Raw genomic sequence first — 144,179 nt, 5'->3', positions numbered from 1 at the left:
TGACTTACATGTTGTCCTGAATGAACCTCTTGATCTTGGCATTAGTGAATTTGTCCTCACTGAACTTCACACTGCTCTCTTCAAATTTGTTATTGAGACGAGGTGGCCGGAACAGAACTACACCCCTGAAATGGATAAACATAAGGAAAAAACTAATTTATTAATAATAATAATAATAATAATAATAAGAAGAAGAATAAGAATAAGAAGAAGAAAACAAGAACAGAACAAGCTTTAGAAAGTATCCAATTTAGACATAGAAGTTACTGTATTCTTACGTAACATCAACCACTGGCCAAATGACATGTGAATAAAAGCAAAAGTGAAAGCAAACAGCGGCAAGGAAACAAAGCACTTACTCTCCGTCAATGTCGGATTTCTTCAGAAGGTCTTCCAGGTTAGTGTGAGCAAAGCGGTACGACTCTCTCAGGGCACTGGCTGATTTCAGGAACTCACTTTGGGCAGCACTTCCACCATCAGCAAAGAATCCTGAAAAAGTGTTGCAGTGCCGCTTAGTTTACAATGTGACTCACTTTTCTTTGTTTGGGCTGCAAACTACAACATGAAGTCAAAAGACTACCGGTAGTTTAACAAAAATTTTACAAGAGATCAACAAAAAGTAGTTTAAGTAATACACCAAAGTAATCATCTCTGAACATGCTCACCCACAACGCTGGCATCCCGGTCTCCAATGAATTTCTCAAAATCGGCTACAGTTTTGAGCTCCACAGATGCTGGACCTGCCTGCTTTTTAAGGTGGCTGACAATACCATCTAAGGAAGCAATGAGACAGCATGCATAAGCTCAACAACAAAAGCTAGATTCAAAACTCCTGGTTCATTTCTTAAGTTCACTGCTATTGGAAAACTGTTGTAGTTGAGTAATGTGGCACTTTTTTGGGGAATAAAAAAAAAGGCTAAATATTGTGCAAATTGGGAACGGACATACCTGCAGTCCTAGGACCATCATATGCACCAGACTCCTCGCCATCTCTGAAAATCTTCAGGGTTGGGTAGCCACTTACACCATACTTGCTGCACACATTGGAGTTGGCAGTGCAGTCCACCTAAAATCATACCAGAGACAACATTACCACACTGATTTGGTTCAGATCGGTCTGGCAACCTGAAGTCTGCCACATGACCTTATGTAAATGACAGTCCATTAAAGTAAGCTCACAAGTGGTGCTAATTTCATGGTCAGTCTTTATTCACACTGAAACTGAAAGGCTTTACCTTAGCAAGTGAGACGATACCCTTCAGGCGAGTGGCAGCTGCTTCATACTCTGGGGCAAGCCGTTTACAATGACCACACCTTAAAGTGGAAAGAGATCAAATATAATTTATTTGTAATAAAAATTTTAAACACTCATGGGGCACATTACCATTACAGATACTCAATTACTCTACAGCTAGTTAAGAGTCATACATATCCAATACAAGGCTATCACCACCTGTCTATGTATGACTTCACAACCATAAAAAAGTGCCTCAAGTTTAACTGATTGATAAGTCCTGTTGGGTTAAGGTGGCTCATCCTGCTGTGAAAACACGTACTGACACATATCGTCCAATCAGAGACGGACACCGAAACTTTACTGGCCAATCGCAACATTACAACAGGCGCAGGCCACGCCCCCAAACATCATTCTCCACTGAACGAAGGCGATTTGAAACTTTCAATAAGAGTTACCTGGTAAAGCTGTGCCATGCTACACTAATGCACAGATCTCCGAATTATGTACCTACTCTTTTCTAACTTTAGATTGTATTAAAATAAAGTATAGCAAAACCGGGTCACTTCACGTAATTAACTACGTTAGCTTATAACGATTGACAAATGTAGTTAAAGTTAATGTTTTTGAATCAAGCTGACAAAATCGAACAATTAGCTATAACTTATAGTTAACTAAATAGAAATGTAAACAGTTATTGCTACAGAAATTAACGATATTTGCCATTAAACCTGTTAGCTGAGAGATGAATCAGCTGGATATACAGATTACACTGGCAAAAACTAAACAATAAACATACGGTAATTGAGGTGTATATGCTTATATAAAGCAAAATAAAATACCAATGGGGAAAGCTAATTGTTTCTTATTAAGATTTCTTAAAATAAGCCATTGCAAAGTCTCAAAAATGAGTGAAGTAAGTTAAATATACAAAGTTTTTGGCTTGAATTTGAACACAAGAATCTGAATAAACTGAACAGTGACTTTTAGTGCTTATTTTTAGTTTAATTCACTTCACAATAAGGTGAAAATTCAAAGTAAAACAGATTACAGTTATTATTCCTAAAATGAGCAACATAATTTTACACATCATCAGTAAGACTCTAAGAAGTAAATTCTTATGAGAGAACAAATTAAGATTTATTGCCTTGAAATTAAATAATTTATCTTGCTGTATTTACGAGCAGGAAGTATAAAGCTAGATTAGCTTGCTAGTCGTATTACGCTACAGTTAGCCAACTAGCTAACCTAGCTTAGCTTTCTAACTAGCCAATGTTACTTTTAAATGGCTTTATTTAGTGAACAGAATTTAACTAACGCTGATAACTCGTGTTTGTATAAAACGATTCAGTAAGGAAATAGCTGAGCAGTTTTATTGCAGAAGTTCAGAAGGTGCTAGGTTAGGTTAGCTACCGTGCTAATGCTATCTCGGAACTAATGTTACTTATTATGAGACACGGCCGAGCCCATTCTCACACTAAAGCTATAGCAGTTTGTAAAACGGGACTGAAACCGAAACTAAGGTTAGTCTGCAGGTCTAGCGTTTATAAATATATATTTTTGGTCATTTGCTATTAGAAAAACACAGAAAACGATTCATTCTTGAGGTGCCATGACTGGCTATCGTTAGGTGGTGGGTGTTTACTGTGTTTTCTTCGTTAAAGTGTAACCTAGCTAGGTTAGTTAGCTGTAAGCGCTGCGCCACCGCATAAATCCACACAGGCCTCAAAAGTTCACAAGCATGAGAAGAACATTAGCTTACTCACCAGGGTGCAAAAAACTCAACCAGGATTAAATCATGGTCCCCGATTTTGTTCTCAAAATCATCATCCGTGAACTCGATCACATCACTAGCCCGCGCGGCTCCCGCGAGAAACGCCAGAAACAGTAACCTCAGCATTGTGGAGCACGCGAGTGTAGAAGTGTGCGTGCAGTCTGATCAGGTAGTTATTGCGGGTACAGTGTAATAGTTATTGCTGACAGGTATCCTGACGGGTTGAGTGTCGGGCCCGGTGTAACTGGCACCGCGCGCGCACAGGGGAAAGAAAGCGCAAGCGGCGCGGATGTCCGAACCCGGAGCTCTTCAAGGGAACCAAAGTGTGGCAGCAAACCATTGGACTTCCAGCAGCGTCGTAGAGCCCCGATCAGCCAATCAGAGCGCAGCACCTCCACACAACTCTCTCCAAGAGCTCTCCTCCCTCTGTCAATTATAAAGAAAGGGATCGATTGGAAAGCGGGTGAAATGCTTCTTATGAGCTGTTTTAAAAAAATCCAAAACCCCTGTTGGGAACATTGGCTTTATCCTGGAATTTTTTCCAGCTCATTGTAGAAAACCTTAAGATCATAACCTGATTTTTGCTTTCTAATTGTGATCGATTTAATGTTTGTCACTGAAGGCTACAACTTTCCTGTAATACAGCTCTGGAAAAATATTAACAGACTACTTCAATTTCTGAATCAGTTTCTCTTATTTTGCTATTTATAGCTATATGTTTGAGTGAAATGAGCATTGTTGTTTTATTCTACAAACTACAGACAACATTTCTCCCAATTTTCAAATAAAAATATTGTTATTTTGAGCATTTATTTGCAGAAAATGAGAAATGGCGTAAACAATAAAAAAAAATGCAGAGCTTTCAGAACTCAAATAATGCAAAGAAAACAAGTTTATATTCATATTCATATACTTTTGGATAACTTTATGCCACTCCTGGTGCAAAAAAATCAAACAGTTCAGCTTGGTTTGATGGCTTGTGATAATCTACCTTCCTCTTGATTATATTCCAGAGGTTTTCAATTTTGAAAAATCAAAGAAACTCATTTTTAAGTGGTCTCTTATTTTTTTCAAGAACTGTATACTCCTGTAATATATTCTAATTTCTATCCCATTACTACCAGTCACATCCCACCTATTATTGAACAACTTGAATTATTTCTTTACATTCTGATATGAACCCACCAGGAAAATACAAATATTCAGAAAATACAGACCATTAGTCACCATTTAAAACCCTTTAAATGTTGATTTTCAAAAGTTCTCCATCCTCTTTTAATATTACATAATGATCGACTGTGATGCTAGTGAAATGGTTATCTAATGTGCTTTAATGAACAAGCTGAAAGACATGTTATAGGAATGTTACCCTTATCCATTCCTAATTCAGAACCAATTTAATTATAAAGAAACCCATCATTAAACCATTTAATTCCTAATAGAAAACCTGTTAAACAACTTTAATCTTTTATACAGTATTTTGAAATCAGCTCTCCTAGAAAATTAGCAAGTAACATCCATTTCAAAACCATAAGAGATTTTTTTTCAGGAAAAGGGCTGTTCCCTCTGTCAATTATATAAAAAAAGCTATTTTGGTTATTTATTTAATATACATTTCCCCTAACTGTTCTACAACAAGCTCTACCAAGCCACTATCATGTTGGTGTTCTTCTTTTTTGAGAACTGGTCCACCACTTAAATTTAATCTTGTCAGCAGTCGTCCTAACAGTCATACTATTTCTAATAGGAGTGAGGTGAAGAGTGTCTGATATATTATGTAGCAATAGATGGACCCACTAAGTTATACCAACACAAAAACTGCTGTTGTGTGGGCACATTTAGTAAAATCTTACTAAATGTTTCAGCATTCTCACCAGTTGGTGAGGTTTAACATCTTTCTCCACAGGAACACTGCCACCGTGGACAACAGGACAACAATGTGTAAAGAACCACCCTCCACGCCTGTAAGATGTTTGCACAAAGGATCCTAGTGTCCTCTTACATCTGTGCCCATGTATAGAACCTGAGCAGCAGAACAAACATTTAAGTGATCTGCAGTAAATTCTTTGTAGCCATAAGCTACAAGCATTTGATTAATGTCAAGAATTGGATCATACTTCTGGTTCACCATTCTAAATTCTAAATAAAAAAGGTATTTAAGATTTCTCCTTACATTTAAAGAACCAGTCAGAACATCATATCATTATCCTTATGACTATTTTGAATATAGGCGTGCTTGGGGTCCAAGCAGGTGTAGTGAAGATTAATTATTCCTGCATAACCAAAATGTATTCAAATGACTCATGAGCTTGAAATATTGTCTTGCAAGGCTGACTTTATAATGCTGAGATAGAAGAGTCCTGCCTGCTGCATCATAAATACATCAGTAAGAGCTATAGCTTACAGGAAATCTGGTTCAAAGGTTTAAAATAATTTGTAGAGCTTTAATCATCTATTGATCATGAAGACTTTTTGTTTCACACATCCTAACCACATGCTTATATGCAAAACAACTACAATGGGCCTTTATTCAGAGGCAGCAATATGGATCTAAGATTGCAGATCGTCAAGCTAATATTAGATATGATTGACTTGCTGCCTGGTGGATAACAGTCATTGTGTTCCTGGAATTCATGCAGAAATGGGAGGACAGATTGATGCTGTTTTAAAAAGTGCGTGGGACATTGATTCTACTGTCATTGTCTTGGTTATTTTGTGTATAATCTTTCAGTATCTCTAAAAGGAGAGGCGCTTCGAAAGACATTAGTTTAAACACCAGTCTGCCTTGTCATGTAAACTGTCCATAGTTAATACTGGGTTTTGTTTATTTTGTTGTTTACGTAATCTTCCACAGTGTCTCGCTCATAAAAGCCATTAGTGATGTACAAACAACTGTTTCCGACTGTCCTCCATATCCTCCACTCCAGGTTATGACAGATTTAGGTTATTGTGCTGGGCAGCTCCAAAGCTTTTAAGATTTGGCACAACATTGCTTCATCTTTCTTCTGTTTTTATTTTATACCAAATTACACTCATTCTGTTGCATTTGTTACAAAGCATTTGTCTAAATGGAAGATTTGATTAGTTAATACTTGCTTAGTAATTTAATATTTGTTTGTTTACGAGGTTGCCTCACACAAACTTAGAGTTTATTTAGGATTTAGGGTTTAGATATCAGTATCAGTAAAATAAGTTTTTTTAACACACACATTTTTTTTTCTTTTTTTTCATTTTTGCATTTATATTTATGTGAAGGTAGGGGCAGCCAGCTGTGTTTTAAAGGTGGGAGACTAGGACTGGAAGTTTGCTTGTTTGACCCCTGGACTGGCAGAAGAGCAGCACCCCTTTCAACCTCAGTACTATTGAATTTGCAGATTTTTCTCTGGGTGCTAAGGTAGCTTCCCACTTTGAGTGTTTGTGTGTATGTTTATGGGTTAAATAAGGATGTTGAGTTTTGTTGTCTTTAAAAGCTTTGATTTATACAAACCAATCCATAGTGATAGAAAGTTATTTGCATACATTTGAATGTCTGATGTGTAAATGTCTGTTTGTCTGTGTTCCAGCTCCAGTTTTTGATGCTGGGCTTGGTACTAGAATAAGATGAACCTTCATATAGCAGAAGGGAGGGCAGATTTCAGCTTTAGTCCACTAGAATCTGGTCCTCGGTTTAGTTATTGCTGGTAGGTATGACAGATGGCCAATCAGTCAAACTAGGTTTAACATCACAGTTTGGTGATTTCCCTGTTTAAACACATCTGGTTCAACTCATTTATTCTGTGTGTTTAAACAGGGAAATCAGACCCATCAGGACTTGGAGTAATTAATAGTGATAATTCCTGAACTGCATCCTTAAAGTCAGAAGTTGAACCACATTATGTTACATGCCCTTTTTACATTTTGAACCTTGAATGTATCGTATTTCATGTAGTGATCACATTTTGTTAATATAGAATTACTGTGATTTTAGCTTTTTATTTTTGGTCTCCGTACACTAGACATATTAAATATAATATATTGACTAGTTTATAGTATTTAAACATAACTTATTAAAAATATTAGGCACAGATAAAACAACTGAGAAGTCTCAATTGAGAATGCTCTGTATTTGCTCTCTATTTGTTCACTAGATGGCGCAGTTACACAAAAAATGCTTCAGGTTCCTTTATTGCCTTTCCTCTTGTCCTTGTGTAACAATGTGATACAAAGTGAAGTAAAAGAAAAAAAGTACTCCAGTCCATTTTTGGATATGCATCAGGATTTGATATATATATATATATATATATATATATATATTTACAGCTCTGGAACAAAATAAGAGACCACCTAATAAGTATGAGTTCCTTTGATTTTACCAAATTGAAAAGCTCTGGAATATAATCAAGAGGAAGACGGATGATCACAAGCCAAACTGAAAACCAAGCTGCTTGAATTTTTGCACCAGGAGTGGCATAAAGTTATCCAAAAGCAGTGTGTAAGACTGGTGGAGGAGAACATGCCAAGACGCATGAAAACTGACTGTGACTAAAAAACAGGGTTATTTCACCAAATATTCATTTCTTAACTTTTAAAACTTTATAAATATGAACTTATTTTTCTTTGCATTTTTGGAAGTCTAAAACCTCTGCATCTTTTTTGTTATTTCAGCTATTTCTCATTTCCTGCAAATAAATGCTCTAAATTACCATATTTTGTATTTGGAATTTGGGAGAAATGTCCGTAGTTTATAGAATAAAACAACAATGTTCATTCTACCTAAATATATACCCATAAGTACCAAAATCAGAGAAACTGATTCAGAAGCTGAAGTGGTATCTTAATGTATTTAGAGAATTTGATCTATCTATCTATCTATCTATCTATCTATCTATCTATCTATCTATCTATCTATCTATCTATCTATCTATCTATCTATCTATCTATCTATATATATATATATATATATATATATATATATATATATATATATATATATACACATACACATCTATTATCCATTGTTTAGCTCCAAAAGCATTTACATGCTTATGAAAGCCAATCTACTTGTATAATTTGTATAATAAGTTTACCTGTTTAATTTCATACTCATTCTCCTTATCCAGTTGTTCTCCCTCTTGGCTATGACCCCACAGTTCCACCACAGAGTAGGTATTATTTAGGTGGTAGATCATTCTCAGCACTGCAGTGACACTGACATGATGGAGGTGAAGTGTTATTTTATTGTGTGTGTGCTGCCATGACTGGATCAGATGTAGCAGTGCTGCTGGAGATTTTGAATGCTCATGTAGATGTAAAGTCAGAGAGAAAAGCTTGTATGTTTAAGATCATCTGTCTACAGTTTGTGTTGGTTATCCTTTAGTCCTTCATCAGTGGTCAAAGGACACTGCCCACAATTTGCTGTTGGTGGACTATTTACATGTGAAAGACAGACATGTTGTATCATTTGTGGCCATTGGTTACTCACAATTCTCTGTGCATATATAATGCAAAGTACAAAAAAGAAAGATAGCAGCATAGAAATTGGGCAGAAATAGTAAAAACCCTTTGATGCAGAAAAGCTTTGATGCAGAATTCATTTAAAAATATTTTATAATTATAAGCTAGTTATTTATGTAAATACATGAAAAAGCCCATGGATTCCTCACCTCATTGTCATCACCCTTCTTCCATATGTGAGACTAACAGCGTAATGAGTCTTTATAGGACTGGCCTACAGGGTCCCTGGCCTAATTTAACATTACGATGAATCACCACAACCGAACTAAACAAAACCTATAACCTATAACTAATACACACATCCCCCAGCCCCCAAACAGATTATGTCGCCTTAATAACCCCAACAAAGAGAAAAGGGGCCACTACTGAGCATGCTTGGGGTTCCCAACCCCCTCAACACACACACACACGCACACACATAAATTAATTTACATATATGTATATATTTACATCCTGAGTGACCAACTGGCCCCTGAGTTTAACACCAACTGGCCCCATGTGATAAAGCAGCCAAAGGGTCTGCACCAGCATCTTTGCAGGCTGATCACTCATGGTGTTCCCTGACTATGGCCTCAATACTGCAGAAGCCATTACTGGCAGGGGTCCATTGAGCTCATTTCAGAAACTGGCAGACAATGCAGGCCCAGAAACTGGAAAAGGGGGGAACGTGGGATTGCCTATAGAATGGGCTGTGCATTGAGTTTCATTCAGGCAGACTACAGTTAGCTTACTGGTCTTTTTTTTGTGTTAGTCATGTTGGGGTTGGATTTTGCTGGTATTTGTATGATTTAATATATTCAAACTAAATATATGTAGATATATTTAAATATAAATACTTTTATAAAATAAAAGTATAAAATCTACACCATGTAAAATCTCTTTGTAGTTATTTAAAAATGAACCAAACTGAGACCTGAGAACACACTGAAATCACACCCTGTGGATTTGTGAGCCATGCCGCTGACACTACTAAGATTGCCATAAGACATTTCCATGGCAACAGACCTCAGTCTACTCTCAAGCTGAAAAGCGGATTTCATTTGTTCTCGCATGTTAATGAGCTATTATAAGAACATAAATATAATAGATAAAAAACATTTTCAGCTAAATTTAAAGAGGCAAAGAATACTGTCTAACACAGCACACATCACTGCACGAGGTCACCATAGTCTATTGTTCCACCGCAGAATAATCTCACTGTTTTGTGCCTTTGTTTTCAGACTATTATTACTATTACTCTCCTACTGAGATGCTACTTACTCTTTTTCACATAGTGTATCTGCATAGAACAAGCTGGAGATCCCACCCTACACCTGAATAGACCTTATGGCCTGCTCGCCCAGAGGCCTGACTCCATTAGTCTCTGTAAAACAGACGTAACTGAAACCCCTGCAAGTGACATACTTCCAAAAAAAGGAAAGTGAGTCTAAGAACAGGCATCTCCAATGTCACCTTGGCAATGAACAGAGAGAGAGAGAGTGTGTGTTAAGAAGAGAGTGTGTGTGTGTTAAGGAAAGAGCTCAGTGGAGCTCTAACACAATGGAGTCGGATAAATTCTGCCTTCAGTCACATGGCAGTGGCTTTTTGTGAGCTGATCTTTATCCTGGTGTAATGAGTGTACAGTAGCAACATTACACCCACAGATCAGTAGACTTTCTGCTGGTTTCCCAATTCCAGCCTCTCTACATGCTTTCCCAACATATTGTCTGCCACATGTGTGGCTGTTAGTGGGGAAAAAAAGTTTTTAAGTTTAATAGTGTTTGTTGAATGTTTAAAGGACTGTTTCACCAATAAATCTACTACAATATATCAACAGGCCAATATATTTGCTTTGAAGTTAATATAACAGCTACACAAGCTTTGTGAGCTCAAAACAAAACCTTATAAGCAATCATTGGACAACTGCCAGATTTACATTATATCAAATCATAAAAAATAACAAACATGATGATTCAAGGTTTTTGCATGACAATTATTAAAAGAAATATTGGTAAAACATGCCTTTAAAATCCTTCAACAGTATACATATTATTTGATGATTTTGTGATCCAGAGCAAACAATGCTGAGAAATAGTTATAATTCCTTTTATTGCAACACAATCAGTTTAAATGACAGTAGTGTGTGACTCAACATTAATGTCACATGAACGCATTCATGAAGTACAGTACATTCACCCCCGCTGTACAATAGGAATGGAGCTTAAAAGACACAACACACAAAACGCATGCTGAATGAGATGGAGTTTAGAGTATCATAATTTCAGTATGACGTTATGAGGGGGGATGGAGAAGGGATGAGGTTCATTTCAGTCTACTTAAACTGGCTGATTGGAGCAGGGATCTTGATGTCTTGGCCCTTCTCCAGCCTCTTCTCACACTCGATCAAGAAGTTCACTCCATCAATGAGCGTCTGAACCAGGTGGACCTGAACAGAGAAGCACACATTATGTTTACTTAGAAGTGGGCAATAGGGCTGCATAATATTTAAAAATTTGGCATTGTGCTGCATTGTGTTCTGCGATATATATTACGAGAAAAAAAACGATTTTTTTTTTAAATGATATAAATAAAGCTACCTATATTTCAAACATTTGAGTGGAATAAATAATATTAAGCCTATATGTCTTAAGAAATGGGAAAATGGGAATTTCGCTTTTGTATCAGGTACTAGTATTACACAAAATGAGTACACCTTTCACATTTTTGTAAATATTTTGTTATTCCTGTTGGGATAACACTAAAGATATGACACTTTGATACAATGTAAAGTAGTCAGTGTCAGGGCTTGTAGTTCACTAGAGCTTGCCACTGTAATTCTCCTCCCCTCCTCCATAATGACATCACAGTCCTGTTGGATATTACAGAGTTTGTGCTCCTCCACCTTCTGTTTGAGGATGCCCCACAGATGCTCAATAGGGTTTAAGGCTGGAGACATGCTTGGCCAGTCCATCACCTTTACATTTAGCTTCCTGTACAAGTCAGTTGTCTTCTTGAAAGTTTATTTAGGGTCCTTATTATGTTGGAAAACATAACTGCAAACAAACTGCTGTATGAAATTGGCCATCGTGCTGTATCTCAGTTTAGTTTTTATAGCCTTCTGCCAAAGCTCAGAGGGAGCAAAATTGGCCCTGCTCTCTCCGGGTGGGTAGATGGCGCTCTCTACCCACATCACTCCTAGGGTGATGTCCACAACACAGGGCGTCTGTGAGCTGATGTACCGGAACCGAGTCGCTGCGCTTTCCTCCAAGCAGGCTGGCTGCTCAGCAATACTGCATCAGCAGCAGCTCGAAAAGAAGCGGTGGCTGACTTCACATGTATCAGAGGAAGCATGTGTTAGTCTTCACCCTCCTGGTGTTGGGGCATTACTAGTGATAGGGGGAGTCCTAATGAGTGGGTTGGGTAATTGGCCGTGTAAATTGGGGAGAAAATGGGAACAATTAGAAATTAAATTATAAAAAAATATTTTTTAGCCTTGGCCATCTTTGTGAAGAGCGGCAATTCTGTTTCTCACATCCTCAGAGAGTTTTTTTGCCACGAAGTGCCACGTTGAATATTCAGTTTTCAGTTTTCACAGGCCTGCTCTCCATTCATGCGTGATACCTTGTAAGACTAACGAGTCATATGACACCAGGGAAGGAAAGTGGATATTTTGACACAATTTGGTCATTTTTACTTTTTCAGGGCTGTACTCACTTTAGTTGCAAGCAGTTTAGACATTAATGGCTGTGTTGAGTTATTTTGAGGGCACAGCAAATTTACACTGTCACACTGACCACATTTATTGCGTCAAATTGTAAAATCTTCAGTGTTGTCCTGTTTAAAGGTCTAATATAATATTTTCAAAGATGTAAGGAGTGTATTCGTGTTTCTGAGATACTGTGAGATATGGTCTAATTTTGCTTTACATAACATTGCAATGTGAATGTGGATGTACATATTGCTATAACAGATAAAATTATACAGTGTGCCGCTCTTATCAGCAATATGTTGTCGTTTTTGTGATAAATATGCTTTTATGAGAACATCATGGGTATGGCCAGTTGTCTGTTGGCAATACTTTTCTAAGTAGAAGAGGTGTCCACAAATATGTGGACATATAATGTCAATATATAAATACTGTATGTCTATTTGTTCCCCAGTACATTATAATACATTATAGATATGATTGTTTAATTTACCTCAGACTGGCCAAGCCTGTCCAGATTAGAGATGTCAAAGGTGCTCCCGACTGCTGCTGTATCCACTCCTCCAGTGCCTCTTTTCTGCAGCCGCAGGTTATCGAGGATCTTGGCGAAGCGAGCGTCCTGCAGCAGAGGGACACACATCACATACCAGTATTTCACAGGTGGCAGATACATTTTGTTGCACAAAAAACTACATACTTAATATAATGATTGTAAATATTTAATCTAGAAAAATTAAGACTATTTCTTTTGATCCATTCCACATTTTAAAGAGTTACTCAAATATTCTTTAAAAATACATTTGTAAGACAATACCTTGCTGAGGCGGGGCAGATTAATATGGACGCCAGCACGCAACCCTGTACCCAGGTTGGAAGGGCAGGTGAGGATGTAACCCAGATTCTCGTTCCACATGAACTCCCAGCCTTTCTCCTGAATCAGCCTTTCAACCTGAGCACAGCAGAGCAAACATTCAGCAACAGGCAGTTACTGAGAATGCTTTTAAGAAATCAACTGAAAATGCATGAGATAAGCAAAAGAAAATCTGCATAAATCAGGACTTCTACATAGACGTATACATATTTTCTTATAAAAAAGTTAAAAAAGATCATATGCACAACATGCACAAACACTATTTGCTTACTTAAGGCACATTAAGGCATATTAATGAGAAGACCAGCCACTGACGTTTAGAGATAACATACTGCTGGTTGTGCATCTAAGTCCTAGTGGGGAAGCCCCGCGTCGCTGTGGAGATCTGTGCAGGTGCAGTGGCCACAGCAAGCTGAAAAATCATGTTTTTTGTGTATAATGGAGCCAACAAACTGTTAATGAGGCTTATATCAGACTTGATCAGTAATTTAGTTGGATGTTTATCCAACTTTGTGTTTCCAGTATTTTGGTCTCTCTCTTTTCAAACAGATTGAAAGCTGGTCTTGTATGACTGGAAATAACTTCCCAGATACATGGCATAGATGGTCCTTGAGTCAACTGACTTGCCTATAAGGATGCACAGTGTAATTGTGCATCACCACTCCTGCATTAGCTAAACTGTCTAATAGCTCCTTTTACAGTTTATTTAATTGCCATTTATTAATGATCTTTGTGACAGGAAGTTAAAAATGAACTATTACATGGAAAGGCATTCTAAAAATGCTAAATAATTACTTCAGAGTCAGTCTTTGATCATTTTATAATGCAGCTTTTAAATGCGCCAATCTAACACTCAGCTCTAAAAAAACAACCTCTCATACTCATGCTCTCACACACACACACACACACACTAATACACCAGTACATTTTGCAGGACAGTATGTTTACAACTACTGTATGTCCACAAAAGGCCATTGCTCCAGGCTACATTAAACACAGCTGCAGTGGCCGTCCCAGACCTCTGTTTAATAAATAATAGAAGCTTGTGTTGCTTTAGAGCTGCCAGGGAGCCAGCAGGGAGACTGGTGAGCTCACCTCTTGGAGGCCCCTGCAGAAACGCTCAAAGACCCTCTTCATGTTGCCCCCCTTCTCCATGGAGATCACCCGAGTGTGGTCCTCCTCATTAATCCACACTAGGAACGTTTTCTCATTATTGTGCCTAGAGGTTTCAGAAGTGTTACACATAATTATACAGTGAACTGCGTGGTAGTGAAAGCCTATGGCTAAAAATAGCCACAAAGCTACTAAAGAAATACATGTTCAATGTCAAATGGATTGTAGCAACCAACCTACTCAGAATACTTGGAGTAATGGACCATAAATGCCACATGATTCCTTTCAGAGGATGATTCTTTAAAGAAGATTTTTGGAGGCAAAAACTGTAGCTTTTTATTTTTTGAAATATCTAGCAATTTTAATGGACATAGGGTTCAATGGTGTTTGGCTAAATAAGTGAAAAGACAGAAAAAACAAGTTATAGCAAACAATGGCTAATTTACTTTGCAGTCTTTTTGAAGTGCTTACTCTAACATTAGGATTTTTCTGACAGTGGTGTTAAGTTCACATTCCAGAATGGCACTGCTGAGGTAAAATTATTTACCTTAGCTGCTTTGTTGGTGTGTTTGCTGGGATGCTAAAAATATTCAGTGACCAACAATTATATATTTTTACACCATAGTCTTGTAGCTAATGACTTTTTTGTATTCACTATTTAAATTTGAGATGAAATTAATAAACACCTGTGAGAAAACACATTTCAGTAAATGATTGTCAAAATTTACATTTTGTTTGGTTTGGTTTCAGCCAAGAACTTACATTTTGGTGTAGTAATAGTCAATACATTATCCTAATTCTTTATTAAAAGTAGTGCAATGTGATTAAGTACATTGTGATGTGTTATGAAATAAATATTTCTATCACAATTTGTGTGTGATAAAAAAATAACCAGAAGGATGGCTGGAAGTTGTACAGTGTTTTGGAATACGGCTCATATATTGTATATGTAGAAAATAGTCAAGTACATTCAATGTATTATTATTTTTACTTTTTACTAGTCCATACATTATCTTAATAAGTATTGGCATATAATCAATATGTAAAATGTAATTAATAAAACAAAATATTCAAAGCAATGAACAGACTTACAGGCAAAACAGGTTTTGACAGGTTGTCAAAACAATTTCTATGCATTAATTCCATTACATTCTATTAGTTCTGTCTTGATTTCATATTTGTAATGCACTCTCACCTACAAAAGCTATTTGATATTTAATCAAGCTAATTTATGAGCAGAAGGCCAAGGGAGATGAAGAGAGGCTGCCCAGGCAAGCAGAAAGCCAAACAGAGAATCAGGATAAATAATGGAGGAGAGCTTGCTGTCCTGAGGACGTGACTGATCGATCTTGGAAGAGTGAACAGAGGAAGTGGCTGCAGCGTGAAAGCTATATCTGGGCCAGAAAGTCATATTGAGAGTGAGCAGCTTCAGCAGTTAAAGCATTCTTTTCCCCCCACTTTCAGGATCCTAGTCCTGCTGATCTGAAAGCCATACCAAGAATAGAGCACGTATAGAATATGGCGTGTAATATTTATAGGTCCACACTTACCAGATGCCTCGAGCATCGGGCCAATCCCGCGCCATTCCTGCGCACGTCAGAAGCGGTGAAACTGGCTTATCAAACAGGAAATGATCCTGTGGGACCAAACAGAGAGGTATGTCATGTCGCCATGGAAACAGGAGATACTTATATACTGTTGTTTAGAGGGCGGGTGTCTTTAAATGTATACAGAATATGTTAATTCCTATTTGACACAAATTAAATAATTAGCACTGGTAGTCATTAACATGTGAAAGCACCACTGTGGCACTGGGATTAAAGATGAATTTGCAGATACGCCATCTGTGCCCAGAGGTTGCAGAATGCTGATGCTTTCTGAGAGAGAGAGCGAGAGAAAGAGGAAGATGCCGGTGCACCACCCTCTTCATTGCTATGCAGCACATGAACCTGTGATATATCTACATTGCCTCCATAGGGGCCAAGCTTAATGTTCTCTTCTGAGCACATTGACACCTTTTATACTGCTACATTTTCTGTATTATTAAAAAAAATAATTATGTAGGTTGGGTGGCTTAGTGGATAAAGCCCAGGGCTATTGATAACAAAGTTGTGGGTTCGAGTCCCAGACTCAGACCCAGAGGTTGGCACTTTTGCCTTGAGAAACGTCCATAATTCTTACTGCCACCTGGGCCCTACAGTGATGGCTGCCCCCCGCTCTGGACACATGTGTTCACTGTCTTACTGAATGTATAAACATTGAGGGCTCCAGTTTAGTGATCTACAGGCAATTCTTTAACCGTGTGTCAAAAGCGTGTCAGTGTGTCTTTTATATCACGAGGACACAAAAAACACGCCTTGTGTGTTTTTTTTCTTAAATAATTGTCGCTTTGTATCATGTCACTTTGACAGATTGGTATTTTAACAGCGTATCACTTCTTCACAACTGGCCTGCACATTGGTCTGTGCACTGCCCCACACAGAGTGTAAGATAGCGCCCTGAGTGTGTGTGTGTTTGAATTCATTAGTGTGTATGTGTGTTCACTGCAAAGATGGATTAAAGAAGAAGGCTACGTTCCACCTGTGCTTCCAGCACAAGGTGTGGTTGTCTTGCCTTTTCTTACTAACACAAGATAATAAGAAGTTTTGATAGAGAACGTACAGTGTTTTGGAATAAGGCTCATATAATATGTATGTAGAAATTAGTCATGTACATTCAATGCATTATTTCTTTTATGTTTTTTGCAACAACTAAAACGATAAACCAGGGAACAGTGTTCAACACACAGTATATATGAAACATAAATAAAATGTTAATATATTTTAGATAACACTATTATATAATCATCCATGAATGTTGTAAAACTGCTGTTTGTAAGGTATAATGTATCAGTTACGCACATCAATGAGCTGCTGCTGATCCTTTTCGCTCATGTCTGTCAGGCTGTAGTATTTGCCGGAGAGGTCACCCTGCAGGCCGCCCAGAGCATTGACCACAACCCGCTCCACCTCTCTGCGCTCGGCTCGTGTGCAGGCAGGTGGAAGACTCAGGCCCCGGATACTCCGGCCTGTCCTCACACGTGATGATAGTACATACTTCTCATCAAACTGGCCTGAGCGAATCTGATGACAGACGCATTATATTATATATTTATATATATACTTAATTACTGAATTATTACTAAAAATAGAGTAAAATTATAACAGCAGTTTGCAGTTTTAGCTACCTTACTGGCATCGAGGTCAGTGGGATGTTTCATAGTGCGCGGGTCATAGCCATTGTGTCTCTCCACAATAACAGGGTCAAAAATATCAGCAAACACCTAGGAAAGAAGGAAATATAGTCAATTGTTACAACTGAGTTGTAATAAATTTTCACTTTAGATCTGTTTTCTTCAGTGTGAGTACCATGGCTAAGACTGGCCTCTTATCACTGCGATAAATGGTTCACAATGAAAGGACCAGTGGAACTGTATATATCTGCATATATATCTGATTCATTTACAAATATCCAAAAACTCTTGTGATGAAATTAATAGACCCATATTGATCTGCAAAATTACCACAACATGTGGCTATAATCATGCCTCATAGCCACCTCAGACACCATAGTTTAAAAGCACTTCTTTATGAGTGTTTAATAAAGAATGCACCAGTTCAAATCTTAGTGCTTTATTTTACTCCCATTTAAAATTAAGAGTTTTTTCTTTCTCTTGTGAAATCACTAATTAGGGGATGTAGAGTTTTATACACATATTTTCACTTTCTCAGCCTAACACCTAATGCCTAGTGGGCGGAATGACTTCTAACCTCATAGGATTCCTCATCTCCTGCCACCATCCCCACTGTCTTAATGAAGGGATGCCCTGGGTTGTCCACTCCAGTCTGAATGGCTTGATCCAGTGTGTATCCATTTGGAGTGGCTTTGTCACACAGCTTAGCATATACAGCAGGTGTCAGGTGACTGGCCATGCAGTTGTTGTGTTTTCGTAAATCTGGGTATTCCGCACTGTTGGGGAATAGAAGGTGCAGTTTTTAGAAAGAAGGCAAGTGCATAGGGGGGTTGATGAAAAGGAAGGGCGTGTATAGGCTGTCTATGAGTCATATGATGCCCATATGATGCATATGAGCCAGGTATAGACAGAGCCTATGGATAATGCCAGCAAAGACATTATTACCCAGCATAGTCACATATGGTTGTTGCTGGTAAAATGGATTGTGTGGTAAAATAGGTGATAAAATAAATCAAATGACGTGTCAGTGTAAAATGATTGCATGCAAAAATTGTGTTTTATGTTTATTTAATAATTGGATAGTTTGGTTGGAAGCTTTTAGTCGCATGGCTTATGGCATTCATTAATCACATCCTAGGGTGGTTTGAGACGTCGTGACAGCAGCGTGCTGCAGCATGGAGTCCTCGAGCTTTACAGAGGAATTTGCATCGGAGACATATGGCTGCCGTGAACGATCTGGATCGTTCCATATGAACCGGGGAGATCTCAAACCAATCGATCGCCTGCGGCTACATTTCCTTTACTGTTCTGTGCCCCGGATAATGGGTTTACAATTCCAAGTTCATTTAAAGCCCAGAGAGGAACGTGCATATTGCGCAGTAAGCACTAAAACAATATTGATAGACTTTAGAATCAGCCAAACACTTCAGTATGTTGTTTATTAAAGAAATTGTAACATTTTCTGAGATGAATTCTATGATGATCTGAGCCTTCTGGAAGCTGCAGACCACCAGCAGAGAAAGCCTATAAATATGCACTGGCTCAAGTTGCTCACCTGGCGGGATACACTCTCCGGACCGGCGCTCCTGCGCTGACATGCTGCTCTCTGTTCAGGAGGAGCCCCACAGTCAGAGATCCAGCGCCCACCAGAGACAGGATGCCCACATTCCTCTTAGAGGACAAAATTCTGGAGAAGCTGCTTGCCATATTATTTCCACAGTCCGACAGTGAACGCAGGCTGGAGAGGCTTCTTTGTGACCGGGGTCCGTCTGAAAGAATGGAAACGGTGAAAGGAGGGGGCAATGTTTCTTTTCCCACCTGTTTTCCGTCAAGTCCCGCCTTCTGCGCTTGGATTGGCTGCTGGAATTGACGGACTGACTGTAGGACTGTATACGGCCCATTGTAGTGAGTAGCCCTTTTAAAGTTAAGCGTTTCTATTATGTTACTGTAGTTCTTTGAGATAATTGTAACACAATACAATATAAAAACTTCACCTGATAGCAAATGACACTGAACAAACATTATATTTGGTTGCATTACATCTTTTAACATTGATGATTGAATAACTTCCTTTAAATAATTATTATTACTTAAATGTCCCTTTCTACACTACAGGAACTCAGTACAGGTTCTAAGAATATAATACAAACAAGACATATCTAATATAAGTAATGTTTAATAATCACAATACATATAAAACCATAACATTGAATTTATGTTAATCAATGTAAACTCGATGTGCACAAATAAAACAATTCAGACTTCAGTGATCAACATTGTTTCAATAGATTGGCGATGGAAAAATGTGGCGTTCTATCAATGTAGCAAAAGCCGTCTTCTCTCTTTTTTTTATTTCCCTTTAATTATTTAATTAATTTGTGATATATGTTTGCATATTATCCAATCATAGCCGAAGAGGGAAATGCTATCCAATCATAGAGCAAGAGAGAAATACTACTAACCAATCATAGTGCAAGAGTAAATACTACCAGCGAATCACGGCGCAGAAAACTGCACTTTCCACAGTACTTGAGGGGCTAGACATGCTGCCAATAAACAGGGTGATTTTCTGGGTTTAATAATATTTCTTCTGTGTTGATATCGGCTAATGTGTATTGTGTTTTTATTATATATAACAGGCGAATAGTGTAAATATTCCAAAATCAAAAATGAATTTTAATGACCATCCAGCCAATCGCCATGCAGGAGGCGGGGTTTGTCGCAATACAGGCAGGAAGCAAAATAACGTGAAGGCAGGCTGGAGGATGCGAATGTTTGCGGTGTGCTTGAAAACCGAGAGCAGCTTGGAGAGCCAATTCAGCGATTGTACGTGCAGCTTTGCACTCCTTACTCTTTATCCAGCAGTATACCCTCACATATGTGTCTACATCGAGAAGAAAGACGTGGCCGTCTTGGCTGAAATATCTTATTGTGATTTACACGTGGATATCACATAAGGGTTTCACGTGTTAATGGCAGGAGCAAGATAAGTGCCATTAGCTGGTTTATTTAGCTAATAATCTTACATTTTCTGTATGCAAGAAGCATGTTTGTCAGAGAAAATTAAACATGTTAACAGCAATGGAGATGACATTTGTTTCAAAGATACAGAGAAAATACAAGAGCAAGTAGGAGATTAAGAAAAGAGGTCAACTGTAATGGGGGAGCTCTTCTGGAAAATATGGATATACAGTATAGGCACGTGATCCCATTTCTGTACTGTGCATTTTTGATTGCCACTGATGCGTTCAATAACCTATATAGTTTTTTTTAATACAGTGATAATAGTTCAGGCTAATTTACTGTATTTACTTGTTAAAGGATGCGTCTCTAGCATGCACAGGTATTTGTGACCGGACGCACGAGCTTCACCTTGAATGCGATATATGCACGCCTTACTCGTGTACGCATGCGCAGAAAAGATGCAGGAAGCCTGACTTCTAAGTAGCGGATAGGTGGATAGGGTTATAACCAGCGATATAAAATAAGGAAGTATAAATACTTTACAAAAATGCTGTATCTGTATCTACTGGAGTAAACATGTTTTCTCCTAATTTCAGCCCTCGCTGCTCCAGTTCTGCCTTTCACTTTCAACTGCTTTCTGTAGTAACTACATAACACAGTACTGAACTTTTACTTTCATAGTACATTTAAGAATAAACTACTGTCAATACTTTAAAGTAGTTAAATACTTAACTTTTATTCCAGTCCCTTTTTCTGATATTACATTACATTAATAAGCAGTTACAACACATAAATAGGAAGGGCAACTGTGGTCTGCCGTGTTTCAAATAGTGATTCCACATTCGTTTATACTGTTAAACCTCAGATCTTACTAGACGCTGTCTTTTTCATTAGTCATCATTAACATTTCTTTAAATAACTTTTTTAAAATAATTTTAACTATAATGATATATTAAACAACTAAACTGACTTTCTATATAATTTGTTTCCCTTGCTTTCATTTCAGTTTTCCCCATTGCATTTCTTAATTTCTAACTGGGGGTTAAATGCTGAACTGTAATGATTTATTGTAGGTCATTTGAGTCACACTTCTTCAGTTTTGAAAATATAGAACAAAAGAGCAAAATAGACCAAAATCCAGATCCTTAGTTGAGAGATGCTGAATGTAGTACTTGATGAGCGATTACAGTCTTATGTATTTATAATATTTTGGGCCTACTACACTTCTGTGAGGACTTCTGTGCAGCTAAGGTCGGAGTAACATGCCACGGTGTCATTTTTACTTAACTTATGCAAACAATCTGATGTGCAGCTATACACACTGAACAGGCACAGGCTACACAGATCTGCATGAATTAAGCAACTTTTTTACGCAGCTATGATTAATATAAAGTATTGACAAACAAAAATCATCAGTAGTCAACAGAACAAAGTTCTTAAAACACAAAGTAGATTAACTAAATCTGTAAATTGCACTTCTCATTGAAAACTCTCTAAAATCAATGACCTTTATAGATTAATCTGAAGCAATCCTGTCTTAACTGCTATACATAAGCAAAACAGCAATCAGGCAATAAAATACAAGTCTTAGCAAAGACCACAGCTCACTGAAACCTGTACAATAAAGCTTTTGTGATGAATAGACTCAAGCAGGCTGTAATTCTATGCTTAATGAATGGAAGCAGGAAATACTGCTTGGTTGGCTGATCAAAGTTCATGTGTGCACAGTGCACTGAAAGCCTATGTTTGTGGAAAGCTACATCTGTGCTAAATTTAGATTAATATATTTTTAATTTTGCACATACTTTTCAATAGATTTATATAAGGTTAGTTAGGTGAATTGCACAAGTCCATGAAAAAAGCTCTACATTTGTATGAAAACCGCAATAAATATAGAACTTTTGGAATCAATACAGCTAAAGCATAGACAAAATGTAAGATTTAATAGAAATTACATCAACTTACTGTGTGATGAAGTGGGCCTTGTTTCCTGAAGCAGCTGCCAGGAACCAGTGAGCACCTGTGAATAGAGGGTGGGTGAAGGGTGTGACTTTACTTTATCATGACATTGGAAAGTTCAATAAAATATTAACCCTTCATATACCAACAGGCCATTTAGATCCCAGACAGGTAATTTGCTGGCATATTTTTTGCCATTGTGCTAATTGTTTCTGAATTTGTCACAAAAATTATAATTACGTTATGAGGAATATTTGTAAACCTTCCCTTTTTAAACTCTGAATCTACAGACAGTTACTGAAGGTTGAATAGTTAGATGTAGACTGCAAGGGTCAGAGGCAGTCAAAATAAAAATAATCAGAAGCTGCCCACAGTTGAAAATGCCATTCCCAAACAAACTATATGAAAATCCTCAGTCAGAAGGAATGACAGCTTTATTTAAAATGACAGTGGCCAAAGGAATCTCAGTGGCCAAAGATCACAGTATAAATCTCCGTCAGTCTCAAACAGTATAATAAGATATTCAGATCTGACATTTTGATTGAATGTATACATGTTGGGAACAACTGTTAGATCCCTGTGTAAAAAACACATGATCATTTCCTGTTGAACACAAACATAGGCTTTAGAGCAATGAAAGAAAGTCACAGAGATTAATGGATCATATTGTACTCTTCATCTGCAGAGGCTTTTCCTTGGAGAAGGACAAAGCAGGCCTTCAGCCCACCCTGTCTGTTCCACAGTTCCTAACCCACGCTGACTGATTTCCAAAAGATAGTATTTCTCTTTTCTTCACTTTCTTACTAGAATTGCTTGTTCAGAACTTGCTTAACTTAATTTTACAAAACAGCTTTGGGTCTTGATTTGTAAAACTAATGCTTTAGACTAGGATCTTAACAGCTAAGGTCGGAATGTTAAGGGTTAACATCCTGCAAGACAATATGTACAGCAGTCAGCATAGCCACTTCCACGTTGTAAAAGAAAACCTTATTGGTGAATACAGCTCTGACACTGTAATCACTTTACCGGAGGACTTAAGCTTCAAGAAACTTTAGATTTCTTATCTGTGCAGTGCAACATCAGATCTGCTATAAAACTAGGCCACTGTGCTGTACACACCCTCTCCTGTTCAAAGGTAAATAAGAGCACTGGTTACACTGCACGTACACTGCTGGGAAAATTAGCTTCTGATTTTGCAACATACAGTAGCAGTTAATAGTCAGCAAAATTATATGTCTGCTTTACTGAATGAATTCATTTAATTATCTTCTGTAAACAGTAATAAAGGGTTACTTTATATGTATGTAAATGGTCTAAGCAGATGTTTTTCTGGCTTATATAAATCCCAGCCCTTAATCTTTGTCAGCAGAATAAACACTCATTTGTACAGTGTCAAAGAACAGGATAGGAAGGATTTAATATGGATCTAACTAATGTTCTTAGATAGATACAACATATAACTTAGATCATATTACTATAATAGACAGTAGGGCAGTTCCTCTAAATCCTGGTTCTGGATTTACCCTGCCCTATTGTAACACACCCACTGCACCTCGGAAATGATTTAATGAATTAAGAGATTAGTTAAATCAGATGTGCATGGAGAAGAGGCCACGCATACTACTCCCTCTAAAGGACGACTTGAATGATACATTAGTAAATCTGAAATGCTGTACGTATACAGACAGCAGTTCCACCTTTACTCTGGTACTGACGTAACTGAAGCCAGAGCACACGCTAATCGGTAAAAAATTAATAAATAAAATAGTGCTCCATGACAGCATGCGTTCCACCCATAAATCTAGTCTAGTTCGTTCATGAGGAAGCCTGACAGTTTACTAAGTAGTTTATTCTAAAAGATGCTGGACTGCAAAGTCTTACAGTTTTTCTCAATTGGTTTGGCTCATTTCTTGAAACTGAGATGACATTCCTATAACTAAAAGGTAAATTGGCCAAACAGACTTACAGTTCTTCACAACACTTCAGATAACCAGCAAAATGTCATATGTCTCCCAAAACGTTCATTTTTGCTTCAAAATGAAGTCTTTCTCCCATATAAATAGTCAGTACCATAAAAATGGCATAGATCCTTCTCAATTGCTTTGGCACATTTTCATTAATTTTGTCCATCTGTCAAAATAAACTGGACGGTGCAGCAAAACTACATGGATCCTCATCACTGCTCATATCGCTCCAAAAACAGTTTACCCACGTGTCAAAACTGATTTCCTTTCTCACACAAATCATCAGTGCCCCCAAAATGCATTGTCCCTTTGGCATTGTGTAAGTACTGCAAGTCAAAATGCTTAGATGTTTTGTCTTTATGGCAGAGGTCTAGCTAAAGGAATACAATGTTCACACCACACACACTGCACTCTTTCTGCTGAGGAAATTGTAACTATTTTTATTTACAAGTACATTTTTACACATTACTGTAGGTAGAAAGAAAAGAAAATACTAAGGAAAATGTATCAAATATACTATGTATACAAATTACAAAAACCTGCAAAAACAAAACAAAATACATTACAGTAGGTAAAAAAAATAGTCAAGCATCACAAATACAAAACATTCTGACTACTCTGTGTCACTCCCCTCTCTCCATCACCTTCCTGGCCATCCATCCGCTGCAGTCTGTTTGGCCATAAATTCTCATCAACATTGCATCTGATATGTTCTTTAGCAATGCACTGTGGGAAGAATGCCTGAGCCATCCTCTACACTGATCGCCACAGGACTATATAATCATTATATCATCACAGGACTATATCATCGTTATATAATCACAGGACTAGCATCAAAGAACTAGCACCAGGCCAAGATGTATACAGTGGATAGAAAAAGTCTACACACCCCTGTTCAAATGGTAGGTTTTTGTGATGTAAAAAAAATTACAATAAGACAAATAATTTCTACCTATAATGTGACCTATAACCTGTACAATGCAATTGAAAAACAAACAGAAATCTTTCAGGGAGGTGAAGTAAAAATAAACAACTGAGATATTGAGGTTGCATAAGTGTGCACACCCTTTTATAACTAGGGGTGTTGCTGTGTTCAAATTTAACCAATAACCTTCAAACTCACTTTAAATTGGAGTCAGCACACACCTGTCAACGATTAAAGTGCCTCTGATCAACTCCAAATAAAGTTTAACTGTTCTAGTAGGCTTGTCCTGATATTTTTGTAGCCACATCTTTCAGCACAAGCCATGGTCCACAAAGAGATGCCAGAGCATCAGAGGTATCTCATTATTCATAGATATCAGTCAAGTGAAGGCTACAAAAGTCATTAAATACAGTTGTGGTCAAAAGTTTACATACACTTGTAAAAAAACATAATGTTATGGCTGTCTTGAGTTTTCAATAAGTTCTACAACTCTTATTTTTCTGTGATAGAGTGATCGGAACACATACATGTTTGTCACAAAAAACAGTCATAAAATTTGGTTCTTTCATAAATTTATTATGGGTCTGCTGAAAATGTCACCAAATCTGCTGGGTCAAAAATATACATACAGCAACAAAATTTGTCAATTTTGGTGATGTAGCGAGTTGTTTCATTCAAATTAGCTTCATGTCATGGCCTCTTCACTTCTTGTAAGTGATTCTGATTGACTACAGCTGTTGACTTCTCATGAGCCCATTTAAATAGGGCTCATTTGACCCAGTGATTAGACTCAGCTACAAAAGCTACAATGGGAAAGTCAAAGGAACTCAGTGTGGATCTGAAAAAGCGAATTATTGACTTGAACAAGTCAGGGAAGTCACTTGGAGCCATTTCAAAGCAGCTACAGGTCCCAAGAGCAACTGTGCAGACAATTATACGCAAGTATAAAGTGCATGGAACAGTTGTGTCACTGCCACGATCAGGAAGAAAACGCAAGCTATCACATGCTGCCGAGAGGAGATTGGTCAGGATGGTCAAGAGTCAACCAAGAATCACCAAGAAGCAGGTCTGCAAGGATTTGGAAGCTGATGGAACACAGGTGTCAGTCTCCACAGTCAAGCGTGTTTTACATCGCCATGGACTGAGAGGCTGCCGTGCAAGAAAGAAGCCCTTGCTCCAGAAAAGGCACCTTAAGACTCGGCTGAAGTTTGCTGCTGATCACATGGACAAAGATAAAACCTTCTGGAGGAAAGTTCTCTGGTCAGACGAAACAAAAATTGAGCTGTTTGGCCACAACACCCAGCAATATGTTTGGAGGAGAAAAGGTGAGGCCTTTAATCCCAGGAACACCATGCCTACTGTCAAGCATGGTGGTGGTAGTATTATGCTCTGGGGATGTTTTGCTGCCAGTGGAACTGGTTCTTTGCAGAAAGTAAATGGGATAATGAAGAAGGAGGATTACCTCCAAATTCTGCAGGAAAACCTAAAACCATCAGCCCGAAGGTTGGGTCTTGGGCGCAGTTGGGTGTTCCAACAAGACAATGACCCAAAACACACATCAAAAGTGGTAAAGGAATGGCTAAACCAGGCTAGAATTAAGGTTTTAGAATGGCCTTCCCAAAGTCCTGACTTAAACCCCATTGAGAACATGTGGACAGTGCTAAAGAAACGGGTTCATGCAAGAAAACCATCACATTTAGCTGAACTGCACCAATTCTGTCAAGAAGAGTGGTCAAACATTCGACCTGAAGCTTGCCAGGAGCTTGTGGATGGCTACCAAAAGCGCCTAGTTGCCGTGAAAATGGCCAAGGGACATGTAACCAAATACTAATGTTGCTGTATGTATATTTTTGACCCAGCAGATTTGGTGACATTTTCAGCAGACCCATAATAAATTTATGAAAGAACCAAATTTTATGACTGTTTTTTGTGACAAACATGTATGTGTTCCGATCACTCTATCACAGAAAAATAAGAGTTGTAGAACTTATTGAAAACTCAAGACAGCCATAACATTATGTTTTTTTACAAGTGTATGTAAACTTTTGACCACAACTGTATACCATGGAACACTTTGAAGACTGTCATCATCAAGTGGAGAAAACATGGCACAACAAGACATTACCAAGACATTTGACAAAAATTGATGATGACAAGAAGAAAATTGGTCAAGGAGGAGCAGCACTGAAGGAGCTGCAAGAATTTCTGGCAAGTACTGGCTGTGTAGAACATGTGACAACAATCTGCCGACTTCTTCATATGTCTGTGCAAACAAACATCCAGAAAACATCTAAGCTCTACTTAATTTTCCAAAAATTCATCTGATATCTACCAAACGCATGTGGGAAAATGTGTTATGGTTTAATGAAACCAAGGTTAAACGTTTTGGACATAATTCCAAAAGGTATATTAGGCGCAAAAGCAACACTGCTCGTCACCAAAAGAACAGCATACCTACAGTGAAGCATGGTGGTGGCAGCATCATACTTTGGGGCTGTTTTTCTTCAGCTGGAACTGGGGCTTTATTCAGGGTGGACGGAATTTTGAACAGTTCCAAATACCAGTCAGTATTGGCAAAAACCTTCGGCCTCTGGTAGAAAACTGAAGATGAAAAGGAACTTCATCTTTCAGCACAACAATGACACAAAGGACACATCTAAATCAACAAAAGAATGGCTTCAGCGGTATAAGATTAAGGCTTTGGAATGGCCCAGCCTGAATCCAGACCTGAATCCCATTGAACATCTGTGGGGTAATCTGAAGAGGGCTGGGCACAGGAGATGCCCTCACATTTTGTCAGATTTTGAGCAGTTATGCAAAGAAGAGTGGGCAAATTTTGCCACATCAAGATGTGTCACGCTGATAGGTTCTTACCCAAAAAGACTGAGTGCTGTAATAAATGCAAAAGATGTTGCAACAAAGTATTAGTTATATGTATTTAACCAGGTGATTTTAAGTTTTTTGTTTTATATTTTTTCGCTGTAAAGATTTATGTTTGTTTTTCAATTGCATTGTACAGGTTATAGGTCACATTAAATGTGAAAAAAGTTATGAAATTATTTGTCTTGCTTTAATTTTTTTACAACACAAAAACCTGGCATTTGAACAGGGGTGTGTAGACTTTTTATATCCACTGTATATAGAGCAATGCCAGCATTCAAAATAATAGACAACAAACTGATGGATTGGTCACCAGTAATGTGGGACACTCATTTTCGTCAAAACCTGCTTTCACCTGTTACCTACTCACCTGATTGTAATGAATTTATGAAATGTTCCAAAATATGTGTTCTGTATTGTATTACAATTTCTTAACTCATTTTGAGAATTGAGCAGACTATTCTGCAGATGATGACTTATATGATGAAATTGTGCTGACATGTTTTGAAGAGAACAACCATTACACTGAGAACTAACCAATTAAGATAGATCAACTAGATGCATTCTTTTGGAAAATGTACTAAATGTAGGATGATTGTGTTAAGTGTAGGCTACTTGTACAAAACCATTTGCAAAGATGTACTAAGTGCTTGAGACATGTACAAAGCATTTGAAATGTGATGAAAGCAATGAGAAATGCCATTCTGTTATGAGAAACTGCAAGTTAGTTTGGGAATTTGTCCATGTTATTTTGAGAATGTCATCTCAGTTTCAAGAAATGAGCCAAACCAATGGAGAAAAACTGTAAAGTGAGTTTGAAGGTTATTGGTTAAATTTGAACACAGCAACACCATAAAAGGGTGTGCACACTTATGCAACCTCAATATCTCAGTTGTTTATTTTTACTTCACCTCCCTGAAAGATTTCTGTTTGTTTTTCAATTGCATTGTACAGGTTATAGGTCACATTATAGGTAGAAATTATTTGTCTTATTGTAATTTTTTTTACATCACAAAAACCTACCATTTGAACAGGGGTGTGTAGACTTTTTCTATCCACTGTATACATCTTGGCCTGGTGCTAGTTCTTTGATGCTAGTCCTGTGATTATATAACAATGATATAGTCCTGTGATGATATAATGATTATATAGTCCTGTGGCGATCAGTGTAGAGGATGGCTCAGGCATTCTTCCCACAGTGCATTGCTAAAGAACATATCAGATGCAATGTTGATGAGAATTTATGGCCAAACAGACTGCAGCGGATGGATGGCCAGGAAGGTGATGGAGAGAGGGGAGTGACACAGAGTAGTCAGAATGTTACTGTATTGCATTTGTGATGCTTGACTATTTTTTTACCTACTGTAATGTATTTTGTTTTGTTTTTGCAGGTTTTTGTAATTTGTATACATAGTATATTTGATACATTTTCCTTAGTATTTTCTTTTCTTTCTACCTACAGTAATGTGTAAAAATGTACTTGTAAATAAAAATAGTTACAGTTTCCTCAGCAGAAAGAGTGCAGTGTGTGTGGTGTGAACATTGTATTCCTTTAGCTAGACCTCTGCCATAAAGACAAAACATCTAAGCATTTTGACTTGCAGTACTTACACAATGCCAAAGGGACAATGCATTTTGGGGGCACTGATGATTTGTGTGAGAAAGGAAATCAGTTTTGACACGTGGGTAAACTGTTTTTGGAGCGATATGAGCAGTGATGAGGATCCATGTAGTTTTGCTGCACCGTCCAGTTTATTTTGACAGATGGACAAAATTAATGAAAATGTGCCAAAGCAATTGAGAAGGATCTATGCCATTTTTATGGTACTGACTATTTATATGGGAGAAAGACTTCATTTTGAAGCAAGAATGAACGTTTTGGGAGACATATGACATTTTGCTGGTTATCTGAAGTGTTGTGAAGAACTGTAAGTCTGTTTGGCCAATTTACCTTTTAGTTATAGGAATGTCATCTCAGTTTCAAGTAATGAGCCAAACCAATTGAGAAAAACTGTAATAGACAACAAACTGATGGATTGGTCACCTGTAATGTGGGACACTCATATTCGTCAAAACCTGCTTTCACCTGTTACCTACTCACCTGATTGTAATGAATTTATGAAATGTTCCAAAATATGTGTTCTGTATTGTATTACAATTTCTTAATTCATTTTGAGAATTGAGCAGACTATTCTGCAGATGATGACTTATATGATGAAATTGTGCTGACATGTTTTGAAGAGAACAACCATTACACTGAGAACTAACCAATTAAGATAGATCAACAAGATGCATTCTTTTGGAAAATGTACTAAATGTAGGATTATTGTGTTAAGTGTAGGATACTTGTACATAACCATTTGCAAAGATGTACTAAGTGCTTGAGACACGTACAAAGCATTTGAAATGTGATGAAAGCAATGAGAAATGCCATTCTGTTATGAGAAACTGCAAGTTAGTTTGGGAATTTGTCCATGTTATTTTGAGAATGTCATCTCAGTTTCAAGAAATGAGCCAAACCAATGGAGAAAAACTGTAATACAGAACACAAGAAACATAAAGGAGCAGCGATATATTGGAAATAATGAGTGGTTTCTTTATCTATCTCCATTTATCATAAAATTCTGAAAAAAATGTAAAGAAACACACGCTTCACATAATGTAAAACAGTAAAAACAGCAAAACCGGGTGATTTCAAGGTTCTATTTAGTAAAAAACTATAAAACCTTTAGGTAAAAGAAAAGCAAGCCTTACGTGCTGCCCATATCGTCTAAATCATAGTTGAAACCCATCATCCATTACACTGTACAGCTCCATGTCCTGCCTCTAGAATATATAGATTTTTTTAGTTTTTGTTATTTTTCTGACAAAAAAGTTTTAAACAAATTATTTGAGACAAAACCCACATCTCCACCAGGCACCTTTAAAGGTCTTCTCTATTCATGTAGCTTAATGGTACCATCTAGCGGCCATGAAATACAACGACAACAGCAAACACCATTAGTCAAGTCGTTTTATTGTCAATACTGCATATGTACAGGACATACTGAGAATTGAAATTACGTTACTCTCCTTCCCAATTTTACAGCAGGTACAGATAATAGATATAATAAAATAAAGAATGGGAGACAATACAGCAGGGACACAAATAGACATACATGAGACAGAGACCAGGTGCAGTAGTGTAAGGGAAATATATATATATAAATATAAGTAAAAACACAACTCTTCTCACTCAAACCATTTTATTCAGTTTTTTTTTTCTTCTTCATTGTTCTGGGTTTTTTTACATTGTAAATTTAATAATGAAGACATTAAAGCTGTATAGAAACATGCTATGCTTTATACTTTAGATTATATATATATAGATAGATAGATAGATAGATAGATAGATAGATAGATAGATAGATAGATAGATAGATAGATAGATAGATAGATAGATAGATAGATTTTATTTACTCAATAAATCACAATATTTACAATGTACTTCACACACATGGATCTGTATATAAGAAAACTATATTTAAAAAATAATTTCACATATTTAATCTGTTTTGGTGCATGGTGACGCTCATGGAACAGCCAATCAGAGCGCGATGCGGGCACTGAATAAGCCAATAGCGTTACAGGATAGAGCACTTGCCCGGGCATGTTCTTCCATTACCTCTGTCTCACCGGGAACACGTGTCTGATCTGAGGGTGAGTTTTCGGCCCATTTTATGGGATTATTAGCTATAAATACCGCGACATGTAGTGTACAGGTGTGTGTGGTATTATTCTGGTAGGTAAGTGTTCATGTATCTGTAGATCTGTAGTTGTGTGTCTACTAATGAGCTCGTAGCTAACCTAGCTAGCTAGCTAGCTACATGAATGTGACTGTGCTAACAATAGTTTATCAGCTATTTCTGACTGTTTCCACGTGTTCATGTTGATCTTAACCAGTTAGCGCTATAACTTACTGGATCACCGTGGTTATCTGTTGTGTGACAGTTATCTAATGTAACTAATTACTCAGGGTTACATTTGCCACGTTGTTGTCCCGAATAAATAACTAACTAACGTTAGCTAGCTAGGTTAGCATGTCGTCTAAGTTCCTATAGCAGAACTTAAAACTGACAGCTTTAACTGTACAATGTTAAATGTATAATATTCTTTATTGCCAAATCCATCTATAATGTATTGTTGTTTTTTGTTTTTTCTTTCTTTTCTTTTTTACACAGATGTAGATTTGCATGTTGGGGAAATGTCTAACATAGACTCTGTGAGTAATGCTAGGGTTGCCCAAAGTACTTGGGGGCCTCTTAACGTCCAATCAACTCATCTTTGTGTCTGGATGAAACAGAGAAAAAACAAAATGGCAAAAGAAAACTCCAGGAAAAGAAAATCCAGTGAAAACTTTAAGGCACCCTGCACTGTTGTGAGCCCTTTTCCTTCTGACGCTTCTGACAGCAGGCATGGATATTCTTCAGACCTCCTTTCTATAGACCCCACACAACCTGTGAAGAACAAAAGGGCCAAACTAGGTCCACTCTCAGCTATAGGTAAAACTGCCTCTGTGCTTAGTGACAACTGGGATGTTGACAGTGGATTTTCCTCAGAGACCAGCCCTCCCACCAGTGGACGAAGCTCTCCATGTGTGGGAATTGACCCCTCCTTGCTGGTGGCTATGGACTGTGAAATGGTGGGCACAGGCCCAAAAGGACAGTGCAGTGAGTTAGCCCGCTGTAGTTTAATAAATTATTATGGGACTGTCATTTATGATAAGTATATCCTGCCTACACAACCAGTTACAGACTTCCGGACTCAGTGGAGTGGCATTAGGAGGGAGCACTTGAGGCATGCGCTGCCTTTTAAAGAAGCAAGGAAAGAGGTGAGATTTTGAATTGAGATAAATTTGGTCTTATTTTTGTGTAGTTCAGTAATGTTATGAGAAAACAAGTAGATCTACTGACATTGTAACACTTTTTTATGTTTCATTTGCAGTTACAATTTGTGCAAATATGTGTCTTACTGCTTCACTACATTGAAAAAAAGAACATTTATTTTTTTTCTTTTCCCCTCTTTCTCAGATTCTTCACATCCTTAAAGGGAAAGTAATAATCGGCCATGATCTGCACAATGACTTCAAAGTCCTGGACATCGGCGTCCCATATCACATGATTAGGGATACTTCTCGTATGCATCTACTACGCCAGCTCTATGGTGCTGTCCGAAAATGTGTCTCACTGAAGAAGCTGGCCAGTAAGCTTCTCAATAGGAGCATACAGGTATGTTTATTTAGTCAATAGGAGTGTAATGTCTGGAGGATCTGATTTGCGGTTCTTTTTAAACAGTGTGGCATTTTACATTTGATTTTTATTTATTTATTTTATTTATTATTTTTTTTTTCAGGTTGGCAGAGCTGGTCACTGCTCTGTTGAAGATGCTCTAGCTGCTCTAGACCTCTACAAATTGGTAGAAGATCAGTGGGAAAAGTCTCTTCAGCACCATAACCAGAACACTAATTCCAACCCAGAGCCTACCTCCTCCCTGGAGCACTACATGCAGGACCAATATTGGCCCCAGAGTATGATGGATTGTAATCAGTGAGAGTTTAACAGCTTGGCAGCTTTCTATGATGAGGTTTTCATTTTTGGAGAAACAGAAGTTATATTAAGTGGTATTTAAGTGACACCCAATGGGTCCAGAATATAACAGCAATGAAAATGCACATGTAGTAACTAAGAACATATAAAAATATTATTAAAGATAAATATATATTGTAAATATTTAATATTTTATAGCCCATGACAGATGCTGAACATTGCTTTAAATTCATAGTTCACACTTATTATCCAAACCTGTTTTGAAATTGTATTGTTAAAAACTAGTGTCCAAGACGAACATTTAATCATCATGTGGAACAGTGTGCTGTATATTTCAGTGCCTCAGACACATTCACTCTCAGTGAAAATACTAATTTTGCATTACACAGCTGTTAGCAGTTTGCTTTTAAGATCAATTTAAGGGAATATTATATACAGATATACAGGGATGGGTGATATGCCCCTAAAATATCACAATATTTCATGCTATTTTTGCGATAACGATACTCTAGGCGATATGACAAAACACTGAATAAAAAAAAAAAAATTCAAGAATCACTACTGCAACAAGATGAAAATGTAGTTTTATTATTGCATACAATATGATCTAGCCCACAGTAAATAATACTGGTCAGATATAATCTGTCTCTTGTAGATTTATAATGGGAAATGAGAACAGTGATTTTTTTTCTTTCGCTAAAAACAGCAAAAAAGTAGTACCCTGATATGCCACAATATTGTAGGGTGTAATATCGTTCACGATATTTAAAATGTTGCCAATATTATTGTATACAATATGATATAGCACGCCCCTAGATGACATTTTGGAATAATTATTATGTTTTCAATGACAGTTCATGCTTGTTAATGTTGGAAGATTTTAAATTATGCATACAAGTTTTATCACAATGTAATGCTTTAAATAATTAGTGTACTCCAAAACTGTAAATTGAATTTGTTAATGCATTTAAGTGGTTGATTTATAAAAAAAAAAAACACATAAAAATGCAATATTTACTAACTTGAATCAGAGTGCACAGGTTTAGCCAGATTCCCAGTCCTGGAATAAGCTGAAGCCTAGACTGGAAAAAAAAAATTCCCATTGTGATAAACCACTGGCACTAATTTGTCCAAGACTGGGATTTATTAATGTAAAAATGTCCCTGTGCGTACACTCTTTGTAACCTGGATCATGCTACCTCTTTCAGTGTAACTGGTGCTTCTCATGTTTCCTTTAGGTTTGTGTTCAGAGCACACTCAGTTACTGTACGTGTGGTATTCACGTCTCAGGGAGTGTTTGCCAGTGTTTGAATCTCTTTGTAAAGAGAGTCTAAGATGCTGCTGAGCAGAATTAGTACCTCCGTAACCATTTGAGTACTTGTTATATTTAATAATGTAATGTTGGTATGCACATTATTGTGTACTTGTGAACTGTACATGCCGGTTAACACTTGACGAAATAGGTTTCCAAGACTTGATCAACAAGCTACAATGTATCTGTATGGCCTTTTTGCCTAGTAACACTTATAGTTGTAAGTTGTTGTACTGTTACGGGAAGGCTGTGAACATGTATTTCATCATTTGTTATTTTTTTTGTACTTAAATAGTACAAAAATACACAAAATACACTTTTGTAAATTCCTGGTTTATAGAAGCATGACTTGTCTGCAACAGTAAGAACATTGGTGAATATAAAATGTTAAGTATTTATTGATTAAAGGTTGTGGAAGAGAAAGTTCATGGTTTGCCTTGTCTTTTTTTTTTACATACAACTGTATATTAATTATGATTGACATTTCCAATATGTAACCCCTGTGGATTTATATAATCTTAAGTAAAGTAAAGTAAAGTTGACAAAATAGTATTTTTTTTGTTGTCATAGTAGACAGACCACTTTTAGTTCTCCTAAAAAAACGCATTCATTAAAGGCATGGTTTTTTAGAAAAAAAAAACGTTTTCTGTAAATAAGCTGTTGTAGTGTAATGACCTTTTTTCATAACTTACAGAACCTTTATCTATGCTACAATCACTAGATCATTCAAAGGTTTATTAGCAAATACATTGGTTAGTTTTGGAACCGTGATAACAAAACTATTCAAATGTTTTAAAGGGGTTTAGCTAATTTGGTTCTTCTTCACAATTAATTATTTAATAAATATAGACCTTAGAATGTTTTTTTTTTTAATAAGGTCCTTTTATTTTGACACTATACACATGCATTTGTTTTGAATTTGATTTGATTCTTAAGAGAACCAAGTATGTTCTTTTCTAAGACCTAAAATGACCCTTTGTGGCATCTTTATTTATAGAATGTATAAGCATGAATAGGTCCTTGTAGCCTCCAGCTTTTAAGCCCATAAACCTGAACAATTGCCTCATGATGTCACCAGAGGCCACATAGTTTATGTAATCTGAAGTTTCAGTCTTCTGACTGAGGTTTTTAGTTTTGGGGGTGTTACAAACAATTACAAATAGGTTTAACATTCTAATTGTGTAGCCTTTCACCTCTGAAACACATGGGATGTTGGCACTGAGTCCTGGACTGGAGTGTTGAGTGACCCTTTTAGTAGCTTCAGAGTTTTAGAAGAACTAATGTGTATTTTAGACCTGTATACACACCTATCAGTCTCAACATTTTTTCCCCCTTTCTAATGTTGTGTATATCTCCTGTTGTGCTCCCAAAATCGACATATCGACACCATGGATGTCTTCTTAAGGTGTCCTATTATTTGAGATGGAATTGCTTAAAAGTCCAGTGACTGCATACAGGTGCTTCAGCTACATTTACAGTGAAGATGAGTTTTCTATTTGTATTTGTTAAGTGCCCTGTGTGGACTCACAACCAAGCGCTGGTGCTCTGAACCTTGTGTCCTGCACACACACAGAGCACAGAGGCCAGCATTGTCCTGCCAATCCCCCAGCCTCAGGCACACAGACCCACTGTTTGATAGGCTAAATCCTGATTTAGGCGATTACAGCCCTGTTCCTTGTTGCGTCAGAGAGAAACGTGCTATGGTGACGTGACAGAACTGAGCAAAAAAGCAGTGGAATGAGTCGTTTTGTATACTTTAAACTTTAAAGATCAACAATGTTTGTTTTTTAAGGAACATTTAAAACAATGCTGTTCAGCTTGAAATTAAGCTTCTTTATCCCATTATCATGATGATCTTGAGTGAATCTGCCAGATATTCAGTGGTGGTTCGATTGTTTGATTATTGACGATTACAAGGTTGTAGGTTTGATTTTTTTTGGCACCTTGAGCAAAGGCCCTTAACCCTCTCAGCTTTAGGGGCCAGAAGCCATGTGTAAATTTAAACCCGAGACACTTAATTGCTGAAATCGCTAAAGTATAATTAAAATACTATCAATAAAATTTACAAAAATAATAAGTATGACTTATTTACCAAGTAAGAAACTAATAAAGTGCTCATCTGAATGTTTATCTCCACCCAGACAGGGATTAGGCCTAACCAAAGACTACATTTCAGTGGTAAATCTCTTTAAAAAAGGCTGTGTATTCCAAGACTAAGCTTAACTCTGGAAAACTGCTATTTTATGAAACTCATGTGAAAAAATAGTCTAATGTGAAAGAAATTAGGGCATATGTGGTCCTAACCTCAAGAAATATATATATATTTTTCATTTTATTTTACAATCTACGTGGCAATATTTACTCTCTTAAAAATATATGTGCTACAGTGAAAGGGTTATAGCACTGCTCAAAGAACACAAAGAACATTACACATTTGCATAAAACAACACACTTCACTTTTCACTTTAATTTTGTGTATCCACTTTAACATCTACAAATTCCTGATCTTTCAAACTGCCCTTATATTAAGTAATGTAAATGATGACTACAGCATGTTGCTTAAAACTATTGGTCAATATTCTCGTTTTTCTTTCCTCCAATTATTTTGTACTGATTAACGTAAAATCTGCTCTGTGTAATCCTGTGTGACGGTGTTAATCCAGAGGGAGGGGAGCCACTACAAATGATTGAAGAGGGCAACTCCTCTCCCCACCACAGTTCTAGTGGCAGACCCTCTCAGCTGCACACCAGTGTGTCAGGTAAGTCTTGCTCAGATTTGGCCTGGGTTCTGTTTCTTGGGCCTTTTTTAATCCCTGTAGATTAGTATTTGTTTATAAAATATATTTTATTAGATTGTCTGGATTTTACTTCTGCCCTGAACTGGGATTCTAATGATTTTAACAAGAAACTAGATGCTTGGTGTTACTGAGGCGGGACTATTTGTTAATAGTGTGACAGGTATAGGGCCTAATTTCCCAAATGCATTATAGTGTTAAGGTAGATAAGCATCTTAACTGGTAGAAAGAGTGTTCAATGTGATGCTAACTCAACCATTTAGGAATGAATTCTGTGCTAAGTTGCCTTTGGGAATTCTGAAGTAAATTATTAGGACAAAGGCCCATATATTGCATTTTATATCATTGGAGTTGAGGGTGCTGGAACCACCAGGGTTTTAAACTGTATTTTTTTTTCTTTTTTTTTCTGACTGTGTTAAGAGTTATGAAAAGTGCTGAATGTCTTGACAAGTCATGTAGTTAACAGGATGAATAGCAGCATTCTTTAAGTGATTTCCTGAAGCTAAAGCAGTGTGTTATATAATCCTTCTGATTCCAGTTTTCCTCAAGACTGCACTGAACATCTGAAGCAATGGCTGTTGTAGTGAGTATATAAACCTCCATCAATTTCTTATTTGATTGTTTTAATTCATTTTACATTTCTGTTCCCAAATTATTTTGACTGTTTTTTTTTGCTATTCCCCATCCCAATGTAGAGATACTTATTTTAAATTACTACTAAATATGGCAAGAATGGTTTAACATTAGAAATTAGTTACATCTTCAATTCCAATAGAACAAATTCCACATTTCTCAAATCTCCACTCGTGGATTTCATAGCCAACAAAAATCCCTAAATCATAAAAGCTCTAAGAAAAGGGCTTGCTAGCAGTTGCTAGCATTAGCTGCTAATCTCTCATCTGACACAAAGGTTGTTTTCTATATTTTTTTCTTTTTTAACCAGGCTTTACTCATTCATGTGAAACAGATTAGCATTTCCTCACACTAGGCCCCATTGAATGGTCCTGCCTGAGGAGAGCTAAGAGTTCTGGATTAAAGTGTTTTTACACAGCTGATTCAGGGTCATTCTGATGCCACTGCTTTCTGTTCACAGAGTGGAACCTACCGTATGGTGTCAGAAGAGGAGCAGGCCCTCAGGGCCAAGCTGGAGCATCTCACAATCAAAGACCATGGGCCAGTGTTCGGACCCTCGCCCAAACTGCCTGACCACACCATACAGAAGGTGTGATCACAAACACATACATGATCATCACAGATGCATCTAAAAAATTAATATAATTAAAAAGTTACTTTATTTTAGTATTTCAGTTCAAAATCTAAAACTTATATATTAGATACATGTTTTACACACAGAGAGCATTTATTTCTTTTAATGTTGATGATTATGGCTTACAGCCAATGAAAACCCAAAAATCAGTGTCTCAGAAATATATTATGTAATATAATAAAAGACCAACTGTTAGGCAGAAGGAAGCATGACGTGCTGTAAAATCTCCTGGTAGATTCTGCGTAAACAATAATCACATAAAAAAATAAAATAAACACTTCAAAACAAATCACTCTGTGTGTTATAAAACTTTAAAATATGTGTTTTATATTTTGAACTAAATTACTAAATTTGAACTAAATTACTTAAATTATTTTTTAAGATGCACCTGTACAATTATTCACAGCTTTTAAACCAGTGGTGTAACCAACATCTTATTGTCTAATGAATTTGATCATATAATGTCTTATTATTATATCTCAAAACCTTAAGAGTAGACCTCTTAGTATAAAATAACATTATGTAGTACTAAACAAGGGTTATTTGACTCTTTGGCACCATTTCTGGTGCTATATAGAACATAGTTTATATTAGGAACCATTTACATGTGCTCTATCATTGGAAGAATCCTTCAACCAGTTCTTTGGGTGTCATGCTTCTCTGTAGAATCCCTTTCAGGCATATGCCACTGGTTTTAACCCATTATACAGATTACATGTTATTTTATAACAGGATCAAACATCCATAAAGAGACATTTTTCATTTTTGAATAAGAGCTTTTTTTCATCTTTGAATAGTAGTTGGGATTACTTCAAAACTCATACAAGACAAAAAACATTTTAACCATATTTGACTTATCACTGTAATACCTACTGGTATGTTCTGGTTATTGCAGGCTAAAGATGAGCTTAATGAGACAGAAGAGAAAAAGGTCTCAGCTGTAAAGGAACTGCGGAGTGTCATAAGTGAAAAGGCAGCCAGTGGAGATGAGCTAGCCAAAGCAGTGCAGAGCACTTTTGGCGAGAAACCTGACGATGTGCTCGTGAGGTTCATTCGGGCCAGAAAATATGAAGTAAACAGAGCCTTTGAACTCATGAAGGGTAAGTACATAATAGTTTTTCACACATAGTTATACATCACAAATGTTGATAACAACCACTGTGATATCATTTTCTATACTCACGTCTTTCTTATCTCATAATACAATATATATGATACAAATATACAATACTATATATATATATATATGTGCTACTGCTGAAACACAGAGCCAACAATCTAAAATATAAACATCGGAATACTTTATAACTAATGCATAATGGTAACATATATTAATTATGGAGCAAAACCATGCTATATCTACACGAAAAACAACAAAAATGACATAGAAATGTCCCTATCGCTTTAGGGTATGTGCGCTTCAGGCGAGATTACCCTGAGTTGTTTGAGAACCTGACTCCTGAGGCTGTGCGCAGCACTATTGAAGCTGGTTACCCAGGAATCCTCTCCAGCAGAGACAAATATGGCCGTGTGGTGCTGCTCTTCAACATTGAGAACTGGGACTATGAAGAGATTACCTTTGATGAGGTAGGAAATCTTTTAGATTTCATAAAGGTGTGATTTTAGATTTCTGGTCTACTTTGGAAGAGATTTTTTAAGATTTGCTTTAGAATTATTTCTTGCTAATGTACTTTGGTCATATCTTGAAGATCCTTAGGGCCTACTGTGTCATTCTGGAGAAGCTGCTGGAGAATGAGGAGACTCAGATCAATGGCTTTTGCATCATTGAGAACTTTAAGGGCTTCACTATGCAGCAGGCTTCTGGCATCAAGCCCACAGAGTTGAAGAAAATGGTGGACATGTTGCAGGTAATGTGTTGTATGATTCAGCTTGTTTTACTGCATTTTTCCCCCCTAGAGTTTAATTCATTTACCCAATTTAAGAACAGCTGTGTAATTGTCAACAATATGAAAATTTTATGATAAATAAACCAATAAAAGTGCTTTCAAATATTTAGAATATTAAAAGTTAAGTGATTCTTTTAAAAGATTTTGCTTTTCCTGTAAATTTACCATTTTGCAAATACTTTGGATTTTGCCTTTGAACCATCTGTGTAGTTAACACACGCAGTGATAAAGTGAGTATTGGTGGCATAATCGGATGTATTAACACCCTTTCATCATATTTTCTTACATTGGCTTTTTGCTATTACATCGCTTCGTGAATTTTAATGGGAAAGAGCAACAATCCAGCATTCCATAATACTAATTCTAAAAAATCCTCTACTGCACAGGACTCTTTCCCTGCTCGTTTCAAAGCAGTGCACTTCATTCACCAACCCTGGTACTTCACCACCACCTACAATGTGGTCAAGCCCCTGATGAAGAGCAAACTCCTGGAGAGGGTGAGTTCACACCACTTGTGGAGTTCCACTTGGGCTCCTCTCACCGCAGTGCTGCTTAGGGGGCAGCACTCCTGTTTGATCTTGCATTAATCAGAGCCTTTTCTGACTGAGCATTCTGTCTGTTTTTCACCGGGAATCTTGCTTTTTATGTGTTTGAAGGTGTTTGTCCACGGAGACGAGCTGGAGAGTTACTACAAAGAATTTGATCCTGAAATCCTGCCATCAGAATTCAATGGAAAAGGTTCCAAATATGATGGCAAGGCAGTATCAGCGAAACTTTTTGACTGAGAATTATTCTGAAATGTCTTTATGTAACACTATTCATTCATGTTGTGGCATATTTAAACACTGAAATGCGTTTGCGAATGTGTTTTTTTCTGAGTAGGGGAAAGCATTTATTGATCAGTCTGAACCTGTAAGGAGTAAAGCATTATTAAATCCTGAGAAAACTTGCCCAGTAAATGCATAACAACTATAAAAAATATATCACAAGTGAGATCTAGAATATAGTTATCATCTTATAAACATGTGGTTTACAGTGCTCCAGTGTTTACGGTAAATATGTTAAATTAAGAGCCATTTGTTCTCAGAGAACTCTTTACAATAGTGGGCCGTTTCCCAACCTAGTTGTGAACTATATTATTTATTAAGAAATCTTCATTCAAAATGGCGTTTAGTCCAAGACTTATTTCCTTTTTTGAGAAACTGACCCAAGAGGGTAAAGCATTTCTGTGAAGATTTGATTTGCTTCATTTACAAGAAAATGTGAGAGGAGGATCAGGATCAATGCCATAAAAAGTTACTGAAAACACTTTTGCCGAGCTAATGAGAGGGGGATTAATACTGTTCTAACTGATGTTTGGTTTTGGGCACAATGACCTTAGGGTTTATCGTCAGGCGCTCCAGAGACTCTCATTTTGTTGTCAGTGCTTTAGTATTTAGATTAGTAGAAACCTTTTGCCGATTCGTCATGAAACGGTTCTATACAGCACTGAAAAGAATCATTTTAATCAATACACTGACCCCTTGTCACTCTGCTCTATAGAACCATTGTTCCTTAGGGTATATATTCTAGCGATGTCACCCTTAAATAATGTGTACAGTAAAGTGAAAGAATAAAGATGTGTGCTTGTCTCAGACGTCTGTTTTCAGATGCCACAGTAAAAAAATAAACTGTTAATCTTTGGTCTTAATGCTTGTGAATCCTTTTTTCCTCAGTCCCAGTCAATGAGATTAAATATGAATGAGGTCAAGCATTATATGGCATGTTTTCATACCCATTAGTCTTATGACTAAAAGTAATCTGATAGCATAAAACACATTCACAGCATATTGGTGAAGTAACTGGCCTAAAGAGATAATGAGGATTAGAATATATTAGTCATACTAATTAAAAAAATAACCCCAAATCATTGCAAAAATAACTTTATTTTGCAGAAACACTGTATTTTACAACATTATCCCACGTTTGGTGTGCACTCATGGAACTATAGTGGGACATAATCCATCACTAGGCTGGATTTATGGAACAATAAGAGATTAACAGGTTAAACTCCAAACAGAAAAGCTGTTGTTATATTTAGACAAAGATTTGGAAGAGACTGGGCAACTCTGGTGACTAAATAATGAAAACTACTGTACTTTACAGTATTATGTCACACTGGTCAAATCCAATTCTTCTTACTAAGTGGACTATTTTGTAATGCCACATTGAAAAAAAATAAAGAAATCGAAAAGAAAAAAAAGAAACAGGTCTCACTGAGCTCACAGTTCAACACGTCATATCTAGGGCAGGGTGGTTAAGGCTGAATGATGTGTTGCACATTCTTTTTCTTAAAGATTCCTTTCTGGATTTATCCTCCACTGTAACTAATGAAGCAACATCAACACGAAGTTGACAGACATACAGACGCACAGCAGTATACTCACCAGTAATCAACATGAGACACAGAAAAAACGTCATTGCTTTACATACATGTACATACCATACACACCAAGATTTACCACTTAATATTAAACTGCTTGGCCAAAAATGATCTCGACATTTATTTAATTTTTTTGCACTTTTATATAATAGAAAATCATCTGATTTCACTAGCTGCCACCAGGGGGCGACACTGCAATACAGAGGAAAACTGAAATTTCTTGCTATGGAGTCATCCTGTACTATCATAATAAACAAAATCATACTAAACTAAATGAGATACAAGAAAAACTACTTTTCTCCAATCAAATAATTATAGTGTTCTGAAAAAGTGCTACCTCTCTGTGACATTAATCTCCCCATATTTCTGACAACTTCCCACAAAGATTCTTTTACAAAACATCTGTTCAAATGTTGGAACACATGCCTTTCATTTCTCAGTGTACATTTATAAAGAAAAAAATGAAACTGAGTCTTGTTCCAGCTCAATATGAATCCATATACCCTGTGTTATCACTTGTCACCCTGTAAATTGTATGTTGTATTGTGTGTGTGTGATAGTGGTGAATTCATTAGAGTTACTGTGCTAAAGCCAGCTGTGATCATAGAGATATGTGAATGTGCAAGACTGCAGTTCATCCAGAGGGTATACACTCGGTTAACGCATCACGCATTGGATGCTCTTGAGTTATTCGTTTGAGTAAACTGAGGCATATTGAAAAGTGCTACGCTTTGCCTTTGAGTTCTGTGCAGTCTGTTGCTTGGTGGCACTGTGGCTGTTGCTTCTGCCATTGGCAGATAGCATTAGAATAACTGACGATAACTTTATCCATCCATGTAAGAGGCTGAGGGAAGAGCACAGCACCTTCAAAAAAGCCCAGGTGCCCTCCATGCAGCGTCAGCACGAAGATCACGTTCTCTTTCTTTTCTGTGGAGAAGCAAAGAGGTTAAGGGTTAGCCTGCATATGTTGGGGATTCATCCAAAATGTTTTGCTACATTACTAATATATAGCAACATAATATATAATTATTGCCATATTTTTCACACTGTAAATCACATGTAAAATCCTTAAATCCTTATAATCTGGTGCACCTTATGAAGTGCAGCGTTATACAGTAGTTTCAGTTGAGAGGCTGGAGCTGTATTAGCATTAGGCGCTAACTGTGCTAAAGGCTACCTCTTTGTCGTTTGGAGGGGATGCTAAGCCCGGCTAGCCCTGCTCTTAATTGCATGACCAGGTGTCAGACACAAATCACATATATCACATATTTAAATCTCAGCTCTTTTTTAACCAGTGTTTCAGTAAGGAAATTTGACCCTTTTGGCTACCTTTCTCTTTCCGACACCTTAAACTCCAACATGTTTCCTGTCTTTCACCCTGGCGCCATACAGCGAGCGAGCCAAGAGTCCTATCACAGCTCTCTCATCAGTCAGCAACAAAACCTGGAGTCACATGAATGAAAGTGTTTGCACTAATATATTAAGGTTATGGTCTAGGAAAGCAGCTCTATGTCCCCAGTCAGAACAGGGATTGCCCTGTCTATCACTGCTGTCCTCGATATGGAAAGGAGGTTAGCAGAGGAGCGATGCCACCTGACGTGATTACAGGGCCATATGGAGGTCCTGCCAAACAGCGCGCTGAGAGCTGCACCATGACAGCTGGCCTCGAGCTGAAAAACACCAGCAATGAAGCTTCCTGTCATCCCTCACTACTGAGTCTACAACAGGCTGAGAAAGCAAACCGACCACAACCTTCAACCTAAAAAACATTAAATAATGGAGAACAAGTAGCAGGCAGTAATTCCAGTCACGCACTGGAACACTTAAGCTCACTAAAGTGATTACTGAAAATCTAATTTACACAATAAGTACTCAAGACGTTTGATGTCTGAAATGTAGTAATATAATTTTGTACCCTATTACAAAAATCTGTAGGCCAGAATGAATTCCAAGCTGGTCTAAGATTGTTCACAAACACCTAGTTAGGTTCTTTTAGACCAATTAACTAGTACAGCAGCCTCAGATAAACATCCCCAAAACTGCATCTTTACAAAAGAAGAAAAAAAACTTAAAAATCCTAATTTGACTTATTCAGTGTTAGTTTTTATTATAAAGTTATATATAAAGTTTTATTATAAAGTTTATATTGCAAATATTTAGGAGAATTTTCACTAGTTCATTAATCATGATTAACAAAAAAAATGTAAACGACATTTAAATGATGCAGTAAAATAAAAATTAATTGGACAGCTAATATAAGCTATTTTATTAATGATCATATACCTTTATGTTGCTAGTGTCCAGCATACCAGTGTAGTAAACAAACAGGGCCCAGTTGCACCAATTGTGCGTAAGTTCAAACATAGGCTAGTAGTAATGTAAGTGTTTACTAAATTCAGATTTACCATTAATCATTGGAGCTTCAAGTAGGATGAAAAAAAAAAACACTTTTACTGCTGGGTGTTTGGAGACATCTTGGTATCACAAGATATTGCAAACATACACAACATGTTGATTGCCCTGTGTGTAAAAGCGAACAACTGTTCACACGAGTTAGTTGTTATTAGGTAAGCCATGCCATACAAATGTGCGGTGCAACCAGATTTAGTAAATGGTTAGTTTGAAACCAACTAGTAGTAATTAAGGACAACTTAAGAAGGAACTATTTAAGATGCTTTTTGTTCATTTCTACCATTCATTTGACAGACATTAAAAACTACATAAGCACATCTAAGATTACTTAACATCTCTCCAGTTTTATTAAAGTGTGTAAAGATTTAGAAATACATATAACATAACAAGATAACAAGCTTCTTAACATCATTGAAAATTGTAGCTGTAGTGGACAAAATGCATTGCCTAATGTCCTAATGCAACATTCTGGGTAAGAGAACACTGTTTATGTGAGTTATCAGCTTTTCATGCTAAATTTAGCTATATGGGCACCAATCATATCAAAGAAGACTAGCAAGCTGTGCCAAAGAGTTACAGAACCTATATTAACACAAATTTCCCATTGCAATTCTTATTTCTTATTCCACATTTGATGCTTTTAGGTTAAAGAAAATATGAAAGTAATATTGCAGAATGTTCCTGTGCGACATGCAGCGTGGGGCTAATCTGTTTTTTTTTTGTACTGACTTATCAGCACTGACTGATAAGCTGAATCCATGAAGAAACCCAGAGCCGCTGCAGAGAGGGAAGCGAGTGCATTGCTCTGATAAATATTCACGCAGGGCCAAATGGATCACATGGCCCTGAAAAATTCAGTACCAGGGTCTTGAGAGCAGAGCTCAAGAAGCACTCAGAATCTGTCTAATGGAGCAAAGACATGGACTGCTACAGAGCTTTAGCGATGAGCTAACCTGCTGTGCATTAAGGCTATTAACTCTGACAACTTTGACTAAAATAAATATTCTGTTCTTTCAGGATTACTAATCCTCAATCTGGGAGAGAGGCTGTGTAAAAGCTTACCTAAACGCTTTGCAATAGCTTTATATGCAGCCTTCGAAACAAGAACACTGATTGCTTTCTAAATTCATGGGTTTAAAATAGCATTTTTCTTTGGCAGCTAAGATAAGAGATAAGATAAGAAATAAGATATCTGTCCATGGCACTAAATCACAGATACATCTACCTTGTGTCTACACTTACTGACCATTTCATTAGGCAAAATCATTAAACCATATACATTATTTAGGTAAGCAAATACCAACAGTGGCTCATCTGTCACATTTCACCCTCACCATCAATAGAAACAGACCATAGGTGCTAGAGGATGACAAACATACATCTGGATAAATGTTGATAAAGATGAGAGCATAGTGTACAAATATTGTAGCTGTTTTTTAGAACATGACCAGTATCTATGTAATATGTAATATGGTTGGTGCTTAGGTGTTATTTTTTATGTGGGATGATACGGCTAATCAGTGTATATCATCCCAGCAATGATCATTTGGAATAATCCTTTTTTATTGGTGGGCTGCACAGACTAAGCTTGTTTGCCAAACTTTGCAGCAACAGCTGTGCTACAGGCAATAACTGTCTGCATGTGTATCTACGCTCCTCATCAAAAAATAGTTGCATCCTGAAGAAAGTGTCAAAATGCAATGTTATTTGTTAGGAAGATTAAGATTACCCCACACTTCCCCCACATTTTCAATTGGTACCAGTTGTGTGGCAATGTGGTTGGCCATGACACAGCATCTGGGTCTTCAAGACAAACTCTGCAGCAGTATGTGGATGAGCATTGTCGTGTTGGAATTAGGGCTGTCCCTAACGATTATTTTTTAAACGATTATTCTAACGATTATTTTTTTCGATTAGTCGACTAATCTATTCATTGAGAAACATATTTAAATAATTATTTTACGTTTTAAAGCAAACGATAAATTACTATATTTATATATAATAACAACAACAACAACAACACAAGCCTACTAAACCAAACCCCACACTTATAATCACTTACATGTACAGCACGTTGTTTAGATCTATAACGCTAAAAATGGATAAGCTCCCATACACCACAACCGTGTGTTGCACTGTTTTCTGTGACCGCTAGATTTTGTGACCACTGGCAAGTAGTTCTCAGCAGACCGGTGCACTGGCCGATTCGAAACGTGTTCGTTTCTAATGTTTACCCCGACTGGCCAAAACGGTTCAGTTTAGGGCTGAGGGTAAGGTGTAGGTATAGAAAGCTTCCGTTTTGCCAATGAACGCTCATAACCGTGAGCACTGGTCACAAAATTCCGACGGTGACAGAAAACGGTGTGACACCGCAGCGCCGACGGCGCTAGCTAAAATAACTTAAGGCAGCTAGCTTAGCTAAACACCTGAACTTATGAATAATGCTACTGTTTCTGGAAACTGCGAAATGCCATGCACAAATATAAACCAAAAATGTATAATTTCTGCCTGTGGCAGGTTTAAAACCTTTGGTAGACAGCCTTAAGTCTTTTTAAGGACACCCGCGGAGACCCTGATGTAAACGGTAACTTACTGTGTGACCCTGTTGACATAGTGCTCCTGGATGTTTGCGCTTCAAGTGCTCCTTTTGCACGTATGGCAGAGGACCACATTGTTGCCCTTTTGCGTGAAATGCTCCCAAACTTTAGATGCCCGCTGGCGTTTTTTTGTAGCTGGAGATTGCTCTCCGGAGTCCAAGCTCTCTAGAGCTTAGATTCTCTGCCCGAACCCGACATGACCCGAGGCCCGCCCGTAAATCCGACCCGGGCTCCAGAAAATAGTCCGAGATGTAGGCGTCTGTTTTTTAATTATATTTTAATTTAAAAAAAAATAACGAAAACTGAAAGTGAAACTAAACTAATTTATTTATAAGCGCTGTTTTCACTACCGCAGTTCTACAGCGGGGGTGTTGTGCCGATTCTGTCCGCGAAGCGGGAGTCAGATTCAGCAGAGAGTCGGATTCGGCACAAACGCGGCGGCACCTCGCGGTCCGCGGTGTCAGTTGTAAGCGCTCGCGCTAGCCGCAAAATACGGCAGAAAACACTGAGGGAGCTGCAGAATTATGAATGGGACTAGAATATGAGCACGAGGAGATCAAAGAGAACCTTCACCTGTGAGTAGAACAAGCAAATCTCTCTCTCTCTCTCTCTCTCTCTCTCTCTCTCTCTCTCTCTCTCTCTCTCTCTCTCTCTCTCTCTCTCTCTCTCTCTCTCTCTCTCTCTCTCTCTCTCTCTCTCTCTCTCTCTCTCTCTCTCTCTCTCTCTCTCTCTCTCTCTCTCTCTCTCTCTCTCTCTCGCACACGTGAACTCCTCCGCGTTTGACTTGCAGAACTGTGTTTAGCTGTTCTTAAAAATCATTTTAATTAAATAATAGTTCTATGCTTCTATGTTACCGTGTTAATTAACATAATTCTGATCATATTTCGCTCATTAAAACAGCCCGAAAACAGCCAGTTGGAATTTTTGGGCCCGATCTAACCTCTAATGCTCTCCACAGGCGCCGCCATGTTTACGACGCGCCGACGCACGTTATGCAAATCGATGTATTTTTGTAATCGATGACGTCGATTATGTCGATGCGTCGCCCCAGCCCTAGTTGGAATAGCATTCTGGAGTGTGCATTCAGAAAACATGGGGCCACTAGTGGCATGACCTTACTAATAGAACACTGGGCTGCCAGTAGGCCTTTATAGAATACCAAAGGTAATCTGCCATTGTACGAAATTGCACCCACACCATGACACCAGGCCTTCTGAATGTGTGATGTGTGACAACAAAAAACAAACTGTTAATATAAACGCTGAATACAGTGCCTCCACAAACCTATTCAATGTCTGTCTCCACCAGAGAAAAGTAGCACTCATCACTGTCACTGAGAAACACTTGATAAAATACCTGCTAGTGCCCGAGGTATGGTCAGTAGAGAATCATGGACTAGAGGATCATCTGAAGAGTTCACCAGAAGTAGAGGGACCGTTACCTGACAGAGGACAAAGGACAAATAACATTACTATTACCTTCATCACCATTTTTTGCTGTAGGGCTGTAGTTCAACTAATACAATCACCTTTTAGTACAGTTTTAATCTTACTTACATTGTGAATATAATGTGCACAGCTTTCCTTTTCATAATATTCTTTTAAAGAATCATGACCATGAAACTTTCTGAGGAAAAACAGATGGACAGAGAGTTGCACACAGGATACATTCTGGGCCACTAATTGCTACTGAAGCTTTTAGCAGGTGTTTTACAAATGAACACTGAATGGATCATTTGCATTTTTCCAACAAATCATATCAGCAAACAGTTGTGCTGGTTTATGAAAGCTTTAGGAGTTCGGCCCGATACTGTAAATATTTTCCAGCGTACGCTTAACTACACACTGACAAACACACAATTATAAAACTTCACTTTTGACACAAAAGAACACAGAAAACACTGAAAATGTATTCACATTAACCAAGAGCTTTGATTACACAGACTAAGCAAATAATACCTCATAATGTTGTCGTCTATCTGCATTAGAGATGTGGCTGTGTACAGGCGACTTAGATCCATTATCTCCATTTTGGTGGAACGTGTGCCGAACAGGCTTCCTCTGTAATGAGAGCGCACTCACATTACCACACACACGTATTAATCACATGCATAATATTTAGTGTTCAGGGATATTCATGAAGCCATTAATCACACTGTCCTCAGTTATTAAAGTTTATTATTAGTGCTCACCTGTGGGACAAGATGATCTTTTTCATGTTGTCTGCCATGAGGAAGTTATAGAGTCTCCTGCATCTGTCCCACTGTAGAAATGTCTCTTGAGCTCTAAAATATAAAAACAACAAAAAGAACCAAAAGTTAACTTTTATTATCATGACTATTAATTGGTTAGTATCAATTACGAGTATAATATTTTCTTATGTATTTTATGTATTGATAAAAGTGGAGTGTGGGCCTACATACACGCGCTTACTGATTGAAGTAAACATGTCATGATAAAATATGCAAGGATAACCTCAATCATTTATGCAGACTTAAATACTAAACACTGATCTTAAATTTTCTTTAGTGAGGAGCTCATTACCATGAGCATATATTAGAATCTAATTCTTGTAATAATTAAATGTTGATTAAATTATAATACTCCCATTTGTCCTTTTTAAAAAGAGTTAACTGCACTATTATACTATTGTATTTTCATTTCACTAAAAATTTTAATATTTTTTTATTATCACAGTTATTTTTGTGACAATGTATCATCCAAACAAAAATAATTATTGAGACAGGCCTACATTTTAAGAGAAACCCCATCAAAACCACATTGAAGCACAATTTATCTTTATCTGTGTGGAATACACTCACCTCAAAGCGCTATAGCCCTGACAGACACTGACACAGCACAGGACCCGATCCTGATTAATCTGGTTCTCCCCCAGGAACTTGCACACAATGTTCCCACCAAGACTGAAGCCCACCACTATGAGCTGAGTCTGGGGGAATGCCCGTTTGATATAGCTCACCATGGCTGAAAACTCCCATGTACAGCCTGTAATACAGATCACAGCACAGAATATAAATCCTGAGTGATGACTGACAGCATTCAGTGATGAAACTAGGTGCTAATATTTCCTAATTTAGACTTTCGTCTAAAGCTAAAGCAGGTGCTAGACTGGTTACCAGAGTGTTACATCATAAGTAGCTTCCATCACTGAGCAAAAAAATTGGACAATGATACTGTTTATCACATTCTTTGCCAACCACTTAAAATCAACTTAACTCCAACATGATGAAATAGTTCTAAACTCTTGCCAAACATTTATGTCCCATTGGCAGGCATTACATTACACAAACACAGGTTTACCATAAGTGAACATCCTTGGGGAGGTCAGCTCGATGTTTGGAAGAGCCCCTAAGTGGTTGAGAACAGCGCATCGGTAGCCTTGCTTCTGGGAGTAACCCACGAAGGTGCGAATATAGTGCTTCTCACTGTGGTTACCGATCCCAGGACAGATCACCATTGTTATATCATCTGCAAACAGACACCACAAAGGTGGTTGGAGTTGTGTACTGCACTGCTTCACATTTTCCCCATGGGTTTCCCTCCCAGCACAACAGCCTACAGTCCTTGATGATTTAGCTTAGGTGTTTTGGGAGCTGATGTAGACCAAAAAATGTAACATCTGGAAGAATCTGAGGGCTGATTAATACTGAAGGCTTGGTGAAGATCTAAAATTTCACTGCATGTGAGAATGTAATTATGGCAAGTCAATTTCTCAATCTTAGAATAATATGACTTATTAGCTTCACACTAGGTTAGGACTTTATTCTAAGCTGTTATTAAATACTACATATTACAGTGCCATGAATTTCAATTGTAAAATGAGTTTTAAATGTATATTTTCACTAGGTTTTCTACAACTATTACAATGACAAGCAGAACATTTTATGAGTGACTGTTTTTCACTTTTAAACAACTAATACACTTACCACCACTTAGATGGTCACCAAGAGGCTCAAAAAGGTCAAACGTGGCTGTAGCTCCATCTTGCATGGGAAGATACATGCGCACGCCACATGGATGTGGAGAACTGACCCGGCCCATCTTTCCATACAGCGCAGTTTGAAAATGCCCACTTTTACCCCACAATAAGGGTGGAATGTACCTGCAAACACAAGTTATATAAGAGCATGCTGATGCAGGATGTATCAGGTTGCAGGTAACTGTAGCCGAGTGGTTAGAGGGCTCGGCTGAGTCGTCTGAAGATTAGGGGTTTGATTCCAGCTGATAGCATGTCCTTGATCTAACCGCTTAACCTTAAGTTGCTCTGGTTGCTTCAGCTGGCATGTGAAAGTCAGTTTGAAATGGGGTGCAAACATATGACATAATAGATAGAGATTAATTTGAACTATTAATCTCTATAATATATAATATATTTTAGTTGTTTATGATAATTTCTACAGCTTTTACAGTAAGGGTTTAGACTTACTCTTTGGACAGGATGGGGCATGACTTGATTAGGTAGCGATTGAGGGTGGTATCCTGACAGGTGATTTCAGGGGCAGCAGTGGGACTCTTAAGGTTAAGGCAGCGCACTATGATGTAAAGCACCGTGGCCACTGCAGCCAGCTTCATGCCATCAAACATGGCCGGCATGTCCGGGCTGATGGTCTGGGATTCTGGTTCCACATGGCCACTCATGGCAGACCTCAGGCTGCTAACCTGTAGAAATTATAACAACAATTTAGTTCAAATGAATTGCAAAAGGCCAGGTTTTGTAGATTAATGTTTTAGTAAACAAGAACATATACTTTAACATTTGGTTGGACTGCCTTTAGCTTTGATTACGACACACATTTGCTTCTCTAATGTCACAACTAATGCCCCCCCCCCAATATTTTGTACTGATGATGTGAGATTTGGATCACTGCACAAAGTCTTCTCCAGCACATCCCAAAGATTATCAATGGGGATCAGGTCTGGACTCTTCTGTGGCCAATCCATGTGTAAAAATTGTGCTCCCTGAAACCTGCACTGTTTCTGCACTGTCTGAGCCCCATGAACCCTGGCATTGTCATCCTGGAATATGCTCATGACATCACATCAGAAAAGAAAAAAATAATTGATGGTGACCTCATTCTTTGGCCACATAATGATGCTGAACCTAGACCTGACCAACTACAGCAACTGCAGGTTTAAGCAATGACCCCACAAGCTTGTACGATAGGTACTAGGCATGATGGGTGCTTGTGTACCCTGACGCTCTATCACTCTGGGACAGGGTAAATCAGACCACATGACCACCTCCAATGCTGAAGAGTCTGATGGTTACCCTCACTGATAAGTGATTTTCTGAAGGTAACACATCTGTTTAGTCCCAATCCCTTGGGTTCCCTATACATTGTGCATGTGGAAACACTCTTACTTTCACTATTAAACACATCCCTGAGTTTTATTGTTGTTTTTAAATTATTTAATTTTACAAAACACTTTCCAGAAATTTTTTTTCGACCACATTCCTTTCTCAAGATTGACGTTTTCCCCCACTTTGTAATAATGTGTTGGGACATTTCTTCTGCCAAATTTAAATGGTTTAAGCTGCAATATCCTTACATGTTTTCTTTGTTGATTTATGCATTCCAATAATTTGACCCTTCTAAAACAGATTAACATCTTTACTACAACCGCAGGATATGTTTCTTTCCACATAGTTATTAAAGAAATGAAAAGCTACTCACTGCATCAGTTACACACAAGTAGGCCTGTCACAATAAATATTTGTGTGTGGACAATGTATTGTCATAGAAATAATTGTGATGAATGATATTATTGTTTTTTTAAGACCATTTTGTGTCACTGATTTGATCTTTTAATAGCATAATAATACAATTAGTTTTAAAGAGTAATATTTTAAATTCTTAAGAATATTCAGACCTTCAAATTGTAATAAAACTTAAAAATAAATATCCTTTGCTGTTTTTAAAGTCAACATTTTGGGCAACTCTTAGTGAGTTCTTTTCTCACTAAGAAAAACATAATGAGACCAAATTACTTTGTATAAGTCTGTATATTTTACATATAAGTCTATTATGTAATTATTGTGACAGGCCTATACCTTATATAAACAAAATTAAATAAAACAAAACCAGTGTTTTATATTTTACCTACAGACTAATTTACATTTATGGGCCTTTCTCGATAAGTAAAATAATTGAGCTTATGCCAATATATTGTATGATACGTCGATAATGTAATTATTGTGACAGGCCTACACAACAAGCAGAAATGATCCAATAGGAGGCTCTTACCTGTTTGCTTAATTAAATCCAGCTGCTTAATTAAATCCAGTGCATATGGAGAAGTATGTATATTACATATAATAAACACACATATACACACACACACACTTAGTGATTCATGTATAAAATAGCCACAATGACCCAGATACTGATACAGTAATACTAATGCTAGAAGTCATATGCCCAGCTGACAGCACATCTGCACGTCAGCTCAGGTCGCTGAGCCATTTTCACTTCCAATGAAAATAACGTTACACTAACGTAAGATTAACGTAAAAACGGGTCATCTGTCTAAACTGGCCTGGTCAGTCTGAGTTACAGAGAAAAGCCTACAGTCACACGGCAGCAGCAGCAGCAGCACTGGGTGGTGGTGGGCTGCGCCACAAGATGTTGGATGCATGAAAGCGCTACGCACCGTTTAAACCGAACCGGAGCTCGAGCTGAAGAGGCGGAGGCGTCCTCAGAGTTCCGCTTATCACTCTGACCACAGGTCTCCTTAATCCTCAGTTCGGATAGAGATCAGCTTAACACAAACAGTATGCTATAGTAGCGTAGGAACGCATTCATACCCAGCAACTAGGTTTGGTAAGATGAAGGCAGCGTCATCCTCTGAATCCTATTGGCGAAATGTGTGTGACATCACTAAATGGGCGTGGTCTCCGCCATTGAGCTTTTCTCTTTAACACTAAACAGACACTGGTCACACTACAGAAACATTACTTATTATAATTTAGGAGACAGTTCATCTGTAAATGTATATACAGCTCTGGAAAAAGAGACCACCTCAGTTTCTTAATCAGTTTCTCAGATTTTGCTATTTATAGCTATATGTTTGAGTAAAATAAACATTAGTTGTTTTATTCTATGAACTACAGACACATTTCTCCCAAATTCCTAATTTGCAGAAAATTAGAAAATCAATATTTGGTGGAATAACCCTGGTTTTCAATCACAGTTTATATGCATCTTGGCATGTTCTGCTCCACCAGTCTTACACACTGCTTTTGGATAACTTTATGCCACTCCTGGTGCAAAGATTTAGCAGTTCAGCTTGGTTTGATGGCTTCATATTTTTAATTTAGTAAAATCAAAGAAACTCTTTAAAAAAACTTTTTTTTTTAAGTTTTTAAGTGGTCTCTTGGTTTATATATATATATATATATATATATATATATATATATATATATATATATATATATATATATATATATATATATATACTTAAGCATAAAAAATCCGTTTCAGTTATCATATAAATGTAATCAAAGCCAGTATGAGTAAACTGGAGTAAAACACTCATTGCAGTTTCTAAAATAAAGCTTTGTTTATTTTGTTTATTTTGTTTACCATAATCAATATTATGGTGTAGATTTAATATTAATATTAATCTTATTTATTTAATATTAAAATTAATTGTGTAGATTCACTTCTGTCTTTTGGTAGCAAAATAAATAGCTTAAATGTTGTGTAGACATCCCAAACTTTGGCTTTTTTCACCACTAAAATAAAACTGAAAAGAGGTTTTAAGAGTTTCCACAGCAAAACAATTTACAATTTTACATCAAACTGAATTATTTTATGACCAATAGGAAAAACAGCCTGTCTAGCTCAAGTTGGTCAAGCTGATTAATCTGGAAACCAAGCCAAAACCTGACCACCAGTATGACCAAGCATGAAAGCTGATCGAATAGCATGACTAATGTGGTTGGCCAGCATAACCAGAATGACCAAGCACGACCAAATCAAATGCATATTTTAACCACTTTGTCCTTCAAAGCAAATTCATTTAAAACCATCCAAAACCGGCTAACAGAGAAAAAAAGAAAAGTGTTCTTGGTAAACCAATTCCTGATGTTTAAAATAGCAAACCATAGAATTTAAGCGAGCTGAACGTTTATGTACTGTATAGCAACATAAACAAAAGTTAATATCTGTTGTGTGTATTAACAGATAACGAGCACACGGTGGCGACAAACAGCTGAAATGTCTCACCACCACTTAAACTGTTGTTTACAATTTTTCTTTACAGCTACAAGTGCTCCTGTCCGTGAGAGTGCTCAGAATGACACATAGGAGCATGGCTGTGGTCGTTAATTATAATGTATAATTCGTGTAAGCTTAAAACAGGTTTCAGCACACGAGGCTGAAGTTGGTTTGATATTCGCAGCTCCAGATTCGTTTGGCTCGATATTCGCAGCCTCGTATTCCCCGGCTGAAGTTGGTTTGATATTCGCAGCTGCCGCTTCACTGAACCACCGTGAACTAAAGGGAGCGTTCACAAACACCCGCTGTTTATATTAAACACCTCACAGATCAACACTGAAGGAGACAGAATGAAGAAAAGCAGTACATCTGTTTATTAACAATGTAAATATACAATATATTATTAAATATAATTTTGTATATTGTAAAATATTTATTTTAATTACTGAATTTATAATTATATATTACAATAAATAATTAAATATATATTTAATAAAATTATATTTTAAAAGCCATTGCGCTCAAATAATATGAGGCAGATGTTCAAGTGTGATTTTGAAGAACTTTTTCATGTTGGGCCAGACCAAATACACATGATCTGAAGAGTACTAGTCTTCTACTTTAAGAAAAACCTGGAATTAGCCTGGCCCGAGCTGATTTTATACTTTAAAATGAACTGGCAAACTTTGAAAGACTTTTTCATCTTGGGCCAGAACACATACACATCAGATGAAGAGAACTACTCTCCCACTTTGAGGAAAACCTGGAATTAGCCTGGCCCGAGCTGATTTTATACTTTAAAATGAACTGGCAACATAGCATACCAATTCATAATGCACAATTTTTTTATGTAAAGCTGATGTTCTAGTGTGATTTTGAAGGACTTTTTAATCTTGGGCCAGAACAAATACACATGATCTAAAGAGTACTAGTCTTCTACTTTAAGAAAAACCTGGAATTAGCCTGGCCCAAGCTGATTTTATACTTTAAAATGAACTGGCAACATAGCATACCAATCCATAATGCACAATTTTTTTTATGTAAAGCTGATGTTCTAGTGTGATTTTGAAGGACTTTTTCATCTTGGGCCAGACCAAATACACATGATCTGAAGAGTACTAGTCTTCTACTTTAAGAAAAACCTGGAATTAGCCTGGCCCAAGCTGATTTTATACTTTAAAATGAACTGGCAACATGGAATACCGATCCATAAAGCACAATTTTTTTTATGTAAAGCTGATGTTCCAGTGTGATTTTGAAGGACTTTGTAATCTTGGGCCAGACCAAATACACATGATCTGAAGAGTACTAGTCTTCTACTTTAAGAAAAACCTGGAATTAGCCTGGCCCAAGCTGATTTTATACTTTAAAATGAACTGGCAACATAGCATACCAATCCATAATGCACAATTTTTTTTTATGTAAAGCTGATGTTCTAGTGTGATTTTGAAGGACTTTTTCATCTTGGGCCAGACCAAATACACATGATCTGAAGAGTACTAGTCTTCTACTTTAAGGAAAGCCTGGAATTAGCCTGGCCCAAGCTGATTTTATACTTTAAAATGAACTGGCAACATGGCCTACCGATCCATAATGCACAAAGAAATTGAATATAAAGCTGATGTTCTAGTGTGATTTTGAAGGACTTTTTAATCTTGGGCCAGACCAAATACACATGATCTAAAGAGTACTAGTCTTCTACTTTAAGGAAAGCCTGGAATTAGCCTGGCCCAAGCTGATTTTATACTTTAAAATGAACTGGCAACATGGAATACCGATCCATAAAGCACAATTTTTTTTATGTAAAGCTGATGTTCCAGTGTGATTTTGAAGGACTTTGTAATCTTGGGCCAGACCAAATACACATGATCTGAAGAGTACTAGTCTTCTACTTTAAGGAAAACCTGGAATTAGCCTGGCCCGAGCTGATTTTATACTTTAAAATTAACTGGCAACATGGCATACCGATCCATAAGGCACAAAAAAGTTTAATTTAAAGCTGATGTTCTAGTGTGATTTTGAAGGACCTTTTAATCTTGGGCCAGAACAAATACACATGATCTGAAGAGAACTAGTCTTCTACTTTAAGAAAAACCTGGAATTAGCCTGGCCCGAGCTGATTTTATACTTTAAAATTAACTGGCAACATGGCATACCGATCCATAAGGCACAAAAAAGTTTAATTTAAAGCTGATGTTCTAGTGTGATTTTGAAGGACTTTTTAATCTTGGGCCAGAACAAATACACATGATCTAAAGAGAACTAGTCTTCTACTTTAAGGAAAACCTGGAATTAGCCTGGCCCAAGCTGATTTTATACTTTAAAATGAACTGGCAACATAGCATACCAATCCATAATGCACAATTTTTTTTATGTAAAGCTGATGTTCCAGTGTGATTTTGAAGGACTTTTTAATCTTGGGCCAGAACAAATACACATGATCTAAAGAGAACTAGTCTTCTACTTTAAGGAAAACCTGGAATTAGCCTGGCCCGAGCTGATTTTATACTTTAAAATTAACTGGCAACATGGCCTACCGATCCATAATGCACAAAAAATTGAATATAAAGCTGATGTTCTAGTGTGATTTTGAAGGACTTTTTAATCATGGGCCAGACCAAATACACATGATCTAAAGAGTACTAGTCTTCTACTTTAAGGAAAACCTGGAAATAGCCTGGCCCAAGCTGATTTTATATTTTAAAATGAACTGGCAACATGGAATACCGATCCATAATGCACAATTGTTTTTATGTAAAGCTGATGTTCTAGTGTGATTTTGAAGGACTTTTTAATCTTGGGCCAGAACAAATACACATGATCTGAAGAGAACTAGTCTTCTACTTTAAGAAAAACCTGGAATTAGCCTGGCCCGAGCTGATTTTATACTTTAAAATTAACTGGCAACATGGCATACCGATCCATAAGGCACAAAAAAGTTTAATTTAAAGCTGATGTTCTAGTGTGATTTTGAAGGACTTTTTAATCTTGGGCCAGACCAAATACACATGATCTAAAGAGTACTAGTCTTCTACTTTAAGGAAAGCCTGGAATTAGCCTGGCCCAAGCTGATTTTATACTTTAAAATGAACTGGCAACATGGAATACCGATCCATAAAGCACAATTTTTTTTATGTAAAGCTGATGTTCCAGTGTGATTTTGAAGGACTTTGTAATCTTGGGCCAGACCAAATACACATGATCTGAAGAGTACTAGTCTTCTACTTTAAGGAAAACCTGGAATTAGCCTGGCCCGAGCTGATTTTATACTTTAAAATTAACTGGCAACATGGCATACCGATCCATAAGGCACAAAAAAGTTTAATTTAAAGCTGATGTTCTAGTGTGATTTTGAAGGACCTTTTAATCTTGGGCCAGAACAAATACACATGATCTGAAGAGAACTAGTCTTCTACTTTAAGAAAAACCTGGAATTAGCCTGGCCCGAGCTGATTTTATACTTTAAAATTAACTGGCAACATGGCATACCGATCCATAAGGCACAAAAAAGTTTAATTTAAAGCTGATGTTCTAGTGTGATTTTGAAGGACTTTTTAATCTTGGGCCAGAACAAATACACATGATCTAAAGAGAACTAGTCTTCTACTTTAAGGAAAACCTGGAATTAGCCTGGCCCAAGCTGATTTTATACTTTAAAATGAACTGGCAACATAGCATACCAATCCATAATGCACAATTTTTTTTATGTAAAGCTGATGTTCCAGTGTGATTTTGAAGGACTTTTTAATCTTGGGCCAGAACAAATACACATGATCTAAAGAGAACTAGTCTTCTACTTTAAGGAAAACCTGGAATTAGCCTGGCCCGAGCTGATTTTATACTTTAAAATTAACTGGCAACATGGCCTACCGATCCATAATGCACAAAAAATTGAATATAAAGCTGATGTTCTAGTGTGATTTTGAAGGACTTTTTAATCATGGGCCAGACCAAATACACATGATCTAAAGAGTACTAGTCTTCTACTTTAAGGAAAACCTGGAAATAGCCTGGCCCAAGCTGATTTTATATTTTAAAATGAACTGGCAACATGGAATACCGATCCATAATGCACAATTGTTTTTATGTAAAGCTGATGTTCTAGTGTGATTTTGAAGGACTTTTTAATCTTGGGCCAGAACAAATACACATGATCTGAAGAGAACTAGTCTTCTACTTTAAGAAAAACCTGGAATTAGCCTGGCCCGAGCTGATTTTATACTTTAAAATTAACTGGCAACATGGCATACCGATCCATAAGGCACAAAAAAGTTTAATTTAAAGCTGATGTTCTAGTGTGATTTTGAAGGACTTTTTAATCTTGGGCCAGACCAAATACACATGATCTGAAGAGTACTAGTCTTCTACTTTAAGGAAAGCCTGGAATTAGCCTGGCCCAAGCTGATTTTGTACTTTAAAATGAACTGGCAACATGGCCTACCGATCCATAATGCACAAAAAAATTGAATATAAAGCTGATGTTCTAGTGTGATTTTGAAGGACTTTTTAATCTTGGGCCAGACCAAATACACATGATCTGAAGAGTACTAGTCTTCTTCTTTAAGGAAAACCTGGAATTAGCCTGGCCCGAGCTGATTTTATACTTTAAAATTAACTGGCAACATGGCCTACCGATCCATAATGCACAAAAAAATTTAATATAAAGCTGATGTTCTAGTGTGATTTTGAAGGACTTTTTAATCTTGGGCCAGACCAAATACACATGATCTAAAGAGTACTAGTCTTCTACTTTAAGGAAAACCTGGAAATAGCCTGGCCCGAGCTGATTTTATACTTTAAAATGAACTGGCAACATGGAATACCGATCCATAATGCACAATTGTATTTATGTAAAGCTGATGTTCTAGTGTGATTTTGAAGGACTTTTTAATCTTGGGCCAGACCAAATAGACATGATCTAAAGAGTACTAGTCTTCTACTTTAGGTAAAGCCTGGAATTAGCCTGGCCCAAGCTGATTTTATACTTTAAAATTAACTGGCAACATGGCATACCGATCCATAAGGCACAAAAAAGTTTAATTTAAAGCTGATGTTCTAGTGTGATTTTGAAGGACTTTTTAATTTTGGGCCAGACCAAATACACATGATCTGAAGAGTACCAGTCTTCTACTTTAAGAAAAACCTGGAATTAGCCTGGCCCACGCTGATTTTATACTTTAAAATGAACTGGCAACATGTAATAAGGATCCATAATGCACAAAGAAATTTAATATAAAGCTGATGTTCTAGTGTGATTTTGAAGGACTTTTTCATCTTGGGCCAGAACAAATACACATGATCTGAAGAGAACTAGTCTTCTACTTTAAGGAAAACCTGGAATTAGCCTGGCCCGAGCTGATTTTATACTTTAAAATGAACTGGCAACATAGCATACCAATCCATAATGCACATTTTTTTTTATGTAAAGCTGATGTTCTAGTGTGATTTTGAAGGACTTTTTAATCTTGGGCCAGACCAAATACACATGATCTGAAGAGTACTAGTCTTCTACTTTAAGGAAAACCTGGAATTAGCTTGGCCCGAGCTGATTTTATACTTTAAAATGAACTGGCAACATGGAATAACGATCCATAATGCACAAAGAAATTGAATATAAAGCTGATGTTCTAGTGTGATTTTGAAGGACTTTTTCATCTTGGGCCAGGCCAAATACACATGATCTGAAGAGTACTAGTCTTCTTCTTTAAGGAAAACCTGGAATTAGCCTGGCCCAAGCTGATTTTATACTTTAAAATGAACTGGCAACATGGAATACCGATCCATAAAGCACAATTTTTTATGTAAAGCTGATGTTCCAGTGTGATTTTTAAGGACTTTTTCATCTTGGGCCAGGCCAAATACACATGATCTGAAGAGTAGTAGTCTTCTACTTTAAGGAAAACCTGGAAATAGCCTGGCCCAAGCTGATTTTATACTTTAAAATGTATTGGCAACATGGTATAACAAGCCATTTTGCACAAAAAAGCCACTGTTCCAGTACAATTTTGAAGAATTTTTAAATCTTGGGCCAGAACAAATACACATGATCTGAAGAGAACTAGTCTTCTACTTTAAGGAAAACCTGGAATTAGCCTGGCCCGAGCTGATTTTATACTTTAAAATGAACTGGCAACATAGCATACCAATCCATAATGCACAATTTTTTTTATGTAAAGCTGATGTTCTAGTGTGATTTTGAAGGACTTTTTAATCTTGGGCCAGACCAAATACACATGATCTGAAGAGTACTAGTCTTCTACTTTAAGGAAAGCCTGGAATTAGCCTGACCCAAGCTGATTTTGTACTTTAAAATGAACTGGCAACATGGTATAACGAGCCATAATGCACAATTTTTTTATGTAAAGCTGATGTTCTAGTGTGATTTTGAAGGACTTTTTAATCTTGGGCCAGACCAAATACACATGATCTGAAGAGTACTAGTCTTCTACTTTAAGGAAAACCTGGAATTAACTTGGCCCGAGCTGATTTTATACTTTAAAATGAACTGGCAACATGGAATAACGATCCATAATGCACAAAGAAATTGAATATAAAGCTGATGTTCTAGTGTGATTTTGAAGGACTTTTTCATCTTGGGCCAGACCAAATACACATGATCTGAAGAGTACTAGTCTTCTACTTTAAGAAAAACCTGGAATTAGCCTGGCCCAAGCTGATTTTATACTTTAAAATGAACTGGCAACATGGAATAACGATCCATAATGCACAAAGAAATTGAATATAAAGCTGATGTTCTAGTGTGATTTTGAAGGACTTTTTCATCTTGGGCCAGACCAAATACACATGATCTGAAGAGTACTAGTCTTCTTCTTTAAGGAAAACCTGGAATTAGCCTGGCCCAAGCTGATTTTATACTTTAAAATTAACTGGCAACATGGTATAACAAGCCATTTTGCACAAAAAAGCCACTGTTCCAGTACAAGTTTGAAGAATTTTTTAATCTTGGGCCAGAACAAATACACATGATCTGAAGAGAACTAGTCTTCTACTTTAAGGAAAACCTGGAAGTAGCCTGGCCCGAGCTGATTTTATCCTTTAAAATGAATTGGCAACGTGACATGAAAGCCATTTTGCACAGAAATAATGAGTATAAAGCATTGATTTTGAGAATACCAGAACTCTTCATCTGATGTGTATTTGGTCTGAAAAAAAAAGTCCAAAATCATACTGGAATATCAGCTTTAAATAATATTTTTTTTGTGCTGCCATGTTGCCAATTAATTGTGCAGTCTAAAATCAGCTCTGGCCAGGCAAATCCCAAAATTTCCTTAAAGTAGAAGACTAGTACTCTTTAGATCATGTTTATTTGGTCTGGCCCAAGATGGAAAAAGTCCTTCAAAATCACACTGGAACATCAGCTTTACATAAAAAAAAATTGTGCATTATGGCTCGTTATACCATGTAGCCAGTTCATTTTAAAGTATAAAATCAGCTCGGGCCAGGCTAATTCCAGGTTTTCCTTAAAGTAGAAGACTAGTTCTCTTCAGATCATGTGTATTTGGTCTGGCCCAAGATGAAAAAGCCCTTCAAAATCACACTGGAACATCAGCTTTATATTCAATTTCTTTGTGCATGATGGATCGGTATTCCATGTTGCCAGTTCATTTTAAAGTATAAAATCAGCTCGGGCCAGGCTAATTCCAGGTTTTCCTTAAAGAAGAAGACTAGTACTCTTCAGATCATGTGTATTTGGTCTGGCCCAAGATTAAAAAGTCCTTCAAAATCACACTGGAACATCAGCTTTACATAAAAAAAAATTGTGCATTATGGATCGGTATGCTATGTTGCCAGTTAATTTTAAAGTATAAAATCAGCTCGGGCCAGGCTAATTCCAGGTTTTCCTTAAAGTAGAAGACTAGTTCTCTTCAGATCATGTGTATTTGTTCTGGCCCAAGATTAAAAAGTCCTTCAAAATCACACTAGAACATCAGCTTTAAATTAAACTTTTTTCTGCCTTATGGATCGGTATGCCATGTTGCCAGTTAATTTTAAAGTATAAAATCAGCTTGGGCCAGGCTATTTCCAGGCTGTCCCTAAAGTAGAAGACTAGTACTCTTTAGATCATGTGTATTTGGTCTGGCCCAATATGAAAAAGTCCTTCAAAATCACACTAGAACATCAGCTTTATATTCAATTTTTTGTGCATTATGGATCGGTAGGCCATGTTGCCAGTTCATTTTAAAGTATAAAATCAGCTCGGGCCAGGCTAATTCCAGGTTTTCCTTAAGGAAGAAGACTAGTACTCTTCAGATCATGTGTATTTGTTCTGGCCCAAGATGAAAAAGTCCTTCAAAATCACACTGGAACATCAGCTTTACATAAAGAAAAATTGTGCATTATGGATCGGTATTCCATATTGCCAGTTCATTTTAAAGTATAAAATCAGCTCGGGCCAGGCTATTTCCAGGTTTTCCTTAAAGTAGAAGACTAGTTCTCTTCAGATCATGTGTATTTGTTCTGGCCCAAGATTAAAAAGTCCTTCAAAATCACACTAGAACATCAGCTTTATATTCAATTACTTTGTGCATTATGGATCGTTATTACATGTTGCCAGTTCATTTTAAAATATAAAATCAGCTTGGGCCAGGCTAATTCCAGGTTTTACTTAAAGTAGAAGACTAGTACTCTTCAGATCATGTGTATTTGGTCTGGCCCAAGATTAAAAAGTCCTTCAAAATCACACTAGAACATCAGCTTTAAATTAAACTTTTTTGTGCCTTATGGATCGGCATGCCATGTTGCCAGTTAATTTTAAAGTATAAAATCAGCTCGGGCCAGGCTAATTCCAGGTTTTCCTTAAAGAAGAAGACTAGTACTCTTCAGATCATGTGTATTTGGTCTGGCCCAATATGAAAAAGTCCTTCAAAATCACACTGGAACATCAGCTTTACATAAAAAAAATTGTGCATTATGGATCGGTATGCTATGTTGCCAGTTAATTTTAAAGTATAAAATCAGCTCGGGCCAGGCTAATTCCAGGTTTTCCTTAAAGTAGAAGACTAGTTCTCTTCAGATCATGTGTATTTGTTCTGGCCCAAGATTAAAAAGTCCTTCAAAATCACACTAGAACATCAGCTTTAAATTAAACTTTTTTGTGCCTTATGGATCGGTATGCCATGTTGCCAGTTAATTTTAAAGTATAAAATCAGCTTGGGCCAGGCTATTTCCAGGCTTTCCCTAAAGTAGAAGACTAGTACTCTTTAGATCATGTGTATTTGGTCTGGCCCAATATGAAAAAGTCCTTCAAAATCACACTAGAACATCAGCTTTACATAAAAAAAATTGTGCTTTATGGATCGGTATTCCATGTTGCCAGTTCATTTTAAAGTATAAAATCAGCTTGGGCCATGCTAATTCCAGTTTTTTCTTAAAGTAGAAGACTAGTACTCTTCAGATCATGTGTATTTGGTCTGGCCCAAGATTAAAAAGTCCTTCAAAATCACACTAGAACATCAGCTTTACATAAAAAAATTGTGCTTTATGGATCGGTATTCCATGTTGCCAGTTCATTTTAAAGTATAAAATCAGCTTGGGCCAGGCTATTTCCAGCTTTTTCTTAAAGTAGAAGACTAGTACTCTTCAGATCATGTGTATTTGGTCTGGCCCAAGATGAAAAAGTCCTTCAAAATCACACTAGAACATCAGCTTTACATAAAAAAATTGTGCATTATGAATTGGTATGCTATGTTGCCAGTTCATTTTAAAGTATAAAATCAGCTCGGGCCAGGCTAATTCCAGGTTTTCCTCAAAGTGGGAGAGTAGTTATCTTCATCTGATGTGTATGTGTTCTGGCCCAAGATGAAAAAGTCTTTCAAAGTTTGCCAGTTCATTTTAAAGTATAAAATCAGCTCGGGCCAGGCTAATTCCAGGTTTTTCTTAAAGTAGAAGACTAGTACTCTTCAGATCATGTGTATTTGGTCTGGCCCAACATGAAAAAGTTCTTCAAAATCACACTTGAACATCTGCCTCATATTATTTGAGTGCAATGGCTTTTAAAATATAATTTTATTAAATATATATTTAATTATTTATTGTAATATATAATTATAAATTCAGTAATTAAAATAAATATTTTACAATATACAAAATCATATTTAATAATATATTGTATATTTACATTGTTAATAAACAGATGTACTGCTTTTCTTCATTCTATCTCCTTCAGTGTTGATCTGTGAGGTGTTTAATATAAACAGCGGGTGTTTGTGAACGCTCCCTTTAGTTCACGGTGGTTCAGTGAAGCGGCAGCTGCGAATATCAAACCAACTTCAGCCGGGGAATACGAGGCTGCGAATATCGAGCCAAACGAATCTGGAGCTGCGAATATCAAACCAACTTCAGCCTCGTTTTCAGCACACTTTCGGTGTACACACTCTTTCTCTCTCTCTCTCTCTCTCTCTCTCTCTCTCTCTCTCTCTCTCTCTCTCTCTCTCTCTCTCTCTCTCTCTCCTCCCCCCTCCCTTTCCCTCCCCTGATAAATTAAATTCACTGAAATCCTAAATGGCAGAAAACGGCGAGATCCAGGTCCAGGATTGCCAGCGAGCCAACATCCATTATGTTATTAGAGATTAGAGCCTTCGTTGGAGAAAAAAATCAGCCTCACTTCATATTCAATCAAATCACTTGGCTGAAATGTCTGAGGACTGGCATTTAGAGACCCGGCACTTATAGGCTCTCAGCCAGAAAGCCTGGAGAGACATTAATGAGGCATTTTTCATTTTGTTCCAAATGGAGTGTAGTGCAGCCATGCATGTACAATTGGCCTATCATTGTTTTAAAATGCTTTGGCTTTGAGAGCAGTTAGCTCGGTAGTATTTTTTTTCTTGTAGTCTTATTTATAGTGCAGCTGTTTAATTTCATACACACACACATAGGCACACACACAGCAGAGACGAATACACACAAGAAGGACTCACTTCCTTCACAATTAAGATCACTAGATGAACATTGTCTAAACAATTTACCAGACGCCCACGGTATGAATCAACATGCAACATTAAAGCCCACACTTTAAGATCTTTGCCCAGAACTCCTACAACCGTGACCTCAACTCAGCAAGCCCTCATTCTTTTTTTTAATACATTTGCATCAAAGTAGGTGAATAATTTCTTTCTGACCACAGTCACATCTACTCATGTACGCTGTGTCTTTTAACAAACTAAATATTACATAAAACAGCTAGAATATCGAAATAAAGAGAATATCGAAACAAATGTCTGTTTTTTTAGCCACACAATCCACATATTAAAATTTATTTAAGTAATTTGACTGCTTAAACACACACACAAATACACAATATGTGACTTTATTTGTTTAAGGAACCCACAAAACCCTGGGGGATTTCGAGAAGTGTCTGTGAATGTGAATGTACCACAGACTGCTCCTCTCTTAATCAGCTTGTTTTGTTTACTGTATCATGCCACTCTGCTGGCCGTGGGCAGCGGAGCAGCAGAGCAGTCCCCCTGTAACCCCTCCTATGTGGGCGTGGTCACGCTCAGAACTCGCCGTGCGATTGGACGAAAGCACAAACACACGTGCGATCGCAAATACCGCGGCCTTCCCCCCTCCGCGCTGTTTAATCTTGACCGTAGACTCCGCGGCATTCGGCTTCACCTCGACTCACAGAGAGAAACACGGCCACAAAGAGTTGGGAAGAGCTGCGAAGGAGCACCATGAAAACTTACACGGCCTCCTCACTTTCTTTTCCACTCCTGGGCGCCTGTTTTCTCCTGGTTTGGGTCTCTGCTGTGAGCGGTGAGTACAGTTATTTATCCTCCTCTCAGGCACTCAGTAGTAGCTGCTGTTTTGGTTACTGTGTCCAAGTAGAAACAGTAGTGGCACAAATCTCACTGTAAGCCTAAGCTAAGCACACAGAGCTGCAAAACAACGTTAACAGATTAGTTAACCTTGTTCTGATTTTAAAACCAGTGTGAAGTGATTAGCTGAAAGTCTGTCTGCTCAAATAAAACCGAAAAATATGTTTATAAATTCAGTGGTTCAGAAAATAAAAGAGTCAACAGTAAAAACACTAGGTTGTGCACAGGACTGAATGAGAAGACATATGGCTTTGTTTGTGTGTTTGTATATTGGGGTGCTGGTGAGTCTCTTACCCTGATTAACTGTAACTTGGAGGCAGTGAAAGACACTTTGTTTTGAGATGTTTTGGACACAGTATTTTGTCAGTGATTTCTGCCTTCTTTCCTAAAACATTTGATACTGTACTGTCATATGTAGGATTGTCACGATAACCATTTTTTTGATATATTGTCCCAGAAATAATTACAATTAATGATAATGTTGTCATTTTAAAAACATTTCAGGTCACTAATATAATAATGCATTATAATGCATTTAAATAAGTTATAACTATTAAAGAATTGTATTCATTAAATTTTGTTAACTATCTAATTCAAATATATAATAATTAAATACATTAAAGGTCACCTTCCGCGAAAATCCGATTTTTCTTGTTTTTTGTGGAATACAGTAGGTCTCTCCGAGTTGAATGTGTACACCTGCACATTAAACTGTTTTGCAGCCCCCATTGTCTGCAGGAGCTAAGCAAAGAAATCCCCCCTCCCCCCCCTCCGAAAAACGGGTGAATTTTGAATTATCTTTCTGCCTACGTAGGCAGAAACTCACAGACCAGCCCACCTTGGCTCGAGAAACTCCCAGAGGCGGAGCTGAAGCGACGCAACATCACCGCTCATCAGTTAGGAGGTGGGAGGCAGTGAGCGGCAGAGCGGTGGAGGGGCGTCGCAGTGCTCCTAGCCAATCAGAGGAGAGATATTTGCATGCTGTTTGCATGTATGAATATTCATGAGCAAAGCTGGAATCCGGTCATTTTGGACACACCCCTAAAACAGTCCATTAAAAAAGAGCTATACAGAGACACCTGAGCACTTTTTTTTTACAAAAACGGCTCACATGTCATTCATTCATACTAGAGACCACAACTAGACATTTTAAAATGAAAGAAAAAACGACGGAAGGTGACCTTTAAACATAAACAAAATGAAACCACTGTTTTTACTGTTTTAAAACATCATAGCTGCTCATGTTAACCCTTTATGGCATGGTGTTGCCCTCAGGCAACAAACCACCTTTTTTGGCGATTACACAATCCCTTTAATTTTTAATGATCTTTTTAAATTTAATGTCACAAGACAAGCCTACATTACATAAAATGAGGGGGAAGAATTTGGACATTCTCTTTGGGGGTAGAATAATCTTTTTTGCAACTAAAGCCACATGGGATGCAATGCTACTAATTAATAAGATGCATAAAATGTTTCAACATGTTTAAGTTTAAAGACATGCATGATAAAATAATAAAACATGTATATGTGCAACAATATGTAAAGAAATATATATGCTTTCAATGACTGATTTAAAGTGTTTTTCATTTGGTGCCTCAGGATTAAACAGTGCTTATTATTCAAATTAAATAAAATTCATACCACAGAAGGTTAATGGGAAGAATTGGCAATAATTATGTTAGCAAAAATGACTACGGTCTTATCCATATATTGTATGATGCGTCGATAATTATCGTATTCCTGTGTCTTCTAATTTTGTTCTATTCACAACCTGACCATTTGTTGTGAGGCATTTTTAACTGTTCTGTCTAAATAGATTTTTGTATACATTGTTTCTCCATCTGGGTTAAACCAGTTCTGGCCTTGAAAAAAGTGCTACATTCCACCTTCTCTTCCAGTAAGCTGCTTTCCTTCTCAGTCATGATGTACTTTATTGCTACATTTGATAGAAGGTGCTCTTATTCAGGAAAACTCTACTAATACACTAATCTTCTTCCAGTGACTGTGTTTGAATGTGTGTGCCCATATGTGTATATAAATGCTTCTGGCACATGGCTTTGTTGCTGTGTGGACGTCTGAGTGCTGAAGAGTCTTATGCCCTGCTTTCTTGTGACCTGGAGGCAAGGAGAGCCATCCTGATTGGGATGAAGTGGAGACTTAATTGTTTGTGTCAGTCCTTTTCTGCATTCTTTTATGGTCTGCCCTACTATCCTGGCAAAGTACAGAGAGTGCCCTGGTTTCTAGTTCTGCATTCTTTTTCTGGTGATTGATTGAGCATATTGTTTGAGAAACTGAGACATTTGCCTTTCATAACTGTTTGATTGCCCTCATTAAGCCTGGCTGCTAATTTTATTTATGTTAAACATCTTTTTGTTCATTTTAATTAGCCACTCCCATTGCTGTCTGCAAGAAAGGAATCTGCCTTTCTCATGGATGTGCCGTTGTGCCTGGGGCCGTGGCTTGGCTCCTGCCTGTAGGTGTGGCTCTGTGACTGAAACACTGAGTCACTTCTTGTACTTGTGGCCGCTAAAACTTTCAGTAGAACTAAGCAAAGTCCAGTTGCTTCCTGCCACTAATGATCAGTGCAGCAGGGCAGGCCTGCACTTACTGTGCCCTTCCGTTGCCACTGCCTGCGCACACTTGCTTTCTTCACAGATTTGGTGGTAACTTGAATTTGGCAAGTGCTGTTCCGTTAAAGCAGCACCCTGACCTCACTCTGATAAAGTATTTGTGATGTGGCTGTTGACCAAGTGAGCATATCTTGGATATGGATGGCTGTGGTGATGCCTACTTTTTTTTTTTTTATAGTTTGCCCTTGTACTGAGGGAAGTGCCACTTTCCAGCATACAAGGGCTGGTCACACTTGAAAAACACAGTGAGTGAAAATCTCTGCCTTTGTTGTGACCAAAAATGGTGAAAAGTTGTCCTCAGGTTAAATGTACGTCTTCCTCCAGTGCTGAAGTAACAAACACAGGCCTGTGTGCTAAAGCCAAGAGAGTGAACTCTAAATATAGCGACCATACGGCCTCTCGCGCCTCTCTTTTGTAACCATTCAGAAGCTGTCGCATGGCCTTTGCCATCTGGCAGGGGGTCTTTACCCTCAGGGGACGAGCTCATTTGTTCTGATGACTTTACTTGTAATGCCAAGCCCAATCATGTCTTCCTTCTCTCAGATTTATTTTCAATAGGCCTAATCAATGTTTAATTTTTAGCCTTTGCAACATGCCATTTCTCATTCGGGTCCCCTCTGTCTCTGTCTCTTGCCCCACTTTCCAATCTGCTGTGTTGAATTTTTAAAAACCATTATTCCCATGCACCCAACACTTTTCCGACTGTTGGTGACAGCTTTCTGTCTTTTGATCATTTACCAAGGTATGCATAATTTAGATTTAATATTTTGGGTTGAATTTTTAGTGTAAATGGGTCAGACCGCTGTGCACCGGTGTTGTGGTAGAGGTACGTTGGGTAGTGTTCACTCTGGTACACAAGTTGCCTGGAGAATAGTTGGTTTCTTTATACGTCAGAGTGTATTTTTAGTTGTTGTGGTTTATTTTTGAGAGCAGATGTTGTTCTGGAGAAGTGCCTGAAGATTACTGAAATCTCACCTGCAGATGTAGTTCTGTGAGCATTACCTCTTTATTTGCTTGTTTGTTTGTTTTTTGCTATTTTTTAGGTTTTTGTTTACTTTTTTGTGCTCACACACATGTTTCTCATGTAACTACTGGGTCACGGGTCATTAGTTTTAAGAAGGTGTGTGTGGACAGGCTGTGGGGCTGAATTAGCCAGCTGCTGCTGTTCGCTCCGGTACATTATGCTGCTCTGTGGGGATTCTGTAATGTCCGGCCTGCTGTTTTGGAACGTTAAACTCTGCAGGGCAGTGTGCCGGCCATGTCAGGATGTTAAGTGGTGTGTGAATGACTGTGCAGTTGCGCAAGTTCACTGTTTTGTCTGTGGGACATGTGTACATGCAAATACATACATAAACATAAACACACACACACACCTAAAAATGTGCAGCAAATAGTTATTTGAGTGATGCCATGAAAAAAAAAACTTTTTAATCTTTCAAATATACTTTTTAATACTACTGGTAGTTTGAAAGTACTTTACATTTACAGTATCATCAGCTTAGTTTGGCAGATGACTCTTCCTGTTTTTTGCCTTTAAGAATGCACACATCTTCACAGTTGATCCTGAACAGTTTGGTGAGCCGTCACATTCTCAGGCGGTGTTTGGGTGTTTTGTGCTCAGTAGTAGTTCTTGCTCTTTGCTGTTGTTGTTGTGGTGAGAATTGAAGCTGAGAGACTTGAAGTCTCTTGTGCGCTGATGACTCACTCTTGTAGGTAACAGAGTATCTTAACCAGAAATTCCTGCATGAGTAACAGTGGGCAGGGACAATGATATCAGATTCTTCTGGAGATAATTGCTTTAAAAACAATAAAGACACATTTTTTAGAATGTGCTTTTGCTGCACTGGAAAGAAATGATAATTCTAGCTTCTGTTTTAGATTTCAATTTTGACTCTGGATTTCCATATCCCATATCCTTCCCTGGCTATCAAGGAGTAAAAGCTATAACCACCAATAAGCATTATTCTGTTTACATAATGCTAATTATTGGCTATTCACTTTCAATATTCTTTACAATATTAGCATATCTAACTACAGTATTCCTTTTTAAAACCTTGCGGACATCTTCTACTGCTGTTTGAATGCAGATTGTGTCTATTGATTGAAGCAAAGCGGTAGTGGGGTCATGAAATGTGTAAAGTTAGTCTGCCAAAGAGCAGAGGTTTTCACAGCTACCTGCTTTCATTGTATTGTGTTTATCATTTGCTGAGCAACAGCATTTAGTAGCATTAAGCCTTAAGTGTATTTGTGACAGGATTGTTTGCTTTAAATTGTTTGGATCTGTGTGTTTTCTGGGGCCTGTCCACCAGGAGTAGTGATGTATGAGTCACATGGCATGATAGGGCTTGGTTGGTACCATAATTGGGTACAATGAGAACATATTACTCATCATCCACGCTGGCTAAAAAAACAGCTTTGTGCTATTTGAGGGGGCATACTTATGTCACTGAATGCCACTATATACCCTTTTTGTCCTTAAATTCCAACTCTATAAAAGGGGAAATGGAACGCACTGATATGATTAATCTAAAACCGCATGTCTTTACCTGCTTTCTATAGTGAAAGCCTGTGTGAAATGTGTTTGGAAACGCGTCAAGTGGCCGCCGTAAGGGCCTGTGGGAATTATCCGGTCTTCCTCTCGGCAGACTGCTGCTGCAGCTGCTGATCAAAAGGCCAATTCAGCTGATGAGATGCTGATCAGATGTTTCACTCGATCAAACAGCTCAAACAGATTTTACAGCTATGCTGTCTCTTTCTCTGTTCTGTGCTGCAGCCTATGACTTTTAATGATGACAGAAATTAAGAAGTAAATGCAGAATGTAGACTAATTAAGACAAAAGGAGCTAGAGTTTGCAGATGCATACATGCAACTTAAAAAAAGGCTGATTGGGTAACTCTAAGAATGATTTTACCAAGGCCATTATGTTAAGCATCCATTGACTTCTCTTATAATTTGAAACATGAAATTACTAATTGTAATATAGTATAAAATATTATACTAATCATTGTCCAGGTCATATACTATAGTGCTGCACAGCACAAGATAAAAAAAAACAAAGACTAAAAACTTCTTCATACACACAGTAGTATATACATAATAATTATATATAATTATAATAATTAATATATACCACAGTTTATAATATACCAAAAAATAAAGGTAGTTTGTTAAGATATACCACAGAAGAAAACATTTTGGTGCGAAAATGAACTACCTTTCAATCCATTGACTTAGGATCAGGCCATTCATGATGTCTTAATGGATTGGGTTATCAGTTCTGACCAGTTCTGATCCTTGCTGGATTTGAATGCTCATTGGAAGATCAGGTGCTTATAGGTAGAACCGCCCACTAAGCACAAGGATCCACAGGAGATCCTCAAGCAAGTTGATTCATAAACACCAAGCAAATATAAGTAATATTAATAAGCTGTTGGAGTATAATAACATAACATGATCAAAACTCTAATTTTAACTCTCTATTCTTCCTTAAATAGTGCAGCAGTTACACTGTGTTCATTTCAACATTACTTAACTGATGCATCATTTAAGAGGACTATTTACTTTAGTTTTATCTCAGACACTTGTTGTAAACATGGACTGGTGTTCTTATATACGGAAAGGTGATGTTCTGCACTACAGTAATGAATGAGTACAGGAATGTTCTGTACTACAGTATGAACTTCTCTTTTTAACAAATGTTTTAACAAAACAGTTTCACAATATATTTCTTGGAAATGAAAGTAGAACCATGTTTATCTGATTTAAGCTTATCTGGCCAATTATGAATTATCAGCAGTGTACCACACTTCCTCTTATGCATGATATGACATGCAATTCAGCAAAAAAACCCTTGTGTTTCACTAGAAACGATTCTTTTAGGTTATTAGAGAAGTCTGTTTTGGTTATCACACAAGGTTTACTGGAGGGGCTGTCCAATGTGATTTACGGTGTCAAGCTGGCTGACCTGCCAAATGCTTCCACAGACGCTGCAGTTTTTCTTAACATTTTACAGATTAGAAAAGAGTCCAAATATAAATCCTTGAGCTACTGCTAATTAGATTTGAGTTAGTACAGAAGCAAGTGGAGTTGTTCTGTTTTTCATGTGAAGGAACATGGGGAGGAATGAACCCCTAGCTATCTGTTGTAATTATGCATTCCATACGCAAGATAAATAAGCAAGACATTTGGATAAGGATGTTGTGTCTGTTCAGTTCACGGCCATATCTTGCCTCCAGAAGCAATTTCTTCTTTAACAGCGTGTGGACACAATGTTTCTCAAAAAGGTTCTGCGGTGAGACTTACTTATCTTACTTATTCTCAATGACTACTATAATACAGCCTCCAATTATTTGAGGATTAATGATCAGCAGGAATTTTACCTTATATAAACCCTGCCTCTTAGTTTTTCTCTTTTGGAAGCGTGCCAGTGAAGGACAGGAAGTTGAGAGTATTTCGCTGGAGTGTCACTTTTGTGGTGAATTTGTGGGAATGCGGGCCAGACTCCTGAGAGTTATAACTCAAAGTAAGAGTCTGCACTTAGAGCTCTAAATTTATCTCCCCGCCATTGACTGGAGATGAGAGTACCCATTTACAGATGCTGGTCTGAGGGTGGTTTTCTCCCATATGATTTAGAAGATTATTATGATAACTTTAAACACAGTTATGGATATGCTATGGAACATATGGATATACTGGGAGAAAAACACTGGTTTGAACATTTCATGGCCCCAGATAAACAGGCCTAGACTTGGAGTAATCAGCTGACAAATGGACACAATACTGTGGCCTTTATAGAGGCATCTAGAACTTGTGTCATGCATTAGCCCCGTCAGCACTCTGGACCAGTTCGGATGTGCGCAGCAGTCTCGGTCCAAACCGAGCAAACACTAGACTGCTTTGTGGTGTCCAGTGTTGATTCCACTTCTCTTTTCAGAGAAAACAGAAAGTGCTTACCTTCGATTCAGTGTTAATAACCCGAATCACAAACGATAATTATTGTTTATTACCGCCCTCTGGGGAAAGATCTAGTCAGTGTGATTAAATGAAATGTGGAAAATTCTCATGTGAGTAGAAGATCTAGAGATTACAAGAGTGGAGAGATTAAACCATAATTCTTCAAGAGGTTTTCAGAAAGTGATATGTAAAATTGAGTAGTTGCGAGTAGTCTTGTTTTTTTTTGACAGTCAAATATTCATTGACTGCAGTAAAATTGTTTGTTTAAAACTGCAATTTTTTTGTATTATTAATTTATTTCATTTTTGTTCTCTTCTATCTCTACAGAAGCTTTATATAGCCTCAACAGTTTTAGCATAAACAGTTATTTAAACATATAAAAATGTTCATGGCACAACAGTGTCTTTTGTTACATTTGTTTGCATCAGACATAAATTGTGTATATGTTAATGGTTGATTGCAGTCAAATTTACACTATCACCAGTATACACTCAATATAAACTCTTACTGCCTACTAGATCTGTTTTGAACTGCAGTTACTTTTTAAGTTATAATGCCCTTTCAGAAACACCAGAGTATTTAAAAAATGTGGAAAAGCTGTTTGGAACAACCTTAGTTTACAGAACATGTTTTAGGAATACTTGCTCATTCTTTTAGTAAATACATTGTTCCCTTTTTTCAGGGGATTACTGTAAAGAGAATGTGTGCCAGAATGGTGGAACGTGTGTGACGGGAACAGGGAAGGATCCGTTTATCTGCATCTGTTCGGATGGCTTCACTGGGGATGTCTGCAACGAGACTGAGATTGGTAATGTTTTGGAAAAACTCTTGCTCTGTTTTCTGATCAAAGTTTAATCAATGTGATGTTGTTTTTGTGACGTCATATTATGTATCGACCTTTGATCACAGGGCCCTGTCATCCAAACCCCTGCAAAAACGACGGCATCTGTGAAGTCCTTGACAGCCAGCGCAGAGGGGACGTCTTCAGCGCATATGTGTGCAGGTGCCAGAAAGGCTTCGAGGGCACGAACTGCCAGAACAGTAAGGAACTTTCTCCTCCATAAATCTTTTTTATTGCCCATATCATGCATTTTCACTGCATACCATAACACATTCTCCCAGTCAGCACTCATTATGATAAGCATGCAGTTCTGGTTGTGATGCAACAAGAAGAGCCTTCTTATCAGTACAGCTGACTATTTGCTCAGTAACTAGGACAAGGGATCAGATGCAGCTGCTGCTTCACTGAGCGTTTGATTGGTTCAGTAAAATACTGAGGACTGCATTAGCCACAGAAGTTCTCAGGATGTTCCAGGGGCAGATGGCAAATTCTCAGCAGCTGCAGCAGTGCAGTGGCCCTGTCCCCTCCACACTCTAACTCACTGTTGGTTATTATTGCTGGCTTTGGGGCAGCACAGGGGTAAACGGAGCTGCTGCTGTCAGCAGGAATTATCACAGCTCGCAAACTGCACAGTCATGTGCATGCACACAGCCCTGTGGCCTCAACACACTGGGATGAAGCTACTGATCTGAGCTAGAGATGTGTCATCGGAAATCTAATATTTAACCCAGTTTGCGATTATTCTTTTTTTTCTAAAGCTTTTTTTGCCAAGACATGCACAATAATTCTTTTTGTGTTATATTATATTAATGCTGTAATTAAAACATTTAATTGGTGACGTACCAAACCATATATAAACAAACCATATATAAAAAAAATCTGCCATATTCATCAATAATAATAAGGGTGTACATTTTGCTTCCTCTAATTTGATCCAAGTGCCTTAAATTTGACTGTTGGCAGAACCTCATCTGATATTTATGTATCTATAAATAATAGGGTAATCAGGGTAGCAGGGTAATCTCACTGACGTCTGAGATCTCTTGTCCAAGACTGAATGAGCTGTGGTTTGCTTTTTAGCCTCCTCTCAGTTTTAAAGACTCTGCTGTTCAGCGCTGGCTTAAAACCAGAGAAAGGAGTGTGGTCCTCTTGCTGGTAGATTAGCTGTTTGGTATATTGTGGTAGAAAGATTGATGGTTGTTACAGTATATATTTGCTTAGTACCAGTATTGGAAAACAGATGCAACTGAACAGAGAATAATTTTGTTTCTGTTTTAACCCTTGTGTGGTGTTCGGGTCTGTGGGACCCGTTTTCATTTTTCATCAAATGATACAAAAAAAATATTTTTTCTAACTCAAACTCATTGGCATTGACTCATTTTTTGTGAAAAACATATATCAAAACACATTTTCGATAAACACACACTGTACAGCCTTGTTTTGACTGCTAACCTTACTTATAAAATAAAACTGTTCACTGAAATAAGGTTTCAAATGGCTCTCTGTGGTAGTTTTTTTTGTAAAAAACAAAAATAGAAGTTAGCCACTGTATTCTTTCCTGGGTAACTCTGTTAATAGCATATTAAGGATGTCAAGAGAGCACACCCCTTCAGCAAACCTAAGCATTGTAACTGAATTGGAATTTTAAAAGCTGAAATTTGATAGATTTAAAAAAGTCAATGGATCAGATTTACACAGGGACACACCTCATAAACACTAGTAGCAGTAGAGGTAGCAGCAGAAAGCATGGTGCCACAAATCCTCCTGAAACTAAGCATGTTTTTTTTCTGTACTTAAACTCAGCAGCAGGGGATTATTTCCTTAATGCTGTTGGCTTCCTCATTTCAGCAGTGCTGATGAGAGAGGACTGGTCTTCAGTGTCAATTTGCTGTCTATTTTCAGCTCGTGGTGTCAGAATTATGATGTTTTGCTAGGGTTTCGTTAAGCATCTGTGGGTGTGAATATGGAGCCTCATCCTTGCATTGTGGCTGGAGGCTGTGGTTAAAGATCATGGAGGCTCTGGAACTCTGGGGCGAATGTTTAAGGAGCCTTAAAGAGACACAGAGGAGAAACATGTAAATCATGTCTGTCAGCATCCAGCAAGAATGAGTACAATGTGTCTGAGCACAAAACTCAAACACTGTGTACTTCTAAAGGGACAAACTTGGTGCCAGGGCAGAATTGAAATATACGCACACACACATCCACACTGTAAAAACACACACGCGCGCGTACAGACGTCTCCTGGTTGTCCAGCCAACAGGGAAAGGTCTACACACACCCACGCCATCACACACTCGCCTTGTTGCTGGGGTAAAATGGAGTTGGAGGCGGAAGAGTGAATTAAGTCAACTCTGACACTGTCACAGTTTTTCCTCATGGCTGATGGGAGTTTTACAATGTCAGTGTGAAATTGCTCTGAAAGCTCTGCGAGAGACCATGAAATGTGTGTCAAAAGCTTTTACGCACTGAAGTATTAGCCACATTAGCTCAGCTGACCAAAATAGTGTGAAACCCGCTTGTGGAGTTTCACCCGGGCACTAAAGCGTCCTTTTTTGGAAGCAGAGAAGTGTGTCTGAGGAGGAGTTAATGTTTGTGTATGTGTGGATAAGCAAAAAAAAAAAAAAGGCACTTAGTAGAGTGCAATAGAAAGCTGTAATTTTGTATATGGAAGTTGTTAACATGCCTGTTATTTTCTTTTATAAGAAAAAAAAACTATTTAAAGTTTTGTTAGGAGACTTTTCTGTCAGATTCTTTTGAAAGATTTATTTTAGAGTTGCCTTCTTCTTTCTGAAGCTTCTCGTTCTCACACTCAGTCTCTCCTGTTTTTTGTTTTTACTCTTCACTTTTTACTCTATGCTTCATGGCTGCATTTTTTGGTTTCATTTGAACTTTTGTTTGTTTTCACACTTGAAGTGATTCTTGGGCAGGTGAATAGAGAGTGATCACACTTGAAAGTGGCTTAAGTGGTTGGTTTGTGGTGAGAATGTGATCTAACCCAGCAGGGGTCCCCAATCTAACCCAATCAGGCATTCCCCACAGGTTCCAGTTAACAGTATTATGACCACAGCTATGAACAAATGCCGTCTCTGCAGTTACTCTATGTTAAAATGCATCGAAATATGCACTAATTCAAAATACAGAACCTTCTTTCTGTATTTACTTTCTTGATCCCACCCCAGAAAGATCTGACCAATAAGCAGAAAGAACATTCTCATGTGACAGGTTTCGAGGAGCTTGAATTTTCACTGTGTTCAAGCTTACCAAACAAAGATGAAAACACTCCAGGTTTACAAATTAGCTTTGTATCAGATTTGGAACAAAGCAAACCAAACACACCTTTAAGTTTTTGTTGCCATTATTGATAGAAGGTGATTTTGTACTGACTCTCATTTGATGCTGAGAGCGATTTTATTTACTATCCAAGAACCTACATTTTTTTGTGAATTTTATATGTAAAGGTCTTAGCAATATTGGGCTTTGAATTTTTTCTTTAAACCGTTTTTTTTCTGGGGTACAGCTTTTAAATGTGTATCTGCTGGTAAACTTGCTTTGTCAGTAGACGTTCAGCACAGAATCCAAAGCTATTACAGAAGAGTCTCCCTGTATGAACTCTGTGGTCACATCTTAAAACACATCCCTGTGGGGCACCTTTTGGAACAGTCAGCCAGACTCTTCTTTAATCTTGTTATTGATACTGCTGCCAGGGGTGTGTGTGTGTGTTTATGCATGACCAGCAATCACAAGACCTTATGGTGTTAGCAAACTCTGGAGGGAATCAGAAGCTCTCCTCTGTTGAACCCCATCATGCAGCTGCACAGCCGTTCCCTCAGGTGCTTCACTCAGTTATTAGAAGCAGCCTGCTCAGCACCGCTATTCCCTCCAACGCTCCTCTCCTTCTGTCACATGCAGAAGCCTGCTGACCTTGCTTCCCATCGATCAGGGTCACAGTGCACACAACATGAGATCTGTATCATCTTTCACTGCGTGCAGTAGCCAACATTTCCTACTGGTGTTCATTAAGATTATACAACTTTACATCCCTGTGAGTCAGCTGTTCTCTTGCTGCGTGTTTTGACCCTCAGAGAAAGGGTGACCTCTCTATTTACATCTGATTGGATGACCAAGCAACAGCCTATGTTTCTGTTTTGCAAAGTTCTTGTCCTTTTGGCCTTTTGTTTCATAAAATGTAGTAAGAGAAACACCTTAACAGAACATAAGAACATTATGGTCCAGCCTTAGTGTGTCCGGCCCAGTGCTTGTGTTTTCCATTACATTCCAGTCTGTTTCCTAGAAGGCAGTTTTGGCAGAACAGGCGGAACCTAAAGGCAGTTTTGGCAGAACAGGCATAACCTAAACTTAAGAATGGTTCTATTAATCTTTTTGAGCTTTTTAGGAACACTGTAAATGTAAGACTACAATAATCTGTTTCATATGTTCAGAATTTGAACATTCTTCACAGAAATTTGGCAGAAATCCCATTGACCTTCTGTGGAATTACACATTCCCCTATTTTTATTAAAATACTTTCATAGACTCTTTATGGTGCAGTTTCCCAGACAGGGATTAAGCCTAGTCTTTGACTACTTTGCATTTTAAATAAAGATTTTTCATTAAAAGGAAAAAACATTCTACAACTAGCCTTATTCCTTGTCTGGAAAACAGACTCCATGTATCTATAGTAAATTATCATTGGTGTTTTCAGCTTGTTTATCTTAGATTTTAAAGTTGGGATGTTTGTGTTATTCAGCAACTTTTAAGACTGCCTAGAACAATAATACAACAGTTAATATAAATAATGATTTTTTTATGTTTTAAGAATCAGGATGTTATGTTTTGCGATACTATATCAATTTAGTTTACATGCGGAGATTGGTGGAAGGATGTAAGGTATTTTTTTTAGGGAGAGATGAAATTTAGATGAAAAGTTTTCCTAAGTTTATAAAAAAAAAAATCCAGTATATCACTTTGCTTATGTTTTCTGAATATATTGAAATAAAGGTGGGACCAAATATTGATATTCCAATATATTGTTTTTTTTGCAGTACATTATCAATAGGGAGTTTAGCGGGTTATGTTTTAATATTTCTAAACTCTCTAAGACTTGCCCCCCAGTTTGACCTACTATGGTTACAGTTAAAGTTAAGCAAATAAATAAACGGTGGTGAAAAATATTGGTTTTCAAATTATGTGAAACTGTCACCAATCAATGCATAATTCAGGAGATTTGCTTATTCAGGAGTATTTTATCCTCTTCAGTAACACAGATGCAGAGGTGTATTATAGAGAATTGTCTTGCGATATATTGAGGATCGTAGAATCACATTATTGGGATATCTTTATTATCATGGGAAACATATGGTGAGCATATTGTATCGTGATGCCCTGTGATTTCCACCCCTATAATGCAGAGTCAAACCCTTTATAATCATTAATGTATGTATCACCACTAATTTACTAACATTTAAAGAATCTCCTTGTTTCTATTTCTAACAGTGAGGAAGCATTGTAGTGTAATTCTAATGCTGAGGCATGTGTGTTTGTACTTAATATTTAATTGCATCCATAGTTTTCAACTGAACACTTAAGAACCTGAGACACCAAAACGACTTGCTTGTGCAGGAGAGCTGGTTATGAACACTCGTATTTATTCACTGTTTACTCACTATTCTTTTCAACTATAGCTGTTTCTTCCTTACCTCTGGAGTTTGGGTGTGTTTGTTAGTTCGCTTTATGACATTAGCTTGGGGAGGCTGGGACCAGTCACACACTTCTTCTGAACAAACAAATATACAATACTCTGATTTCCTTCATTTCTTTTACTGGAGGTTTTCAGATAATCAGATAAGGTGAAATCAGGAGTGATGGTGATCCCTTAAAACAAAAAAAAAATCTTTTTTTTACTTTTTGACTTTTGCACAGTATTGTATATAATGTTCTTTCAACAGTTTAACTTTAGTTTCTGGCCGGGATAACTTAATCTTGGTCATCTCTCTACTTCCATCAAACAAAAAATAACTGTCTCAATCATTACTGTGTTCTGTTTGTGTGAGTTGGTCTGTGTATCATTTACTCTGTGTTGGTTCAGATATCAGCTCTGTGTTCTCAATAAATGTAATATTACTATTAAGGGCTGTCTCTTTAGCCAGTTTCATCCTCTTCCTTTTCTGAGAAGACCATCAAGAGCTTGCTTTTCAAAAGACCCTTTGAAGACTGGCCAGTGTGGTCTGAAATTCCATAAGGGTTCTTTACGATAAGAGATAAAGGTCATTCTGATTGGGTTTGCTGGGTAGTTTCTAGGTTTCATTATACATAAAGAAAGATCGCTGAGAAGTGAAATCATAATCTGAGCATACATCTAACCATGATCATTTTCAGCAGTTTTATCAGAGGGAAAGGGGTTTAATAGTCACTGGAATTTGTCACTAGAGTCTGCCACACACATTGCTGATGATGAGAGTGCCATCTGTGGGGCACATGGAGAACTGCAGCAAGTCAAAATAAAAAACAACAGTTACAAATACAGACATGGACTTGGACTTTGGTGTGGTTAAATTGTATGAATGATATGCTTTTTACAGATGTGAATGACTGTGCTGGTCAGCCATGCCAAAATGGGGGTCAGTGCCGGGATCTTGATGGAGATTTCACCTGCAAATGCTCATCACCTTTTGTTGGAAAGCATTGCCAACTGCGTAAGTGGAATGCTAAATACATATATTTGTTTTGCAAGTACTGTGTCTGTTACACTGAGCTGATACTGGACTATATTTTCTAAATGATTTGAGAAATTAAATGAGATACATTGTTTTCAATCACAGTTAACAGTGTTTTATATTAAAATATTATTCCTAATTTTAAACAAACATTACTACCCGTTCTCTGTTCTATTTTTCTTGATGATCTCACTGTCCACAGCACTGTCTGTGTGTGTGTCTGTGTATGTGTTTCTCACCCCATGAGAGAAGTTTTCACACTGTTAGTCCATCTGTCTGCCTCGCTGTCTGTCTTCTGCACTTCTGTAGACAGGAGGATGATGATGTGTCGTTTTGTTCTGCAGGCTGTATCTCTCTGATGGGAATGGAGGGGGGTGGCATTGCTGAGTCTCAAATCTCTGCTTCCTCCGTTTACTATGGTATTCTGGGACTGCAGCGCTGGGGGCCTGAGCTGGCCCGTCTTAACAACAAAGGTCTGGTGAATGCCTGGACCTCTGCAACGCATGACAAGAACCCTTGGATTCAGGTTAGCCAGTCTGGCTTTTGAAATGTGGCTTGGTTATGCATTAAACTGCCAGTTTATTCGATTCTTCTACCTTGAATTTACACGTTTTGTCTATTTCATCAGGGCTGCCTTACATAGAGGTTCATTTTGTGAGTATTAGGTGTTCCTTGGGGCTTTATAGCCCATTAGCAATTAAGTCGTGAATCATTTCTAGCCCACATTTACACTTTCATTCATCTGGCCTAAATACTTTTGTGAAATTATGGCATTATTTATTTTAAATCTGGGTGCTGGAACAAAGGCACAAATGGCAGAAGATGGGACAATTCTGGCCTAAATAGCTGTACATATATTAGAGATAGTAGGGTAAATGTGGGAAACATGCTGTCCAGGGTTAAAATATCAGGATAAATTGTTTTATAAATAAATTATTAGGATTGATCACTACCTATCTGGTATAAACCACTTTTTGATGGCCATTTTTTCTGATTTTCTCCGTATTTGCAGATCAACATGCAAAGGAAGATGCGTTTCACTGGCATAATCACCCAGGGAGCCAGCCGCATGGGCAGTGCTGAGTTTATCAGATCCTTCAAGGTGGCCTCCAGTTTGGATGGACGTACATACACCTTGTACAGAGCTGAGGGCAAGAAGACAGACACTGTAAGCTAAATATTCTGACATCGTTACTTACTCTGTAATGCTCTAGACTGTGTATCAGTTGTGCTCCCAGAACTGATTTAATCTGTTCTTTGGTGATTATATTTTGTTCATAACACAGTTTCGATCTTCACCAGATTTTTGCGGGAAATGTAGACAATGACAGCACCAAAACCAACCTGTTTGACCCACCCATAATCGCTCAGTACATCCGCATTTTGCCAGTCGTGTGCCGCAAAGCCTGCACGCTGAGAATGGAGCTGGTGGGCTGTGAACTTAACGGTAAGTAGCACAAAACAGTGTCCGGATAAAATGAATTGAGTAGAGTAAAGATGTAATCACACAGGAGACTCAGTTTAGCATGGGTAAATATAATTAATACATCGAAATGAAAGGTTATCTGAAATGATCCAAAGGTATTTATTCAGTGAGATGAACCACAAATGAACCAAAAACATGGCAATGACAGGCTTCTTCCACATATGTTGTTGTTACTGTGCTTGAACTCAAGATGTTACTGGCTTTAAAGAGCCAAGTTAAAGTTTAAGATGCTGTCCAACCTGGACTAAAGCCAAATAATGTTCTGCGAAAACAAAACTGAGCAAACATTGGCTCTGGAACAAATGACTAAAAAGTTGGACTGGACTCAACATGTGGTAATAATAAATTAAGTCAGTGAATGTAAAACACATTCCAGTTAGAAATTTTAAATATTTAATTTTGCCACTAGTGGCAGCATCCATGTTATAATTATTATGGATATTATTGGATATACCTGGAACGTGGGTGTAATGTGTTTTAACTGTTCTCAGGCTTGTTGGAAAGAGTGTGTGCTGTGTTTATGATGTCAGGCCATCTGAGCTTTACCACGCCTCACTGTGTCTGTGTCTCTCTCAGGCAGTAACATCTCACCCCCATGCATACGTCACACATTGGCTAATTCAACTTGTGTGCATGTACTTCTTCACACACCCCATCTCACACATGCTGCCGACGCCGCTAACCTGCATGAAGCCTGCGCTCGTTCCGCTCCGGGCCGAGCCAGCGCCCATCTGGTTTGTGCTGCTTGTGCTGATTCGCTTCCCATTCATCTCTCTATCACTCCCTCTCTCCCCCTTACTCTCTCTCTCTTTCTCTCTGGCTTTTTGTGTGCGTCTCTCTTTCTCTCTCCCTCTCCTCCCCGTGTCTCACTCCACAGTGTATTTGAACATGACAGGTTGCTCAGAGCCACTGGGTTTCAAGTCACGGCTGATTTCCGACCGTCAGCTGGTGTCCTCCAGCTCTTTCAGCACGTGGGGCATCGAGGCCTTCACCTGGCACCCGCACTACGCCCGTCTGGACAAGCAGGGCAAGACTAATGCCTGGACTGCTGCCACCAACAGCAAATCTGAGTGGCTGCAGGTAAAATGTCTCTCCTTATGTTAAAAATTAAAGGCAGTACAAAAATAGCATTTGATAAGCCCCAAAATTGTCCAAAGCACTCAAATTTGACAGAACATATGACTCTGGGTTCCCATGTGACACTGACTGGAAAACCTTGAATGTGGAAACACCTGGAAACTGAATGGCTAAAAATTTTCTGGAAATATAAGTGAGATTCTGGAGAAGTTGAGCTGTTGAGTGTATTTTGTGCCGTGTAGCTCCCACAGTTTTTGTGATATCTGCCCTGTTCCTCTAGATTTGTTTCATATGACTGTGTGATTTGAGCTTGTGTGTAGCTTAATCAGATGTTTCCTCATTTCAGTGAAATTTTCTAGAATTTGTTTCATTGGAATGAATATCATATTCACAAAAACCTTAGTAACACCCAGAGTTAAGGCTGAGCAGATCATTGAAAATGAAATAAAACTGACATTCAGAACCAGAATTAATCTTGCACATATAGATGTAATGTAATTATGATCTTTTAAATTATATCCTATCATCCAGCACTACAATAACATACTCCAGCAAATGTAAATACATCATAGCAACTGCCTAGCAACCAATAAGAAACTTTTTTAAAATATATATTCACCACCTTGCACACTGGCATAATAATTTAGTATTTTAAAGTGTAAATGTATATGTGAGGGACTACTCATTGTAGAAAAATATAAAGTGATTTTTATATATTTTTATATAATAATAGGTGTAAATAGGCCTGTCATGAAAATTACGTTACGTATCAGTTTGTCGTGCAATAAATAATACATAAATAATATTTGATAATTGTGATATGGTCTATTGTGATTTTTTTGTATGTTTGTTTACATATATAACAGTACACAGTATTTTAGACAGTTGTGCAATGACCAGTGCTTCAATAACTGCAGTAGGTGCCTATGATTAATTGTTATTGTGACAGGCCTAGGTGTTAATCAATAAAAATATATCCAAAAACGCTTGATGTTGAGAGGCTTTTTTACATAATTCTCATATGAAACAGCTTATTTATGGAAAATGTTTTTTTAAAAAGAAAAGGAAACCTGTGACTTGTAATTTAAACCAAGGCAAAGCTTAACTTTATTATTCTATTAATGATCATTAATTAGACTTTTAATTAAAAATCTGCTGCTTCAAAAGCCAACATCGAACTAAAATGTAAGTTGGAAAATGAGCCTATTGTTTGGAAAAAAGCAGGTTCAGTTCCCAGCAAGAGACAGGCCATAATCAGTAAAAGAATTTGAAATAGCAAGTCTTTAAATACTTTTATCAATAAGACCTTCGAAATATTGTATGTGAGAGTGCTTAGTGTTACTAAGTTTTTGTCATTTTAGTAGCAACTTTGAGCTACTTTGTGTTAGCAGTCTTTCCTGTCCTTGATTATTTAACTTTTTTTTCCTTTTCATTCTTGTCATTCCTTTAGGTGGATCTGCTCTCGCCTAAGCGGATCACAGGAATCATCACGCAGGGCGCTAAGGACTTTGGGAACGTGCAGTTCGTTTCAGCCTTTAAAATTGCTTACAGTGACGACGGCCAGCACTGGACTGTGGTGAAAGATGACAAAACACGGACCGATAAGGTCAGCGACATGCCTGCCCGTTTCCGTTCCGAGACTTTATTTATTTTTCTTTCATGTTTATTCTGTTTCTGTGGGATAGTTTATACAGTGCAAATCTGGCTTCAGTAAACAAAGTGTATGAAACCTTATAAGCTGGGCCAAGAAGCTGGGCATGATCTTTCAGGGGACTGGAAGAAAAGGGAAAGAAAAAAGGCAAAAGAGGAATATTTGTGATGTGTGTCCAATTTGGAACTCTTGGGATTAGCTCCTCCCTTCTTTGAAGTCTTGGAAATGGAGAAGTGTGGAAAATAACACAGACAAAATCTAGACTTTTTATTTTGCTTTGTGATGTGATGTTTAAAGCAACAGATCACAGTTCAGTAACTTTGCTCCTTTCTCTCTCTCTCTTTCTCTTATTCCCCTCTGTCTCCTCCTCTTTGTTCTACCTGCAGATCTTCCCTGGCAACAGTGATAACAACGTGCACAAAAAGAACGTGTTCGAGCCGCCCTTCTACGCGCGATTTGTCCGTGTCCTCCCCTGGGCGTGGCATGAGCGCATCACCCTGCGAATGGAGCTGCTGGGCTGTGACGAGTAAAGCCCCTAAAATCCGCCTCCTCTCTCTGTCTCTCCTCCTTTACCGCCCTCACTCCCTCCTTCCTGAGCCACATATGCACTGCCTCGCTCCCAGCACCAGAGGGCGCTAAAGTACCACACAAAACCCTACACTGCAGGGAACCGAGCTTTCAGGGAGCTTCAGGGATATCCCACAGAAAAACAAAAAGAAACAAAAACAATCAATAAAAAAAAAAACTTAAGCTGCAGCGCAAAGCTTTATACAACACAGCAAGATTTACTGCGATAAATACAACTGATGGTGCAAGCTGAAGCCAGAATTGCTTAATGTTACATATTATTAGCAGTAGCGTGATCTGTTCTTATGAAACTGCAGTGCTCCAATGAGAGATTAAGCTATCACAGGAGTTCATGCTTAGAATGGTGTAGAAAAAAGTGGTATGGAACCATGATATGGATGAAAAAAAAACAGTATTTTGTTAAGAAGAATTGTACATACCAAATGGATTTTGCCGTACATAGTCATGTTTGTGTTAGTTTAATTGGTCGTGAAGGCTCTGTCCAGTTGTAAACTTTTTTTTTTACTTTGGTAATTGATGGTTGTCAGTAGATCATAGCTAGATAACTGGTTGTGAGCATGACTTTTAAAAAGGTTGTAGGTTTTTGTTTCTTTTATTTTGTTTCTCATTTAAAACACACCATTTGAAACATAAAATCCAAATCATACCTTGAAGTATAACAAAGAAACAGCAGCTATGTGTCAGTTTCTCAGTATTATTTAGTAGTATTATTATTAACACGTAATGCTTTGGCCCAACACTGCCACGGATCTGTCTCAGGTAGAGTTGAATCAATTGCAATGTGCTACTGATTTTACCACGTTATTCTGAAATAAACAGCAACCTTTGAATATTGTCATTTCAAAAGCCAAAGCCTTCTCTCTTTTTCTCTTCCATGTTAATTGGGTGTCCCTCCTTTGGGTGTTGATTTTATATATTCAGCCAATTACGTACATAATACATATGTTATGTCTAATGTATTCAGTGATAAGCTTGGTCAGAATCGTTTGAATCTCTTAGAGGTTCAGCTGCAAATAAAAAGCTGCTTATTATTATAAAACATATGCAGTTCCCCTGGTACAGGGGGTGAAAATCTCATTTAGAATGATTTCTACGGTCGCACTGAAGCTCTGACATCACCCACCCCAAATCTACATAATGCTCTCACGGTGCTGTGTTGTGAGCCCCACTTCCCCAATGAACTCCTTATGAATTATGAATTTTGGGCTTGTGCAATATAATGTCAGCATTAATATTAATGAAAAAATATTAATGGAACATGCTTAGAAATGAAAAATGGGCAGTATTTTACTCTATTGCTTATCGATGAAGATATAGAAGTACTGGTTGATGGTAAGAAACACTGAATAAAATCGTTCAATTTGAGACGGGTGTATTCAGGAGGCCACATGCATTAAAAGAAAAAATTGTTGCCAATGTTAGCATATTATTTTATGAGACGTTTTCTACTTTACAATGAACATACAGCAAGTTTGTGATTCCTTTTCAAGATGTTCTTTGTTCTGTCTTGTTCTTCTCTGATACTTAATTGATGTGTTTTCTTGAATATTTTCATACCATAGGGCAGATTTCCAAATCTGGATAACGTGATTAGATTTGATTAATTTCTTCCGTGTATCTCTCTCTCTCTCTTCCCCCTCATATCTTTCTCTCTCTCCCCTCATATCACTCTCTCTCTCTCCCCTCATATCTCTCTCTCTCTCTTTCTCTTGAATGATTTCTTCATGTTCTTAATAACTAAAACATAAATAAAGTGCTGAAATAGATCATGCTGGCCTTTTGCGTCCTCAATTACCATATGTTGACCTTCTCGTTCCATTAGTACAGCACACAGTTGAATGGGATGAATAGGTCCCATGTTGTGGGTGTCATTCTTTTTCCAGGCCTCTGTCATCTCCCTCATTGCCTTAGCAGCTAGTTGAGGAGAAACCCGTACCAAACAGGATATAAAGATCCCTTTGTCCGCACGGCACTGCTGCCAAAAGATCCACTGTTCCATTGACTCCATGTCCTCTGCTGATTAACTAGGTGTAGTATATAGAAGCTGTATCCAGCAGCAGTAGGAAGGCTGTAGAGGGGCCTAGTGTTATTCCAAAGAATGGCAGGAAAACTTTAGTACCCATGTGGCTTCTACAGGAAGGATTCATTCCTGAAATAACAAAGTTATTTTGGACAAGATATGAGGTCAAATGTTTTAGCTGGACATTCACTCACCTAGACCTGTCACGATCACTTTAAAATAGATAATAAATATACATTATATAAAACTGCAGTTTTAAAGCAAAGTTGACATTCCGTCTCATTCATCAGCTCTCCTTGCTAAAAACAAAACAAAATGAACAATATCAAAGTCAGCCAAAATATTAAGGTTATGCCCATATATTGATATACAGATCTGGAAAAAAAAATTAAGAGACCATTTAGGTTTCTGAATCAGTTTCTCTGATTTTTCTATTTATAGGTATATGCTTAAGTAAAATGAACATTGTTGTATTATTCTATAAACTACGGACAACATTTTTTTCCAAATTCCAAATACAATACCAAAAAAGATGCAGACCTTTTAGACCTCAAATAACGCAAAGAAAACAAGTTCATATTCATAAAGTTTCATAAAGAGTTCAGAAATCAATATTTGGTAAAATAACCCTGGTTTTTAATCACAGTTTTCATGCATCTTGGGATGTTCTCCTCCACCAGTCTTACACACTGCTTTTGGATAACTTTATGCCACTCCTGGTGCAACAATTCAAGCAGTTCAGCTTGGTTTGATGGCTTGGGATCTTCCATCTTCCTCTTGATTATATTACAAAGGTTTTCAATTTGGTAAAATCGAAGCAACTCATCATTTTTAAGTGGTCTCTTATTTTTTTTTTAGAGCTGTATTTTACAATCAATACTGTAAGTCAATATTTTTGTAATTATTGTGTCAGGCCTGGCTTAGCCTGTTTGAAGAACATGTGAGAATATACTCCATAACCCACAATGGACTTAATGGTTTATGCCTATATGTACCTTGTAGTGGATGTAGTTCAGACACGTTTTTCAGGTTTCATAGGTTTTCTTTCCATATGTAAGCATTGCATGTAGATGCACAATAGACAGTAAAACAGGCCTTCATGTCCTGTATAGTGTGTATGCACAAAAAAGAGTCTCTTGCCATCTGTGTCTACCTTCTCAAAATAAGCAGTAAAAAAAAAGACCTTGATCTCATAGGGTCCTTATAAATCTAGTGAATGCTATAGTTTAGCTTTCCCAGTTCCCACTACAGAACCTTCCTGACAGAGGTGCAATTACTGTAAAAGTAAATCATCCTCTGCCTTCATTGCGTATCCTGAGATGTAACTTCTAATCTACTCTTATCTCTCATCAAAGCCCATAGCTGAACTTTACTTATCATATACACAGTATATCGAGTTGCTGTTGCTGACATTTGGCTGAATAGTGTTGAGCTAATTTCTTACCAACCATAAACCCTGTGTATTTTGGGGACAGGACTATAACATTTATAGGAGGTTTTCCAGACAATAATGAAACCTGCTTTGAACTAAATTTCACTACTAATCTGCGGGAAATTAGTCCTCCAAAATTTGCCCCATGCAGATTTATTGAGGTTCACTTCAGTGGCTACTGTTAGATTGTCTGAGAAGGCCAGCTCAGTTTTCTCAGCCTCTCTTTCGAGTTGCAGTAACTAAAACTGACAAGGGCTCAGGAGAATCTGGAGCGTTTACATACAGACATTCTGAACCTTTTCATTTTGACCAAACAATTAGTGCACATTGGTCCCTGGCCTGATGTTAGCAGCCAAAATTATGCTCCTCCTCAGCCCCCTGCTATTCACAGACTGTTGGCATTCCTTGCTCCAGGCAAAGGCTTTCATCTCAGCTTTGAAAACAAACCAGCCAGGATCTTCAAACGTGTCAATAAAGGGTCTTCGTATCTGTTAAAGCATTAAGGCCTCTCTCTCTCTTTCTCTCCCTTCCACTAAAAGGCCTGGGGTATTGGTTATTGTGGTAGGGGTCGTGGTACTGACTGTTCATGTTAGCTTAACATCCTGCTCACACCAAAGGCCGTTGTGCATCCCTTTCCCTTCCCCAGCTGCCGGGGAGTTGAAATAACTGTCACTGATACTAAAACAACACTTTTACCGAGCAGAAAGGGTGGCACTGTCAAAAAAGATCTGCTGAAGGTCACTGGATGTCCTGCTCCTGGTGTCTACTGGACAGAAATGAGTAGTCACGGAACGGCATTCTCACAGATCCCCAGTGAGCGGATCATGTGAAAAAGAGGAAAAATATCCCGTCTCTGTAAGGATACCTACCTATTGACTTTGGAAAATGAACCAGCTTTACGAGCCTCTGGGGGAGAAGCGGAACTCTGATTTCAGCTGTTTCCATCACCAGCTGACATGCTGTCTGTCAGAGTTCAGACTGTTTGAAAGGTAGGTCTACAGCTTCCAAATATAGTATCATAGTATGTGCATTAACAGAGTTGCCCACTGAATCATTATCATGAACAATAAATTCAGATTTTTAGTTTATCATCAAGCAATGTGATGCATTTGTTTAGAATTTGTTTGTATTTAATGAAAAGATGTTTGTTTCATAAAATCTGCACCACTTTTTGCCAACATTTCTTTGTTTTATTTTAACCTTATCTGGGATTATTAATAAAAAAAAATACATCAGGCTTGATTAAATGACCATGAATTTGTGGTTAGAACAGCTTATTAACAACTTTTTTTGCAAACAAACATATATGATTAACAGTGTAAAAACAAATTTGCTTATCTCTCAATTTATATTGTTTGGTTTCTTATAGTGTCAAATTGTGCATTTATGGTTCACAATCTGACACCATCCATCTGAATCAAACACATTAGTTTCAGAGAGCTTGAGAATGAAAATCAGTAAAGAAAGAAAAGGTATTTTGAGAAAAAGTGCACATTGATGCAGAATGTCATTTTTAATTCATTTGAGACACTCGTTTAAAGGTTGTGTACACTATTCTGGAGAATGTGTTCTTCTCCACCCCCCAAATTTATGAATACACATTGGCAAGGATAATAACCACGAAAAAATATAATCCAATCATTACACAAAAACAACAAAAAAACCCTCACCGATTTATTAATCTCTTATAGTGTCTTTCAGATCTCACAGGTTTCTCCACTTTCCAAAAACCTCACCTTTACCCTTTACCCAGCCTTTTCCCTTTCCTAAAATCATTCTCCACAGTTTTTGTTGTTTTGACTTTTTATCTGCTTTTTGCCATCTCTATGTTGGTGCATGTAGTTCTATACATAAGCAGATAAAAGAACTAACTAACTGTGAGGGACATTCTGTCAAATTCCGTACAATTTCGAAGGCCCTGACATCTTAAATGGGGCACTGAGAATTTTGAAAGTTCACAGGTAGTTTATTAAAAAAGACAGTTTTACACACAGTACGTTGTGGTAGTTCGCTATGGAAAAGCATGCATATTAGAGCTTTTCAGCAACAGCTGGAATTCATGCATTTCCACTAAATTAATTTATGTTCTCCTATCCTATGCCTCAGAATTCTACCAGTGAAATGTGTGGAGCTACTTTGAGCTTGTTACTGGTAAAAAAAATAGCATTTTTTGGGCAAGACTATGCCCCTATCACTAGCATTGTAGGCCTGTTGGGAGCATCGGCTAAAAGAGCTGTATTTGGGAATGCTGGGGGTGAACAAAGGCAGGATATTAGACAAACATCTGTTCTCGTTGTCATGTTCCACAACACCCCAAGTTCATTTTACACCATATTTCTCCTTTAAGCTTGATATTCTAATGCCAAAGCAGCTCTTATGTCTCCTAGAAAACCTTTGGAGGCCATTTTAGCATTTTAGCATTACACTGTAGAACACTACCATTGTCACAGTATCACTGACAAATCATTCAGAATAGTTTAAAAAAACCATCAGCAGTGGGCATCAATTTATGAAAAACACTGGACTACTCATTTAAAATTCACAATTCATCCCCCAAGAGAGCTACCTTGTGGCTCATTGGTGATCCCAGCTCTGCCCAGCCCCCCTCACTTGGTTGTGGGCTGGTAGCTGTGGGTCTTTGTTGAGGGGCAGCGGTGGTGGCGGATCTCTCAGGCTGCAGTCCGGGCTTTGTTCGCCCCGAGGCAGCGCTCAGCTGAGGGAAAGCCTCCCTGACGTCACCTCAGATTTTCAAAACACAGGAGAGAGAGAGAGAAAGAGAGTAAGTCAGACAGACAGAGAGAGAAACAGACAGAGAGAGAGAGAAAGAGAGAGAAAGAGAGAGAGAGAGAGAGAGAGAGAGAGAGAGAAGGATGCAGAGCGGAGGAACCGAGGCTAAGGAACGTGTCATAAAGGTAAGCATCAAATCTTACTTTATTGTAAACCTCAGTCTGGCATCAGCAGACTGATGAGATGCTGCCTAAATTATTGAAAATATCACATAACTGTACAATTTAATGTAATTCTCAAACATTTTACTTTTTAACAAAGTACGTTTCCTAAGCTTAGTGTCTGCAGATGAATTCTAGGAGCAGAAAAGCTAAAAGTCTACATTTTAAACGACTGTGAGTTTTTTTTTAAAGATAATTTAGAACAGGGTCTACTGTTCTTTCCACACTGAGTAAAAACTTCAGAAAATACGAGAAAAAAAAGAGATTTAGTCTCTTAGATGTCTAAATGTCTTGTCTGATGAATGTGCATGAAAAACATATAGTCGTTTTAATGTTTCAAAAACTTAAAAGGAGAATAAAAAATGAACAATCGTGTATTGTGAAAGTTTGACACGACGTAGGAAAAGGGAAAACTTTATATTATTAATATTATATTTAGTTTATTTTTGTTATCTTATATATATATATATTTTATAATTCTGTCTATTTTTGTGAGGTTTTTTTAAGTTAGGAAGCTGAATACAGAACCAGCGTGCTCTCATCTGGAAAGTTGTGAGACAACAGACGCCCCTTCAACATGTGGAGAGCGCGCCCCCTGCTGGTGCTGCTGCTGCACGTGGTCGCAGAGATCCACGCGCTGCGATACTCCAATGGTTATTACTATCAAATAATTGAGAATGGAAAAGCCAACGGAGAGAGTAAGATCTAAATTAATGTATCTGTGTTTTTCATATAGCTCTATACTATCAATGTATATATCTTATATATTTAGTTCTACTTCTATAATTACCCAGTTTAATGGGATTTTACTTACATTTACATTTATGATGCTTGATGTTAGGATCTAGATTCACAGTCCTTCCTTATATTCTACTTTCTGATCTAGTCCATAATTTGGTGTTAGCTATGTCCAGCTGGTCCAGTGCAGAATTTCGTCTTGGTGCAAAACTCTTGTTAGGGCATCTGACCAGCCAGATAATAAAACCCCTGTGAACTTTTACATATTGTTTTTTTTCTTTAGTTTGAGGTCTGCATTGAGTGAGTTTTACATGAAATCTGCATCTCTTAGAAAGAAACAGGCTGTTTTTATGGCTGTGCCTTTAAGATTGACATGACCTTTGTTCTGACTGAGGAGGGTCTGGCTGTAAACCTCATCTGTGAGGCTCGCAGCAGTCTGGGACTCACCTCATCCTTAGGGAAGGGCAATGACGACTTGTGCACTGTTCCTCCTAAATTTATGATGATAGTTTCCATGATAGGTGTGTTTTCATGGCCAGCTGCAGGTCTAACTTAAATAAACTGACACAATATTTACACTTTTTTGCACTTTTTACAATATACATTATATATACTATATACAGCTCTGGAAAAAAATGAGACCACTACAAACCATATTTCTCCCAAATTCCAAATAAAATATTGTCATTTAGAGCATTTATTTGCAGAAAATGAGAGATGGCTGAAATAACAAAAAATATGCAGAGCTTTCAGATCTCAAATAATGCAAAGAAAACAAGTTCATATTCATAAAAAGTTCAGAAATAAATATTTGGTGAAATAATCCTGTTTTTTAATCACAGTTTTGCATTTTGCATTTTGGCATGTTCTCCTCCACCAGTCTTACACACTGCTTTTGGATAACTTTATGCCAATCCTAGTGCAAGAAAAAATCAAGCAGTTCAGCTTGCCAACACAAGACAACACATAATGTCTGTCCTCACAGATGAAACACTTTTTATAACTTCAGCATGAATGGGCGGGGCAAAACTGCTATAGAGCAGCACAAAAACAGTTCATGTAAAGCAGGTGTTTGATAAATGCATTAGAAATGTTTTGTATTTATGATGCCAGTGAGTTCTCTTCTTAAATTAGCGCTCACAGTTTTGTAACTCTCACCCACATCTCGTGTTTCAGTCTATTTCAATGGGATCCGTCTTCACGTGGAATCTCCAGAATCATCAGTGTCTGCCATGCAGGGAAGCAACGTGACCCTTCCCTGTCATTACCGGTACGTGCCGGAGCTCAGTACGCCCCGCCGCACAAGAGTCAAATGGTTTTGGCAGCCGGCTACAGGTGGAGGGCCCGAGAAGGACGTGATGGTGGCATTAGGCTCACGGCACAGGAGTTACGGGGACTTTAGAGGACGTGTTCGCCTGCGCCGGAGCGCCCCAGGTGATGCCTCACTGGTCATAAACCCACTGCTGATCGATGATAAGGGCCGCTATCGCTGTGAGATCATCGACGGCCTGGAGGATGAGAGCGTCATTGTGGAGCTTGAGTTCAGAGGTAATCTGTCTTGTGTCTTCTTTTCTGAATGTCTTTAAACTGATTGAAACATCATCCAGTTATTAATCTTAAGATCTTATTTATTCAGTATTACAAAACAATCTCTTTTAATTTAGCTTAATTGAATCATAAAATTGTAAGATTATTAAAGCATTTTAAAAATGTGTTATTATTGTTTGCTCATATCAATATTGACAGATAAATGTTTGAACATAGTGTTTTTTGTTGTATATGTATATCAGCATCCATACCATTTCTTCAGCTATATTCAGCTGTAAGATGCCTTTTTGCCTCATCCACAGGTGTGGTGTTCCCTTATTACTCCCCCAGGGGGCGTTACCAACTGACCTTCCAGGAGGCTAACGAGGTCTGTGAACAGCAGGGTGCCTGCCTGGCCACCTTTGAACAGCTGTTTGCAGCCTGGGAGGACGGTCTGGACTGGTGTAATGCTGGCTGGCTGGCTGATGGGACGGCACAGTACCCCGTTTCCGTCCCCCGAGAAGCCTGTGGTGGAACAGAACTTGCAGCAGGTGTAAGGAGTTACGGATTGCGCCACAAAACCCTCGACCGGTTCGACACCTTCTGTTTCACTTCTTCTATAAGAGGTGAAGAAAATGTTTATCATCAGCAGCATCACTAGTAACTTTATATTGTATTACTTTCTAACTAGTTTGATTCAAGTCTGGGATGATTTACTATTTCAGTTTGTGATGTAAACACTATTTAAATTTTAGTTACATTAGCCTCTTACCTTATGTAGAAATCTAAAACAAGCTGTGGACAGCAAGCTTGTCTTGGCTGATTGAGTACATTTGGATCTTTTACTGAGCTGTTTTTTTAGCAGAATGGGTCTGACAGATGTTTTGCGAAAACATCCCACAAACTGTAAAACCCAACATGTGTTTCACAATTCCAGACCATGATTCATTACAGTTAGAGCCAGTGCAAAACACACATGGATGTGTGATTTTTCAGTTTTACAAATGTTACTGTTTCCTTACACATCTCCACCCTTCTGTAATAGTTGAATTTGGCAAGCTGCAATAAAACCCACAGGCTGCATTTATGAGGCGGATCAGGCCTGCTGGCCTTCAACATCTCAAAACAAGTCTAAGCTTTGATCATCAGCAAGATTCTCACACTCTGAGTCAAACCTCTGTCTTCAAAGAGCAACAGTGTGCTGTAATTTCCCTGATTGCATGTCCCAGGAGATAGCAAGCTGTACGAAATCTGTTCTCTGGCTTTAGGTTTTTCCTGAACTAATTAGTCTTCCATATGTTTTCAGACAGCTAGAGAGAGAGGAAAAAAGATAAAGCCTTTTAACCCCAGCACGTCACCGGCTCTTAGTTCACAGGAAATCTGTCTTGAGGATAATTATTATGTGTTTTGGATGAGGTTGAAGACAGTATAGAATTTGTTATAAGAGAAGTGTTGACTCACTAGTGTCTGTAAGGGACATCTGCTGTGCAACTGTCACTGAATTTTGTTGCCAAAGAGTACTCTAACTCAAGCAAAAGTACGGTGACTTCCATTAAATAGTGACAGCAAAAATTAAAGTTAAAGTAGTTTATATGACTATGTGTAATAAAGTAGAAAGTAGCAAGTGCGGAGCAAGTTGTAGGATTGTAGCTAAACTTCTTAGTACATCCAGGATCAGTCAGCATTAAATAGAGCCACTTTTTCGGTGTTGTTTGTTTTTTGTATGATCTAATATCAAAAGCAAATCTCTAAAACAATAAGTCAATGCCTTTTTCTTATTTTTCAGGAGAGGTCTACTTTCTGGATCACCCACTTAAGCTGAACTTCACCGAGGGGGTGGATGCGTGTGTGCAGGACGGTGCTCACATTGCTAAAGTAGGTGAGCTCTACGCTGCCTGGAGGTTTGTGGGGCTGGACCAGTGTGACGCGGGGTGGTTGGCTGACGGGAGTGTGCGATACCCTATCACACATCCCAGGCCGAACTGCGGTCCTCTGGAACCCGGGGTGAGGAGCTTCGGCTTCCTTCCTCACCATTTAAAATATGGAGTGTACTGTCACAAAGTCAGATGGTAAGATTCTAATGCAGACCTGTGGCCACTTGCATAAAACATCTTCAGTGTTTATCTTAAGTTAAACTATTAATTGAATGGAACTACTATTGTGTTTTTGTGGGTTACAACAGGATATGCTACGCTAACAGTGTGGCTTCTCCCATTCTAAACTAAAGAAGCTCAAGTGTCTGATATCAAACATGTTTTGGTTGACTGAATGCCTCTTGGGCTTGATGATCAATATTTTTTTAATGTAATTTTTATTTCTGAACTTTTCTTTGAAACCCTTTTATTTATGGGGTCTTCTTGGGCATTATCACAAAAACATAATCCGTGTAGTTAACACAGCAACCAAGACAAGCCCTTAGCAAATCAGCTATATCTTGGGTAAAATAAAAATAATTTATATTACATAACCATTCCTTTAAAAGCATACTGAGTGTTTGTTCGCACAAGCCCACACAGAGCCACCATGGCACATGTTGTGCCCTAAACATTGACAAGTCTGTGCAACCTTATGAAGACCTGGATGAGGTTTGAGCAGGTTGTGAGTAGTGTGTGGGCATTTATTACAAAAAGCTTTTGGGTGCTTGTTGATTTCTAGTGTTGTCGTTAGCCTTATGACTCCAGTTTAAAAAGGTAAGAAGCAAAATTTGGCCCAGAAAATTGCCTGACTGATGGACAAAATATAAAATTCAGTATAATGGATTGTTGTGACAAACCAATGCCAAACACATTAAGTATTTCTCTTTGCCCTTGCTCAAGATGTTTTATGGAAGTGGCCACTAGTCCTTAGCTAGTCATTAAATGCACAAAAAACAAATTCCTGAAGATGGTGAAGAAGAGGCGTAACAAATGAAGTGAGTCTGAGCCGTTCCCGCACTTACATCCTAGCTAATCCGCTAGCATTTTAGAAGTATACTAGTTTTGCTGTTAGCAGATCTGAGAGGTCTGTCTTCTCCATCATTTTCCCTGTGTTTATACTACATATATTCATAGGGTTAAAAAAAAGTGTTTCTCGTGGAGCAGTTCTGTACAAACTTCATCAAAAGATTGTCTCTTAAACAACAAATAATTGGACCATACTTTAAAACACATAACATATGTAAGATATGTGTTTAACCATTACAAGAAAGATATACGGATGACAAACCAAACCATGGACAAAAGACTGTTACTTTTTTAAAGGTTTTATGAAAAACATTGATATTTCCCCCTTTCTAAGTACTGCAATCCTTTGAGTACTTTGTTTATTTTAACTACCTGTATTTATCTAATACTGCCTGCATGATGTTTTACTTTTAATTAAAAAACATCATGCAAATATCACTTTCTGTATTCTTTAAGTCAATAAATGTTTTTTTGTTATCTAAATTCTAAAGTCCTGTACTGTTTGTTTCTGTCCTTGAAACTGTTTAGGCAATTAAGGGATTGTTGAAAAACTATCTTGCATCTTGCAGCTCAAATGGTGCCACAGACAGAAGATGCTGCAGCGAAACTGAAACAAACAAAAAAAAAATCATAAAATAAAGGCTCATGAAAGCCCATTTTTGCTACCTATTAAAGATTTTTTGCTAACTATTAAAGGAATTAAAGATTGGACAATTGGATAATTGCTGTATTGCTTTCCCCCTTTCTGAAGACATACAACCAACACTTTAGTGTTATCCTCACATCAGCTCAGCAGGGTCACCAACAGTGTCTTGAAGGGTTGCCCCAATTTCTAGGGGGGAGGATTTTTCTCCTTTTTTTGTAACCCTTATACTTAAAACATATAAAAGGAAGAGAGTAATGTTAAAATTAGGACACCCAATGAAATCCTTAATACATAGAATAAAACATATATTTTTAGCCAAAAGGTAACAAATAGAAATGCAAGTTCATCCAGAGACTGATGGTTCGAATCCTGTTCATGTAGCTTACCATCGGCTACCGGAGCCCTGAGAAAGCACAGTTGGTCTTGCTCTCTCTGGGTGGGTAGATGGCGCTCTCTCCCCTCATCACTCCAAAGAGTGATGTCACTCAGCACGTAAGCTGATGTATTAGAACCGAGTCGCTGCGCTTTCCTCCAAGCGCGCTGTGATGCTTGAAAAGAGGCGGTGGCTGACTTCACATGTATCGGAGGAGGCATGTGCTAGTCTTCACCTTCCTGGTGTTGGGGCATCAACTAGTGATAATCCTAATGAGTGGGTTGGGTAATTGGCTGTGTAAATTGGGGCGAAAATGGGAAAATAAAATTAGAAATAAAACATTCTCATATATGTTCATATTTATTACTACTAAACTGACTAAAAGACAAAGGTAAGAGTGAAGGTATATTTGCAGATATTGAGATGTTTTTATATATTGATCAATAGATGGCACACTAAGCTCAGTGAGAAGACTCAGAGCTCGAGTTTACAGAGAGAAAGACTGCAGCCATACCCGAGCGCTGCCTCGTCTGAACTGCTTGGCACCGGGCACACTGGTGCATTTACCAACCTCTCTTTTTTCTCAGGGCAAACTCTAATGATGGTAATTTCATGATCCCTTGGACTCAAAGATGTTCTATTTACACCTGCTTCCCAAACATGGAAGGCGGGTGGGGGTTGGGGGGGGTAATAATGAAAAGACAGCAGTGTTGCTAAGCTGGGCTTCCTCCCCCCCAGCATGACCCTGATAAAGGTGCACACTGTTAGCCATGAAAGCCATATTCATGAGCGTGTCCCTTTTTTCCATCCTGAGATTTCAGGAGATGAAACTGATCTGAATGGGTCATTTGTGTAGAAGCTGTGCAGGGAAAGACAGAGTCAGAGTGTGAGGCATCTTATGTCATGTTTAAAACTCTTTCCTCCCAGGTTCCAGAAGCCTAAAGATCTGCTATCTAAATGAGTGATTATAATGGTGATCTGCATGAGGATGTGTGTGTTTAAGTTCATGATGATTGTAATTTAAATGAATTAGATATTAATTATTAAATTAGTGATGTGCCGTGAATCAGTAATTTCATTAATCAAATGTTAACAGATGGCAAATGTACAAAAATGTGTTTGTTTCAAAGACAAACCAAAAACAGACATTCCTGACAGGTTCAGACAATTGTCTAGTCACATAAACACACACAAGCCTGTGACACTCACCCCCCCCCCCCCCCCCCCCCCCCCACACACACACACACAGCTGAACAATACAGACTGGAAAAACACACACACACACACTTTTAGTCTCTGTTTATTTGATGGACATACAGGTATGGCACACTGACAGGTATGAAATTAGTTAAACATGGTTGAAAATAACAGCTGACAGCAAGACACAGTGCCATATGAAAGATGTTGGATATTACTCTGTATGATTAGAATACGAACCAGCGCAATAATCACCACTCACCTCACAGAGAACCTTCTGAGTTATACTGGAGTTGTCAGTACTTTCGCAAATGAAGTGTCTGCACATGTTAATGTGGGTGCTGTAGTGCTTCATCATCATTACAGTCATCATTGATGATGAGTAATTAGCCATTCTTGCCAATTAGTTTTTTATATATACAGCTGTGGAAAAAAATAAGAGACCACTTAAAAATTATGTGTTTCTTTGATTTTACCAAATTGAGAGGGGGAATCAAGAGGAAGATGGATGATAACATGCCATCAAACCAAGCTGAACTGCTTAAATTATTGTGCCAGGAGTGGCATAACGTTATCCAAAAGCAGTGTGTAAGACTGGTGGAGGAGAACATGCCAAGATGCATGAAAACTGTGATTAAAAACCAGGGTTATTTCACCGAATATTGATTTTTGAACTCTTAAAACTTTATGAATATGAACTTGTTTTCTTTGCATTATTTGATGTCTAAGAGCTCTGCATCTTTTTTTATTTCAGCCATTTCTCATTTTCGGCAAATAAATGCTCTAAATTACAACCTTTTTCTTTGGAATTTGGGAGACATTTTGTCCATGGTTTATAGAATAAAACAACAATGCTAATTTTACTCAAACATATACCTATGAAGAGCAAAATCAGAAAAACTGATTCTGAAACTGAAGTGGTTTATTAAATTTTTGTCAGAGCTGTATTTAACTGTGACTAAATTACTTCATTACTTGAATTTGAGTTGTTCCAGTGACAATTGCCGTGTCCCAAATGGCGCACTAGCAAGTCCTGTGATCCCCGTTTGGGCGTGCCCACAAAGACCTCAAGGCTGAATGGTGTTCTGCTTCTCATTTGGCCCTTCAAAAGGAATTGCTCACAAAAGAATCAGAGTGGCTGGATTTGTTTACATCTGCGTGACTAACATGGCGAAGAAGGAGGAAATGTATCATAAAATAAAATGTATCATTTTATTTTCATAACTTGTCAATGGGACACAGTACACTTCTTTATAATAGTTTAATCTAGACTGAGTGACTAGACTGAGAGATTAGCAAACCAGTTAAGTAAAAAATGACATATTTTGCCACAATATTCTCTGTATTGTGGTAATTTGTTTTCAGTTAAAAATCTTTAAAAAAAAAAACAAAGATGTATTTTGAACCTAAGAGGAACTCTGTCACAGCTAACCAGATACTAGCATTCTCAAGCTTTCTGGCTTTATTACTATTACTTGCTCACTGCTAACATAAGCGAAGTGAGGAGGACTTCGCTTAGCTTAGGGTGCATTGGAACTGATGTTACCTCTTTTGCCAAAGTACGATTCAAGAACAGTGGTTCTCAAACTGGGGGGTCACAATAGGGCACTAAAGGAAAGGTTAGGGAAAAATATTATACAGTATATTATATATACATAATTAAAAAGATATATAATATATAATAAAAAAAGTTATATTATAAAGAAACACAGAAATATTGCAAAAAGTTTTTCTATTTTACTCCAGGTTGGGTGTTTGGGGGCCGCAATGGCAATTATCTTCCACAAAAGGGGGCCTGCAACTAAAAAAGTTTGAGAACCGCTGCTTTACAAGGCAAGAAAACCCTCTTTCAGTGATGTGTCTTCAAGGTGGGGGGATCTCTTTCTCAGCTCGCTGGCAAATGCAAAAGGAAGCCAATTAGCTACCATTAAAGCTAAAATGCTAAAGGTGCTTACACACCGAACGCGGTAGGTGCGCCGCGGTACGCTGACCCCTACAGGTTTCGATTGTTTCTCCAGCGGTAGAGCGGTGCGTCGCTGCCGCGGAGCAGAGCGGAACGCGGCGTGTTTCCCCGCCGGTAAGCACGCCTCTACCGCGCTACCGCTCACCGCGGTCAAAGCGGCAAGCCGCGCAGAAAACGCATGACGTGAACTCACACGACCAGAGGAAAAACTGTAGTCCAAACAACAATAGACACAGACAGAGGACTGATATTAATGATTAGTGAACACCCTGAGCTGTACATCACTTCCCTACACTCATATACCTACTGAGAAGGATTTATTGGAAACGTGCTTTGCAGCGCAGCAAGGGCGTAGGAGCGAACTTGATATTGGGGGGGGCACATTTGCCAATATGAACCCAAGCCCACTCTAAAAGTAAATTATTATTATAAGGTGATTTAACAACCTAAACATGTTACTCCACGTTACATTTACTGTTGTTAGAAAAAATTATGCATGCAATGTCTGAATAATATACATACGACAAAAACAATCAGTTATCACCTAATATTTAAAATAATATAACAGATTTGTTTATTATTATTATTATTATTATTATTATTATTATTATTATTATTATTATTATTATTATGTCATGTCAATTCTGTTGTATATTTACATTTTCTCCTGCGCTTTTTTTTTTTTTTTTTTACTGAGAGCTCTTCTTAAGATGGTGTCCTTTTATGTAAAAGAATGTAACTAAGTTTCATAGAGATTTTTTATAAACATCAGGACATGTGGTCTTACTGTGAACTACAAATGAACAGAAGTCATGTTACAGCAGTGTTTCTCAACCCTGTTCTTACATATTCTACTGCATATTAACACTGTTCTGCATATTCTAGAGCTTCCTCTGCTTTAAACGCATTTAATAAAGTTAGTGGTGGTATGATGTGTCTAATACACTGCTGGATATACATAATGATTAATTTAGGCTCCATAGGGGGCTAAATTTTCACACTGTCTTGTCATTTATTATTCTTTGTCTGTATTGTGTTGTATTGTCTGTCTGCACTTTTGTACTGTTGCACTATTGTTCTGTCTACACTGTGTTTATGTGCACCATGGTCCCTGGAGGAACGTTGTTTCGTTTCACTGTGTACTCTGTATATAGCTGAAATGACAATAAAAAACACTTTGACTTTAAAGGATTTTAACAGGTAAACTCAGTAAATTACTGTTTATTAGCTGATCAGCTGGATCAGGTGGAAAAATGTTGGGGCAGTGATCGGGGTTAAGAAACTGCTTTAAACTACAAACACAAAGTACTGTACTAAATTCTGGCTATCCGCTACATCTGGCTTCTAGTTAACTAGTTAGCTAAATGAATATTCGTTTATTATAGCTCACAGTAAATCCTGTAATCCTAAATTAATTGAAAATGAAACAGTGATTAGCTGATCAGGTACAGGGTAAGTTGAACATTACATATATAGTTTTTTTTCTTTAACCCTGACTCCCAATCTAGCTCATTCCAAAGTTAAGCTCACTTACTTACACAGCTGCAGTTTATTAATCACAGTGTGTTTAATCTGTGTGCTGATTCAGAGACGTGTATTTTTAACCAGATCTGCTTTAAAATCAGCTGCTGCGTCCCGATCCCGCTGCTAAATCTCACAGCGAGGGGGAGGGGCTTCCAAACAGCAAACTGCCTCTCCTTCGCGCGGCGCAAAACCAGCAAGCTGATTGGCTGTTTCTACTGAGAGGCGGGACTTAATACTTGAACCGGCTTCGTGATTGGTCCGGTCTGTCTCCTCATTAATTAGTACACCTGATCTGAGCGAAAAGATGTCATTTTTGGGGGGGACAAATCCACCTGTTTCTAATCCCCCCCGGTTCCTACGCCTATGCAGCGCAGTAAATCACAGACCAATCACGTGTGGGGTAAGATCACCAAACGCTCTCTTCAGTCAATCACATCTGTGCAGAGGCGGTAAAGAAAAAATAAATAAATAAATAAACACACCGCTCCTCACGTGGGTTCGAACCCGTGTTGTCAGGGTCGCGGTACCGCTGCTCCGGCTATTGAATTGGGACGCGGCCGTGAAAAAAACCTCTTTATAAGGTGATAGGGAGCCCGAGAACGGGCGGAAAAAACGAGAACGGGCGGAAACTAAACTCAGAGAGACAGATGAGGAATGTATACAAAATCTGGCCAGAAAGGCATTTTTTTATTTTTATTATTATATATATATATTTATCATTCAGTTCAAACAACCTTACAGGATATAGCACTTAATTATAACACAAGTTAACAACCGGTCCGGACCTTGGCCTGTTGAAAGTTTCTCTAACTGGACCATACTGAATTCTAATTAAATACCCCTGCAGTAGAGACTCAAAACTACAAAACACCGGTCGTGGACGTGACGAGTTTTAGAAAAACCCGCCTGTTATCAGCAGGAGACGCTCCGCGGCAGCAGCACCGCAACGCAACAACAACTCACCAGCGTTCAGCAGAGCGGCAGCACAGCGGAATGCATACCGCGTTCCGTATGTAAACACCTTAACACTGTCAGACTGCATCCACAACCAAAACTACTGCACTAGGCATACAGTATTAATAACTGCACTGCTAATACTAGTGTACTAGTTTTAAAATACTGTTTATTATAGTGGTAGCGTACGCAGGGTTTTAATGCAGTTCTATAAAATGCAAATGAAACGGGTGGGTATATTATCTTTCACAGTCTCACAAAGATAACCTGCAGTCTGTAGTCATGCTGCACATATTACAGAATTAAACAGAAGGGACAACAAAAAGTAAAGCAGATCTGTATCCCACAAATTTAACTTGAAATCCTAATATACTTGACTTCATTGTATTCAGCTGTAGTCACTGAAGCCTTTTGTCTTGTTATAAACATTCAAGTGTCACTCTTAGGCCAAGAACCACCCTAACACTCACTCACTCTTTTCACACACGCTTTCTCATTTTCTCTCACACTTAAACCTACAAAAAAGGAGGAAACAACTGTTACCAAACAGTAAAGTGACTAAATTACAGGGATTAAGTGGAAACATGTGGCTGTGTAGATTAACAAAACTCTAAATGTGTCCAACAGTGTCACCTGGTGGCCTGGAAGAAGAATATTTTCACATACAATGTGTTTTAGTGGTGGGAATGTCCAGAGTCTTGGCTCATTTTCATTTTTAGAAAATATTCAGTCTGTAAATGAAAATGAGCGGCTCATGGATTTGGGGTGTAGTTCATATCATTCAATTTTTTTTTCTGTGTTTGCCCTTATAAGGCAAGACTCAGTGTCTAATCAGACACTTATTATAATAAAATAAGCTGCTGAAGAGGACAGAGCATGATTTTGAGTTTAGGGAATCTAAAAAGCTGACATACTTTTTTAGTAATTCTCACAATATATATTACCAATTATTAACAGGGAGGATCTCCATAACAGGTAAAAAATCATCACAAACAAAATTTCACTCAATATTCTTGGTTCTTTCTTTCTCCCCAACAGCAAGGCACTAAGTAACACTCGGAAACCAATAAGCCAGGCGGACTACAGAACAGAATCTAATGTGCGTCATTATACAAGGTTGGCCCTCTTACTGAGGCTACAGGTTCTCTTCTGGGCGCTTAAGATTTATGTTGAGATGCTCTTTACTAACAACAGTCCTCTAGATGATTTGATGTGCAGGTCTTGAGTCCTGTTTAATGGGCCTTCCTCCATGTTCGACTCTTTGCTGATTTTGAATGCTGCTTGAGCGATCTTTTCCGTAGTCTGATGTTTGCATTGCCTGTTATAGTAGGAAAAAGAAAGAAAGTGCATATAATACTTTTTTCTTTATATAACATTCCTGTGCCCCGCATAAGGTATGATAGGCCAATATGATAGGTGACTATTATTACCCCCATTCAAATGATGATTAGTGTTATGTTTTTTTTTTAAAATAAATAGTCCCTTAGTCCAGTTTTTATGCCTGTTTTATTAACACATGTTCTATTTACATTCCGGCTGGCATATCTTTCCCTCTGTCTCTCTGTCTAGTCTAGTCTAGTTTTCCTCTTCTCTCTCATGACAGCTCAGTAACATTAACTATACTACAAGTAACTTTACGATTTAAGGTATGTTGGATCTGAAATGCTTACAAAACTTGCAGATAAATGCAGAATGTCAGTTCCACTCATACCACTGACAGATGACTGTGGAATAGCGAGGAAATTTTAGGACTGGACTTGCTGCACAGGTGGCTTCTTATCACGGTACCATGCTGGAATTGTGGTGATTCCCAATGAAGGATGGAAAACAAATATACAAAGGTATAATCTTTGACAAAAATAAGGAGTAAGAAGTGCAGTGTTTATGCTGTAAGCCCCCCAAACCACTAGGCCCAAATAATAACACCCTCTAATAAAACAACACTACTGCCTAGGGGTAGTAGATAGTACCAACTGACTCGGTCCCCACTCAGGTTTGGATAAATAGTGGTGGATTACCCAAGGTGAAATAAGAGAGAGATGATGACGTTTCACAATGTGTCTTTATTAGAAAGTCTAAAATAAAAAAAAAAAAAAAACAACCACTCGTTTGCTCACATGATTTGACCCAAATCCACAATTGGCAGTGTTAATAAAGGAATTAATTGCCTGGTAGCTTGAACGTGGGAAGACTAGTAGTATAATACCCCAAAAGAAAATAAGCAAGAATTTACAAGAGTTTTAAGGGCTCAATTATAACCAAATACTTCAAAAAATAATATAAATAAAATAGATAACACAACAAACTCAAAATCAAACAAATTCAAAATTAACTTAAAGAAAACACACTCCACCCCAAAAGAGAACCCTCACGACTTGTACCTCAGCTTAGTTAACACGAGATTATAATAATACCACCTCCCACCAGGCCCCACACTGTCCAACTGGTTCAATTGAATGTGATGCAATTTTAATGTAAAACAGAATTGGCACTCAAGTCAATTAACGTTTACTACCTTTAAAACCCAATCATTAATATATTTTACTATTAAAAGTTTCAAGGGGAAGGAAAGAACAATAATTAATTTTCACTGGCCAGGGATACTCCTATATTCTAAACATTCTATATATCTGCCTTGGAAGGGCTCCACTTCCCTTGTTACTGCTGTCCACTACTGGATGTTACTGCTGTATCTGGACTTCCACAATGCACACTGGCTCACCGGCATACACAGGGCTGCAGTTCACTACCAAATAGGCTCTTATTCCACACTGTATCTGGACTCCCACAATGTGTACCGGATTCACTGGTGCACAACGGCTGACTTCTCCAGCCCTACCACACTCCAAACCAACCGAATGAAGTACCAAAAACGCTGCTCTGAAGTTTCAGCCCTCCGTGCTACCTGCACATATCCCTGGCAGTGAGCCAAAAAGATCGCTGGGCAAGATCCCACGAGCCTTTTAAAAATGGCGGCTGCACGCTTCTAACCAAACGAGAGTTAAACAAAGTCTCACGAGACTTAAACCAAAGCCTGCAAGCCTTAAGACATTTGTAGTGCACTACCTCCCTCTACTGGAGAGCCTCAAGAGTACACTGCCAGCTTCACTCACCATAACCCCATTACAGGTTACATCCACCCCCCCTTTAAATGGAACACCGTCCCGGTGTTAACCTATTCTTGCCATGGCCTAAAGTAAGCACCAACTGACAATGAAACTGCTGGGCGAGCTACAGTCCCACTCATTCCACTGTGTAGTCTCCCCACTGATCGAGGAATATTATAAGGATTGGAATGTAGGCCAGCTGTCTTTCTAGTGGTCCGTCTCACCTGAGGGGCTGGTGCATGGCCACCCGATATGCTTGATCTAAGGGGTACTGGCACCTCAGACTCTTCTCTGGATCTCAACCATTGTCCAGCAAGGGGATGCTCCTCCTCACTGCTAGTGCTATCACTCATTGGGGGATTCAAGTGAAGTTGACCTTCCTCCTCACCACTAATAGGGCTACTGCTCCTCAAAGGAAATATTTGACTCTGGCCTTCGTCCTCTTGTTCTGTCGGACAAATGACCAAAGGATGCCCAGGTACCACCTTCAGTTCAGAGCGGTGCAAGTTTTTCTCTGGGCCAGGACTCTCTACAGGGCGGATGGAATACACCCTCCCTTCTCCATCAAGGCTTCGAGTGACACAGTACTTTGTACTGGCCCATACATCTTGAATCTTATTACGACCTAGAAGATGATTCTTTCTGTAGACAACGGTTCCAATTGGAAGAATGTCACTTACTCCAACTTCGTTCTGACGTTTACGTTGAGCCACAGCATTCTCCAGTTGTTTCTTGGCATGAACATAGACCGTGCGAAGGCGTTCTTGGTGATTTTCAATCCACTCTTCTACAGTGCCTTCAGCAAGGTCTTCACCTACTCCTAAAAGGGAGTCTACAGGTAGTCGTGGCTGCCGGCCAAACATAAGCTCATAAGGGGAGTGAGCAGTTGTCTGGTGTACAGTGGTGTTGTATGCAAAAAGGAGTTGGGGTAGGTACTTAGGCCATCTTCTCTTTTGCTCAGATGGAAGGGTACGCAACAAATCATGCATGGTGCGATTAAAACGCTCGCACTGTCCATTTCCTTGCGGGTGATAAGGTGTAGTGCGGCTCTTCTTCACATCGTAGATCTTGCACAAACTCTTCAGAAGGTCGCTTTCGAAGTTTCGGCCCTGGTCAGAATGTATACGCTGGGGAACACCATACACATAAAACCATTTCTCCACTAAAATGTGGGCAACGGTGCTAGCTCGTTGGTCCTGTGTAGGAAAAGCCTGTGTAAACTTGGAAAAGACATCTGTGATCACAAGCACGTTTTCCCTCCCATCACTGGCCCGGTCCATCAAAGTAAAATCAATGGCTATAGTCTCCAGCGGCTTGGAAGCTGATAAGTTGCCCATAAATGTTCGTATTTTGGGTTGCCCCATTTTTGCCACCACACAGCGGGAACACTCTTTGCACCAACGTTCAATCTTCTTCCACATATGTGGCCAGAAACACCTCTGTCTTACCAGACTTGCTGTTCTCTCGGCTCCTTGATGGCCATGGTTATCATGGAGGGCAGTCAGAACTTCCTTCTGCAGGCACTCTGGTACCACCAACTGCAAAAAGTCTTCCACTCCATCAGGTGTTCTTGTTAGACGGTACAACACACCATCACACTCCCTGAGCTTATTCCATTGACGCACAAGTTCTAGGACTTCTTTTGATTCTTGTGCCCGCTCCCCAGCGGTTGGAAATTTCTGTCTATGCCAATACTGCAGGAATGGCCCAATCACAGGGTCTGCTGATTGTAACCTTTGCAGGTCTGCCTTGGGACGGAGAGGGACAGCATCTATAGTGGATATAGTAGCTTTGGTAGCACCCACCTGCAAAGGAATAGAAATCCCAGAGACAGTTTCTTGAAAGGACTGTGGTGTGGGACAAGCTGGTAGTCGAGACAAAGCATCTGCATTGCGATTAGACAAGCCAGGTCGATACTTGATATTGAAATTAAACAATGCCAATTGTGACACCCACCGTTGTTCCACAGCCCCAAGTTTGGCTGTCTGTAGGTAACTCAGGGGGTTGTTATCTGTGTACACTGTGAACTGTGCACCCAATAAGTACTCTCGGAACTTTTCAGTGACAGCCCACTTCAGACCAAGCAATTCTAGTTTCATTGAGCTGTAGTTAGACATATTTCTCTCACTGTCCCGCAACCCCCGACTGGCATAAGCTATAGGTCTGCGACCACCCTCTTGATCTTGAGATAACACAGCCCCAAGTCCTCCATGGCTAGCATCAATCTCCAATATAAAGGGTTTTGAAAAGTCAGCATAACCCAGGACAGGTGCACTCACCAGCTTTAGTTTCAGTGTTTCGAAAGCTTCTTCACAAGCATCACTCCAGTGCCCCTCCACAGGCTTTGTCTTGACCCTTCTTTTCCCCCCTTGCAGCACTGCCACAAGTCGATGAAGTGGACTGGCATGTTTGGCAAAACCTTCCACAAACCTACGATAGTAGGAGGCAAAACCAAGAAAAGATCTGAGTTGTGTTACTGTCTGGGGACGCTCCCACTCGGACACAGCCTTAATTTTCTCAGGATCAGTTGCCACACCAGCTGACGATATCACATGCCCCAGATATTTGACCTGAGATTGGAAAAAATGGCACTTAGACAATTTCAGCTTCAGATTATTTTGCTGCAACCGCTTGAGCACAACTTCAAGGCGCTGCAAATGCAAATCAAAAGTGGAGGAGAAAATGACAATGTCATCAAGATACAAAAGTAAGGATTGAAAGCGTTCGTCACCAAATATACGCTCCATCAATCGCTGAAACGTACTTGGAGCATTGCATAATCCAAACGGCATTCGATTAAATTCGAAAAGTCCAAAGGGTGTGCAGAAAGCAGTCTTAGATTTGTCATGTTCAGCCATAGGGACTTGATTATAGCCACTGGCTAAATCCAAAGTTGAAAAGAACCGGGCACCACCTAATGCATCCAATGATTCTTCAATACGGGGAAGGGGATAAGCATCCTTCCGTGTCTTTGAGTTAAGTTGTCTATAATCCACACACAGCCTGATTGTACCATCCCGCTTTTGTACTACCACCACAGGTGAAGAGTAGGGACTGCAACTCGCCCGAATTACCTTACGGTCTAAAAGCTCTTGAATATGACCCTTAACCAAATCATACTGGGAAGGGGGAAGGCGTCTGTATCGTTGTTTAACTGGGGTGTCGTCGATAAGAGGAATCTCATGTTCAATAAGATGGGTACAACCCAACTCTCCCTCATCCTGGCTAAACACAGAGCTATAACGCTGTAAGAGGTCTTTCCCCAGCTGTGACTGTTCAGGAGTAAGAGTAGGCCAAGAACCAACAGTCAAATCAGAAAAATCTTCAGCTACAGCCAAAGACTGCACTGCCACCACCTGTTCAGAACAATGAAAAAGTTCCTCTACCTTGCCAGTTGAAAAGGTAGGCTGCATCTCTACAGCAAACAGCTGACCCAAAGTAACCCTAGGGGGAAGCCAAATATCTCTATGTTCTACATTGACTACTGGGACTGCCACCGAACCTGAGTCAATGGAAAGAAGAGCACGAGACATAAGCAAACCATCTGGCAATGTATGAGCATGCGGCTCGAAAAATGCAGATGACAAAACTGCTCCAAAGTTGTTGTTACACGTTGCTACTACCAACTTAACTGAACCAGCTGGAACCCGCACCGCTGCTCGACCACGAACTGTCACCTGACCCAAACAGCCTGTAGGAGGTAAACACTCCAGGCGATGACACTCAGCCAGTGCTTGTTTCCAAGGCCCACCCACAGACTGGAGCGCAGAGCTCTGAAAGAAGGCAGACCCATGCTCAGAAAACAGTTCAGAATAACAATTATGAATGACATTCATACCCAACAACCCAGGTACCTTGGCTTTCTGCTGTTGGAATGGCAAATCTGTAGAATCCCTTACCACCAACACTCCCATACGTGGTAGCACTTTACCTAAAACTTCAATGTCCAATTCTAAATAGCCAAGATAAGGAATATCTAACCCATTTGCAGCCTTAAGCTGCAACCAATGACAAGCTTTTAATGCCCCACCACCCCTATCCTGGAAGTGTTCACGAAAGGCCTCCTCTGTTATGGTAGTGACCATCGACCCAGTATCCAATAGGCAAGACATAACTACCCCGCCCATACTAACCTCAACTACTGGACAGGTGCCAACAAACTTACTAAAACAAGCTGAATTAACTCTAGAGCCCTGAACATTCCCGTCCGATGCCTGGCTCAGGACATCAGCGGGAATTCGTTTTCCGGAAAAGAAGCATCTCTAACTGTAGCCCTAGTCTGTCTGTCTGGTGTACCATTTACAGATGTAGTATATCCCCTATTGGATGCTGAACGTCTTAATCTTGTAGGGCAAGACCTTACCATATGACCAGGCTGTTTACAGTTCAAGCAAATAGGCCGACCATCAGGATGGAAAGGATATGGACGTGTATTTGAGGTCTGCTCCCTACCCACAAAAGCATTAGGCATACTGGAGGAATCTAAACGTTTTAAAATAGCATCAAGCTGAGCTTGCTGATTCTTAAGACACTCCTTTAACTCTAGCAATTCATTACTTTGATGTACTGGGGCACCGTTATCCACTCTAGGACTATCCATGAACCTCACCTGAGAATCACAAGAATAGACCCTACTCCTTGGAACTACCAGTCGTTCCCCATCTTCCACCCAACGAATAGCCTCCCCCCGAATGTCTAAAAGAGAAGCTTCAGGGTTAAGACGCACAAAACGCTTTAATTCTCTTCGAAGTAAACCATCGCGAACATGTTCTACAAATTGATCCCGAACTAATGAATCAGAGTTTGGGAAACTTTCCGGGCTACTTCGCTTTACGGCCTCCATTAGTGACAGCAAACTATGAGAAAATTCACGAAGCGATTCCCCCTCCAATTGTTTACGCTGAAAGAATTGTTTTTGTAACCCGACGTAAGACTGTGAACACCCAAATATCTCTAACAGAATGGTGAGAATTTTCTCAGGATCGTTCCTGTCACTAACTGGGCGAAACTTAACCTCATTCTTTGCTTCCCCATCCAAATGGTCAAGTAGAAATAAGGCCTGTTCTGGGCGAGACATATAACGTGTTTCCAAGGACCTACGGGCTTCCTCTACCCATTCCTCCACTGGTAGAGAATCTCTGCTATTACCAGAAAATCGAGGACATTTTCTCTCTCTGGGTACATACACATAACGCTCTGGGCCTACTTCACGAATAGGAGGAACACTGCTAGTACTAGGTCCCCCAGGATTTTTAAGCTGATCATTTTCAGTCTGTAACTGTTGGATTTTCTCAGTTAACTGTCTTAACTGCTCTGCCATGTTACCTTCTGTGGTAGACATATGTATACAAAATGAACAAAATAAAATAATTAAACAAACAAAACAAAAAAAAAAAAAAATGTGGAAAGGAAATAAGAGAAGAAAAAAAATAAAAAAGGGTCTTCTTGATGGTCCAACGGCGGACTGCCAACCTTCCCAAAATCAACTACTGTTCCTTCCTTCCCCAAAGGAGTGCCAACTCAAAATATTTAGACCACAAAACTAAAAAAAAACAGTCATCAAATCTCAAATTCACCTTTAGAGATCCTGCCGACTACGCCAAAAATGTAAGCCCCCCAAACCACTAGGCCCAAATAATAACACCCTCTAATAAAACAACACTACTGCCTAGGGGTAGTAGATAGTACCAACTGACTCGGTCCCCACTCAGGTTTGGATAAATAGTGGTGGATTACCCAAGGTGAAATAAGAGAGAGATGATGACGTTTCACAATGTGTCTTTATTAGAAAGTCTAAAATAAAAAAAAAAAAAAAACAACCACTCGTTTGCTCACATGATTTGACCCAAATCCACAATTGGCAGTGTTAATAAAGGAATTAATTGCCTGGTAGCTTGAACGTGGGAAGACTAGTAGTATAATACCCCAAAAGAAAATAAGCAAGAATTTACAAGAGTTTTAAGGGCTCAATTATAACCAAATACTTCAAAAAATAATATAAATAAAATAGATAACACAACAAACTCAAAATCAAACAAATTCAAAATTAACTTAAAGAAAACACACTCCACCCCAAAAGAGAACCCTCACGACTTGTACCTCAGCTTAGTTAACACGAGATTATAATAATACCACCTCCCACCAGGCCCCACACTGTCCAACTGGTTCAATTGAATGTGATGCAATTTTAATGTAAAACAGAATTGGCACTCAAGTCAATTAACGTTTACTACCTTTAAAACCCAATCATTAATATATTTTACTATTAAAAGTTTCAAGGGGAAGGAAAGAACAATAATTAATTTTCACTGGCCAGGGATACTCCTATATTCTAAACATTCTATATATCTGCCTTGGAAGGGCTCCACTTCCCTTGTTACTGCTGTCCACTACTGGATGTTACTGCTGTATCTGGACTTCCACAATGCACACTGGCTCACCGGCATACACAGGGCTGCAGTTCACTACCAAATAGGCTCTTATTCCACACTGTATCTGGACTCCCACAATGTGTACCGGATTCACTGGTGCACAACGGCTGACTTCTCCAGCCCTACCACACTCCAAACCAACCGAATGAAGTACCAAAAACGCTGCTCTGAAGTTTCAGCCCTCCGTGCTACCTGCACATATCCCTGGCAGTGAGCCAAAAAGATCGCTGGGCAAGATCCCACGAGCCTTTTAAAAATGGCGGCTGCACGCTTCTAACCAAACGAGAGTTAAACAAAGTCTCACGAGACTTAAACCAAAGCCTGCAAGCCTTAAGACATTTGTAGTGCACTACCTCCCTCTACTGGAGAGCCTCAAGAGTACACTGCCAGCTTCACTCACCATAACCCCATTACAGGTTACAATGCTATCCCTGCTGAAAAGTCCAGTTTATAAAGGACTAGCTAGTTAATCAGCTCATGACTGGCACAGTTTATGTTGCATTTGATTTTGATCATGCTGGTCAACAAGCATGACCAAGTTGTTTATCATTTTTATTTGTAGCTCAAATGTAAAATTTAAAATGTAGTTTCAAAGGCACCTGTAAGCATGTCAATTAGCACAATTTTGACTCTACAACAATAAAAATGTCACTTTTTAACACTAACACCTCTCTGTAACTTACTTCCTACACACTCCACTTTAGGCTTTTCCCACTGGCCATCTGGCAAACAGCGAATCACAGACAAGTGGCGCTGTGTGAAGCCAGTGTGACACTGGTAGCGGATGATGGAGTTGACTGGGTAGTACTCCTTCTTGTCTCCTAATATCCTGGTATGCTCTACCTCAGGAGGTGTGTGGCAGATTACTAAAGAGGAGGAGAAAATTGAAAGGAGTAAAGGAGCAACTGCTTCAAACGTATACAATGACAGTGATGAACAGCTATACAAGACTAGCTTCTGAGACATGTCGGTGAATGCAAGGACCGGAGTGCAGCACAGTTTCCTGATTTCATTGCTCTAGAAGAGCTAATTAGCTTGTCAGTTAACAAGATGAGAATGATTGGGTATTCCTGAGAAAAAGGCACAAACTGTGCAGGAATCTGGCCAAGACAATCAACTGGCAATCAACTTTTTTGAGGATGCACTCAAAGATGGTCCTTTGTTCTTATGCTGTTTTAACAATTATTGATGGGTAATAAACTAATCACTGCAGAAGTCACATAAACTGATACAAATTGAATCTCCTCTTACCAGGTCCACTTTTGCATGTGAAGGGAAGATGGTAGTTACAAGGCACATCATTCCATTGGCCAAACTCGTGCCAGATCATTTCTACACAGTCCTCAGAGTTAAAGTAATCATCTGGCTGGTTTGTTCTCCAGTTTTCAAATTGCTGTGGAATATTGTAATCACAGTGAGTCATGAACTTTCATCTACATTTCAGTATATCGTCACTATGTCATCAACTATTTGAAATTATCTGGAATAGAATAAGACTTCACCAAGGGGCTTCCATCTGTCCAGCGGAACTCAGATTCCTTGTCTGTGTCACTCAGTCCAATCCACTGGTAGTCCTGAGCCTGAGCTAAGATGGGTTAAAAACGTTTAGTTTGAATATGCAATAATTCACCCACATACATCATATGCAGTACCTGCTACACAGCAGTACAGTATAATTTTCTACTCACTGTTGATAAAAGATTGCTCCTCCTGGGAGGCGATGCTAACCAAATGAGCGTTTAGCTCCTGACAGTGCTGCTCAGCACTGGTCCATGTCTTTCGTTCATTTGAGTGAATATAGCAGCTGCCCATGAACTTCACCCAGCCTTCTCCACATTCCTGTACCACTGGAAAGTCAACACAGACAGTGGGATCAGGAATTTAACCTCATAAACTAAAAATGATGGTATAAAAAGTCACATTTCATTTCCTAATTTTCTAATAAAGTTTCAAGGATCCATTATAGGAATGCGCTAAATGAAAAATTCAGGGCAAAAAAGAGTAAAATAAACATTTGGCTGAAAAAAGAATATGTAAAAACATGTTTATTTCCACAGGATTTTATTAATTTTTCCATTTAACTTTAATATTAAGAGTGTTTTAGCATTAGCATTTTGTCTTACAAAACTAAAATTCTAATATATTAATATCCCAGCAGAGGTAGAGAGAAAGGGGGGAGCATCTGTAGGTTTTCACAAAATGTGACTAGATTTGACAATGATTGCTGTTTTAAAAAAATAACTTAAACTTATTGATGTATTATTTACCTGGGGTTTGAAAAGTAGCAATTCTGAGGCTAAGCTAGCTAGCTTAGTTAATGTTTTTATCCTAGCCCTGCAAAGCATGTATTATTTAGCTGGAAAACAGCCAAATATAAAGGAGTAGTAGACATTTACCAGGCATTAAGGTCATGCTGAACACTTTATTAAGTTTAATATTTTAAGGGTAAAAATAAAAACTCTCAGCTGTTTGCTGGCACTCTGACAGCATTCTTTTGAGCAGTTTTTTTTTTATATACAAGGCTAGACTAGGAGTAAATACTGCAATATGACAAAAAAAAATAGTTAACGATTTCTGCCATTTTCGGCGAAATATTTTTGGTTTCCAAATATGCTCCATGTTCCTAGTTAATTATATTGTCAGTTGTAACTTAACTCCACCAGTGCCACTCAGCTATATTACTAATGACTCATTACTTCAGTACTAAAAACTAAAAGGTAAGAGTAAAACATTCAGTTGAACTATTACTTACCTTTTGAACAGTTTTCACCAGTAAACCCCTCTGGACATTGGCAGACAGCGGTTCCATCATGCACAAAACATAGTCCATCACCACAGGGGTTTGGAGAACAGAAATCAGGGGCTGCTGGTTGGGAGAAAAAGTCACAACACATTGGAATAAAAGTGAGTCACTGGTGAGCATGTATTTATCTCAAGAAAATAAATTAATAAAATGTCTGGTATGTCTAGTTTTGCATATTCACCCTCAGAGGCAGTGGGCTTTTTCACTGCGGTTGGTGTCTCGAGTGATAGGGCAGGAGGGGTGGTGTAGTTTACTGTGATGTTTGCCGCACTGGTGGCATTTATATGTGATAGATGAGTGGCATTATCTTCCTCTGTGTCTGCAAAGGTGGTGTTAGTTATGCTGCCACTCATATACAATTCCTCTTCAAATACAGATTCAGTAGGCAGAACAGTGGGGAGCTGCTCCATGTGAAATTCAGAAGAACTGCCTTCTCCACTAAGCATCACAGAGTGACGACCCTGCAGTTCACTCTCAGCAGCTCCGGAAGTCAGTTCCATGGCCTTATCGTCTGTCAGCAAAATGATTCCATTCTCTAGAATAGGTCTCAGTTCCTCACCAGATGGGTGGCTTGGAAAACTATATGTTCCAGAAGCAGTGGGGAAGCCACTGACATCACCAGACACATCACCAGAAATTCCAGACGCCTCCTGCTCCACTGAAGGTCTTCTGGTCAGGTCAGTCATTTCAGAGTTCAGAAATACAATGCCACTTATGATGTCACCACTTTGAAGCCCACTGAATCCAGACCCACTCATGATGTCAACAGTATCGAGTCCACTGAATCCAGACCCACTCATGATGTCACCACTATCAAGTCCACTGAATCCAGACCCACTCATGATGTCACCACTGTGGAGCCCACTGAATCCACTCTCCTCAAGGTGTCCTCGACCTAACTCCTGCTCGGTTTTATTGTGTGGGATGGACAGGTCAATGTGGTTGTAGTCAATGAAGGTGATCATATCTCCACTGCCAAAACCAGACAAAAGATCACCAGAACCATCTCTGTCCTGACCAGATCCAGACAAGTCACCTGATCCTGAACGGTCACCACTGATGTCCCCAGATCCCAGGGAAAAAGTGATTGTGCTCCCCTCTCCAGCCTCCTCAGGGCCCTCTGAGGCAGATCCTTCTGCTGAAAGTATATCTCCACTTTTCTGTAAGATCACAAAGATGCCTGAACCATCACCACTCTGCCCAGACCCAGATACATCTCCACTTGGCAGCCCACTGGCAGACATATCTCCACTGGAGGCTCCACTGCCAGATTTATCTTCACTGGGCACTCCAGTTCCTGATACATCTCCACTGGGGGCTCCACTGCCCGATACATCTCCACTGGGGGCTCCACTGCCCGATACATCTCCACTGTGGGCTCCACTGCCCGATACATCTCCACTGGGGGCTCCACTGCCCGATACATCTCCACTGTGGGCTCCACTGCCTGATACATCTCCACTGGGGGCTCCACTGCCTGATACATCTCCACTGGGGGCTCCACTGCCCGATACATCTCCACTGGGGGCTCCACTGCCCGATACATCTCCACTGTGGGCTCCACTGCCTGATACATCTCCACTGGGGGCTCCACTGCCCGATACATCTCCACTGGGGGCTCCACTGCCCGATACATCTCCACTGGGGGCTCCACTGCCTGATACATCTCCACTGGGGGCTCCACTCCCTGATACATCTCCACTGAGGGCTCCACTGCCCGATACATCTCCAGAACTGATGTCACCTGAAGCAGATCCAGAACCAATCTCCTCCACAGACTTAGGAGGGACAAGAGGGCGAGCTGAAGAACATAACAGTGATATTTAGTAGACTGCAACACGTTGGTTTAATCACATTGAAATATAGAAGATATCAAATGCAGAAAATACCAGGCCTTATAAGCTCTGTTATATATGTAGTGTTGAGGTCGATGCCTTCCCATGTAGCGTTCAGCAGATCTTCGCTGATTAGCAGAGACAGATTTGCTAGGAAACAAAAAGGAGCCTTCAGTATTGATGCATTCCCATGTCTTACATTTTGAACACTGGTGTGCCTTGCACTGTATACCTCTAAAGCAGTAGGCATCATGTCTGGAATCTGGGCTGGGAAATGCAGTCTGGTTAGGGTTAACATAAATAGTGCGAACTCCTGATTTATTCATAGCACAGTCGTGCTGTGAGGCTTGCACAGGGTAACGGACACTGAGATCAGACAGCCAGCCTGGGCTACAGGAATGAAAACCCTGACTCCACGCTGCATACAGCTCTCCAGGTGAGGCCATGGTGGCATTTTGCCTGTGGCAATGGGCAGCTGCTTCATAGTAGGTGAAGCCTGCCAAGGTGCTAACATGGAAGACCTCACCTGAGAAAAAATGGAAAAGAAAACATATCAGCTTTCCAATCAACACCAACATATATAGCATATTAAGTCACGTTTGTTACAAGCAGGATTCTTGATTTACAATGCACACATTTACAAAACACTCAATAGTAAGCAGACCTACATATGTTCTGTAGCTTTCTGTAGTTTTCCAGTTATCATCCTAATGTCGTCCTATTTATCTACACTTATTAAAAAAACAAAACTTTTTATGTGTGAATGTAATGATGATATATGTAGAAGAATACAATATTACAATGAAATGAATTGTAAAATGAAAACTGTACAGTTGAAATTAGGCTAGGCCTATAGATCCATTACACTTGTAGGCTGTTAAACTGTCCTTGCTCTCTTAGTCTTCCTCAGCGATGTGCCTCCTTTCAAAGTCTGTTAATTGGAACTGAAAAATGCGGCTGGTGCATCAAACAGGCATGTCTATCAGTCAACGATTTCTCACCAAGAGGTATACTACTTAAGTGAAGGTTCTAAGGAAAGCCCTTTTATGCCCTCATAAGGCAAGATTTAGTGTCTAATCAGACACGTGTTATAATAAAATAAGCTATTGAAGATGGCAGAGCATGGTTTTGAGTTCAGGGAGTCTAAAAAAGCTAACATACTTTTTGCCTTACATGCTAAAAATATATATATATCAGACTTACCCTTAATTTGATCCATGTAGCAATATACATCATAGTGTTCAAATGCAGGTTTGATCCCATAGGTACGCACCCCAGGAGCATCTCCCTGATCTCCAGAGCAATTGTTTCGAGGATGAACAATAGGGCACCTGCTCAGAAAAGAGGGCAAAATACAGAGCAACTTATTACCACATGGACCACTCTGGAACTGGTCTTGTTTTTGTATTGCACCTGGCCATTTACTGTACACATTTAACCGATATCATGTTTACTCTTGGCCTAACTCTTAGATGTGTAGATACAGTCATATGAAAAAGTTTGGGCACCCCTATTAACTTAATCATTAGTTCTAAATATTTGGGCGTTTGCAACAGCCATTTCAGTTTGATATATCTAATAACAAATAGCAAAAGCACACCTCAGGCGACTCTGTTTGTGGCGTGCTTGCAGAAAAGGCTTCGTTCGCATCACTCTCCCATACAGCTTCTCCTTGTGCAAAGTGCGCTGTATTGTTGACCGATGCACAGTGATGGTGTCTGCAGCAAGATGATGCTGCAGCTCTTTGAAGGTGGTCTGTGGATTGTTCTTGACTGTTCTCACCATTCTTCTTCTCTGCCTTTCTGATATTTTTCTTGGCCTGCCACTTCTGGGCTTAACAAGAACTGTCCCTGTGGTCTTCCATTTCCTTACTATGTTCCTTACAGTGGAAACTGACAGGTTAAATCTCTGTATCCTTCCCCTGAACAACTATGTTGAACAATCTTTGTTTTTAGATCATTTGAGAGTTGTTTTGATGAGCCCATGATGCCACTCTTCAGAGGAGATTCAAATAGGAGAACAACTTGCAATTGGCCACCTTAAATACCTTTTCTCATGATTGGATACACCTGGCTATGAAGTTCAAAGCTCAGTGAGGTTACCAAACCAATTTTGTGCTTCAGTAAGTCAGTAAAAAGTAGTTAGGAGTATTCAAATCAATAAAATGATAAGGGTGCCCATACTTTTGCAAACCAAGTTTTGGTTTAATGCATATTGCACATTTTCTGTTAGTACAATAAACCTCATTTCAATCCTGAAATATTACTGTGTCCATCAGTTATTAGATATATCAAACTGAAATGGCTGTTGCAAACACCCAAATATTTAGAACTAAAAATGATTAAGATTAATAGGGGTGCCCAAACTTTTACATATGACTGTATCAATAGATCAATTCTAAAGTCAGCTTTAGTGTCGTTTTCTAACTGTCATCTTCAAAGATGTGTTGTGAGTAAAGGAAAATGTTTTTTTGCACAGTTTGTTTGGTACAAATGGAACATAAAACATAAAAAAGTAAAGTATCAACCTGACAGACTGATCTTTCAGCCACCCAGCACTGCACTGATGAAGACCAGCCTCATATGCTGCTTGCAGCTGTTCAGGTGTGGCTATTTCAGCCCCCATCTGCTGACAGGTCCTCTGAGCCTCCTCAAAAGTGTAAGCATAGCGCCTGGATCCCGAGTGGTAGTGAAACACCACACCTTTAGGTTCTAAACCTAGAAAAGAAATTGTGAGGTTATTAGCAGTTTTCTTATGAAATCAAACAATAGCAAACACCAGTTGACACACCACGAACAGCATCCTACCCACACGCTCACACTCACCAGTGCTGACATTATCTCCAGGCAGCTCATGGCCGAAACCAGGCTGAGCTGTAGCCACACCAATCACCTCCTCCACCACCTCAGTGATGTTTCCTGTAATGGTGGGAGGTAGTGGTAGGGGTGCCTCTATGGTGGTGGTGCTCCAGGGCTCCTGAGTAACCAGCTCACCCCGCACCTCCCCCTCAGTAGTGACAGTCTCAGTATAGACGGCGGGGCTGGGGGTGATGGTGCCCACGCTGAACTCTGGCTCTGTGGTGCTGTAAACATTGGGCAATGGGAATGGCAGACTGGGTACTTCATCCTCTCCTGAGCAATGAAAGATAAACAGTAATATGAGTATTACATTGAGCTAATGTAATAAAAAATGTATTTGTTTTTCATTAGAATTAGATTACACACTTTTTGGGTTTTCATCATGGTGAAGATGACCAACAAACCTTTGTGTGAAGGCACTGACGTCAGGCACTTATTGGGGTTAAATTGTGTACAATTTTGTACAGCCTAATTTCCATTAATAGGTTCCTGCAAATATTGGCCCTACCCTTTCTAAATACACACTCCCACTCCCGCTTTTGCAACAGGACACTGCTCGCCCACACACTGCTGTATGCTATGCATGCCATCTCATGAGCTTGCCCTGAAAACACAGATGCTATGCCATGGCCAGCTGTGTTGTCAGACCTATCTGCAAAATCTCCCAAAATTTCCAGGTATCATGGGATGAATAATTGCTGGACACCATTAGGAACTTCTACAGCACCTTAATAACATAACAATAACAACTGACAGGTTGCTTTACAAATTATAATGTTACACACTACTTGTGTACGTGTAGGTTAATAAATATTGGCCATGTCAGTCTTAAATTTTAACCACCTTTTGGGTGGCACGGTGGCTTAGTGCTTAGCACGTTCGCCTCCCAGCACTGGGTCATGGTCTTTGTCTTTGTCCCTAGCTGGGTGAAGTCTCAATGTTCTCCTTGTGTCTGCGAGGGTTTCCTCTGGGGACTCCAGTTTCCTCCCACAGTCCAAAAACATGAAGATCAGGTAAAGAGTTGGATATTCTAAATTGCCCAGAAAAATTTAAATAGACTTTAAATTGTTGGTTTAAGTATGAATGTGGGTATGACTGTGTGCTCAGATATGCTTGGTCAACTCCTCAGTGCCTGATGCAATTCTACAGGTGGACGGTCTTTTCCGGTTAAAAGTGCGCTGTGTGCGATTGGCCGCTTCTAACCAGTGTGTGCAGATAGGTGTAAATGGTTCTGCGTGAAATGTGATTGTAAAGCTTACAAGTGTAACTTCATTCAAATTGTTCCTTATTATATTCATCATGATTTACATAGTATTATAATTCGCCGCTAATATAAAATAAAAAAGACATTTAATATGTTACTAAAGAAATTATATATATATATATATATATATATATATATATATTTATATATAATAATTTGTTTAGTAACATATAAACTTACAGATGACTACAGTACTCACCTTCATAGCAGATGGCATCATAGCGTGAGTCAGGCAGAGGAAAACCCGTCTGATTGGGGAATAGATACACAGTCCTTACACCAAGGAGACCCCCACCACACTGTGGCCGGGCGATGTTGATAGGGTATCTCACACTCCCGTCTGCCAGCCAGCCAGCATTACATACATCCATCCCAGCCTTCCAGGCCAAGTACAGCTGCCCTGTTGTGGCCAAACGTGCTCCGAGCTTTGCACACTGGTCTGATGCCTCGGAAAAGGTAAACTTCTTATAATACATGGAGTAGAAGACTTTGCCTGGAGTTCACAGAGGGGTTTACAGACATGGGGTAAAACACACAGCCAACACACTGCAATCTTTTAATACTAGCTTTAATATCTCTTTATTACCTGACATCTTTTGTGCAAAGCAGTACACATCATAAGTCTCATTATCATCCCTGACTCCATAGGTTCGTACACCTGGGTAGGTTTCTTTGTCTCCATAGCAGGGCTCCCTTGGCTCATGAATGGGGTATCTGTGGAACATATTAATAGTTTATACATTTTCATTTTCTTTGCCCTTAAAAGTACAATAGTCCCCTTAAAAGTACTTCAGTCCCTATTCCCATAACTCAAGTACAAACATGCCAGTGTTATAATGAGAACATATTTAGGGCATTTAGAAACTGAATTTGGAATATAAATTGTAAAAAATATATATCCTAAAAAATATATAAATAAAATTCTTCCAAAATAAAGTCAACATAATAATGTAATTACTGTAATGGGGCTAGTTGATGGTAATGTTATGTAGTGCAACAAGATGCACGATTTCTTAAGGGTGAGGTAATAATGAATAGAGTGAATTAAAAGAACAATTCCAATTTAATTTAAAGCTCTACTGGTAAAACTCTCCAGTTTATTATGAGTCTGAGTTTCGGTGTATATATATATAGTACTGGAAAGTGTTCTTTGACTTAATAATAACAATAGTGTAATTTTTTTTTTGATATCTTGGAGCATGGTTTTAAAAAGAAACATCAACTAATTTGTTATGTTTCTTTATATATATAGTTCTAAAGAACCTCTGAATTAAAAGTTGCAAACATACAGTACTACAGTTTTTGTAAGAGGATGTGAGTGAACCCACTACCTGACAGTTTTGTCTGAAAGCCAGCCTGCGTCACACTGATGGAAGCCGTCATCATAAGCAGCCTGCAGCTGTTCAGGTGTGGCTATAACTGCACTGTTCTGGATGCAGGCCTCCTTGGCCTCCTCAAAGGTCAGAGTGTAGCGGCTGGTGATCGCCCGATAGTGAAACACAATACCTGTAAATATTATATTTTCTGTTATACATAAGCTAATAGGGCAGTCATGATAACTATGTTTGTTTTACTGATATATTGGCCCAGAAAAAATAACAATTTTGTGCCACTAGGATAATGATAATTGAATAATTAAAAAGTAACTAGCTACATCCTTTTAAAGAGAAATATACTATATATTAACAAATAAAACAGAAATAAAACATTACACAAGGTTGACATTCTGGCTCATTCACATTAAAGAGTTCTCCTTGCTAATAAAAATATAAAAACTAAAATTGAGGTCAGTAAAACATATTTTTATTATATCATATATTGCATTGTAGATTAATAACTATTAAGAACATATGGAACATATGGAATTATTTAGTAAAAGTGTTAAATAAACCAGAATGTTATATATTAAATTTTTTTAAAGTAGCACCTCTTGATTAGTCAAGAACTTTAAAAGCATCCTAACATGCAGTTGCAAAGACCATCAAAAACGTTATGATGAAACTGGCTCTCATCAGGACTGCACCAGGAAAGGAAGAGCTAGAGTTACTTCTGTTACACAGGATAAATTCATAAGAGTTACCAGCCTCAGAAACTGCAAGTTAACAGCACCCTTAGTAAGTTTATTACATGATTCCTTATGTGTTCCTTCATTGTCTAGATTACTTCAGTATTCATTTACTATGTAGAAACAAAATAAAAAAATAGAACTATGTATAGTTATGTACAGTTAGTATGGAGCAGCAGCACCTTGAACCTGCATCTCCACTGAGTCGTAGTTGTCCTCGATGCCCTGCATGACCTCACAGCGGTACGTCCCGGAGTCCTTGGAGTGCAGCTCTGTGATCTCTATGGAGGCATCAGTGGGGACTGAGGGGTAATTGACCAGGGTGACTCTGTCTTCATACTCAGGCTGGATCTGCACCTTTCTCTCAGTGGCCACCAGGATCAGGCTGATTTTACCCTTGTAAATGTAGTTCCACTTGATGCGTGGGGACAGGGGGCTAATGGTGGGGGCTCCGGGGTCGTGAACTGTGTTGTCTTGGAAGTAGCAGGGGATGACCGTCTTCCCCCCCAGCAGGGGACGCAGTGGCTGCTCCACTGGGATGCTTACACTCAGCAAGCTGTCCTGATCTGATCAGAGACAAATCACACACACACACACACACTGCTTGTCACATGCCTTTCTGTAAGGGTTTTAAAAGCAGTGCCTCAATTTAGCATATATCAGCACATGGACACATGCCTGTAGTGATAGATGCTGAAAATGAAAATTTACAATGCATTTCTATAGATTACTATATATATATTTCTCTCTTTTTTATTAACTAAAATTAGCCAGACTAAAAACAGAATAAGGCCACATTAACCTTGAAAATGATTAAAAATCCCATTTCTTTTCTAACAAATATGCTTAATAAGTAGATGTAGGAGTAATAAGAATATACTTTGAACTGGAGCTACAGTTATTTAATATTTCAATAGATACATAGTAATTAGGTACCCACCTCTACCTACAATTTTCCACAATCTGTTTCAGATTACTAATATATCCAAGCCTAGCTCCTGTGTTTTTCTGCCATCGTTTCCAGCTATTTCAGATTGTATTTGAGGATTTAAACCTCTCTGTGCTTTCCATTTGTCTTGATTTGTTGTAATGTGACAGTTGTTCTGTTCCCATTTTGGTGCACGCTCCCTGTCTGTTTTTTAGTTATAAATTCATGGTCTTATCTGTCTTATTGACCAGGACTTTTTTTAAAGAGTGTCAATAAAATAAAGGTTGTCTTTCTTTTATTTATATATATATACATTGTGACACAATAATGAGAAAAGCTCAGTCAGAACATTATATCTCACCATCCATATCTCCAAACAGCACTGATGCAGAAACAACCCCGAGGCAGACACACAGCAGAAGAAAAGCAGCCATGTTTTACCTGTAAATAAGCACAGTCAATATTACTATTGTAATTACATGATAAAAGTAGGCCTGTCTTAATATTTACATTACCAATTTACATTTATATTTACATTTACATTAAACAATATACGGGCATGATCTCAATATTACCCTTTTCCCCATTTTCTCTAAAAATTAAAAAGGCCAGTTATGCAACTCACTCATTAGAACTCCCCCTATCACTAGTGATGCCCCAACAACAGGAGGGTGAAGACTAGCACACATGCCTCCTCCGATACATGTGAAGTCAGTCACCACCTCTTTTTGAACTGCTGTAGGTGCAGGATTAGAGAGTAGCATCACAGCGCACTCGAAAGAAAGCGCAGTGACTCGGTTCTGGTACATCAGCTCACAGACGCCTTGTGCTGCGGACATCATCCTTTGGAGTGATGTGGGGAGAGAGCTCCATCTACCCACCCAGAGAGAGCAAGGCCAAATGTGCTCTCTCAGGGCTCCGGAAGCTGATGGCAAACTACATGAACAGGATTCCTAATCATAGTGGCAGCACTTAGCCTGCTTGACCACTTGGAGCCCCTGATAATATGTGTTCTTATTTATCACTTTATTTAGGATATTTTAACATGTTTACTATAGTTCTCACTATAGTAAAAAGTTCATTGGTTTTGAAACAGGTGAAATCTGTGGCATAAAATGATAATTAAAATCACTATATTGTTTATCGTAATAATTTCTGTGAGCATATATTTGTCTAAAATATATTTTAAAAAGTAGCAGGCCTTGTCGACATAATTCTTGCCATACACTGACAAGCCAAAAGTCATGGGATAGCAAAATTTGGTGTTATTTCAGGGGTCGGCTTGGGAATGCTCACACCTGTTTAAGGTGTAAGGTGTTATCTTGTGAGTGGGGTTGAACACTGGTCAGCAAGCTCATGGCAAGTTGACATTCCATTTCTGAAATTGTGCAGGCATTTAACATTCCTCATCATTTCACAGAGTCACGTGAGTAGTGGGAATATATCATAGAAATCATTACCACACATGAGAGGTAATGATTGTAACTAGTGGCATCTGGCTAGAATTGTCTGTGTGAACCAACAGCAAGTGATTCTGTCAGAAATCACCTCCAAATTTAATGCAGGAGACCCCACACTCATTTTCCACAGGTCAATGAACGTATTGTAGCTTCCATGGGAAATGGACACAATACTAGTCACAAGACACCAAACTAGTTCTAAGTTCATATCAGTGTATGATGTAACAAGGTAATTTGCATAACTGCATACAATTGCTCACATACACACACACACACATGCACAAACGCTACAGAAGAAGAACACACCACTGAATAGGACATGTTCTCACCATATGTATATTCAGAGGGGAAAATTCATTAACTCATTAGGTTTAAAAATGCGTTCATTGTGCCGCTGATGCAGTGATAATGGGCTTCTGTGTGTATAATTGCCTGGCTGGCCCTCTCTCAGTCGTGCCTGAATAAAGCTCTTTTAAATGCACTGAGCAACTTTCATCTTGGCAGTATCCTCACAGAGCTTTCTATCAGAGGCTCTAATGCTACAGGAAGAGGCTGTCGTATCTCTGTGTTTAGTGGCAAAAGCTCAACTGAATCTAAAGCAAGTATCACACACACTGCTGGCTTAGCTTTAGCCAAGCTCTCTTGGTTAATGTAACAAAATGCTTCTTTTCTTTACATAGCATCCATTTTCTGGCTTGTTCTCAATGAAACCTTCATTCTATACAGTGAGCAAATTAACTAAATGTATGCTTGTTTAATATAAAACGTCAGAAGTTGTTTTTTAATAATAATCAGAGTTTTGCAACTAACCAAAAAACTCCCAGAATAACACAAAACATAAAGATGTTAAAAAACCCCAAGCTTTATATTTTGGCTTTTTTTTTATTACCTTGATCTGCAATACTAACATCAACAAAAAAAAGAAGATTTTTGTTCCTTAGTTTCAGAAACCGCAGTCTGTTTTCTTTATAGATACTTAGCTGATGAGCTAACTGGTCTTTTCTGATAATTAGTTGGTCAGAGAAGTCTGATTACTGAGCTAAAATTCAGCTCTTTTTATAAGATATCTTAATTTCCAGACCTTACTGCATCTCAACTGAGATATAGGAAGTTGTAGTCTGCTTTTTATGCTTTGTATGTTTGCATGTATGTAAACACATATATATATGTAAGATATTTTAGGTTTTCCCTAAGCCACACTATAATGATTTTAATACACAGTTTAAATTTAAAATGAATCCCGGGTTTGGCAAGACCTCTTACTCTCACTGTTCCCTGGGTGCTGCAGCAGTGGATGCCCACCATGTGCACCATTTACTGCACGGATGGGTTAAAGGTGGAGTAACACAAGTGTGATGAATATGACTGTCTTACAATATAAAAATGCATAAATACAAAAAATACAACAATAAAATGAGGTAAAACTAAGTGAACAAAGCCTCATTTATGTTTTATATCGTAATATATATAAAGCAAAGTCTGCACAAACACATTTGCCCAAACAAATTCTCCTACTCAGGAACAAACATCAAGCTGCAGAAATGTAACCATAGACAAACACAAGCCTAGCTGTTCCAGACTCTCACAAACGGACTCAATCAAACAGGTGTGGCTGCTGGAACACACACATTCCACACACTTTGTGGATCCAGGGTAGTGTTTACTCATCTGTCACAGATCAGTGTGGAGTTGTGGAGGATCTGTGAGAGTGGAAGAATGAATGGACCAGCCCACTGCAGTCTGAGCAGCTTCCTCTCTGACCAGCCCACAGGTACAGCCTGAAGGGTGTGAACAGACAGTGTTTCTGTTCACTGTTAATATAAATGAGCTGACTGCTCATTCTGTGTCTAGGTTATGTCAATGGTATTTTAAAACATAATGTCTTTAAAGGAATAAAAAAAATCTTTATTAAGGCTTATTTGAAAAGAGTGTTTGAGTGTGAGGAACCTTTATTGCACATTTTTATGAGTGTCCGATATATATTTCTGCATGGAGCAATGAACTGAACAAACTGCCCCAAAACAGGATATCATACTATAAATCCTAAAGAAAATTGTCATTTTTGTGCTTTGTGCTTATTCTTAACAGTTACTCCCATGGGAACAGACACAGCTAAAGAAGAAGAGTGGACTTCAATGATTAGAATCCAGAAAACATTTTTGAAAAAGTCTATTAGCATTTACATTTCAAGACAAGACAAGAAGAGTCATATTTACAGAACTTGTGTTAGATACACATATGGAATAGCATCTGCCTTCTGTATATCTGTGCATTTTATATTACAGTACATCTGAAGGTCAGCCAGGTAATTCATAAAATGGCCTGAAAACCATCTTAACACATCTTATCTTTCATTAAAAAAGCTCTTTTTAATATGATGGACTAAACACCTCTCTATATATTGCAGCTTCAGTTAAGACCAATGACTGCAGAAAGCAAAGACAGCACAGCATCTCACAAACCTATAGTCACCATAGTCTAGGGCCTTTGCTGTCTGGTTGCAGTATGATTAGTAGCTCAGTCCATCTTCTTATGTTTAAATGTCTTTCCATCTCAGTGTTCAGTTAGCTCTCGCTGTAATAATATTGATACATTTAATTTTTTTTTCCAAAATTAGTTTTTAATGGTATTTTGACATTATTCTAAAAAATAGAGTTACACTTAGAGTTACGATTAAATGATTGGCTGGAACAAGCCTTCTGCAGGATCAGCATCACACCCTTTCTTTTCATTACTTAGGGTAGTTGAGTTGTAGTGGTCAACTCTTATGAATTACACCGGGAATCCAGTGGAAAAATTCACTCTGCTTTTGCACTGTAAGATTAATTAAGGCAGTCTGAAAGAAAGGTTGGCAATCAGAGAAAATCTGGCCATAGATCATAAAGTCACTAGCTATGCTAAGCCCACGTTCCAACAGGCTGTTTAACATTATTTGGAACTATATTGAGCATAGCTAACTAGCTGTTGGATGTTTTGTTAAACTTGGAATGTGTTACAGCACCAGGTAACTTTTATTCATCACCTTCCACTTTTTGCATCTGTGAATGTAGGCTTTACACTTAAAACATTCAGCCAGATGTTCATTGGTCTGCTCTAACCATTGTTTTGGAGGGGAAACGCCTAGAGCGAGCCAAAGACCTTCACAACTGAGCCATTTCTTTGGGCAAGTGTGTTCAAGTGGTAGGATATTCTACAAAAAATGGTTTAGGTGGATGGTTTTATGACAGATGGAGATAAAGGCAGTCGATGGCTTTGTGAGGAATTACAATCACAATGGGATTGGTAAGGGGAGACAGCGCCATCTACCCACCTAGAAAAAGCAAGACAAGTTGCAGTTTCAGTGTATTAGTCTGTAGAGCATTGTGTTTTCTACGGTCTTCAAGACCAGTTTCTTGGTCTCTAATTTCTTGAGAAGGATTTCAAAGCATAATAATACAAACTATTGTAGCAGCTCAAGGGGAACACAAATTGATATTTCTGTTACATCAGTTAAGACACACCTGCACTATCTAGCATATCACTAAGTGCTTTGGGGGAGGCAGAGCCATCACACCCACCCAGAGAGAGAGAGAGAGAGAGAGAGAGAGAGAAGCCAGTTTAATGGACCCCTGGCCATAATTAATAGCTGTTACATTGCCAGCAATTTCTTGATAATAGTGCCAGTGCCACTGGAAAGCCATATCTCAGAATTGTTTTTTTTTAATATAATTTTATTTCAAATTTTAATCCCATTTTTTCCCCAATTCACGTGGTCAAATACCCAACTCACTCATCAGGACTCCTCCTATCACTAGTGATGCCCCAACACCAGGAAAGGGAAGACTAGCACATGCTTACTCCGACACATGTGAAGTCAGACTCCGCCTCTTTTCCAACTGCTGCTGATGCAGCATTGCCGAGCAGCATCACAGCGCACTCGGAGGAAAGCGCAGCGACTCGGCTTTGATACATCAGCTCACAGACGCCATGTGCTGATCGACATCACCCTTTGGAATTCACAGAATGATGTGGGGTAAGAGCGCCATCTACCCACCCAGAGAGAGCAAGGTGGGAGCTCCTTAGTTCGCTAGACCACTTTGAGCCCTCCAAAATTTTTAATAATGATTAGGAAAGGAACGTCTCAAAACTTCCAGTTCGGTTCACAACCTGCACTGACAGACCTGTCAGTGGGTATAGATACTTCAGTGCACAATTCTAGGTTTATGTTAGATATGATGGAGATTTTCATAATAAGAGAGTTTTTAGTGTAACAGCACAGTTTGAGAAATGCTGAAGTGTCTTTGGTTGCTTAAAGAATGATAAAGTTTAAAGAATCTCCACACAATCCAATGATTCTACACCAATTACAGTTCTATACATTTATATTAAAGCCAAGAACCAATGAACTGCCCATTTAAACCTCTTAAACAGTGTTTAAACTTGACAAGTGCTAAAACTTCTCAGGCTACTAGCCCACCACAGGAGACCTAGCCAGGTAGCTCAATAGTCAGCTGTGTAATAAATGCTGACTGTGGAGAATTGCTCTCCTAATGGCCAGTCACACATACAGGGTAATGCAGGTTTTAAAAAATGCAGCTTCATGCCTGCACTGTATTCTGAGCTCATCAGGCCGGGGAGGAGGGAGGGGTGGAGGCCTCCACAGTGTGTCCATTCAGTCCAGCACTGTGGTGTGTTCCTTTCCCATCAGGTAAAGGCCAATAAGCAGAGGTTTGTTCGAGCCTCGGGCCGTGTGCATGAGCCGAGGCCTGCGTTATGTCCAATGTAAACACTGAGCTGTGTTCCACTGCAGACCCTCGCCCACCAAAGCCCCGGGAGAGCCACACGGCAGAACAGTGTCCACATTCACACACACACACACACACACACACACACACACACACACACACAGGAACAGGTAGGTCAGCAGCTTCAGGACCATAGTGAGGCATTGGGTAAATATAACATACTGACTCATACTGAGGCATACAGTCCAGTATACAAGAACTGTACTTTATATTTTAATTTTAAATCATTTTATAAGGTGTTTTATTAGCAATTTTTACACATATATATATATATATATTTTGCAAAACCTAAAATTATACAAATGTAATTTTCCAAACTTTGCAACATGTATGCAGGACATAAACTGTGATTCATAGATAGCTAGATTTTTTCAAACCACAGATTGTTAACTTTGCAGAAATATGAAATTTATATGAATTTTTTATTTCACGAAAAGGATTTCATCATCCATAGAGATGGTTTCATCAAGTCACCTGCCATTACTCAGTATATTGTTTAACTGGACACAACTTAAATATATGTGTAATATTTAATTGTTAAAAAGGGCCTGAATCTACTGTCACATATTGAAATAACTATCATCATCATCATTATCATCATTATCATCATCATCATCATCATCATCATCAAAAAAAGTGTCAAGTAGCTCACCTATGGTTAAATAATAATAATATAGTAAGTATTTAAAAAGCTGCAGTGAAATATATACTGTACACATTACACTGGTCTTATAGGTCAAATTTATATTTACAAAAAAATTATATAAAATAAGATCTAAAACTCACCAAATGAATGCAGTCCCTGTCCTTGTCTTCTGCTCTTGTTGCTGTGTCTTAGCTCCTTATAATGACCCAGGGCTTTAGCAGCAGTTGCCGTTGGTTAGCTTGGGTGAATTGAAAATCCTGGATCCTGCTGTTTTTGACTGCTTGGGAGCTGGGAGCAGAAAGAGGTCTTATTCAAATTGGACACAAGTTTAGCTAAGTGACGGAGGGAGAGAGAGGAGAGGGACGAAGGTAGAGAGACAGAGAAAAAAAAGAGAGAGAGAGGTGGAAAGAGAGAGAGAGGGGAGAGAGAGAGGAGCTGTTGAATGCTCCTGAATGATGTCAGTTGTAAGGGTAATTGGTCAGATTTAAATCTATACACCTCCGGTTTTGATTTAAATTTGACCAATCTGAATATATAGAGAAACTTACATAAACACACCTTCAACATAACTAAAATGTAATGCAACGCAATGCAAGCACAATTTTTTAAGGTTCTGCTACAATTCTGTTTTCAGTTTCAGTTTTGCAACAGATTACTTGATAAGACTTATTTGCATCTAGAATTTGATGCAGTTTTTTTTTAATGTGAGAATTATTCCTTTCATCAATTAATATTGCTAATGTCACTGGCAGCAACAGAAGCCCAAAACGTGAATGACAGATCCACCCAATACTTCACAGTTGGCAAGGTCTTCTTTTGATGAAATTAAATTTCTTTTTTTTTGCAGACTGACTACCAAGCCAGGCTAGATGAAGTAATTTTACCTTTTGTTAAAAAGAGCACATGCCTTTTTCCACCAAGCTTCAGTGACGAGAAGTACTGCTATCATTAGTTGTGCTAATTTCATGCTGTTTCATTTGTGTTTGTGTCTTTGCTTGAAATATCGTTGTAAAGAAAAGAAGAGTGCAGATAGAACTCTTACAGTTATATGAATGTGTTTGTCAAACTCAGCTGTTTTAGTACATCTCTTGCTAAAGGAAATAAAAAGAAAATTCCACCTTAAATGGCCCTAAAGTTACGGCTCGCACTTTACTTTAGTTCTGCTCTAAATCTTGCATTTCTTGCAATCTTCTGATAGCCTTCCCCTGCCTTGTAGGCATGGCTAACTTTCATTTTTTTATTTTAGTCTGTTGCTTAGAGAGCCCAGTGGTTGATGAGTGCCTTCCAGACGCAGAGGTGAGAGATGGGGTGAGAGGTTATGTTTACCCACTCATCTCACATTTACAGTGCAGACATCCTTACACACACACACATACCATGCACCAGACATTACACTCCTGGTATACGTATTTCCTGTGACCTACTAACATCAGCATGTTATATGTTACAGCTGAATGAGGCCCTTACTGTTATATTAGCCAACCTTTAAACCCGGGCAACAATGATGATGAGCCTTATTTACAGTGTAGCCAAAACTATACAGAAAAGAGTGATTGAAGATACAGGAGTAAAGAAACGATTGTATTGTAAAACATATTAAATGCTAAAAATATAAGCACAGACTTGCATAAATGGGTCCATTAAGACAACATGACAAATATACAGTATATTACTATGGAAGGGATATCGGACTGTCTCACAAATTGCGGTATTTTAAAGCCATTCATCATAATTTATGATTAATGGTAATATGAACTAATATTAAATGAATTAACAGATTAAAATTAAATAAATTTTCACAAGTTTTAGTATTATGTAAAATTAGTAAACAAAAATTAACACATTATAGATCAGTAGACCTATAATAGACCTATAAAAGCACACTTCAGAAGATTTCTCAAATAAATACCAGTCCGTTTCTTATGGAGAAAGAATTTCCCACTCGGAGTACTCAATCATGACTGACTCAACCACCCCCCACCCCCCACCAGCATTTCCAAAACTCACTCCCCACCTCAAAGACGCTGATTGATGCTTTTCACCCATGCTTAATACTTCTAGTCCTGTAAACTCAGACTTTCCACAGCTAGGAAATTAATACATAAATGATGATAAACCTTTTGAGCTAATATGTGAAATAGCGTATTCTTGGTGGCATGCATTTTAGAACCATATTTAAAATGCTTTTGAGGTATAGGAAGAACCATTTCAATAATCAAAATGTTCTTTGAGTTGTCATGGTTCCTTTACTAAAGAACACCTGGACTTCTTTTTAAGGTGTATGTTATACAGCTCTGGAAAAAAAATAAAAGACCACTTAAAAATTACGAGTTTCTTTGATTTTTACCAAATTGAAAACCTCTGGAATATAATCAAGAGGAAGATGGATGATCACAAGCCATTAAATCAAGGTGAACTGCTTGAATTTTTGCACCAGAAGTGGGATAAATTTATCCAAAAGCAGCGTGTAAGACTGGTGCAGGAGAACATGCCAAAATGCATGAAAACTGTGATTGAAAACCAATGTTATTTCACCAAATATTGATTTTGGCAATCTTAAAACTTTCTTTGCATTATTTGAGGTCTGAAATCTCTGCATCTTTTTTGTTACATTTCTCATTTTCAGAAAATAAATGCTCTAAATTATAATATTTCTATTTGGAATTTGGGAGAAATGTTGTCGGTAGTTAATAGAATAAAACATTCTACACAATTTTAATTTTACACAAATATATACCTATAAATAGCAAAACCAGAGAAACTGATTCAGAAACTGAAGTGGTCTCTTATTTTTTTTCCATAGCTGTATACACTGTATATATCAATATTGTCAATCAATATGGTAAAGTATATGGTAACACCCAAGAGGATAAGAAGAGTATAACACTGTATATCGTATATCAGTTCAGGATGGGTTTGTTATATACAGCTTAGGAAAAAATTAGGAGACCACTTCAGTTTTCTGATTTTGCTATTTATAGATATATGGTTGAATAAAATGAACATTGTTGTTTTATTCTATAAACTACGGACAACATTCTCCCAAATTCCAAATATATTATTATATATTGTCATTTAGAGCATTTATTTGCAGAAATGAGAAATGGCTGAAATAACAAAATAAGATGCAGAGCTTTCAGACATTAAATAAAGCAAAAAAAAAAAAACAAGTTCATGGTTATAAAGTTTTAAGAGTTCGCAAATCAATATTTGGTGGAATAATCCTGGTTTTTAATCACAGTTTTAAGCATATTGGGATGTTCTCCTTCACTAGTCTTACACACTGCTTTTGGATAACTTTATGCCACTCCTGGTGCAAAAAAATCAAGCAGTTCAGCTTGGATTGATGGCTTGTGATCATCCATCTTCATCTGGATTATATTCTAGAGGTTTTAAATTTGGATAAATCAAAGAAACTCATCATTTTTAAGTGGTCTCTTATTTTTTTCCCAACAGTTGGCATTGTTACCTTGCTAGAAGCAGGATTTTAAAGCCTTTGAGTTACAAAGTTATGTCAAATATCAAACACATAGAATCAGACTGGATGGATGTCCAGACTACAGCATATCTCCCAGATCAGGAACGTCTATTAAAATCTCTGGAAGCAGGCTCTAGCAGTCTAGCACTGAAAGAGAAAATATAGAGGTCATATATGGTAAAGGAATGTGAAACAATGTTGTTTGAACTGGAAACAGAATATCTGTTAAAGCTGATTCAAACAGAGCCTACATTCCTAACGATAACTGCTACATGTTTCACATTCTATTAGAAACATTACGACCTGGTCTGCTTTATTATGAGTCTGTAGTACGCAGTAAGAAGCTTTAAAATAACTTAAAAACACTTACTTTGTATATTATATGGCAAAATAAAGCACCAAATAAACGGTACATTTATTAAAATATATATAAGTAATAACAATGAAACCTGGTTTTGGTTAAAGACTGGCAGGCCAGAAGGCAGTTCTGATGGCCTTATTTGACTGTGCTGTGCTCCAGACTCAGTTGACACAGGTGACTCATTTTGCTTACCGGCTGTGAAATGAGCAGAGGGAAACATTTTCACTCTTTCCTTTTCTTCACTCCCTCTAATTTCAGGAATAAAATGCCCAACTGTCCAAACAGTTTACGTGTGTTCTGGGTCGGTACTAAAGATTTTGTCTGATGTTGTGGGCTAATTAATAGATACTGTATGTTTTGTTTTTATTAAACTTAGCAAAGAATTAAATTTACATAGTTGTGTTACTGAAAGAGGCTTCTTAAACTCATAGCTATTGTGAAACCAGTTTGGTGCTATATACAGTAGTACCAAAAAAAACATTTTTAGTCATGTGCTAATGCTCCATCAAACTACCCTGCTAGCTACTGCATGAAGTCTGGGCTATGTGTTATGACCCACATGCGCTAAATGCAAAGCAAACAATCTGTAAAAATCTGACGTCATACTGGTACACTGTTAGCATGTGCATGATTAATGGCTTTTGATAGGAAAGCTAATAGTCTGGCAGGTCTCATGTGTCCAACTGTGCAGCATTGTTAAAATACATATAAGGATTTATGGAGTCTAAATGTAAATGGTGCTTTCAGCTCAGAAAGCAAAAACTGAAGGTCATTGTGTTTGTGTGCGGGCATGTGTGTTTGTGTCTGTGTGTATTTGAAGGTAAAATAATTCATGGGGTACAGCTAAAGGACCCTGGAGGGTCTCCACCAGTTACAATAACTTAACATCAGTCTAGAACTGTTCCAGGAATACTAGGTTTGCCTAGACTCTAAAATCTAAAGCCATATCCGGATGGGATTAGTTTCTCAGGGGGTCCTGGGGTAATTTTCTCTTTTATTGGGGATCCATCTGGATTGACCATGTATGTGCTTTTCTCAGACATCCTCTGAGAAAATTACAGGCTGAATTATCTACTGTTTTTCTCTGATCTCTGTGGTCCTAAAGTATTTTAAGTCCCATCCGGACCCACATGTCTGAGTTTTGTCACCTCGCGTTTAATAAAATAGCTATTTGTCCACTGCCATGCACCATAATTATTCTTTAGGCACACAGTTCCATGGAGATCCACGTAAACGCAACAGTGAGTGGAAATGGAGGAGCTACTGGACAGTTAATTGCAGTCTGGATGCAAGAGTATTATCACTGAGTATTATCACAGACGGCCTCCTGAGCAACTAATTCTGCATAATTGTATATAATTTAATTTGATTTATTTTCTTAGATGTTTTTTGCACTTAGCTAAACATATAAAAAAGTACATAAATTAAATGTAGAGGATATTTGCAACAATGTAGGTCAGACACACTCAGGTCTTGGCAGAATGGAAGACTTGTACATTTGTAGATTACCTTAAGCTTGAGCAGATGCAGAACTAAAACAGACAGTTATGGGGAAGCTCAGGATGTACTTAAGCTAAAGATTGCCTTCAGGAAGGTAAACTTCTTTTTGGTGATGTTTTCCTAGCTCTCAAAGATCCATGACAAGATGCCAAGGAACTTATTAACATAACGATTTCAGCCAACAAACTGTTCCAAACCAGTGGAAAATGAGAGGGAAACATTTTCACTCTTTACTTTTCTTCACTCTCTCTTTAATTTCAGGAATAAAATGCCCTTTACATGTGTTTTGTGTTGTGTGTTGTATGATTCATCATTGTTGGATGGAAGACTTATTAGAGTGATGGCATTCACAACCCTGAGGAGCTTTGGGTCTTTTTACAAGTAACTACACTGACATGCCAAATGTCTTGGGACAGAAAATAGTATCTAACTTGTGTTCAATGGAAGCTAAAGGAAGCTGCACTGATCTGGAAGAGGATAAGCATGTAGGGCCTCCAGTATTAACTGTAGATGTGATGTCTGCTAGAATCATAAGGAATTCTATCCAGATGCTGCCAGCTGCAATCATTACAACCCACTGTGCTGTCCACTGTGGGTGATAATGCCTTCTATGACATATTCCTGGGATACGGGTCACACTGTGAAGTGAAGAATGTTAAATTCCTACTTAACTAAAGAAACAAAATGTCCAGTCCATTTGGCATTCAGTATGGGGTCTCACTCGAACTCCAGTAAGGAGCATGCTGGCCAGTGTCCAACCTCAGTCACAGGATCACAACTCATTCAACTCATGTGTCACCTTCTGAGGAAATGACCAGCTTCATGACCAGTTTATATACTGCTATCCCATGGCTTCCAGCATTGCAATGTCCATATTACATGATTAATACATGAACATTTGAAGATGTTCTATATCAGTTTTTTATTTGTACTTTTCACATATTTCTTGTCTGTTTAGATGCCAAGTAAAATAAAAAATGAACACTGTTATTTAATTAAAACTAGTGTTTTTTCAATGGCCACTGAAAATGTAGAAATTGTAAAGTTAGCTTTATGACTGGTGATGCATGCATGCACATTATAAGGCTTAAAGTCTTTGCCAGTGAAACCAGTATTACAGTAATGGTTTCTTGCTCAGTATCCAGCACCAGCAAGGCAACCTTGAAGCAGACTGAGTCCAAATGTGGTTACCACAGCGACACAGGCAGTAGCTTAGTAACTGGCAGTCAGGCAGGTTGGCCCACTGAGAAGGGGGCCGACCTGTAAGGGGTGGGCATGGATGGCTTTCACAAAGTCTTCACTGTGCCTACACTGTATTGTGGCTCTCTGTGCATGGCTTCTCTCACGTACAGAATAAGTGCACATTTACAGTCCTAAGAGGTGTTATTGAGACCTACATGTCTCCTCCGTGAGTCTGTTTACTCAGCAGTCTGTCCCAAATGAAAATTCTGTCTGCTGTCAATGCAAAATTCATATTCATGAGAGAATATGCTGGAGCAGTACAGAGTGAAAGCAGACTGTAAACAGGGGCAGGTTTCTTTCAGGTGACAAATTTCAAGCCTGTGGAAAACTGCTGATCTGGCTTTTTTTCCAGCCTGACGGTGAGCTGCATATGGGAGACAGTATGCACAGCTTTCTCTGACCAAACTCTGTAGAAAAATAAGACTTAAAGAATGTGAAAAAAAATCAGCATTTAAACAAATATCATATAATCAATTAAAAAACAGAAAGCTAAGTTGGAATACAACTTGCAAGAAACCACCAATAGCCCTGATATGGAAGTAAAACAGTGTCACCAGACTTTGAAATTTAAAAGCACTTAAATTTTTAGCACTGAATTATTTTACATTGAATTATTGCATGTGATTTTTTTGCCTCTGAATTAAACACTTTAATTGTTCAGTATATCATTTTCACTTATTTTATTTTAATGTAAAAAAATTCAAAAGCAAAAATTCAAGTTTTAAAAATTCAATTAAAATAAATTCAGGTTGCTCAAATTCGACCTGTCAAATTCGACTGCTAAAATACAACGCTCAAAATTCGCTGTCAACATCCAGGACACACAGGATGAGCAATCGATTCAGTCTTCAATCGAGCCAACAACCAGCCAATCACATCACGCTCCGAAGATCACGTGACAGGTAGCGCCTCACGGCTCAGAGCCGCTCAACCCGAGTCACTGCCCCCTCCGCTGCTCCTCTCGAGTAGGTGAGTGTAAAACAGCTGAAAATAGGGCATTTACCTCACCACTGTGGCCATGTAATATCACTTAAACGTTGTAGAAATCCTCACTTTAACCACGGTTTGCTCTGTGGTTTGTAAACATATTAAATTAAGATAGATATCCAGATATACCTTGTTAAACTAAATAAATAAAGCTCCTCTGTTCATTTCAGAAAGAGCTTCAAACACGAACACTAGATTAATTAGAAGAAGATAATTACTACTGTAGAATCTGAGATAGTAACTTAGTTTGCTAAATTATAGCTACCTATCTTGCTAGTTAGCTGTGGGACTGTGCGATTATAGACAAGAAACTACCTAGTTAGCGGTTTGTTTAGCAATACCGTATTTACACTTTGCTGCAAAGTATGTTGCTTAGTGTACTGGCCACTGTCTAAATAAATATATTGAGCTATATTACACTTACTGTACCCCTCTCAGGCTGGTCCTCTCATTAAATAAAGGAGATTTATTACAGTTACTATATACCTCTCAGGCTGGTAACTAGGTCTAGATGTATGTGTGGGCAATTTGTAATCAGTGCAATATTTATTAGTGATGTCTTTTATACATTTTTATTTATATTTAGGTCATGTTAATAAATGAGAATCAACTATTGCAACCCATGAGAGAGTATTATTAGTAATATTTATTAAATGTTTTATGTTAATAATAATTATCACATTTTGTAAATGCTGTCGCTAAAAGTGAATCTGATGTTTTTATTTAAGGTTGAAAAGAAGATGGAGAAGTTTCAGCTTGCAGCTATGGAGAGTTCACCACGAAAAGAACGAAGTCAAAGAATACAAAGATCTGTCCATATTCTGAAGTCACCACTTGAAGATTTTATGCAGAATTATTTGGATTATGAATAGGAACCACATTATTTGCAACAGCTTTTATTATTTATACAAACAAGATGAACATGATATGTTGTGCCAGAATATAGGGAGGCTGCCTAAAACATACAAAAAAAAAATACAGAACACATGTAAACAACTAAAGAAAAACAGAACATGGCACATGTAAATAAATCAAATAAACACAGCACAGACTGCATGAAATTGGATTTCTTTATTTGTTCTTTAAAAGTTTGGAGAAAGGAAACCTGTGGAATACAAAAGAAACTTGAAAAATTACTGCATTTGATACATGGATATAATTAAACATTTTAAGAACATTACCTACGTTTTATTATCCTTTCTTTTTCTGCGAGAAAATATCCTGTTTAAGAAAATGAAGACAAGAAATATGACTGTTAAACTTGGTGATGTTTGGATTCAGTATTTACTTCATTTATATCTATATAAAACATTTTTGCAATTATTATTGCATTGGTTTTGGCATAAACCAATTACTAATGCATCTCAGAAAATCTGAAGATCATGAGAATATCATAATTTAACAGAAATTATACATTACACATGTAAAGTGACATATTCCAAATCATTTTTACCTGGCTAAAAGTTAATTAAACCAGAATTACTGTCCTAACCTTAACCCAGTTTACTAGAATATGTAGTTTAAACTTAAAATAAAAAAAAGTTAAATGTGTTGCTTTAAACATAAGGTGACCGTTTACTGAACAATATTAAACACAAATATATATTTTTCACTTTTGAGATGCACTAGTAAACAGGACTAATCATGCTGTATTTTAATTACACAAGCATTTTAGGACTATTATTTACTGTTGATATCCTCAGTAAAAGCCTGAGTTGAATTGTTAACAAATGTATAAAATATATATTAAATA

The 144,179-nt window shown here is 38.3% G+C and overlaps 8 protein-coding genes and 1 long non-coding RNA gene across 12 annotated transcripts in view; 5 read left to right on the top strand and 4 right to left on the bottom strand.

Annotated features, from left to right (window-relative positions):
- Positions 1 to 3,325, bottom strand: part of pdia3 (protein disulfide isomerase family A, member 3) — a 5,470-nt gene extending 2,145 nt beyond the window's left edge. Inside the window, exons 1-6 of the mRNA XM_007234326.4 lie at positions 3,001 to 3,325; positions 1,236 to 1,314; positions 949 to 1,066; positions 666 to 773; positions 360 to 489; positions 9 to 125 (exon numbers count right to left, since the gene is read on the bottom strand). Coding sequence (XP_007234388.1) covers positions 9 to 125; positions 360 to 489; positions 666 to 773; positions 949 to 1,066; positions 1,236 to 1,314; positions 3,001 to 3,134 — 686 coding nt within the window. The 5' untranslated portion in view covers positions 3,135 to 3,325. The remainder of the gene's footprint in view (positions 1 to 8; positions 126 to 359; positions 490 to 665; positions 774 to 948; positions 1,067 to 1,235; positions 1,315 to 3,000) is intronic.
- Positions 3,326 to 10,570: 7,245 nt separating this feature from the next.
- On the bottom strand, positions 10,571 to 22,425 carry ckmt1 (creatine kinase, mitochondrial 1). The gene is made up of 10 exons (XM_007234325.4): positions 22,332 to 22,425; positions 18,958 to 19,171; positions 17,980 to 18,178; positions 17,397 to 17,492; positions 17,071 to 17,292; positions 15,721 to 15,806; positions 14,153 to 14,276; positions 13,001 to 13,135; positions 12,680 to 12,805; positions 10,571 to 10,926 (listed from the first exon to the last, which is right to left on the bottom strand). The coding sequence occupies exons 2-10, from the start codon at positions 19,107 to 19,109 to the stop codon at positions 10,813 to 10,815; spliced, it is 1,254 nt and encodes a 417-aa protein (XP_007234387.1). The 5' UTR covers positions 19,110 to 19,171; positions 22,332 to 22,425; the 3' UTR covers positions 10,571 to 10,812.
- Positions 22,426 to 31,700: 9,275 nt separating this feature from the next.
- isg20 (interferon stimulated exonuclease gene) lies at positions 31,701 to 35,417 on the top strand. Its single transcript, XM_049484270.1, has 4 exons — positions 31,701 to 31,793; positions 32,315 to 32,964; positions 33,164 to 33,361; positions 33,486 to 35,417. The coding sequence occupies exons 2-4, from the start codon at positions 32,338 to 32,340 to the stop codon at positions 33,681 to 33,683; spliced, it is 1,023 nt and encodes a 340-aa protein (XP_049340227.1). The 5' UTR covers positions 31,701 to 31,793; positions 32,315 to 32,337; the 3' UTR covers positions 33,684 to 35,417.
- A 2,252-nt stretch (positions 35,418 to 37,669) lies between these two features.
- Positions 37,670 to 42,650, top strand: rlbp1b (retinaldehyde binding protein 1b). The gene is made up of 8 exons (XM_007234322.3): positions 37,670 to 37,750; positions 38,325 to 38,369; positions 38,880 to 39,008; positions 39,949 to 40,153; positions 40,462 to 40,640; positions 40,763 to 40,921; positions 41,347 to 41,457; positions 41,617 to 42,650. Exons 2-8 carry the CDS (start codon positions 38,358 to 38,360, stop codon positions 41,743 to 41,745), a joined length of 924 nt encoding a protein of 307 aa, XP_007234384.1. The 5' UTR covers positions 37,670 to 37,750; positions 38,325 to 38,357; the 3' UTR covers positions 41,746 to 42,650.
- A 216-nt stretch (positions 42,651 to 42,866) lies between these two features.
- On the bottom strand, positions 42,867 to 55,253 carry abhd2b (abhydrolase domain containing 2, acylglycerol lipase b). Its single transcript, XM_049484202.1, has 10 exons — positions 55,063 to 55,253; positions 52,838 to 53,070; positions 52,338 to 52,513; positions 51,712 to 51,879; positions 51,213 to 51,396; positions 50,583 to 50,675; positions 50,350 to 50,451; positions 49,948 to 50,017; positions 49,748 to 49,832; positions 42,867 to 44,309 (listed from the first exon to the last, which is right to left on the bottom strand). The coding sequence occupies exons 2-10, from the start codon at positions 53,047 to 53,049 to the stop codon at positions 44,107 to 44,109; spliced, it is 1,293 nt and encodes a 430-aa protein (XP_049340159.1). The 5' UTR covers positions 53,050 to 53,070; positions 55,063 to 55,253; the 3' UTR covers positions 42,867 to 44,106.
- Positions 55,254 to 68,226: 12,973 nt separating this feature from the next.
- On the top strand, positions 68,227 to 90,179 carry mfge8b (milk fat globule EGF and factor V/VIII domain containing b). 2 transcript variants are annotated; one of them, XM_007234319.4, is made up of 10 exons: positions 68,227 to 68,405; positions 76,737 to 76,862; positions 76,964 to 77,095; positions 83,477 to 83,590; positions 83,956 to 84,137; positions 84,624 to 84,779; positions 84,914 to 85,058; positions 85,975 to 86,177; positions 87,625 to 87,780; positions 88,212 to 90,179. In XM_007234319.4, exons 1-10 carry the CDS (start codon positions 68,324 to 68,326, stop codon positions 88,353 to 88,355), a joined length of 1,440 nt encoding a protein of 479 aa, XP_007234381.2. In that variant the 5' UTR covers positions 68,227 to 68,323; the 3' UTR covers positions 88,356 to 90,179. The 2 variants fall into 2 exon arrangements, with proteins under 2 accessions (XP_007234381.2, XP_007234382.2); XM_007234320.4 differs by having other exon boundaries at positions 68,228 to 68,405; positions 85,993 to 86,177.
- A 4,302-nt stretch (positions 90,180 to 94,481) lies between these two features.
- On the top strand, positions 94,482 to 100,510 carry hapln3 (hyaluronan and proteoglycan link protein 3). Of its 2 annotated transcripts, XM_007234318.4 has the most exons (5): positions 94,482 to 94,777; positions 95,310 to 95,511; positions 96,728 to 97,099; positions 97,402 to 97,704; positions 98,865 to 100,510. In XM_007234318.4, exons 2-5 carry the CDS (start codon positions 95,391 to 95,393, stop codon positions 99,149 to 99,151), a joined length of 1,083 nt encoding a protein of 360 aa, XP_007234380.2. In that variant the 5' UTR covers positions 94,482 to 94,777; positions 95,310 to 95,390; the 3' UTR covers positions 99,152 to 100,510. The 2 variants fall into 2 exon arrangements, with proteins under 2 accessions (XP_007234380.2, XP_049339749.1); XM_049483792.1 differs by lacking the exon at positions 95,310 to 95,511 and having other exon boundaries at positions 94,483 to 94,777.
- Positions 100,511 to 102,323: 1,813 nt separating this feature from the next.
- On the bottom strand, positions 102,324 to 135,322 carry acanb (aggrecan b). Of its 2 annotated transcripts, none has more exons than XM_049483790.1 (18): positions 134,999 to 135,322; positions 128,330 to 128,409; positions 127,223 to 127,606; positions 126,307 to 126,481; positions 125,562 to 125,689; positions 125,175 to 125,468; positions 123,679 to 123,984; positions 123,381 to 123,570; positions 122,057 to 122,184; positions 121,086 to 121,379; positions 120,908 to 121,003; positions 119,200 to 120,819; positions 118,968 to 119,081; positions 117,904 to 118,062; positions 117,718 to 117,800; positions 117,467 to 117,608; positions 116,899 to 117,081; positions 102,324 to 107,995 (listed from the first exon to the last, which is right to left on the bottom strand). In XM_049483790.1, the coding sequence occupies exons 2-18, from the start codon at positions 128,400 to 128,402 to the stop codon at positions 107,910 to 107,912; spliced, it is 4,455 nt and encodes a 1,484-aa protein (XP_049339747.1). In that variant the 5' UTR covers positions 128,403 to 128,409; positions 134,999 to 135,322; the 3' UTR covers positions 102,324 to 107,909. The 2 variants fall into 2 exon arrangements, with proteins under 2 accessions (XP_049339747.1, XP_049339748.1); XM_049483791.1 differs by having other exon boundaries at positions 118,968 to 119,078.
- Positions 135,323 to 142,136: 6,814 nt separating this feature from the next.
- Positions 142,137 to 143,606, top strand: LOC125804761 (uncharacterized). Its single transcript, XR_007440942.1, has 2 exons — positions 142,137 to 142,408; positions 143,155 to 143,606. It is a non-coding gene; the product is annotated as an uncharacterized LOC125804761 (long non-coding RNA).
- Positions 143,607 to 144,179: the final 573 nt, after the last annotated feature.

This window comes from Astyanax mexicanus, chromosome 10 (assembly GCF_023375975.1).
Source record: "Astyanax mexicanus isolate ESR-SI-001 chromosome 10, AstMex3_surface, whole genome shotgun sequence".
In the NCBI taxonomy this organism is placed as follows: Eukaryota; Metazoa; Chordata; class Actinopteri; order Characiformes; family Acestrorhamphidae; genus Astyanax; species Astyanax mexicanus.
The sequence above is the reverse complement of the archived record's forward strand: the minus strand, read 5'-3'. Positions and strand labels throughout refer to the sequence as shown.

Excerpts from the sequence above, each read along its gene's own strand:
- ckmt1 (XM_007234325.4), bottom strand. The coding sequence starts at position 19,109 with ATGGCAAGCAGCTTCTCCAGAATTTTGTCCTCTAAGAGGAATGTGGGC. Across the intron at positions 17,493-17,979 it reads GAGATGAGGAATCCTATGAG|GTGTTTGCTGATATTTTTGA; the intron begins GTTAGAAGTCAT and ends CTTCTTTCCTAG. Across the intron at positions 17,293-17,396 it reads CTGACCTCGATGCCAGTAAG|ATTCGCTCAGGCCAGTTTGA; the intron begins GTAGCTAAAACT and ends GTCTGTCATCAG.
- isg20 (XM_049484270.1), top strand. The coding sequence starts at position 32,338 with ATGTCTAACATAGACTCTGTGAGTAATGCTAGGGTTGCCCAAAGTACT. Across the intron at positions 32,965-33,163 it reads TTAAAGAAGCAAGGAAAGAG|ATTCTTCACATCCTTAAAGG; the intron begins GTGAGATTTTGA and ends CCTCTTTCTCAG. Across the intron at positions 33,362-33,485 it reads TTCTCAATAGGAGCATACAG|GTTGGCAGAGCTGGTCACTG; the intron begins GTATGTTTATTT and ends TTTTTTTTTCAG.
- rlbp1b (XM_007234322.3), top strand. Across the intron at positions 39,009-39,948 it reads CTGACCACACCATACAGAAG|GCTAAAGATGAGCTTAATGA; the intron begins GTGTGATCACAA and ends TGGTTATTGCAG. Across the intron at positions 40,154-40,461 it reads AGCCTTTGAACTCATGAAGG|GGTATGTGCGCTTCAGGCGA; the intron begins GTAAGTACATAA and ends CTATCGCTTTAG.
- abhd2b (XM_049484202.1), bottom strand. The coding sequence starts at position 53,049 with ATGAGTGGCCATGTGGAACCAGAATCCCAGACCATCAGCCCGGACATG. Across the intron at positions 52,514-52,837 it reads TGCCCCATCCTGTCCAAAGA|GTACATTCCACCCTTATTGT; the intron begins GTAAGTCTAAAC and ends TTGTGTTTGCAG. Across the intron at positions 51,397-51,711 it reads CCCAAGGATGTTCACTTATG|GCTGTACATGGGAGTTTTCA; the intron begins GTAAACCTGTGT and ends TCTGTATTACAG.
- mfge8b (XM_007234319.4), top strand. The coding sequence starts at position 68,324 with ATGAAAACTTACACGGCCTCCTCACTTTCTTTTCCACTCCTGGGCGCC. Across the intron at positions 76,863-76,963 it reads CTGCAACGAGACTGAGATTG|GGCCCTGTCATCCAAACCCC; the intron begins GTAATGTTTTGG and ends CTTTGATCACAG. Across the intron at positions 84,138-84,623 it reads ACAAGAACCCTTGGATTCAG|ATCAACATGCAAAGGAAGAT; the intron begins GTTAGCCAGTCT and ends CCGTATTTGCAG.
- hapln3 (XM_007234318.4), top strand. The coding sequence starts at position 95,391 with ATGTGGAGAGCGCGCCCCCTGCTGGTGCTGCTGCTGCACGTGGTCGCA. Across the intron at positions 95,512-96,727 it reads TGGAAAAGCCAACGGAGAGA|TCTATTTCAATGGGATCCGT; the intron begins GTAAGATCTAAA and ends CTCGTGTTTCAG. Across the intron at positions 97,705-98,864 it reads TTTCACTTCTTCTATAAGAG|GAGAGGTCTACTTTCTGGAT; the intron begins GTGAAGAAAATG and ends CTTATTTTTCAG.
- acanb (XM_049483790.1), bottom strand. The coding sequence starts at position 128,402 with ATGGCTGCTTTTCTTCTGCTGTGTGTCTGCCTCGGGGTTGTTTCTGCA. Across the intron at positions 125,690-126,306 it reads CTTTCAGACAAAACTGTCAG|ATACCCCATTCATGAGCCAA; the intron begins GTAGTGGGTTCA and ends TATGTTCCACAG. Across the intron at positions 120,820-120,907 it reads AACAGAGCTTATAAGGCCTG|CTCGCCCTCTTGTCCCTCCT; the intron begins GTATTTTCTGCA and ends TATGTTCTTCAG.